The following is a 107,601-nucleotide window of genomic DNA, read 5'->3' as shown; positions in this document are numbered from 1 at the left end:
CCATCTGCATTGTTCTACACAAAGAGGGTGACCTGACTGCACTGTGCATCCTCCATCCAGACAAACCAAACTGCCACCCATTCAAAAAGCCTGAGACTGAAGAATGTGTGAAAGCTTAAGAGCACGTTAATTGGGGGAAAAAATGGACACACCTATGCATTTATATTTGACATTCACAATAAAGGTGTGTTGAGCTTTCCAAACAAACATGAGCTACCATAAGCAACAGTCCTTCTGTGAAACACATTTATTGTGTGTGTTTTGTAAAGCCAGGTGCAAAGGCAAGCGCACATAAACTATAGATGGTGATTAAGCTGCTTCCATCCCATCATCTCTGGCCGTGCTCTCTGGAGAGTCGCTGCTTTGGCCACCTTCTCCATCACTTAGTGTTGTGCTTTTGCATGTTTTATTTTTAGCAGGTGATTAATGGCAGTAGCTTATTTTGTGAACAGTCTCCCACACACCCATTATTCAATGAAACACAAAAGCATCCACACTGAAGTCATTCTTCCGTTGTGTTCGAGGACTCGCCCTGAAGAGCTGTTTTCACGCTCATTTCAGTTTGCGTGGCTGTGCAGGTTGAACGCAGCCTCTGCATCATCCTAAGGTATGTTTGACAGCTGTCTGGAGGGTTGCAAGTCCTCTAGGTTTTCTAAACCTTTTTAAGGTCCACAATTCAAAAGTATAGTGAAATTCCAGTCCTCTGCAGATGAAGCAATGTGCCTTTATGAAAGAAAAATCAGAAACAATAACTGTAAAATAAGTAAATATTTTTTACTATTAAGGGCAGCGTATGGCTTAGTAGGTAGAGCAGGTTGTCTACCAGTCAGAAAATCAGTGGTTTAATCCCAGTCTGCATGTCGAAGATGCTGAACCCCGAGTTCCCCTTGATGGATCAGAGCAAGTGTGTTTGTGAACTAGGTATAGAAAAAAAGCACTGATATGATTGGGTGAATGAGGCTCATAATAAAAAATACTATGAGTTCTCAGTGTAAAAAGTGCCAAATAAGTACCAGCACATCCATTTATTATGTACATTTAAATTATACTAATTTAATTGATTGTTTGTGCTCACACACGACTTTAATCGAAATGAATTAAAAGGAATTTTCAGCCACTCAGGAAAGCAGAAGTGAATTGCTGTGTTCTAGGTCTGCATTGCAAATTGTTAGAACACTTCTTTGAGACCTCTGGGACAGCACACTGAGGTGTAAGATGCCATGAGATGATGTAATGATACATGCAGTGATAAATTGTCTATTGCTGGCAGCTGTTTCTCTAACTGTGCCTACAAACATTAACATACAAACAAGCTTAAAAGCTCATTGCAGGCCACATTGTGCGCATAATAAGCTTAAGTAAGACCTTATTATTACCACACCTACAGTATCAAAGGCAACAGTGCTCCAAAGTGTCTGTGATTGCAACACCGTTACAACTCTGACCAACTTTGAACCTCTCTCACTTTAAAATTCTTTCACATTGATTATCTTTTGCTTGAGACTACCCAAACCCTCAGTATGTATACCAGGTTTAAAGCATTTGGAGAAAATATTAAGATACAAACGTACAGAACTGTAACTGATGCTCAAATCTTGTCTTTCTACCTTCAAAGTTGAGTGGAGAACAACAAGCAGTGATTCCTGTCAGAAAGTTATTACAGTATATCGTCTACCTCGTAGCCTGTAATTCTTCGGTGCAAAGTATGTCGTCTTTGCAAACCACATCCAACACTGGGTTGATTCAGCTATGCTTTATCAGTGCCACTTGTTTAAAATGCTGGAATCACCTGACGGCACACAGCTGCTGATTTATACCTGCACAATCTGCAGATGTGTAAAATAATTTATATTAAGCAGAAATTTTTTTTACACCAAAAGTGTTTTACTCTGTTTGGCTTGAGTAATGTAATGTAATTCTCACCTCATCCATCTTATTCCAACAAACAATCTCTAGGGCTCCCCCCCCCTCAAACCCCCACACTTTCTCCCGCCTTCAGTGATGGCTTGCTGCCCTTGACATCTTACTGTTTCTCCGAGTGACATGCCACGCTGCCAGGAATTCAGTTCATCTGAGCTATGTACAACCACAAACCGTATCCTTTACAACCTGGAAGGCTCACACAGCGGGGGCCGAGAGAGGCGTGAGAAGGAGGGGATGGAAGTTCTGCTCTAAGAGGGAGTGAACCAGGCAAAGCTAAACATGTCAAAATTAGCTCCTGTGACTCTTCTAAAATCTGAAAGGCAACTTTTTTCTTCTGGTCGACAAAAAGCGAGCTGATGTTGTTATTCTGTGCTGTGAAGCGGAGAAAGCTTGCAGCTGGAGACTAAGATTTCAAATCAGTGACCGTTAGACTAAGCAGCAGAACAGACTATTTTCCTTCTAAAATATATATTTTCACAATTTTGTGGAAGCCCCTTATTTTTTAAGCATTATAAAAATAAATCAAAAACCTGGATAAACCTTTAAATAAAAGATTCGGTAGGTCTTAGGGGGAAAAAATGAATGTTGTTGGGTTTTGTTTTTTTTTACTATATTTATGTATTGTTCCAAATTTCCCCCCATCTCTTCATGACCTAGAATATAGTTTAATTTGGTGTAAAATGGACCTCTGTGCTCTGTGTATACACTCCCCTGGCACTGAATCGTGTCTATGCTTTACTATGAAAGTTTTAGCCAAGCCCACATCCAGATCTGTTTCTTTCCAAGGGAAAAGACTTACTGTGCAGCCATCCTTCACACTGACACAGCTGGAACAGAAACCTTGAAACACAGAGCGGTGCCGTGTTTCATTGTGCAAAGCCTTAAAAATAAAATATGGCCTAGAAGGACCGAGCACTATGCAGTAATTTCACCAAATCAGAAATAGATAATAACGGATCAAAACATCACCAGCAGCACAGTGACTTGCAACAAAATATTTTTCCTTGCTTGAGTCCCCCCCCCCCCCCTCTCCCCCTGCCGCCATACCCTGCCAGCACTTGTTTTTCCTCAATCAGCAAGTGTTTAAGCCTGTGTTTTTCCACAGGAGATATAATTCAAAATGACAGTGCACTGTGTGATACAAAAGGGATTTTTGGAAAGGTGCAATACCCCAGAGTATCTATCTAAATCTCTATAACTATCAGAGTTTAGGGAGAAGGGAGGTAAAGGGAGTTAGCAGAAGAGGACACAGTAGAGGAGGTGACAGTGATGAGAGTGAACTCTTATGCTCAGGTTACGGGGGGAGTAAACTTACTGGACATGACAGGAAACATGGGAGCCATGGGGGACACCTCGAAGACATCCACAGCACCCCTGTAAATCTTCATCGCTCACAGCTCACTCCACCTGATATCTCTATTATACAGTCGGTGGCTCTCATCGGTTAAGAAGCCAAACCAATTTTTCCGTTCATTAAAAGAAAACACTCAATTTTATCTCCAGCTACACCACCCACTTTGTCTGAAATAATCCTTTTACGTCTTTTGACCTTTTAAGCACCGCGAATGACTTCAGAATAAGCCCCCCCACCCCCCCAAAAAAGTAATAAATCCGTGAAAATAATCCAGGTTTTTATTAGTCAGAAAACAATTTTTGGAAATTTATATGATTTCACATCTCTGCAGTACCACGGCTCTTCTCGCTTTCTAACTCCTTTCCGTGCGAGAGAGAAGAAATGTGGTTTCATTACTCATTTGGGCCAAAACAGATTGTCCTTGTTTTCCTGATTTTTCACCACAGAAACAGCCTATGAAAGAGTCCCTGGGAGCGGTGTAGCGCCCATACACACTGGGTTATAATCAAACACAGGAGCCACAGCATCCTGAGTCAGCTACTACTTCTACTGACAGCTGTGATGACTCAGGTTTTTCAAAGACATACTTGAATGTCATTTCCAGTAATGATTTATTATATATTGGGCACACTGGATTAGTCAGTATCCCTGCTGAGTTTTTTAAAAGTTGGTCTGTCTTCATTAGCTATACCTGAATTAAGATTACAATGACATAAAGGCAGGCCCATTGTGTATGGCATACACTCCTAGGTAAGTTTGTAATATCCTGTAATAGTATGTTATTATTTAGTATGGACCCAACTGTACAGTAAGTGTAATCAGTCTGACCAACAGTGGGCAAAATGGGGATCTCCAAGCAGAATTGTATTCTGTCGATCAGACAAACACTTAAATCAGAAGGGAAACAGTCTCGGCTACATTATTTAACATAGAAAAGTTAAGAGGGATAAACAGTCGAGTGTCCCACTTGCAAAAGGGACAGAACAGCCAGCTGTGCTGCAGGTCAGTCACCTTCTCTAGTATGCTGACAACCTCCACAGGGATCTGTGGGTCAGCCCAGCCTCAGCAGGCCAGCTCTGCCTCCAGTCTGCAGCCTGTAGAAGGCCTTGGTCTACACAAAGAAACAGGAAAACAGTATTCAGCTGGATCTTAACTGTACGACTCAGAGGACCACAAATAAGTGTCTGCTATGAAAGTATTGATTTTAATCTGAACAACCAGTCTAAACTGTATAACAGAACTGCAACGGAGAACCAGGAAAATGTGAGGGAAGTGCTCGCCGTGTGGTGCATAAAAAGACCAGCCTGAGCACATCCATTCACTACTAGCAGCTGTGAAATGCATACAAAAGCACTCCAAAAATCAACACTAATTGTCTATAGCCAATGTGAAGGTGAGCTACTGGGCAGATAATGCCAATCTACACTGTTACACCAGTGCATACCTCAAACCCAATTCCAGAAGAGTTGGGAAAATCTCTCAAATGTAATCATTGATCCATATTTTATTCACAACAGAAAATTCATTAAGGTTCAAACTGAGAAAATGGACCATTTTAGGAAAAATATCAGCTAATTTTGAATTTGATGGCAGCAACATGTCTCAAAAGATTTGGGACAGGACCATGTGTACCACTGTGTAGCATCCCCTCTTCGTTTAACAACACTTGTAAATATCTTGGAACTGAGGAGACCAGTTGCCTAGAGAGGAATCTTGTCCCATTCTTTTCTGATGTTGGAATCTAGCGGCTAAACAGTCCTGAGTTTTCTTTGTCATATATTTCATTTTGATACTATGCAAGCTAACGCCATCCATCGATCTGTCCTCTTCCACTTATCAAAGTCAGGGCCACTGGAGGCTGAGAGGCAGGGAAACTGGTGATCTACCATATATTCAACTGATATTTATGTTGTTTGAGTCTCTCTCTTAACTCTAAACTCAGTCATTTTGCAAACATGATGTTGCTGTACATGTGTCTGTCATAATACGCTTTGCTTGACTTGTAGTCAATTTATTTAAGTGCAAATGGTGTGGATATAAGCCCTGCTGCTTAGCAATACGTCCCCCCTTCAGCTTAATCTAAACAAAGCGTTGAGCAAGTTTTTCTGTGCCTAGAGTACTTAAGTGTTCCTGTGCTATAAGCTGAAATGACAGGCAGTTGGCTTGTCTGAGTGATAAGTCTGATCCCCGTCTCTTCTTGGCTAAAATTCCCCCATACAACTGATCTCCCTCTTCCCATATTTTTCCTTAATTCCTTGTTTTTCTTCTCCACTTTGGACAGAATCCTCTAAAATGACATCTTGTATTAAGTGAAGAGAGAAAGACGCAACGGCTCTTCTCATTCAGCCATTAAAAAGTTTGCAGTAAGTTGCATTGAATATAAAATATAGCTTTTTCTGGTTCAAGCACAGAAAGGACACTTGTGAGATGAATCTGCTAATAATCATTTTAAATTCTTTAAAAAAAAACCAGCATCTTTGCTTTTCGATTGACTCATAGAAATAATTTTATTTTGGAGAAACAAAAAAGGAAGTTTACTAAAATCGTAAGTAACCTGTGTTCTGTGGAGAGAAACTAAACAATGGTCTGTCTTCCATCGAGACATGTCGTTTTGTTTTCATTGTCGAAACATTGCACTCTATTCCAGCATTAAACATAAAAATGCTTCTGCAGAATAGCTGCATATAAATGTAATTAATAGGAAGCATGTTTTGAAGAAAAGCAGGGTATTTGCTCTCACATTTCAACTCAGACTTGAATTGAAAAGAAGCAGAAATGTCAGTGAAGCCACAGCCCTGCGGATGCTTGCACTTGACTGATTGGGGATTTCATTCTATTTTCTCAATTTCAATTTTTGTTGATTAGAATTTTTTTTGTGAAAAAGTAAAGAACAATACAGCATGCAATGATTTATTAAGCAAGCTAACTTTCATTATCTTCAACATGCGTGGATATTTATCACACTTGTTAAATACGAGTACAGGATGGACAGTTCTGGCGAGCTACCTTTTTACTGCTTTTATCTAATTCCACTCATAAAATTCCACTCTGATCAGTCTCTCGGAGAGTGTCTGCTGATGGGCACATGCCCGCCAAGCAGAAAATTTACATGTTCAGAAGGACAGATGTTGTTTACAAATGCCAAGGAATAAAATTTAAATAATTGTAGGAAAGCCATAATAGACCAGGGTGAACAGAAGTTGCCACAAAAGAATTCTGAAGGCCAGTTAACTCAGTGGAAACTAATTATTTATGGCTTAAGTTCCTGAATAAATTTGTGTCAGATAATGGTCATGGGAGATTAGAATGAAAAGAGAATTTATTCAAAAGGGAACTTGCAGAAAACTCTGTGACTCTGTAAAAAAAAAAAACACCTTCTGCAATTGTTTACACCGCATATGGCCAAAATGCAAAACAGCAAATGGGTGCACTGAGATCTGCTGTCCCCACTGATTTGCTCTGCTCTAATTGAATCCATTATGAAGATTTATATGCATGAGGTTTAGCTCAAGAGTTAGTATCGAAAATGCCTGAAAAGAAAAGTTTAAAAATGAAACTAACTGTTTTGGATTTTATGGGGAAAATCTGTGGAGGACAATGCCTGACATTTCATACAAAGAGAGGAATCACTGACTGTTATACCTCCGTGCAAAATCTGGGCTATCACAGAGCAGAATAAATAGCAGGTGTTCACGTGATCTGCAAAGCCGCTGGGAAATAAACCAACAACTGTGATGTTTTAACATGCTCTAGATATTCAATGCAGCAGTATAGACTGAATTTCTCCATGTAAGAAAAGGCTTGACCTGCAGTCTATCAATCTATCAATCATAAATCAGCATAATAGCTTGTAATGTGAAACATATTTTCGCTTCAACTATAATCGCAGTTTTTTCCTTTTATGGGACGGCGCGGGGCCTTTTTTGTTTGCGATACCAGAGAGAAGTGGTTTTGTTGTCCTCTTGCTTTGCCCCGCTGCCTATGGTGTTGATTTAACCTTCATGATTGAGGGCCAAGAGTGTTTTCTTAAGTTCTGTATCTCTGTCAGACCTTTGGCTCACATCTTGCACGCAAAAAAGAAGGCAGAAAATAAATTTGAGCTGTGAGAGAGAACGAGGGAGGAAGAAGGTAGTTTGACAGTGGAATAGATAGAGGAGAAGTAGAGACTGCCACACGACAATAGACTGAATGCAAGAAAAACTTTTGATAGGAAATTATACATGCATATATATGATTTTAAGAAAGCCCTCATGGACGGATGGGGCTGTTAGCAGAAGAGCTAAAACCAGTATCAGTTCCCCTGCTGCTTTTAGGTGCTGTGGAAATATGCAGTCACGGACAGAGTGAAGACAATGAAGAGACAAGGTAGAGAGAGGTACGGAGCCCATTAGACCTTTTGCGAGAAAATAATCCCAGCAATCACTCAGCCAACCTCCCTCCCTTTTCCTCCGTGCTTTCCAACTGGAAGCCATCCACATTACCTTTGAACCCAGTCTAAGCAGATGTGGCCTTTAATTCATGTAAATAAAGAATTACTAACCAAAAATGTACTCCACCCATAATGTCTTGGCCAGTGACACCAAATCATACACATGTTCAAGTGTCCCATTCATGGTCAGACCATGAGATCTTGAATATGTACTTTATTCTTCATAATGAGTAAAAGCAGACAGAAGTCTTGGGGATAGTGTCAAATGATGAGTGTATTTTGACCTTCTGCTGTCTGGTGAGTGTCTTATTCAACCTGCATCACACCTCAGGTGGGAAAACCACAGGGAAATTTGTGAAACGTAAGTCAAAATGCAAAAGACTATTAAAAGGATGGTTATTAGCAAAATATAAAAAGGGAGAATGGTTTGAAATAGCAAATTTATTTGGGTGTATTATCTCATCACTAGGAAGTCTTGCAGTCATGCATAAGAAATGGTCAAAATCTAATAAGCTCATTTAGGGTTTTGCAGTATGTTACTGTATACTGTAATGTTGCATTTAAATATCCATCCATATGTACAACCAATTTAAAATCACCTAACCCCATGCATATCTTTAGACTGTGGGAGGAAGCCAAAGTGCAAATAGAGAACCAGTGCACAGTCCCAGCCAGCCGATTGATTAAAACCCTGGACCCTTTTTTTGTGAGGCAACAATGCTGATTACTGCACCACCACGCTGTCCTGCTTAACTTCAACTGTGTCTGCCAAATTTTAAATGCTTAATATGTTAGTTTTCCTACTTAAAGGTAAACTTGACATCTGAAACCTTTGATATGAAAAAACATCTTTGTTGAAGTAAAGAAGGGATTTGATTGGTTCAGCTATGATGGCTCATGCTGGCAAACTTTAACTTGGTACAGATATGTGATGGAAATGGTCAATTTGCTGTCTTTATGACTACACTTTATGACGCTTTATGGCTATAAAACACTTTCTATGAGGCATTAAAACACACTGTTACTACTCTTGTGCTTTAATCACGAGAACAGTAAAATTAAAATTGCATAAACTGTAAAAAAAAAAAAAACATCATACATCTCACACATCATACGAGGAAAAAAAAATAGACTGTTAGGTTGTATTGTCACATAAATGTAACAGACATTTGCAAAGATTTCCTGGAACAGCTTGGCATAGTTCATATATTATGCCTTGCTCAAGGTGCTTTCAGTCTTTTGAAAGCCAACAGATTGAATTACTGACCATAAAGGAAATGTTTGGACCCTCACCAGAATGTTTGACACCTGCACACTCTCACAAGGAAACATTCAGTTCAGGAGTTGGGGTGAAATGAGCTTTATTTCTCAGAAGCTCAGTGTATTTTTCATACTTTATACTTTACAGACTGATTGCTCTACACTGCAATCTAGAGAAGAGTTTATTTTTTCAGCATTTAAAATTTATTATTGCTGCGATTTTAACAATGTACAAACAACGTGCATTAAACACTCACTCAAAAATGTATTTAGAAAGGCTTGAACTGAACCCCAGTCTCTGTGGAATCATTCCCTTCAATCCTTGTAATTTCTCGCTAATTAACAGAGTAGCAGAGTTCAATCGCTGGCTTGTTATTCTGACTCTGGAACACAAACTTTCATTTGGTTTTTATGACCAAACAGGTACTGTGAGGTTTTTTGTTTTTTTGGACAGTCTCCCTTGCCATTTCCACAGCGCCCTCTCCTCCCTTCTACTTCACCCTCCTTTTTCCTGCAGTGTGAAGTGTGAGTGACACTAGTGAGGGAGTCCTGTAACACAAGGTCAGCACAAATGAGAACCAGCCTCACACTGACTCAGCTGGCTCATTTCTTCTGTCATTTTTCCTCTGCTTGACACCACAGAAAAAAAAGTGGAAACTCACTATAAATAGCAATTTGGAGGCCAAGAGCCAAATAGCCCCGGCGACTGTTTTCCCTCCATGGATCCTGTTAGTCATGAAAGTGGCACGACATAAATAGGAGGGAGAAATGAACTCTGCATAGGCAACAGAAATGAGTTCAATGTTGGCAAATTTTGCACTTAAAGTTTCGAGAATTCTGCAACTGTTTGTGGCTAATGAAAACCAGGTGAGGCACAGCAACCGATCAAGCTGATATTTGAAAGTTGATCACATGACAATGTGCTCAGAGATGAAAAACAGGGAAACAAACATCTCAGCCTTTCAACGCATATGGGCAGGACACACATGCACAACGCTCCCTTACAGCAACAAGTGATGAACAGCATGAAACTGGATCTTGGAACCAAAGGAGCTCCTGTGAGGCTTCGAGTCACGAAACGTAGGGATGAGTGTGCGTTTACGGTAATTTCTCCAGGTCAGCCCTGACCTTGGAGTAAAAGCTGATTTAGCCAACTTCCACAAGTCCTCTTTGTAGTTCTGGGACTGTGTTCAAAGAGATCTCTGGTTAGATTGGACAGAATCAATTGAGTTATTCTTATAAAACCTTACATGGGACGATCAAATTGTTGACTCCAGTGAAGTGAAATGGAAAATGATGAGCCGATTTTATTCTGAATGCATCTCTTTCAGTTCTATAAATGTCTTTTTAAACAGGATTTCTTTTAAAGGCCATTCCAGTGAGGATGAGAGGTTCCCAGTTTGGATTAAGCAGCAATAACCTTTCCCACAATGCCATTTAAAAAAAGACTGCTTCTTATATAGTGCTATTCTGCCGTTCACGAGCACTCAAAGTGCTTATGTGCCCATTTACACACATGGGCACATAAGCACATACAAACACTTTATTCTACATCTAAGTACTTTCTATCTAACATAGATACTCTAATGAATTCACTGGCAGAAACTCAGGGCTCAGTATTTGGCCCACGCCCAAGGTACGCACACTGTACCACCAACCATCCTGCTCTACCTCCTGATCCACAGCCACACTGGAAGTGTGAAGTTTGCTTCTTTCAAAACTCGTGTTTCCATTTTATAATCTGTATATTTGTAATTTGTAGTGCTAAATTGTCCATGCAGAAAAAATAAAAGCTTTGGCCTTAAAAAAAGCACAACATTACTCATTGAGACCCATGAAAGAAATCATAACTATGGTAAAATGTTTTCATAGTCCGTCTGTTCACACTCGTGTTTCATGTGAAAAGTCGGCACTGTGCTCCTTAAAATATTTGATCACCAAATATGTGCGTTGATTCACAATATAATAGGAAAACACAGTAGTTTGTTAGTTCGGGTCATAGGTTTTCATACTTTGCACTCATTTCCGAGTACAAGACAAAATAATTAATGTCTTTGAACTCTTCTCCCCCTTGGATGCCTACTTGGGGTAACCTGTGTTTTTACTATAATGCTCCAGTTGAGCCACAGATGCCTTGTTTTGGTCTTAATTTTCATTTTTAATCTTTCTTTGGTAAATAATAGTTTATACTGTAAATCCCTGAAAGAACTCAAAGCTAGTTAAAAGTCCCCCCCCTCCCCCTCTCTTTCTCTCTGCACTGACCTACATTAAAGAGTAATGCATCAACTGATAGAGTGCATTTATAGTGTCTCGTACTGTATACAGTACATCATCCTTACCAGCAGCATGCATATCTTATTTTGAGGTACCAGTACATTTAGGTACATGTACCGATTCATCACTTAATGAAACCGAACTGATCAAAGTCAAAATGAGAGAGCACCTGGGTTTTAACTACAGTGTGGGCCAAGTTTAATATGATGTTTACAGGCTTGATTCCCATTGAGTGCAGCTGCAGATTACCCAGACCCACTGGAAGGAAAACAAAGTCTTTAACAGTGTGTACTTTCTTGGAATGTAATGAGTGGAGAGAATAAGATTCATCAAAGTTCCCGTTTGCCAGAGCTTCCAAACACTTGGGATCCCTTATCTGGTAATTACAGTTTTATGTCAAAAAAACAGTCCAAATTTTCCTAAAACTTTTAGGCTTAAGCTAGTCTCATTTTTCATCCATTGAATCTTAGAAGATGAGATTAGGCAAGACTGTCTTTATAGACCATTAACTCACAGCGTGCCCAGTGTTCATTGTATACCTGTGAAGTTCTGAGGGGCCTTAAATCAATTTGAAGAGTAAATGTAAAGGAGGAAGTCAAATGGACATCAGTGATGATTCTGTGCATCTTTTAATTTTTATTTTCACGAGCTACTATTTCAGTTTTGATACTCTGAGATTTCTTGGGTTACAGGGCTTTCTTTTATCTAGTTTAAAGCATATTTAAACGCTGCATGTTGTTACGGCTACAAAAAAGTCTAACAATATTTTATGACACAACAGTACTGTACCATGGATTTCAGACTTGGCTTACGTCTTGTCCTGCACTCGGCTCCGCGTAGATTTCTCCCAGATTTTGCAGCTTGAAGAACCAGCCAAGTATGTGCCTGTCGGAGCTGGATCGTAGCCAATATCAGCTGGGGCAGATTTGTTTTGGGCCATGCGTGTCACTGTGTAGTAGCCTCTAAGTACATGTGTGGTTGTGATTATTTGAAGTTGTGTGGGGTTAGTGAAGGAGTCTTGGGAGAGCAGGCTGTACACACAGCTGTGTGTGGAGGTGAACAGGCAAGCTGGGGCAGCAAGCCCCTTTATTTTTCTGGCAAGGCCACAGTTTGGGTTATATGTTTCATTTGCAAAGCAGCCAGATGAGCTACAGTTGTCTGTTTAATATCAGAAGAATGCATTTATCTGTGTGTAATTGCCCCTGTGATATGTTCAAGTGATCATGTTGAAGTGATCATCATCACCTCTCATTTGAGGCCTTGCATTTCTCTCCTACACTCAGGAGCTTCTGTCTCTGGCTCTTTCTCTTGGGCCTTGTCATAATCCATGACTAGCTCCTTCTGTACATAACAATAACAAAGAAATGCTGCGAGGCTGTGCGTGATGACCAAATGAGGCAGAAATCCCAAGCAGCTATGCAAACATGCCTATGCATCATATGAAATAAACATTTTGCAATTATTCATTCAGATCAGTCGCTTCTCAGTTCTCCTCTCGCTGTCTTGACTCCTGAAAAAGATGAAGTACGACTCCAATTTGTCAAAAGAGATCAGTAGGAATTTATTATTTGCTTTAAAAAAAGAAATACAGCTTCTTCTTTTTTTCTTTCTGTCTTCCATTGCTCCACTGATCAGTCACTGGCAGTCATCTCAAACTGAACTCCAAACTGCGGTTCTCAAACAAAGAAATGTTTCTGAAACAGCCAAAGAGCATGTAGTGCTGGAGCTGGGCTCGTGACATGAGTAACTTTAAGCTGGACCAGTGCCAGCTTTGCATGATGGGGATCTGCACGGTTGAACACAGAACAGAGGTAGAAACCAAATCTTGAAAACATCAGGACATCCAATCACTGCAATTAAAATGATGAGTTTGATGATGAGTATATATAAAGAATGAAAAACAAAAACAACATTTTAAGATTGCTAAAACTGAGTCTGAGCAGTGGGTGTGGGTGGGGGGGCTGGTGTAAAACACCTCATCATGCTACTGACATTCTCGATGTGTAAAGTCACAGACATAAAAAACAGCACTGGTGGCTAAATCCTTGTACAATCATTAGGGCTCATGTATTCAGCCTTTTGGTTGCCACTTGTCTGGCTCGTGTGCTACATCTCTCCGGGTTTTGCCATTTGAGAATCTCATCCTGTTCATCGTTGTTTTCTTTGTACTGAGATGAACAACTTCACAGTAAAACGCATTCAGGTGAATGAGTGATGTAACTGATTTTAGGAAGCACTTTCTTTGAAAGACACAGAGGTGAACAGCAAACCGAGTTGTCCCTGAATAACAAAGGGAATCTTCTGTCACGGCGTGGCGCAAGTGCAAGTGCAAGTGCATGCCACGACAGTGCTGAACAGCTGCAAAGTGGAAATACAGACTGATCACAGATTTTTCTTCATCTGATTTATATGTGTTTGATTTAGGATGATCAACAATTTGACAAAAAAAAATCTCAACACAGCATAAAGTGAGCTGCTGATGGTTTCCAAAGCTTGTGGTTGAAAGTCCTCTTTTCTTATTATAAATAATGCTAAAAACACAAACGCCTCCCTGTCACTCAATTCTGAACAATCACAAGTCTCTATAAACCTAGGAGACACATACAGTACACATAATGTAGCCCACATACATACAAATACACATATATTCAAATACTCAAAAACAATAACCTCTTGATGTGAAATAATGGATCTGAAATCATAAATTTATATAAAAATATAAAATAAAGGTTAAATCCAAACGAGTGTTGTCCGAAAGGTGAGAAAAATAATAATCTCAATTGTTTTTTCACTATGCGATGCATTGGCAAATCAATGAATCAGTGTCTCTGTGAACACACACCGTTTGTCTGTCCATATGATCCGACGGGTGCGTCCAGAGACCATTCTCAGAGTAGCCACTAGATGGGTTTAATACTGGAGGGTAAAAAAACAGAAGTCCACAGACACAAAGAGAGGAACGAGGTCCTTAGCTCTCTGGCCAGCCAGCGAGGTAACATGAAAACTACACATTTATCTATCTACACACTAAGGGATCTCTGACTGCAGGGCATGGTAAGTGCACATTTTCTATTTGGCTCTTAACCCCGATCAGTTCGTGGAGTCCTGCGTCACTTTGTAGTGGATGGGTGGGCTGCTGCAGTCGAGCCCATCACACATATTCCTGCAAAGCTGCCGACACAATGGCAGTACAAATATTCTACCAGGAGACAGACGCTAAGTATTTTTTGTGGGTATTGCCCACCAAATGTCACTAGCGGGGAATTTGGGAAACCTTGATTTCTTTTTGTGGAATATGACAAATGTTTTTGAGAATGACAATAAAACTGACACCATCACCGCTTGCTTTCTTTTGATCCATGCAAAAGAACATCCAAATGCTGGTCAGTCATGCTTTGTTCAGGTTGTCCGTCTTAGAGTTTCTCCCTAAATAGTAATGTCATGTTTCAAATGTTTCAATTATATTCTCATCTCATGATCGGGACTCTGTTCCAGTGAGGGCTCCCTGGTGCTGATCATGGACGCTGAGGGCCCTTGGTTGACTCCAAATGGAGAAACAGCTGGCGATCGAGCTGCCAGAGGGGACAGAGACGGGGAGAAGCTCGGTGACATCGCTGCTGATGAAATAGATCCCTCGTGACTGATGGGGGACCTGCGGAGTGAAGCCAAGTGGGGGAATGTCCGCCCAATTACAGGGACTTTGGGAGGAACTGACATGGCTCCTGGGTGGGCCACTGATGTGATGAGAGGTGGAGGGTCAATTCTAGGTTTAGGATCCATTTTGGGCTTGGGCTGGAAGGGCTGGCGAGGGTTCTGACTTTGCTGAGCAGTTTCATCTTTCAGCCTGGCAATCTCTGTGAAGACATTTGCAAGAGGCTGGAACTGAGGGCACCAGTTGAGTAGATAATCCCAGTTATAGCTTCCACGGAGCTCCTCGTCACTGGCAACAATAGCTGTGAGGGAACCATCTACGGAAGGTTTCCCATCCTCCGGAAAGGCATAATCCTTGGGGAGGGAAATATTGAGACCACGGCCCACTCCTAGGTAACCACCTCCCTCATCCCTGTAGACCGGGAGCTGTCCAGAGAGTAAGGTCCCACTGAGGCTGCCACCTAGCTTCTTTCCTTTGAACCAAGTGCTGCCCTCCAAAGCTGCAGGCTCACAGGAAATATCAGAAAGCTGGTCAGCATCCTGCTGGATTCCAGAGTCTGGTCCTCTGGCAGAGATGTGCTCCTGCATTGATGAGGTGATGGATGCAACGCGGGGATACTCATTTATCATCCTGATCTCATCATCCTCTGCTGCTTCAGCTGATCCTCTACCACTGGAGTGAGAAGGATCCAAAGACCCTCCTCTAGTGTAGGGTCCGCCACCAGCACCACCTTGGTCACCAGCATAGCCTGGCAAGGCCTGGTGGTAGATCCTTTCTCCCCCTGGCCCAGGGCTGCAATCATCCAGTTTTTGCAAGGCAGTTCCCGAGGCAACAGTTCTGTTTCCTGTCTCCTGGCCTTTCTTTCTCCTGCGTGACTTGACCAGGAACACAACCACTGCCATGACCACAAGCAATACGATAAAACCAAGAGACACAGCAACTATGCTAATAACCAGGATGTTGACGTCAGCGGCCAGGCCAAAGTTGGTGTTTGTCACATCGATGGAGACCTGGGCTGTAGTAGTGCGAGATGTATCCAGAGGGCTGTGAGCTTGCACGTCTAAAGTCATAACTCTGGTTTCCCGTTTACTCCGACCCGACCCACTGCTGCTACTGCTGCCTGAACTGTCCAGCTTGAGAAAGACCACCCCAGTGGTTTTGTTTACATCAAAATATGGAGAGCTGGCAGTAAGAGAATAAAGAACAATACCATCCACCCCTTCATCCTCATCACTTGCCTGGACCTGGCCAATGCTTTGTCCTTTCTTGGCTCCCTCTGGAACTTCAAAGGAGAAATCAGAGGATGTGAAGAGTGGGTCATACTCATCCTCACCCGTGACAAACACCTGTACAGTCACAGTGGCTGAATGGTTGCCTGAATCCGCTGCCACTGCGACAAAACTGAAGGTGTTGACCTTCTCGAAGTCAAATGGAATTTTGCTTCTGATTTCTCCTGAGTTCTGGTCCACAGCAAAGCTTTCTTTTCCTGCCCCAGACCGTTCCAACATGTAATACTTCAGCTGGCCAAAAACCCCCGTATCGTGGTCTATCGCGTGCAGAACAGTCACCGCTGAGTTGGCTGGCTGGTTTTCTCTGATACTGGCTATCAGGACATCCACAGGGAAGAACGGATGGTTATCATTCACGTCTTTGACCTCAACAATGACTGGAGCTAGGGCGAAGTGACCCTGTCCATCTGTCGCTTGAACAATGACAACATGTGTGGGCTGGTGCTCGCGATCGAGTGCTCGCTGAAGCTTTAAGGCTCCACTCCACGGGTCCACAGTAAATAAGTTCACCTCATTCCCAGAGCTGATAGAATACTGGACTTCAGCATTAGGAGTTGAGTCAGGGTCTGTTAAAAAATACAACAACAGAGTTCAAGTATATAACTGAGAGACCAAACAAGACAGCGAGAAACATTTACAGGTGACTGGATGAAAGAAGGAACACCCACCTGTAGCAGTCAGTCGTATGATCTCAGTCCCAGCGGTAGCACCCTCAATCAGTGACACGGTGTATTCTGCTCTGGTGAATGCTGGAGGATTATCATTCACATCACCGATCGTTATCACCGCAGCAACACTAGAGCTCCTCTGCGGCACGCCGCGGTCTGACACTACCACAGTGAGGTTGTACAGTGACTTGGTTTCAAAGTCAACTCCCTCGGCCAACAGCAGAGTCCCAACCGTCTGAAAGCCCCGTCCCTCCAGGAAGCGCACGCTGCTTTCGATCTGGAATGCGTTTCCTTCATTTCCGCTGGCAATGGCAAAGTCGAAGCCGCAGTTTTCTCGAGAGAGGTCGCTGTCGAAGGCTTCAAAAGTGAGAACTGTCGACCCTGGGATCGTGTCTTCAGAAACCGTAGCCCTGCAAACCAACCAAAGAGTATTATGTGAAGACGGCTGTTCGGGTTGCACCTCAATATGTCCAAATTCTAATGAGCACAGACTGACCTGTACTCCGACTGGTGAAACACAGGAGCATTGTCGTTGACGTCGGATATTTGAACTTGGACTGTAGTAAGAGAGGAGAGCGGGGGCAGGCCTCTGTCGCGAGCTTCAATGACGATGCTGACTGATGGGCGCTCGGGGTCAAACTCAACTCTGTGATTGATGAACAGAGTTCCTGAAATCAGAAGGAAATGAGATGAACTTACTCATTGTGCCAAAAGTGTTATTAAAAATGAGCGCAGGGAAATAAAATAGAGCAGGAAGCAGCCAAGCTTATCTTTACCATTGCTCGGGTCAATGTAGAAACCCTCCTTGGTTGACGACATCACTTTATAGGTGATCCTGCCGTTCTCGCCGGAGTCCCTGTCAGTCGCTGTTACTGTGATAACTGCACTTCCTGGTGGTGTGTGCTCAGGAAGAGTAACCTAAGAGAAAAAGAGACATTAATCCTAACATTTGGATACAGGAAACAAACACCCCAGCATTGGATCATATAAACCTATAACTCACTGTGTGGAGGGCAACAGGCACTGCCTTCACAGAGGGGAAAATACTTTTTATAATGTAGTTCCTTTATCCTGTGTGTGTTTTTCTTTATACTGAGGTCATTTCCTGAGACAGAGTAGTATATTTTTTACAGGCTCATCTCCACAATGGTCCCCAAGTTAATATTAGGCAGTTAAATTTTATCACACCCACTGTGTGCAAGTCAGAAGTGTACAAATGTGTATTCAATGTGTTTCAAGCCCACAAGTGCATTTAATGTTGTCTACTAGAAATAAACTGTTTCTGAAAATAATTCACTTTCTTTTAAGATCTTATAATTTGTGAATACCTCAGACAAAAACACATTCAAGCAACTTTCTCTTTAGGTGCCTGTTGGGATTTTTAGAAAACAACAACAAACACAATAAAAATAAAATTAACGGCATACCTGATAAAGATCATGTGTAAATGCTGGTGCATTGTCATTAATATCTTCCACCAAAATTGTAATGTTGGCCTCAGTTTGGTGCTGGCTGTCAGTGGCTCTGACAGTCAGGGTGTACCACGTCTTCTCCTCAAAGTCCAGAGGGGCAGTGAGTGACACGCCTCCACTATAGCGGTGAATCCCAAACTTGCCTAGTGCTGTTGGGTCTAGCTGTAAAGAGTAGGAGAGGGCAGGACTGGAGTCGACGTCGTTGCCCGTCACGAGAGTGATTTCAGTGCCTATCAAAGTATCTAACAGAGAAAGAAAGTGGAAATGAACTTATTAGTTGCATTCAAACACACCACATATATTGCACAGGCATGATTTGTTTGATGATGATCCTTACTGTTTGTAAATGTCAGCACTGGGTGTTAACCAGAAACTCCAACAATACCTTTTAAATTCAGCAAAACTTACTCTCTGGGATGCGGATTTCCTGGTGTATGGGAATAGTGGGACTGTTGTCATTCTGGTCAACAATAATGACCGTCAGTGTGGCTGAACCTGCGAGCCGTGGACTTCCTCTGTCAGTTGCTGTAACTACCAGCCTGTGGGTGAGAAGAGAAGGTGATAATCCAAACTGTCCTCTGTTATTACACTTTGGTGCTACATGAATAGAAATGAATTTAACTGGATTGAAAATTATGTGAATATTCCGTTTCAGACTGATCACATTTTGGTTACAAAAGCAAGAAAGTAAAAGTTGAAGTTCTTACTTAGTTTGAGTAAAGATCTCACGGTCCATGATGGCTGCTGTGGTAATGCTTCCTGTCACAGGATCAATCTTGAAGAGGCCACTCATCCTTGATGACTGGATGGAGTAGGTCACCTGACCATTTTGGCCCTGATCCACATCCTCAGCAACAACCTGGAAAGCGAGGACAGAAAGGGAAACAAAGAGGAGGAAATTTATTTGTAGCCTTTGTAGAACTCCAATAGACCAAATATCTCTGTAACTCTGTATTATTATTATTATTATTTTAACATTTATGAGCACCTGTATGATTGGCATTTCATATCCTTGTGCTTCCTTCATGTAGGCCACATAATTCTGCAGCTGGAAGCGAGGAAGGTTGTCATTGACATCCTGCAGGATCAAGTTGAAAGCCATGTAAGATGTAGAGGACACAGTTTCAGCCTTCACAACAAGACGGAGTCTTGGGGTGTCTTCAAAGTCTAGTTCATTGGAGGTCTGCACCCTTATTTCACCTGTGGAACAAACAGTAGGAAGATTTGATTAAAAAATGAAGATCACAATATCCTTATACTAATTAACCATCTTGATAACACATTGCACGAGACATACTTTAAGAAACACTTAAAGGGTGAGTGTTACCTGTCGAAGAGCTGATACTGAAGGCCTGCTTTCTGTTCCCACTGAAGAGGCTATAGCTGATACCGTTACGAGAACCATCTGGGTACTGAGCTTGAGCCTGAGCCACAGTGGTACCTGAATTTTTTCAGTGGAGCAGAGAAAAAAAATGTGTTTGTAATTGTTTTAAAAAATGATATAGGAGAATTAAAACCTGGTGCACTACTTGCTATTCCTGATAACACTGCCCAACCTTTCTCTGCATTCTCCTGTATGCTGACATCTCTAGCATTCCTCGAGAAACGAATTCCGCTGTATTCCACCTCCTTCACATAAATGATCACAACACCCTGTGTCGACTGAGCTGGGCTGCCTTGGTCCATGGCCTCCACTATCAGGGTCCTTTGTGCCTGGGTGAGGTCCGCCAGTCGCTCAGTGGCCTGTATCTCCCCAGTTAGGGAGTTGATACTGAAGCCTTTCACTGGGGTGGCGAAACGGTAAAACACAGAACCATTTGCTCCAAAGTCTTTGTCCTCTGCCTTCATCGTAGCTAAAACCCGCTGGGAACGCCTGTTGGACACTTCAATGACCAGTGGATCTTGGATGAAGAAGGGGGTGTTGTCGTTGACATCCAGGACAGTTACTGTCACCTGTAAGGAAGATATCATGTCTGAAATTAGATTTCAGATCATAAATTCAAGCCCATTAAACACCTGAAACAGCTAACCCCTCATTTACCTGAGCAGACGAGTTCCTAGGTGCAGCCGGTGAAAGGTCAACAGCAAAAACCTGGAAGCTGTATGACGCCAGTTTTTCGCGATCCAGAGGAGCTGACGTGGTGATGCGACCATTGTGCTCAACTACACTGAATGCGCCATGCGCCTCTCGACTGAGGAAATACAGAACCTTCCCATTAAGGTCTTCATCAGTATCAGTGGCTGAAACCTAGATACATACAAAAAAAAGTCAGATTATTAAAAACTTTTTTTCAAGTATTTACAATTTTTGAATATATTTATTTCCATTTCATCCCACCTCAAGAACCTGTGCTCCCTCTATAGCATCCTCTGAAATTTCCACCGAGTAGCTACTTTTGCTGAAGACGGGGTTGTTGTCATTGACGTCCAGCACGTTGACCTCCACTGTGACAGTAGCACTGAGAGCAGGGCCGCCTCGGTCTGTGGCCACCACCTCCAGAGTGTACTTTGCATGCGTCTCCCTGTCGAGCCCGCGAGACGTCGACAGGGCTCCTGTGCTGGCGTGGAGTTGAAAATCTCCATCAGGGTCCCCGGCTAGAAGAAGTGGATAGAAAAAAAACAAAAAACCAACCTGAATTCAATGCTGAAAGACGGAGAGGAATGGAGACATCTGTGCCAGCTCTGCACTTAGTCCAGATTTTCTCTCTAGAGAGGTAGTAGTGCTTTTGATAAGACTATATCAGGAGCAAACATTTGGCCACTCTGTGCAGGTTTTATTTGAGATATGGGAGAAACAGGGTCTAGTAAAACACAATAGGGTAAATTAGTCCAAAATCTCCTAGTCAGGACTAAACTCTTACAATAGAGTAGGTACAATATCAGCAAAAATGGGTCCAGGAGTCAATTTTAGTAACACATTAAAATCTCTAAATTCAAACTTTATGATTTTCTGGCCTCTAAAAAAACAACAAAAATGACAAAAATGTAATGTTTCTCCCAGTAAACAGCAATTACAGCAATTGTGGGAACCTAAATCACTCTTTAAAATCTAATAAAATACTTGGATTGGACACACAATGCAGTTTCTCACCAGCAATTCTGTACTCCAGCTCTCCACCAGGACCTGAGTCAGGGTCTGTGGCCTTGAGGATGCAAAGCTCTACAGGAGCCTGGTTCTCTGGCACTTCAAGTCCATAAAACGGCTTTGCAAAGATTGGAGCGTTGTCATTCACGTCCTGCACCTCCACTCGGACTACAGTCTTGGCAAAGTTAGGAGGGAGGCCTCCATCCCTGGCATATACTGATATGAGACAGAAATAAAAGAGATGTTAGAGTGAGTAAAGCAAGTTAAAATAAACTGTTCATATGAGCTGATGTATGCTTAAACTAACACATTAATTAAAGCATTTAAATAAACTCATAAGGGATTTAATACCTGTAAGAGTGTAGTGATCCTGTAGCTCTGTGTCCAGTTCCTTTGTGGTGGTGATGGCTCCTGTCACAGGGTTGATTATAAAGCCTTCCTCTGATACTCCTCCGTATGTTATTTGTCCATTAGAACCTTCATAAAAAAAACAAGACGCAAATAGAAATAAAGGCACACAATGCACTTGGCTACATTAAATGTAATAAGGCAGTAATTTCAAAGAATTACAGCTGCAAGTGCCGGTGCCGTAAACTTATAAGGCTCTGGATGAAGATTGTGACCACACATTATCGTTAGCATCTGCATGTGATTGATTTAAAAAGATTTGGTTTCTCAAAACCATTTATGTGTGTGGTTTAGTTCTATGGTTTTGGGGGCTGATCGGCTTCCTTCTTACTCATTAAACCAGCACTGAAACTTGGAACCTTTTTTTCCTTCCATATCGTGACTTTCTTGGCATTATTCCTTTGGCCAAAAATAACAACTGTCTTCAATTTGTACAATTTGCTCTTCCTGAACTAAACGAGATCTTACTTTTTAAAGACGTTTTTGTCAGAGCCATGTATTAGCAATTGGAAAATGTCTCATTTTTAGGACACATTTATTTAATTTTAAAATACAATGCAAGCTGCTGCTGCACAGGTATCAAGCTACTAGCTTACATAACACTCTGTCATATGTTAGTCACTGGGAACCTTTGTTCCCATAGGTGGTCCCTTCAAATTCGCACCTCAAAGTTTAGAGTAGTTCATTTCAATACAAGCTCACTTAACATAAACACAGAGCACTTAACAAAAGGTATAAAGATACGATACTCATGAAATATAAAGAAGAAGAAAATGAAGAATTTCAGTGAATGTCTTTGTTTAGCAAGTTACTACTTCATGATTTAGTTTAGTGTTTTAAAACATGATGATATAATAACTCATATTTTACACAGTGTGTATATTCTGTCATTAGAAATTGGTTTGTTGTTGTTTTTGAGGTTTATATCAGTAAGGAAGCTGGATAAATACAAACTTATGGAGAAGTGTTGCGATTAAAGAAAACCAATCAGAATAGATGGAGCAATATTGGGTGAATTTTACCTTATTTTTGTAAAGTATTTCTTTCTTTTTTTTTTACTAAATGATTTCTTTTTACTTTTACTAAATAAAACAAACTTTTTGCAGCTAATGCTAATGTTGGCTTATTTTCACATTCCTACTAGTCTAGTTCACTTAAAACATTAAACAGCAGTGAGAAAAATGTCACCCATCAGTCATGTGACTGAGATAAAGTGGTCTTGTCAAGTCATGATTGGTCTATTTTAATCTCTTGCTCTCCAACTCAAGCACTTCTCCCACCTCTCAGCTCAGCAGTCATGACTGAGATTAAGCTGAGTCTCTTAAACTCTCATTCATTTGTTATAGCTTCATATGTTCAGTCCCAATTATTTAAAAGAAAATTCACTTTCATTTTAACCTCATATATCCTACTAGTGTTCACTGGCCATGTTTTTAGATGTCTAGCAAGTTGAGCGGACAAATTGAAGACATAAATTGCAGATATATTCTGCAGCAAACAGAACATATTTCTGCACATCCTCCCTGCCCTTTAAGCTCACTTCTTCTTATTGACTGCACATACTCTAAACTTAAAACTGTAATAAAACATTTAAACCAACCTTGGTCCCGGTCAGTGGCCGTTACTGTCAACACTGAGGCTCCTGGTCCTTGGTTTTCCATCACCTGTGCCTCGAACTCTGCCCGCAGGAACACTGGAGCCTCGTCATTCACGTCAATCACCTGCACGCACAGCACCTGAGAGGTGGAAAGCTGCGGTATTCCATGATCTTCTGCTACAATAGTGAGATTGAAGATTTCTTGCTCTTCACGGTCTAGGGATTTAAGGATGGAGAGAGAGCCTAGGAGGGAAAGAGAAGAATAATCAGAGAGTGCTGCATAACAGCTTTCGAAAACTTTCCCCCAAATACTCAAATTGAAACAGATACTCTAAAACAGATTTTTTTTTCTGTGTTCCTTGCTGTTTTTGTGTCTAAGTGTGTGTTTGGATTATTTTTGCGAACGTGCAATTTTCTGTACCTGTAATTTTCTGTATCTTTTATGCCTGAAGGACTTGTAAAAGCAAAAACCTTCACAGCTTTGCTTTATGAGATTTTCCACTGAAAGCCCAGAAAGTACAGCTACTTCATACCAGCTATTCAATTCTGGCACTTTGAACATGCATTGAAATGTGTATCTACTTATTATCACTTAACATGTATGATTACTGTAAACACTGTAAAACAGGCACACAGGTAAACACACGCTTCTGTTCGAGCTGCAATCCCAAATCAACTCATGGCCTTGCCTTAGGTCAATATGCTTTTTTTTAATGCAACACGATCATATGTTTGCATTTAAGTCTGCAAGCCATTAACCGAAATGGGTATTTTATGTAAATCATACCAGTTTACACAGCGTCTGTGATTCAGACTCTTACCTAGATGTCACAAACCAGTCATCACCCTGACGTTCAAGGCAAAGTAAGAGGCCATATGAAGTGTGTGTGTGTGTGTGTGTGTGTGTGTGTGTATACTTTTCGCATGAGTCTACAAGCTTAGCCGGCATGCAGAAGCCTGAGAGACGTGTGTAATTTCTAAATGTTACAGCTTGCCAAACATACATTGTGTGTAGAACTTTTTGTGAGGCTGAGGCTCTGATGTTTCTGTGAGGTCTCGCTAGCTGCCCTGTTTTAGTTAAAAGAAAACAGATGCAAACCATCTAGCGAACTATTGCATTACACACTCGAGCCTATTTTGCTTTACTGATACAGTATCGACCATATGATAAAGGCGGTGTTACCCTTTATCATCAAATGCCATATTAAATATAAGAAAATGTACATTAAAGAAAATGCAGTGCTGTAAAAAAGCCCTCATTTCTTTATATTTTGTTAGGAAAATGTGAAACAGGTGCAGCAATTTATTGAAACGTGTCGCCACACACAGAAACATATTATATAAGTAGGGCAAAAACAGTATATAAGGCAAAACAGTGTTTTGAACAGTTTTTATAACTCTAACAAACTTGAAAGTTAATATTTGGTCTGACCACCTTTATTCTTCAACATAGCCTGAATTCACTTGGGCAAGCCTTCTTATAATTTCTTCAATTAGTCTTGAATATTAGGCTTATTATTAGGCTTTAGAAAACACTAGTTTGATCAACTGAAGGGTCAGATGCAGGTCCTGTGTCAACTTTTTGTTGGATTTTTTCATATTGCTTTAAGACATGACTTTCATGTATTGTTCATATTCTATAAATAATTTTACAGGCCTGCCACATCTTTTTCACTGCACAGCATGGGAAGATATGCCAAGTTTTCAGCTAATAGCTCTTCGGGAGTCACATTGTTGTTGCAAAAATCTGATTTTATGTCTGTTAAAGTGTGTTATCTTTGGCATTTTTTGTAGATTCGACTAAAGAAATGGGGAAAAATATGTGTTATGTGACAGGCTGCTGGTAACAAAGCGCCTTAAGTTGTCTCTTATGCTTAGACAAAAAACTACTTCAATCATTCAATCTTTTGTGTGTTTGAATGATTCATAGGTCAGAGTTAAGTGTTTTAACAAAAACATTCCTTCGAAAATGCTCAGGCACAAGACTTGGACTGAAAACGAGGGGGGAAAAAGCAGCCAGTGTCCAAAGATGAACTTTGAAAGACCCTCACAAACCCTGGAGAACTATTCCTCAACGCCACTTTAAAAAGTTAGAAGAAAGTGTTGCTTCTTGGAAGCTAAATATAAACAAATCAGGGGTGGCTCAAAACTTTTGCAAAGTAAGTAAGAATATTTAATCCACAGCGCATAAATCATGTCTTCACAATACATGCTAATGTGTCACTACAGCTATTAATAACCAAAAGCCTAACACCAACACGCCTGAGAAACAAACCAGAGGTGAAATCACTCCCTGTTAAGGAGCCAGACACTTGACAGTAATGGCGTAAAGACTTTCTTCCATCTGGAAGCTACATTAAGTGTCTGTGTCGTAGTTGTTAATCTCATCCCAGAAAGCGCTGAGCACGCCCACACCACCACGCTCCAACAATGAAGAGATCACATATGAAGAAAAAAAATATCAAGAGCTATCCACATCTCGAGCCCAAATAAAGATTGGTTCCCATGAACAAATCCATCAAGAAAAGGACACCAAGTATGATTCCAAAGAAATATTACACAGCAGCACTTCAGTGTCTAATTATGATCTTCTGGAAAGTTTTGTTCATCCAGGTGGCTTCCATCAATCATTAAATCCCAAAGAAAAAGGCCACAGGCTTGTCCTGCTGTGTTAGATCACTTAAAGCACAAGGAACTATGTGGTGAATTTTACTCGTTTTTTGATGGAGTGTAAATTGGATAGTCATGGAAAGTTCCCTACGTCTTGAGATATCGATTTCACATTACAGTATTTTCAAATGGTACGCCCCACCCTCAAAGCTCACCGGTGTCAGGGTTCAGGCTGAAGCGACCAGCACTGTTGCCTGCCTGAATTCTGTATGATACTCTGCCATTTTCTCCTTCGTCTGAATCTCGAGCCATGACGTACAAAATCACAAACCTGTCAACGAAGACACAAACCAAACATCATCACGGAAATGCACTTGAGGATTCCAAAGATATTTTATTACCGACACTGACGTGACACTCACCCTACAGGCTGATCCTCCATGACGCTGACTGCAGATGGAGAGCTGAAGACCGGCGCGTTGTCGTTTTCGTCTGTCACGAACACTCGGGCGGTGACCGAACTCCAGCGTCTCTGAGAGATATCCACTGCCTGGTCTGTGGCTCGCACCACGAGGTAAAGGGAGGGTGTGGACTCACGGTCTAACTTCTGCCCCAGGGTGAGGACTCCGCTTGACGGGTCAAGGATGAGGAAGTCAGGAGTTTCAGGCCAGAAGTGCTCGATGGAATAGCGCAGCTCACTGTTGGGTCCACTGCCATCCTATAAAACAAAAAGAAAGAATAGATAAATTAGACAGGACGTGGATAGATTATTCTCCTTCTACTTTTCTTCTGCAGAAAATTTAACAACAACAACAATGATAATGAATTGATCATTAAATTAATAAAATACTTTATTAGGATAAAACGATCAATTTGAAGATGTCAGTTCTGTTAACAGATAACAGAATAACTGATATTTTAGGATTAAACAATGACAAAAAACAGTGAATACAAAGCTGAAAAGAACATGAATAACAACATAACTCAGATTAACTGTGCTTTATTGAAAGCATATTGATCCCATACACTCTTTCCTACCTGATCCACAGCTTGGAAGGTGTATATGGAAGCCCCTGGTTCGATGTTCTCGTGGATCACAATGGTAACGGGGTCTTCAGTGAACTGGGGCGCATGGTCATTGCTGTCCTGCACGTTGATATCTAGTTTCACCAGGTGGCTGCTGGGAAATGCCTGAGAGAAGTCCGACACCTCGATGTGCAGGGTGTATCTTGAGCCCTTCTCATAGTCCAGCTCCCGGACCACGTACACATCGCCCTTTAAGTGGTCCACCATAAAGGTCCCATCGCGATCTGTCCCTCCCACGACCAGGTAGGTCACCTGGCCTTCCAATAGAGCAGATTCATGCTGATCAGGTGGACGGACTGAACCAATGACAGAACCTGGAGCTGCCCCTTCGACTGTGTTCAGGGTCATAGAGAGAACGTTGGGCTTGGGGCTGGACCTGGAAGAGCTGAGAACCTAAAGAAAAGGAAACTAGTGTCAAACAAACCAATTTCCTGAGTATTTGTGGTAAAGTCTTTCCAATAATAATTGTGATTTAAATTGCAGTGTAATTCATCCTTGGATCTGTCCCAAAACAGACTGAAACAACACTTCTCGGTAACAAAAAGGAGGAAAGCGGCAAGAAGCTGTATACGTGTGTTAAAGGATCTGATTTCCTCTGATATTCTGCAGACAATGCATCTATATGGCTCTCACCCCAACCCATCCCTAAACATAGCCTTGGGCTGTAGTCTGTTTCTGTTTTGTTGTTAATGCTATAATAACCTTCACAGGCACTCTCACTGTGCATGAAGGCATTACGTGTAATCCTTCCAGTAAATATCTTGACACTGCCGCATTCTGGCTTCAACTTGAGAGTCAGGCTTTGTGACCTGTGACAAAATAATGAAGGGTGTGATAGTAGGGAAAACTGTAAGTGTTCCAGTTCAAATAATTCAGAGCAATAAGCAACCTCCACATATGCTACAGGCTGCTCCAATGGGAAACAAATATGAGCCAGAGGGCCTTTGACACTTTGAACCACCTCAGGGTTCAACACTGCTCTGGGACGGATCAAAGAGCTCTGAGGAAATATAAGCAGATTTTCTGGTTTCATCATCATGAAATACACACACGGACACACACACTCCTTTGTCCTCAATACCTATAGCGATTAGTGGAGGTTTTTTTCCTCCATTAATTGGATTCAAACTAAAACTAAAAGAGGAGGGACATGATGTGGTTAAGTCTGACCACTTTTTGCACGTATTTGCAGGTGAAATGCGCTACTATCCACACGTTATCAAGGCCCATTTGTTACTACCTCATCCCCACTCACTCACAACTTGACCCATGAGACCTTTAATAACAACCTTTTAACTCTTACTCGTAAGAGTTAAATTCTTGGGGACTTTCCATCAGTTTTTAGAACTGAAAAAGCCTCTATCCTCTATCCTTGAAGCCTCCAGTTGCTATAACTCAAGTGCCTATAGGACTACATCACTACTTTTGATCACTTTTTATTAAAAAAAAAAAAAAAAACAGCAGTAGAAGCAGAAGTATGTTGCAGCTTTTCCTCCGTGCTTGATTGTAGTGCCGACACAAACAATAACTGATTGCACTGAAATTCTGGGCTCAAGCTCCAAATGGATGACTACAGCTGGTGAAAGTCTGTTTTTTAAGTAATTTGCTTAAATGCACTTCCTCAGATCACATAATTTAATGAGCTGGCAGCACTAACAAATGTGCTGCACTGCACTACTTATACTTTTTCGCCTCATTTGCCTTTTCTCTGTACAGGCTAACTATCATGTGTACTGTAGTACATGTGGTGTACAACGGTATCCGTGTGTCTGATTTTACGCGCAGCTAAGGGAAATGTTATCTCAAAATCATTAACTGGAAACGTTACCTCATGCAAGTGTTTGAACGTGTCATTACAGCGAGCGTGTCTCTGTGCGTGCATGTATCACTGCTTGCTACTGTACTGCAGTGTATTCCCTTTCTCTCTGTGTGATTTGATGCAGCTGGCTTTCATCAGATCTCATCTGGGAGCATTTGATTCCAAGGTGCCTGTTTCCCCTCTGTCTAATCTCAGAGCCGCACAAGCAGTGCACAGGCGAAATCTAAGGCAAGCACTCCCATCGTAATTAGCATCCTTTTCCTTTCTGAAACCACATCGCACAAAAACACTGAGCTCCTAAGCTTTTTTTTTTCCCTGCAGTTGAATTCCTGATATTGTATGTTGATATGGAGGACTGACCCTCCTCCAGAAAGTTCACAGTATTAGCTCAGTCTTTCGCACCATGAGTTCTAGTTACCCCTCTATCCTTTGGATCAGGAAACACCCACTAGATTGGATAGAGCTCTTTGTTTATAAAGGCACAGGTTCAGTTTCTCTCTTTCTCATATTTACCTCTTTTCCAAATTCCTTTGACAGTCAAACTGCTCACTGTTGTCCTCAGATTGAGGAAATTACAGCTTGTGTTACAAAAAGAAACGCAGAAGGACTGAGGTGAAGCACAGATGTTTAGGTTCGCTCACCAGACTTTGTGTCCAATCAGGAGACGTCACAGAATATTTTGGAAATTCAGTGCATATGAAGATGTTTGGCAGCTGGATGAGGATATGAAAATGTGCAGATTGTGTTTACTTGTATTCGTAGCTGGCAGGTGGAGCTGAGTGTCGGTGCGCCGTGGTCGGCAGCAGTCACAGTGAAGGCGTACTCGGCTCGCTCTGTCAATCTCAGAGGGGAAGCGCTTCTAAGCTCACCGGTGGTTGGATTGATGGAGAAACGCTCTGCTCTGGAGCCTGAAGTAAATGAAACAAACATTAACGATGTATGTTATGTGGATGCCGTGGCATGTGGAAAAATCTGTAAATTTGTGGCTATAAGATGAATTATGAGGCTCACCTGATAATGAGTAATAGATGGTGCCATTCTCTCCCTCGTCTGGATCTTTAGCTGCCAGCGTCCCTATGACTGTTCCTGATGGAAGCCCCTCAGTCACCTGCAAAGAAGTATTGTTACTCACCGGGAATGAACACAACTGCAGATCCATTAAATCCTCACTTTTAGGGCAAGTTGCTACGATACCACCTCTCTGTGGGTTTATGTCACACCCCACTAATAAAACCCCAGCATGCATAAAAGAAAATTAGATTCATTGATAGATAAAATTTATCCCCCAAAACTGCTTGCTGATATAACTAATCTCCCCCTCCCTTCTCACCTGAAGCACCAGCTCCCTGTCAGGTCTGGCATGAATGAAACTGGGGGCGTGGTCATTTTCATCCAGCACAGTGATATGTGCAGTCCCTGTTGCACTGCGAGGGGGCGTACCCCCATCCTGTACAACCACAATAACCTGATAGCTGGACTGCTGCTCTCTGTCCAGTGCAAGGCGGGTGCTAATCTCACCTAAAGCAAAAAAAAGGACACGAGGGAAGCCGTTGAGTAATTACCGTGTTAATTTAATTTAATTGAGAAAGAGCAAATCATCAACTCCTCAGGGGAAATTATGCTGGTATTATCACTGCTTATGAAGTAACTACATTTCATGCTGTGCAGCACAGTTAAAAAAAAGTGTACTATTATCCCTATTTGTGTTATGGTTACGGTGTTTATTGTTACCTGTTTGCGAGTTTATCTGAAAATGCCTGTCTGTGTGCAGCAGCCTGTAGGTGAGTCGAGCATTTAGTCCTGCGTCTCTGTCCGTTGCAGAAACCCTGCCGAAGCCCGTTCCCGCGTGCAGGTTTTCTCTGACAGCCAGAAACACCCTCTCCTGGCTCAGTCGAGGGGAGTTGTCGTTTTCATCCGTCACTGTTACCCGGACGGTCGCGCTGCCGGTTCTTCCTGCACCTCCTGGGCCCGAGGTGGCAAGAACAGTCAACAGGAACATGTCTTTGACTTCTCGGTCTAAAGAGCTCCGAACAAACAGCCAACCGCTATCTGCCATGATGCCAAAACCTGCGGCATCACCATCAGGTCTGAGGCGGTAGGAAATAGAGGAGGAAGATGATGATGAGGAGGAGCTTCCACCATTTCCAGAAGCTTCTCTGTTAAGTGCACGGACCTGAAGGAAACGCGTGTTTAGAGGGGTGTTTTCACGTAGCTCCACGCGGTACGTAAGGGTATCAAAGTTTGGGCCTTGTGCGTCTTGTGCTTGGATGTGGACCACAAGGGTGAAGGTGGAGCTAAGTTGAGGGGCTCCACCATCCTTGGCAACCACTTGAAGGTCATAGCGAGGGACACTTTCATATGATAAACTCCCAATTAGACGTACCTCCCCACTGCCCCTGTCGACGCCAAATGTCCTCTGGCCACTGCTGCCTGCAGCCCCAGCAGAGACTAGATCGAAGCTGAGCTGACCGTTATGGCCGGAGTCTTTGTCGGTGGCCTGAATACGGTAGATAATCGTCCCCATTTTGGTGATCTCGGGTAAAAGAAGGGACTCTGATGAGGATGGCAGGAAGGTAGGGGCATTGTCGTTGATGTCTGCAATGGTTATGTGTACCCGGCTGATTCCATATGCCGGAGGAGAGCCAAATCGTGCCTGGATCTCCAGGTCAAGACTGGAGCAGGTCTCGTGGTCCAGAGGAAGGGCTGTGCGAATGGTACCAGAGGCGCTGTCCACTGTAAAGTAGCCATGAGGGTCTCCAGATGAAATAGAGTAGAAAATATCCTTAGAGCCACCTGATGGAAGACAGAAGATGTAAGGAAATAGTGAGAAATTATGCCACATGGGATTTTCAAATGAAAATACAATAAAACAGAAAACAACTGAGGTTGAAATATTAAGTGTTTACTAAGAAATAATAATATGAAGACCAAGAATCAGATTCACTGAGAGCCTTGTATACCACCACAGCCATCTGTCAACTACACCACTGATTATTCTGACTTAAAATTACATCCCAATTAAAATCCATCATTAACCGTGAGAGAAAATAGGAGTGCGAGTAGAAAATAATCGCCAGTAAATTGTGCACCGTGAGACGGATGTGATTTCTTAATGGAGTGTATACAATTGTTGCTTGGTTATTTCTACAACTACTCGAGAGATAAGGCATCATGCTGCAGCCCATTAGTGCATTTTTGTCCTGGTACTTGTCAGGAAGATGAAAATGGGCAAGCCGCACAGAACTGCTTCTCACTAGGGAAGTATGCAAGTGTTAAAAGCAAGCCTGAAATAACCAAAGCAGACCCAGGAATCCAATAAAGCATGTGAGCGTACAAGGGCCTCACCTGTCTTAGCAGAAGCACGAACCACTCCCACTGCCGTCCCCCTGAGAACATCCTCCGACACGGTAAAGAAGTACTGTGCCTGTTCAAACACCGGAGACGCCACTGAGCCCCCGACGACGCTCACGTTCACTCTGGCATTTACCGGTGCTGTAAGACCGCCCCCATCCTCAGCCGATATGACCATGGAGATTACCGTGTTGGCTTTGCCATGGAGTGAGCGGGAGAGAGAGATCACACCTGCAAAAAATAGATACATACAGACAACAAGTTCATTTTTATGTGAGTCATTTTCACATGTCTTGGTTACGGTCGTAACATACATGATTGTGCTGCACATGCAATAATAATAAAACACTACACACCTGTGTCCTTATTAAGGGTAAAGAAACTAGATCCTCCTCCAGGTACAGTGCGGTAGGTTACTCTTCCGTTTTCTCCGACATCAGGGTCATTGGCTGTTACCTTGACGACAGACGTTCCTGGAGCACTATGGGTACTGAGACTGACCGTGTACAGGACTGGATAGAAGATGGGCCGGTTATCATTGATGTCCACCACCGTGACCCTCACACGGGCTACTGAACTTAGACCACCCTGTAAAGGAAATGTTAAAAAATGGTTTGGTCTACTTTATTTGACTACAGAAAACCCTAAAGTATCAGCAAGCTAAGCCACCTTACATGAGGAGGCACAAAGAAGAAAAGGACAGTGCTAGACTGGATCAGCAGGAGGAATACTGTATTGTGCTGTGTAATCTGCTTTTTTAACCTGCTTTGCTGCTATCAACAGCCCAACAGCTCTAAAAGTTTCTGAAAGTTATTTACTGTAGGTTATCAGGATTATCCACACATCAGTTGGTGACATCACAGAAGCTACATCCATGTTTTATGTGCTGTCTTTAGCAGAAACCACAACTCGAATGATATATCAGAGCTCTGCTGACTTGACTATTGACCCATAACTGGATGCTAAACCATAAGAAGTGCTAGTTAAGTTAAACCAACGTCTCCCTCCCTTCTAGCACAATGTAACAAGGAAAACAGCATTCACTCTGTGTATTACCCCCTAGTGAAAAGTAACAATGCAGGGCTTTTAAAGGTATTAAACTATTAGAACAGTTTCATCTCCATGCCGTTGAATGCATTAGTCAATGAGTTTGCACTCATTACACTATCTCTCTTTATGAGACCATTAAAAACAGAAACAGCTGAGACAAGGGGCAGACGCGAGCTGAGTATTTGGAAATGAGCAGGTAACACTACAGGACCACGATGACTAACAATAACAAATTTACAACAATTCTTGCGTTTCTATTACCTTATGTAAGCCAACAATGATCAAGAGATTCAATGGTTTATTACATGTACTATCGAAATAGGAGTTTCAATTCCTATTTAAGTCAATCCTTTGGGAATAACTGATAGTTTAACCTTATCCCTCTTGGAGTTCCCTCTGATTGTTTTGCCCAGCTGCCGAGGAACTGGATAGTGTCCTCATTAAACGCGTCCTGTCACTTTGATCAGATTTACTCGAGTGCAGCTTTAGACGTCTTTAATTTGCTTTAACCCTGTCACTTTGATCAGAAGAAATATTACATATGCAACAGGCAACGTGTTTTGTCATGAAGCATCTTCAATCAGCTGAAATATCCCTCATCTAGCTACAGAACTAATGCCGTGACTTTTGTTGAAGTTCGAGCCTTTGACTTTTTCCGTCTCCTTCAGAAGTCTATTTCAGTTACAAATAATTAGGTTTTGATTGCAAAAACATGCAAAGCATGAGGGATTACTTCAGCATTTAATGTGCTTTTGCTTTGACTCAAAGAGGTAGCTGAAATGCTCCATATGTAACTGTGGCTGGTTAGCTTAGCTTAGCACGAGGAACACATAAAAGCGCATTTTATTTTCTCTGAAAACAGGAATTTCCAGCAGAATCTCTAAGGCTCACTAATTAACACATATGTCGTTACACTTTTTCTCACATTTAACATGCAGTTCTCACATCAGGAATGTAATTCTCACCAGTCTTAACGCAGTTCTTAAAACACCTACTGCTTCTTCTTCTTCCATCTGCTCCCTTTAAAGGATTATCTACCTCTGTTTTAACCTATCCCTAAGTCTCACTGCCATCCTATAAACTGATGTGAACATTGCATCAAAGCAATCGAGAAAAACTGGGATCTATCCTAATATAAGAAATACATATTGCAGTTTTGCAGGATGGTGCTACTAGTTTTCCCACATTACACAGAGAGCTTTCAATCCTGTCTCTTTGCAAGAAAGTAATGAAGCATATTCCTCAAATGTCACTTGATGTTTCGAGGAATATTCTGGTAAGATCTCAACCTTGCAGAGCTTACAACGATTTTCTGTAGTTACTTACTCCATCTGTTGCTGTGACAGTCAGGTCAAACTTGTCCAGTCCCTCATCCCGGTCCAGAGCTGTGCTGGTGCAAAGTTGGCCAGTCTCCTTGTTGATGGTAAACTGGGTTGGCAATGTGTTTCCAGAGCTTGAACCCAGGTTGTAGCTTATAGTACCAAAAGAACCACGGTCCTCATCTGTGGCCGATACCTGAGGGGAAAAGAGACCAATGTAAGACAGATGCTTCGCCAGTGCCAACTAGCCTAAGAGACACATAAGGATTTCAAAAACCATCACATCCAGCAGGTCCCACAATCTGCATGAAATAAATCCTACATGTGTCATGACTATTATATACGAGCTAAGGGCCTTTCTGTTATCACAATAATGTCCCATAACACAATCACCTCATAGGCCCATACATCTGCGCTTGTCCAAATATCACACACCATAGCACTACTTGTTATGATTTCCAGACTACTATAAAAACGAGCATCTGTGAGAGCAATTCTTTTTTATATACCGCAGATTGTGGTATGTAAAAAAGTAGATCTCCCCAATGGTGTGTTTGAAAAGCTGGCAAAAGAAACCATGCATATAGAAGAGAAGAGAAGAGAAGAGAAGAGAAGAGAAGAAAAGAGAAGAGAAGAGAAGAGAAGAGAAGAGAAGAGTAGAGTATGTGGATGTTTATGGAGTCCAGCTTATGGCTTCAAACAAGACACTAATGGATGTGAAAAAGTCAAGTGGCACACGATGGCTTTCATATCACACTGAACTATGATTCAGACTGATACACACCCCGACTTGAGAACCACTTAAATACACCTCAGAAAATTTCTCTATTTCTTTCCTCTAAACAGGTCTGCATGGCCCAACCTCAGACCCATTTGCTCATATTTACCTAACATCCTTTTTGTTTTACCACACAAACTGAAAAGCACCCACCACATAAATATACATTAACCCGTATGTGCTGACAAATTCTATTAAAACATTTATAATACCACAAAGATTTCCTTGCAAAACACAAAAAAGGAAACGGCCTGTGTTCTCTGGGGTGCTGCTTCTGACTTAAGTTCTGCACGACTCCATAACTTTGTTTGGTGGCATTTATGGTCCTTGTTAAAAGTAACATTGTTGCTCAGATGTCCAAGCCTTGAAGGTGAGCCAAGATCCAGGAGGCCTCACGACATCGCTCCCTCTCAGTAGTACAGTCGCTTCTCTTACGGTAAATCAACAACAGTAACTTACAACATCTGAAATCTTGGATTTAGGTTTTTATTTTTTTCTGACAAAGGAAGCTTGTCTAAGACACAGTATTATATAGAAAAAAAACAGCTTTTATTTTCAGACCTGGAGAATATTGGATATTTTTTGTTTAAGAATTAAGCAGTAATTTTATAAGAAAACATTTTAGAAGTTACAGCCCTGGCTAACACCTGGTCTTACCACACTCAGTGCAGCCAGCAGATTTTTGGGCTAACACTTCCTGTTCTAGTCACTGCCTACTGATGAGGACAAAAAGCTATAAGAAAAAGCTAAACCAGTGTCAAATTATAGCTGATAATTTCAAAACTTAATTATGGTGGCTGCTGTCATTCTTTTGTCTCCACACAGATCCAGAACCCAGACTACAAACAGAAAACACACAGGTTATCAAACATGGCTACAATGACCAGTCAATATACATGGTAAATGGATTGGTATTTATATAGTACCTTTCAACTCAATTGCAGCACTCAAAGCACTTTCTACTGCAAGTCCATTTCACCAGGTCCCATACATTCATACGGTGCTTTTATCTTCACCTAAGGACTTTTATCTAACACTCACACACACACAAAACTCAAGAGTTCAGTATCTTGCTCAAGGATACAGCAACACGTGGACAGGAGGATCAATCCACCAAACTTCTGACTGGTGAACAGCCTGCTCTCCCACCTGAGCCACCACCATCCACAGCCATCAATTACAAACTTCATCATATAAACATTTCTGCATTTCTTCAGATATGTATGTTTTTGTGTTGGCACAGGATTTTCCCTCCCTGCTAGCTTCTCAAAAGTCATTTCAAATCATAAAATATGCAAGTAAAAGACACGTTCCTTATGTCTGTGCTTGTTATTTAATGACTTTGTCACACATCTGAATCTTGCATTCTGGCCCAGAACCCCACAGAGGACAGGACCACCGTAGCAGACATCCGGCTCGTCTTCCTTCCAACTCAGCAACACATGTCTTCATCATTACACTTACCTATTAGCTACAGATGAACACGACCACCTTGACTCATACTGTTTCTCATATAGGAAATTAAGACATGGTAATATTAGTAGAGCTCATTTACAGTTGCTGCATTACCATGGCGAGACAGTCGTGGATTTGAGGGGTTATACTGTGCCTCTTTTTTTGGGGCTGTGTTTACACCTAAGGGGGATTTAGATCATCGCTGGGACTTCCTATTGAGTACAATGTTGAGACTATGCTATCTTCAGGATCTAGGTTCATGTCTGAATGTTCATCATATCTTCCCAGCTGTCTGTGATGGATTAGCCACCTGTGGTCACAATATTTGGGCCATTGTCCACGTGCTTGTATATATGATGAGCCCAATTTTTTCACTAATTATAATTAAACATCCATGACCGCCCACTTGGACATGTCTATATTTACCCCAAAAGGTATGTCTCCATAAAGACAGGGCAGAGGATGTTCTACCATAAGTAGGACAACACAGGAGGTGTAATTAAATTTGCTGGGCTTATATGACACACATGGGTTATAGTATTGAAATACTCTCTCTTTTTTTTTTAATGGACTTGGACTGGAAAAAAACCTGCACAGGGAGTCTGGGAAGAAAAAGAAGAGCAGCACATTGATTCTCCACGCACTAAAATGTAAAAACCTAAACAGTATGGTATGGATTCTTCATGCTGGAAAAATATGCAAGACAAAAACACAAGACTGTGGTAGAAAATGGCTCGAAAGCTCACTTTCACATAAACCACGGGAGCTATAAAAAAAAGACAAAATGATTTGTGCTTTCATGCTGCTACAAACCGTATACAGTACAGTGGCTGTGTTGTTCAAAAGCCAGTGTGTGACAAAAAAAAATGCAGAGTTAAAACTTTAAGAATGGAGCACATGACAATATCTTTAAATGAGATGTGTAGCATCAAATCAACAATCCTGAAAAGACATGAGCTTACAGAGTTATCTCTGTCATCAGTCATTTTTTCCTCTGTCAATCCATCTGACAGTATGGCACCGTGTTTAGTTTAGACTGCACAGGCCGACAGGATGGATGCCATAAGATATCAGAAATTCCCCCTCCAATTTGTTGCCATAACCTACAGCTCTTATCTCGACTTACAAAAAAAGTAGCACAGGTTTAAAGCCAATAAGGTAATCTTGTAAACACACACACTCGACATGTCTTCATAAATCAAGGGGTCTGGTAGGCCAGAAAAGGGTTGCTGCCAGGGACGAATCGCTCCAACGAGGGAGCCTGCTCTGTGCTCCATGAACAGCCTGCTTCGTCTCTGCTTAACTACTCCTTATCGTACATCCTGGAGGTAAACATGTAGCTACATAGTAACACAAAAACAGACACCCGTCTGTACCTTTTAACATCTAAGTCTCTCTGTGGGTTTGTGCATATTTAAAGTCAAGTTATTAGAGAATCTGTTTTGTAAACAAAAAGTCCAAAAAGATTCATTTCCTTTTTTTGTGAAGCTCTATAGCCAGACACAGAATTAAGAAGCACATATGGTGCTCGATATGACATGAAAGGACAATAATAGTGGTTTTGCAAGTTGATCTTTTACATTTTAGTGGAGCAAAGAGAAACTAATGGCTGCCTGGAAGGTGGTAAATGCCTGAACTGTGGTTCACTTTGGCAGTAATGCTAAGTATACACAATTTGCAGTTAATGGGCTAAATCTTGCAAAACCACTAATGTGGTTACTTTCTTTGGGAACGCTGATATCACACCTGACGTATGAAAAGGCAGAAATTTTTAGAGAAAAGATTGAAAAAATAAGGCAGGAATTTACTGATAGCAGCGGGTTAAGATAACATAAATCAGCCATTAGTACGAGGAACCTCATACCAGGGCTCCGTGTGCAATAAAGCCGTTTGGATGGAAATATTCAACTGAGTGAAAAAAGCAGGCAACATGGCTAAAATGTCATTTTATTGTAACTAACCTCTAGATCTTGTATGTGAAGTCCTAAATGCTTTCCTCTGAAATTCCATATTTATAACTTCCTTTCTGGCCTTTCTGGTACCAAAAGTCTTACAGAGCACTTAGCAGTGAAACACAAAATGACTTAAAAGAAACAAAAGAAACAATGCTTCACTTAAGCATCTGAATTTGAAATGCATCAAACACTGTTACACATAAAAACACAGTTTTGATTTGCCTATGGTGCAGTCCATTGACTGACTGTATATCTGTTAAAAGGCACAGCTGAAGTTTGAAGTCAAAGCCTGCCGAGGGCGATGTGAAAAACAGTCGCGAAGAGCGTGCCGAGTATCAGATTCACCCAGGACTGAGGCTGGGAGCTTTTTTGTCCACAGAGCCATTCATCCTTGGCTGGGACAGTAGAAGAGTGATCACTCACCGGAGCATTAGCAAAGAGCCAGACCTCATCATTCATTTGCCTCACTCTTCTTCACAACTGTTCCCTTTTTTGTGTCCCTCGTCTCTCTACCTTTCCACTTAGCTTTTCTGTTATGCGCCTACTGTCACTCTAATTCTCTCTGAAAAAGACTGGATGTCTCACCAAGGGTCCACTTAGATGTCAGATACACGCCTCATGCTCTGCCATTCAGCGCAGGTCATGAGTGAAAGAGATTTATCTGTCAGTATTAGTTTGTGATGCAGAGACGGAGCGGTCTCCTGTCTGGGGTGTGGTGTAAGCTAACAGGTAATGTTTAATGATACCAGTGGGTCAAAGCCTTTTTCTTTAGAACTGCCCATACTTTACTTTCACACCTCAATAGATACAAGTATTACATCAGCTGACCCCATTTCAGGTTTTATATGCTCTTACTTCTGTACTAGATTATGCTTTTCCTCTTTTCACCTTATTTTATGTCCTTTCTTTCATTATACTCATGACTTTATACCTTTTGCCATACTCTTTTTTTTTTTTTTGCACTCTTTTCCAACCCATCTTTTTTCATCTTCTCCAGATGTGGGCGCAGGTCCAGATAGATCCTGCTGTTCTCTGCAGTTTGTCTCTGTAAAACATCAGCTAATGTCAAAGGGAGCTTGCGCACAGCTTCTCGGACACAGCTGCGGTTCTGCCGCAACTCAGGTTCTTTTACAGCTTCTCATGAGAGAAACAGAGAGGGAGAGAGAGCATCTATAAGCTTTGATGGTAAAACCTGTAAAACACAGAGAGCTGTCCTGATCTAATCTACTTTTTTTCCCTTCTGACTAGTGCCAGGCCTGAATGTTTATAAAGCCATCATCAGTGGTTGAGTCAGACGGGCCAAGAAGAAGCCTAATATCGATGCTCTACGATGATATCACTACTACAGCTACAACTTATTAGCTTTGGCCACCATCTCCGTGGCATTTAACTGCCACTTATTCTTAGTCATGTTTACTTATTCTCTGACAGTTTTTTCCTCAGTTACATAAAAGAAAAACTGTTGTTCTTAGGATTTTTTTTCTAATCTTCATTTTCTAGTTTGGCAAAAGTGAGATTTTATTTATTTGAAAAAAACAAACGGTTGACTGTTTACCATGACTTTCCATGGTCTTGCTCCTTTCCTTCATTAAACTTGTTTTAAGGATGTCACTGCACTGCCAGATTACAAAATTAGCTTTAATGAGCGCGAGCATATTATAGTCACTTTAAATAATGGCCCCCACAAAAAAAACCCTCTAAAATTATACCCGTGCTTAATAAAATGGAAATTTTCTTTACATGAACAGCAGTGACCATAAAAGAGCATACTGGATCTGGAGCTAGCTAATGAGCAGAATGCATCACTGCTGGGTAATTGCACATACGCCGAAGCTGTTTGATTTAAAAGTTATTTAAAGGTTACGCCGTGTCAGATGGAGAGAAAGCATTCATTTAACTTGTGTTGCTCTTTTTCCACTCGTACATTCCTTTGCTCTCTAGTGAGCTGCATTCCTCATATTAGGCATTCTCGAGTCTCAGAATCAATCTCTGACTTGCTGTTGCCAATGAGCTAAGGCACTATGGGTACAATTAAGATATATGGAAGGGAAGGAGCGCAGGGAGGGGAAGGTGGGAGAGGGAAATGAAGGAGGGGAAATATCCTGGCAGAAGAACAAAAGGCTGGGCTAACGATAACACGAGACCTTGAAATGGGAAAGAGGAGGATTGAGGCCTCATCTCCCTTCTCCTTCAATATCTATTCCTCCCTTGACCTTTCCTTTTCTTTTATACAGTCTCGACTCTTTTCTGCCCTCTCTCTCGCTCTCCCTCTCTTTCACTCGTTCTTTCAGCACCCTATTACGCCAAGTACTTGTTGTCTTTCATGTGGAGTTCACGGCTGGAAATGATTAGGAACATCAAACCTCTGAAAGAAAGGGAAGGGGAGGGAGGTGAAAGAGACCGAGCAAGAGCGAGAGATTGATTTCTATATTTGGAAGAAAGAATGCTATTACTATTAATGAACATAATAAGGGGTGATGGTCACCAAAAACTCTGTTTTTCCTCTGTCTCCCACAAATGTGCATACATACTTGTATACACGCACACAGCGAGGCACATTTCTAAGATGGTCCACGCTGAAAGCTTAGCAGTAAAGTGTAGCGTGGGTAGAGCTTTAGCCTGTGGAGTTTAACATGCGGACATGTGGTGTTTGTTAGGAAGTTTATCTTTGGGATGCTTCACATGTTAAAGGACACCAGGAATGCTTTACCAGTGTTGGTTTACCAACGTGCTGTCACTCCCTGCTCATATTTAAAGCTTAGTGGCAGATGGGTCGTAGCAGAAATCTGTTCCTCTGAATGGGCGTCTCACTTCAGCACTTTGAAACAACAGAATGGTGATAGGAGTGGCCATTTGGCTTCACTGAAGTGCAATTATACATTGCTTAAAATCGTGGACAAGGCAGCGCAGCCGTAGGGTTCTGCTGACCAAAAGAGATCAAGACCACAATAAATGAAATGAGTTACGATCGAGCATATGATCACACCACTTTGTGGACATGATTACTTCAGATTTTCTTCAACTTCTCTTTCACTTAAGCTAGAAACAAAGACTACTTACTCTGATACATAAATTATCAAAACAATCGGCAGTTAGTTCTGACTGCTCCGTTGACTATTTTTATATGAGGTTGTTTTTTCCCCCTAAACACACTCAGAATATTACTTTAGATTTCGATTTTTAGTACCATATGACAACGTCAGCCATCAGAATCAAACTATCAAAACATGAGTCAAGAACAACTTCGCCATCTCTTTTCTGAAAAAAGGGTTGTGAATGGAGGTTAAAAGAGAGGTCAGCAGGAGATAAAAAGCTGTTTACAGGGATGGACAGTGATAGAGGAGCACAATGTGGGATGACATCACTGTACTGGATTCTGTGGAGTGATAAGAAACGCAGGAGATTTAGATGGTAGCGATCCTATCTTGTGCAAAGCCCTGCAATCTGGCTACTCTTGTGCAATTTTACGTGCGCTGTGTACGTGTGTCTCTGTGCCTGCCTCTCCCCCTCCCTTTTTCAAAGTGAATTCGCTGGGCTCTGACTGACAGCTGGCTTTATCAGACCTATTTTTTACTTATTGTTAAATATTTATAGCCGTTTAAACCCCATCTCAGGCCTCAGTGCACCGACTCTGACTGGTGCGGCAGCTGCTAGCAAAAGACCTGCATATCTGCGAAATACCAGACATTTTATTGTGGCTAGCTGCTAACAAGAAAGCTAATGAGGAGACCGAGGTCAGATATTAAGATCAAAGAAGGAATGTTGTGTGTGCCACCCAGAGATAAAAAGTAACTTTAACTTTCAGGGATGTCACAGCCTCACACCAAAAATTCAGTAGTTAGTACCATAGAAAATATAAGAGATGGATGTAGCTACCATGACTTTACTCACTGGTTTCTAAAATCCATTATGAAGCCACTGTCGCCATCTTGGTTGCATTTTTAGCACATTTTTATACCACAGATAATCCTTAATTGTTGTTTGACTGATTGATGTTACTAGTCATTAAATTCATTTTGGCATTAAGGTACCATAACTATGAGTTCTGGTGACATCTGTTTTAACTTGTGGTCATTCAAATGAGCTTATTATGCTTTTTCTTTTTTTGTCATGTTTAAAACTGTGGACAGTGTTTTAAATAAAGAGGCTACCATATATGTAGAGGAGATATGCTTAAGCAGCAACCTGCTGTTAAAAAGATTCTCTGTTTTTAGATGGTGAACTGAGGGGATGCACCAATACCCGCAGTAAAGACGAAAAATAAGGATTATTGTGACCTGTGAATCATGCAACGCTACTGTAGTGGAGCCCATGAAGAAAAACATGAAGTTTAAAATAAGCATAATCATTCCTATTTAAATGGTCCTGAGCCTGTGTACAATAGAAGCTGTATGTTCTGTAATTATCAAGAGTTTTCAATATTATAGCTGCTTTTAAGCATAATTAGGGAAATCAATATTGCACCCTTGCAAATGATCCTTATTCCGCAATCAAATTCAGATATTTGTGAACTTAATGAGGCTGAGCGCTGTTATGCTGCTGATCAACAGTGTAACTGTTCTGTTTTATCTCAAAGTTATCACACTACTGCATGAAAGTAAGTTTTTCAGGGCACCGTCTTTGATTTAAGCAGTAAGGTCTGTGATACAAAGCAACCAAAGATTGTCACTTATTGTCTTTCGGTTGCAAGTTTGCTTCAAAGATGAGAAGAAAACAGTAATTAAAAAGTAGAGCACAAAGACGGATAGGCGCTGGACCGGCTCAGATGCGGGACTGTTGTCTGAGACTGTCTGAACTGTTGGGCTTTTGAATGAATGAAAGGATGAATGATTGAGAGTGAGCGGCTCACAGTTGCCTCAGGGACACCAATCTGGGTAATTTTAAATCCTCCAGCGATCAAAAACAGCAGTATGTGTTTAAGAGGATGCATCTGTGTTTCTGCTCCAGCCTTTGTCTCAGAATGGGAGCAGACGTGTGTGTATATATAAATTTTGGGCATTTCAGCGGTTTATCCAATAAAAACATGACAAAGAGAAAGATCTTGGAATTTCTTTCTTTCTTTTTTTTTCCCTGAATTGCCACACCACAGGATTTTATTTTCTTGGGTGCTGAAGTCAGTGCCTGGAATTTGAGGGTTAGCATCTGCTTGTTGATTACTGTTTCCAATTTGTATTTTATGTTCGTAGCGCATCTGCAAGGAAACAGAGAAACAGATAGAGACACGGTAATAAAATTTGGAACTAGTCATATTACCACTTTCTTTACCCCTTTAGGACATCTGCTATCATGTTAAAGTATATACACAGCAAAAAATAAAATGTATTATCAAGTGAAAACAGTATTTCGGTGCTTTGTGAGACTCAGTAAAATCAGTTGTCTGTTCTGCTGGTCATTATTTCATTGTGTGGTTTTTGCAAACTAGAAGATGTGTATTCCTATATACAGTATTTTTGTGTGCCTGCGTTTTGTGGAAAGTCGCAGTGCACAGTGAGCAGTTCTGATTAAGGCTATTGATTAGTCCATCTGTGACAGCAAAAAGAAAGCACAGAAACGAGAAGATCAATAGGTGTGACTTGATCGATCTATCATGAAGACAGCTGCTGAGGGAGTAGAAAAGGATTTAAATCTTCTCCGGAGATCTAAAAGTATTTCTAAATAAGACTCTGTCATCAACAAAGTGAAGACAAAAAATCTGAAAAAAAATGTAGTCCTAAGTCAGCCATGCTCTCTTGGAAGACCCATCTCCATGTTTATGTACTCCTGGTGAGCTTATCCTGACAAAGCTGATGTTTTACAGACTTAAAATAAACGTCTTTACCACCATCTTTTCATTAGTCTCAGATGTTTAGACAAACTTTTCTAATCTCGGGCCAGCAGGAAAAACTCCTGCCCTCTCAATAATACGGTTCAAGTTCATTCACAAATAGATACACACAATGACCTCTAAACACGCGACACAACGGTTCAGGTTTATCCTCGTTGATTGCACAGCTTCGCTCCACTTAACCAAAATAGTGTCTATAAGCCTCTGCAACCCTCCGCCAATTTAGTCCAGCTTCCTGGATGTGATCCCTGTGGCCACTGGACAGATTCATCGTGGCCTCATCAGTCACGTGTCAACAGTCTTTCTGCAACACTAAGGACAATGGAGGTAAATTCATTAAGACCAGATGGCAGCTAAAATAAAGCACAGTTTTGATTATGGCAACTAGATTTTAATCACAAGAGCGCCTTACCGTCAACATTCATCCATCCTAATTCGGGCTGGGCCCTGATTCAATAGTGTCATGATGAATAAAACAATTTCCCATAAGCTTTCTTTACACACTGAAAAGCTTTGTCTGGTGAGAGACATCATTACAAAAGGGTTTTTGATTGTTTAACGCTGCATGTAACTTTGCATACATCTGACTGATTGTGAGATGAGATATTAAAAAAAACATGGCGTGTTAACATTGTAATTTTTGACCACAGTGCCACAAACTTGCAAAACACTTATTTCAAAAAGTTTTTTTTTTTAAATTTTAGAGCAACTTGGGAATTTTTGGATGTATCAACTGACTGTGACCACCCTATAAAAAAAATTGTGTTGTGAGCTTTTGTTTGAAAAGAGAACCCAAACATGACTCACTGAAACGCCACGCACGTCTTTCCACTACTCCCCACTCTCCACCACAAAAAGAGTCAAAACAAGGCAGATAAAAATGGCTGGCCTCAAACAGCCACAGAGGTAAACTCCAAAAATCATTCATCACTGCCCCAGTGATTCCTAGTGTCACACGCCCACAGTGCCGCCTCATTGTCCTGCTTTGCCAGATGGAAGGCTTTAAAACAAAGGCTTACTACTACGCTATTTATCTATCACTATCTCCTGCCCGTGCGCTACGACTTGCTTAAATCTAGCCAAACTGGAGTTAAAGGATTCTATACTGACATGTTTCCAATTCAAACTAAATTGCGGGTGTGTAAAATAAATCTGATTGAACCCAAGTCCTCCCTTCGGTGGAGCAGCAGTCTTCGAATCCAGTCGAAGCCTGATTTTCTTCACATAAACATTTATGTTTCAGTGTCATTTTATTTCTCAATCTGTAAACCAACACGCAGCTATGTGGGAGGTTCGCTCTAATAAGGCGGAGTGTGTTTATCATTACAAGTGAGATGGGTTTTATTGGGGACAGACTAAACCACCTCTGTTTGCCCTCCAGGAATGGTCGCTCATAGAGCCAATGCTCATTTGACAATATTAGTTTCAGGGACGAGGGTCATTCCAAACTGTGCGCCTGTGCTCAAGTGTGCGCTAAGCGCGTCTGTCTGTGATCAAATCAGCGAGCGTCTCAAGGGTCAAAGGTGAGACAGATTTCCAGCTGCGGCTCTCTTTTTTCTCTAACCTCCAGAGACCATGTGCATTCGTGTAACAGGTCAGCCGTAATGAGACTTGAATGTGTCACTGTCAAAACAGGGGAGAGAAACACCTGTTATCTTTGTACAAAAGGGGGAAAAATGGAGACTTGATTATAGGGAATCAAATTGTGTCATATTGGGCAAAATAAGTGTGTAATCAAAAACACAGATGATGTAATTCTGTACAGTTAATCTCACTTTTATTTTTCATTTCTTTCTTTTATATTAGAGCCACACAAATCGCTCAAGAGTGCACATGCGGGTTCACTTTCCCTGAACCCCTCGTCTATGTCTGTGCTTTCTCCAAGTCGCTTCGTGTTTCCCTTGTTCTTCCTGAGGTCGGGCGGTTACTGACCTCCACCTCAGGGAGGTGATAATAGTAAAAGATAGCAGGAGCACCCCCTGAGCTTTGAGCTTACATCTGGTATTGGGTTACTCTGATAGTTGTTGACAGCAGAGAGAGATAGAGAGGGAGAGAAAATCAGAGGGTTTGTGCAAATGCTGTTGTGTGATTTTATACACAATTTTATACCAAGTCTGCATAATTTATGTAGAAATCACAATAGAGAGGAAACACGTCTGTGCACAGGGTGATGTCACGGAACTGGGGACAATAAACATTGTTTAATATTATACAAAACAGCATTTAACAAAGGTGAAATCCAGGCCAGACATCAACTAACACTCCTGTATATGACAGCCACTGTAAAAGCTCACTCATGCTCTTCCTGTCTCTCTTTCACACACACTGTACGTACACCAGTATCCCTGTGCAGCCACATGCAGAAATTAATACAAATCCTTTGATTTTTTTCCCATGTTCACATCAAGTTAAGTCCTGCATGTCATGCATGATAGTAAAAATTATGATTTATAAACCTTTTATAACACTTGTAGTTGCACACTACTAAAATATAAGCAATGTTCTCAGGTCTCATAAAGGCAATCTTGGAAACAACCAACAATAGGACTTTTGGGGGGGGGGGACACTGAAATACAACCAGATGTTCTGTAGTTGACAACATTAGTCACACATTTTACTGCACAGATTAAACCTTGATGCCTTTTGTCCAATTTGGACATTTTCTGGCCACCTGGACCCAAAAACTACAAGTATTACTTCAGTTTTATTGCAATTCATCATTGCTCTTCAGGCTTCAAACAGAAATCACCACATTGTTGAATTCTTACGGTGGTCGCTTGCCCGAAAATGTTTGTATTCTGAGGTCATGCAGACATCTGTTACTTTAGAACTGATATGCAAAGAGGACGAGAACTTCACAAGCTAATAGTAAAATTGTGTAATGTGTGTGCATTCGTGCGGATCATTTCTGCAGCTAGATATCACCCTGACCTCGTGCAGTTACTGCATTTACATTTGCATCATGCTTGTCAAACAACAGGCAGCAAAGATCAACGGGTGTTAATACTGGACCTCAGACTGACAATGAAGCTAAGTTGATTGTGCAGTTAGTAGTAACAGACAGCTAGTATAACTGGATTAGCTTGTCAATGACCTAGCTTGAACCACAGCCAGCATAAGAGATGGGTCACTTGCAGGTTACTATTGAGGGAAACAGAGACGTTCTTCTATCTTTGTTAATGCTCATCAGCATCTGAGTCTAAAGCTGAAACGAATCACGGTCTGCAAATTTAATACTGAGAAGGTAGTCTAACGACTGCAGATGGTGCTTGTTGGTCATTTAGAAAGTTAGACCCACTACGCACCCACACGAACACACAAACTGCTGAATGATCACCAAGCTATTACATCTTAATGAATTCTATTGATTAGCTTTTTTCTGCTGAAGGTTCAGGAGACAAACTCTGTCTGCTCTACACACACACCCACACACACACACACACAGTTGTGCGTAATTGACCTGCAGAGACACAAGAAGCCTCCATGTGTCTGAGTAGAGAGTATTAGACACCGCGATTACAAATTCATACACAGCCTGGGGGGGTGAAAAACTAGCTTATACTTGTTAAATTAATTTCCTGACTCTGCACATGTGAGGTGAATATGAGGAAGTGGTGAGAAACACAGTCCTGATTCCTAAAGCACCTGTTAAACCACAGTTCGTGCAGAACCAAAGCCTGATCCGGCAGAAATGCCGTGCTTCGATGAGGCAGCCAAGTTACTCTTGGGATAAACTGTTCTGTCCAAAGGTATTTCAGCTGCTTAAATCTTCCTCACTTTCTGTTGTTTTCCCATTGATTCAGTCCTCGTGCTTTTCATCTGTTCTCATGAGTTTCGTGAGAGGGGATTAAAGTTAATTGTTCCTTTGTGTCGGCAACTTTCTCTCTCATTTGTTTCTCTGTCCCTCTGATATTGCCGCTTACTAAAGACAGCCACTGATGACACTGATGGCTCTGTCAAGCAGCAGGGAACCTCGCAGACTGAAGCAAGCAGCAGAGGGCTTTTAATACCCAATCATACTCGGTAAACCAGGTTGTCAGTGCTGTAGAACATCTATCAAATGTGTAGAGGTGCACAAACATGCATGTGGATGATGTTCCCCACAATTATCATTTCATCCTCCACGATCAGCTCAGCCAACTCAAATTTCCAAGAAAAACAGGTTGGCTATGCATGATGCAGCCCTGGGGTCAGAGATGCAGCCAGCTCATGCTGGGAGCAAATCAGGCAAGAAAAATGTGGGGGGTTAGTACAGTACAGTAAATGGGGCTATTGCTGCAATTCTACAGGCGTGCAGAAAGAAGACTTAAATCAGCTGCCATCCGCACTTCATCAATCAGCTCTCTGGGAAATAACTTCTCAACACAAAGACAGACCTGAAGCACAACACAGCAAAGCAGTAGCTTCAAACAAAAACATTGTGGACAAGAACCGGGGAGACGGAGTCTGAGCCACAGATTACTCCATTGTCTCCAATAAAACGCTAGAAAAGCACACCACAGGTATTCAAAGGAATGCTGAATGCTTAGACAGTTACTTTATCTGAGTGTTGGGAAACTAAAAATCTTAATTGCTTGAACAGAAGTGTGGAAGCAAAGATAAGCGGGAATAAAGATTCATTTAATGCTGACTAGTCTCTATACAGAGACACTTTGGCTTCAAACAAAGAAATAATAAGTCTCCGGCGACTGATAAGTTGAGGGGCTTTGTCTGTCTTCATCACTAAATATTTCCTATTATTTGTATCTCAGCTGCTTTCATCCACAGCGCTAAATCATTTTCACGCCATCTCTGACATCATCATAAAAAAAACTTTGTCCATTACCTCATGTCTCAGGCTGAAAGTTTTAGCTAATTTACCCACACACAAGACGGGAAAAAAAAGTCCTAATCAATTGTAAGGACAATTGACTGCAAATCAAATACAGAGGAAACTAACTAATATGTCCTATGACTACTGATATGTTGTCATCTAAAAATCCCATATATCGGCCAAAAATTTTTTCTTTCAGATACATAAACATAGATTTCCCTACCACTGTTACAAGTAGCTATTTATTTGAGTCCTTAAGAAGAAAACATAACAATACAGTTTAAAAACACTCTTCATTTGTGAACTTCTAGTCTGTTAATCAGCCCTAACTGTCTCTGTATCTTGTATCCTTACAGTTTATGGAAGCAGCTTGCTAACCAAGCTTGTTAGCATTAGCTTATCACTTAGCACTCCGCTAATGCTAACCAAGCTTGTTAGCATTAGCTTATCACTTAGCACTCCTCCTTCTTGTTGACATGTGGCAACTTTTGTCTCTAAAAAGCCAACATTGTGCCGACCAGACTGGGTCATGATTTCTAAAGCAAGACGTGTATCTCAGATCTTTTTTGGCCTTTTTTTGGCCTACCACAAAGCGACAGCAAGACTTTTTGTTTTCTTCACACAGACAGTATGCTGTTTGAAACTAGGCGACTCACACCAATCTCAATGAATAAACAGCACTAAATGTCAGAAAAGCATGTGAACTTTTCCTTTGTGACTGTATAGAAAATGGTTTACATGGCTCATGGGTCAGGTAGGAGGGCCTCTACGCAGGAATTTGCTTAGCACTCCAGGGAGTTCGGGACAGGCTGCGATGAAGACCAAACAGAAATGTTGGACATGATCAGTTGCACTGTGCCGTATAAATCATAACACACTCATCATTGCCATCCGAGATAGGAAGAAAGGAGGTGTAAACAGAAGTCAGTCAGGAGTTAAAGGGATGGAAGAGCGATTACACTAATGTGTATGATGCTGAGAGATGAGGTGATGACGTGTAGTGAAAGTGTCGGTGTCAGGATGCGTTCAGAGGAGTGGAAATTGTTACACTAAGTGTGCGTGAGGAAAAGTGCATAAGAAGGGAGGGAGAGAGAGAGATGAACTAATGTGGTGTTTTGAAGATATGAGACAGGGGGAAGAAAGACAAAGCAGCGGGGAAAGACCAGAAAGTCAAAAGAAACAGGAGAAAAGTTTGCCTAAGGAAAATGGTGGTAGGATAAACTGTTATCATTGTGTAGACTTTTATTTGAAATGTGCTTACTAAATGGGAAGACTTAACTCTTTCAGTTGTCCATTTCGGCATCAAGTTCACCCACAAAGGAGGCGATGAAGGTTAGGAGGTTTAGCTAAGAGTTAGAGGGGGGATTAGCTTCAAGTCACGGGGTAAACAGACCTCCAACACAGTGAGTCAAGGGGTTCAACGTAGGAGGCGCTGACTAAGATGCACTAAGCCACACAGTAATGGGAAATGACGGGGTCCCAGCTATCACATGGCTGGTCACACTAAAGCTGCCTAGGAGTGGGATGAGAGGGGGTGGCGGACTACGGGTGGCGCAGATTATTACCCAGATCAAAGCAAAGTTAGAGCAAATTTGGGTTTCAGTAATGAGAAAAAAGAGCCAATATGTGAGACGAAGGAAGGATGAAGATGTAGAGATACAGTAAACAAGTTAACAGCTTAAATAATAACAACCTCTAGTCATTGCTCACCTCAGACTCCCACTTTTAGGTAAAGAAAACAGGTTTAAACAGGAAATGTGCATCTGCTGTGACAGATTTGCATCCCACTGCTCCCTACTTTCCCAACCCCCACTATACCATACTCCTGCCAAAAACAGCTTCTGCTCATGCTTCCTCTCTGTTAGCTCACCCTTAAGTGTATTTACTTGACCTCCAAAAGATATCAACATGATGATATTTTTTCTCACTCCTAAACTCCCTCCCTACACACACGGCTCAGATAGCAGTATCGTGCCTTAGCCAGCAAAGCTTACCCTCGCCAGGGTCACATTTAGCTCAGCTCAGCACTTACAAAGGAGAACCACATAGGGACAACTGATACAACTGCAGAAGAGAGACAGTGGCGAGAGCAGAATAAGATATAACAGCAGAAAGGTAAAAAAAAAAAAAGAGACAGGGATGGAGGGGCGAAGCTTACAACAAGCTAGCTTTGGGGGAAAGGGGGATCTGTGTTATCTTAAAAGGCTTATTGGTTTTTATCCTTTATTACACAGCACGCTCGCTCCCTGTATTAGCTGCAACACCTTAACCAACACATCCATGTATGAGGAATCACTAAGTGCTAGCATGCACAAATGTATCTTTTTAGCACGTTATGTAGCAGCTACATGTCCATGGGACGTTCTACTCAGCAGCAAAAGTCCAGCATGCAGCTTTATGCCCCCATGTGACAAAAGGCCATCCCTTACAGGTATCAATGAAGCATGAAAGGAGGCTAATTTCAGTGACGGAAACGACGGCAGCTGCTTGAACATGTAGAAACAACATGCCACTGTAAATTTCCATCTCAAACACATTGCTCCCAAAGGGGCCAGTCAAAACAGACCCGTCAAACTCAGTTAGCAAGCCACTATAGACACACAATGGCGCCTTGTGTGGAGGGCCAACCAAAACTTCTCCCAGGTTCCCCCTTTCTGGCCCATCTCTTCACTGACAGGGTATTCACCTTTTAAGCTGCTTCCTTTTATACCTCAGTTTCCCCTGTATTATATCCCACTCTCCTACTCGAGTCCATTTTTCGATCCTGGTCACCCCAGTCTTACTTTCATGGTCTCTCTGTCTTCTGACTCTCTTTTATTGACAGCTTGTCTCCACTGCCTTGAGCTCTAAAGGCAGTGTGTGCAATATTCTTTGCTGCGAGTAAAACCCAGAAAGCCAGGGTAATTGCCTGTTAAACTACAAACTGATTTCTTTTCCTTCACTCCATCCTTAAATCAATTTTATTTAAAGTGAATGCAATCCATCTGTATTTTTAAATCTTTACATTTCTGTCCAAGTCATCTTTATAGAAGTGTTTCAGGTTTTAACATTTTGTGCATTTTTTTTATTCTGTTTTCAGTTTTGGTTACAGTGACAGGGTGTGTCGCATTCATTTTTGGGTGTTTTTTTTTTTTTTCCACTCTCATTTTGGTTTTGTCTGAGGAAGCGAACCCAAAAATATTTCTGGTTGAGTATTATTTTATTTTCAGGGTGCACTGTGTTTCCTCTGCTGTACATTCATCCAGCAGCGGCTGCACCGCACTGCGGGAAAAAGTCAGCCAAGCTGTAAGGAAACCTGACAGATAAGATACTAATCATCATCACTGTCCTCCCACAAACACAGCACTTTTTATGATTTTTTGAACCCCTGTGTAGTTTCATTTTAATAAAACTTTATGTTTCTGTACTGCAACAAGCTCTGAAAGCGAAAATGGGATTGTCATCTCATTTTTTTGTCTTAAACAGACCACAAGCTAAAATTGACTCCAACTCCTGCTGTTCCCAAAGACACAGCACACAACCACCGTGCACACATACTGTAAAGAATGTTAGTGATGAACAGATGGGGATGTTCAGTTGTCCCCCCTACAAAACACTAGTTAGAAAAACAGGAAAACAGCTTCAGAATTACAGTTACTTCTGAGAAGAATACTAAAATATTTAAAGCTTCTAACCATTAGATTATTCCCATGATAATTATTTTATTCTCAGGATGGCACTGATATTATCTTTCAATCAATGTCACATTAACGAGGCTGTGAAAAGTCTAAGATTTAGCTTTTATGATGCACACAACTGTGCGCTGATGCCAACACTGATATGAATATTTGCATGTGACATCATCTGGCCCTAACCCACAAAGGGACTGCCAGAAACCCTTAAAAGCAGGAAAAATCTATTAAAGCCTTCCTCGGTCGTAACCTTGCCAGGTCTTTTCAACCCCCGGTAGTTTAAATCTTTGTTTTTGCCTCTTCCATCTTCTGCATCCCACTCCCCTCCTCCTCATTTTCTGCACACTTCAGTCAGTGCCAGCCTCTGCTCCCTTTGTTCTCTACTAGGTGTGGCCGATGACAGAAGGCTAGGGGGCAGTAGACTCAGCCACTGCTCGAACACCGCTTCACTGATTTGCTGCTTTGAAGCTTTCGCTAATCTCCAGCACTCGCTGTGGCACACACTGGCACAGAGATGTACAGCCCTGAGTACATGCACGCAGGCCTTCAAACATCTTTGTGAACGTCTCTGAACAAAGCATGCAAATGGAGTTATGCTGTGGCGTGTACAATAAGAATAAACACAGAGTTCTAAAGCAGACATCTGGAAAACCAAAATCTGCAGGTGCACAATTAGGATTCATAATTAGGATTACAACAGCTTCCATTAAAGAAATAGCCCCATCATTGTGTTTTAGAAAAATGGCAAACTGAGCAGCGTCAGGTTCAGAAAACAAAGAAGGCTGAGTGGGGTCACACACACACCCAAACTCAGCTGATTACTTCACTTAAAGGTATTCATCATTAACAGTGTCTCTGTGTCTCTGAATGGGCCACAAAAATTAGGCATAATGGTTTGCTAAAGACTTCATTTTTCTCCTACACTTAACAAATCGCATGGATGGTGTAAGAAAGTTTTCTCCCAGATAAGATGAGATTTCAGCAATTTCGAAATGTTTTCTGACAAAATTCTGAATAAAAATCTGAAGAATGGAAACTGGCTGTTTTTGTCTATGCTGACAGAAATAGACACATTCAATAAAATTCATACATATTTAGATTTGTGTCATATACAGAGCTATTTTGGTATCCGACCTTCGAGTCTGATGAACCCATCCACGGTGAAGCCAACTGTTGTAATTAGAGTAAAATCATTCTACATTTCTGCTATGCCAGACTTTTTGATTATATATGATAGGAGCTAAAATGAGCCCAAAAAGTTGCACTCAATCAATGCATCATTGCTGCATGGCACTGCACGGATTTTTCCATTACATAAGTTTCCCAGGCTACGTGAAATGTATGACAAAAACAAAGTTCTGCACAACAATGAGCCATTCCAGTTTCCTCCATATCCCTGACATGAATGTGAGTGGGTGTTGCATGAATTAAAGCACTAGATTAACTTGTCACCAATGTGCAAGCAAGATGATAACTGAATCTACAGAAAAATGGCGAAGATAATAGTTTGACAGGCATAAAATTGTAGCTTTTGCATCAACAAGATTGACATTTCTTTGCATGGTGTCCAGTGTATCCTTAAAACAATGAAGCATAACAAATTGGACAAGTGGAGGACAAGAAATAACAGATCTGAAATAAATTATCTACAGCTGATAAACAATATCAGGAAAAATATCTGACACAGGACCTGAGCTTCATCTGGAGGTTCAGTCGATCCATCTGCTGTTCACTGAAGCCTCATCAGAAAAGGTCTCAGTGGAAGGTTTGCTGTCAAGAAGCCATACTTAAGCAAGGGAAACAGGCAGAAATGGACTGAAAATCAGTGGCAAACATGTCCTATAGAGTGATGAATTCAAAAATGTCTGAAGATTAGAGAGAGTTCAGGGTATGTTGAACAAGTGATGTTTAGATGTGCTAGATATGCTGACTGTAATGAGTTCATGTTTTCCTGCAGGTTATTGAGTGAACTGAAAAAGAGATTTTTGGTGAATTAAATCACAAATCAAAAAGTTGGACTATCTTTCAAAGACCTTTCAGCTTTTGCCCTGGCCTTGATTCCTTGTTTGGGGTAGTGATGGATTTCCAGTTTCTTGGACCGGACACTGTGGTGTGAGACTGTCTTAGAACTGAGACAGGAAATGATGCGATAACTCAGGAACTCGCCACTATTGTTAGGACCAAAAACCGGAAGCTCTGCTCAGCACGATATGCTCAAGAACTGGACGTCTGTGCTGAAATCACACAAGAAGCACATCCACATGGAGGCACCACAGAAAGAGAACAAACACACACCCTCAAATATTCTATGTGAACATAAAGATATGCTGATGATGATATTTCCTCAAAAAATTATCAAGAATTTAATGTGTTATATTTGAGTATAAATCTGTACATTTGAGAGTCTACATATCTGACAAAGTATTAATAAGAAAGAATAAAAAGCTGTCTGCGCATGCTGAGAAAAAAAAATTGGTTAATCAAGAACCCATGAAAGAACTATTAAAAATCTGATGACGACCCAGGTGAGGTGAACCTGAGTGCATGCTTTGCAAACAGAAAGGAAGAAGTCTTTTGCCAAACTGGATTTTGCACGTTTTCATCCCCCATGCTTTTTCTGAAACCTTGTGATTGAAGACGATAACCCCAGCAGTCACTTACTCACTAGACTGACTCAACAATTGCAGTTTGCTGACATGCATTTCACACCTCTCCTGCACAGAATCAATTAAACCCTCTTACTGTATAGCCCCAGGAGAATATGCACAACCCTCCTTCTCTCATCCTTTCTGTCACACACACAATACGATTTCCAATGTCCAAGTCTCTGTGTTGCACACAGCACTGGTTTACACATCTTAAACTCTTTATCAACATCCCAGATTCTCCAAATTTTCTCATACCAACCGAACATAGACGCGTAGGAAACAGAATTGGTAGACACAGCGTAGAGTCTTGAAATGGCCTCAAGGAAGCCAATGCTTAGCTACGTTGAGCATGCTCTCTTTGTATAGCTTTCTCTTTGCTCGTACAGATCTGCCATCTCCATTCACTCGGCGAGCCTCATTATAAACGAGAACAAAAAGATGCATGTCAGTCAGAACATGATGGAAAAAATGGAATTACTTCATGCTACCCGCAGCTACAGAGACACTGTGCTCAAACGTGCGTGAAAGTATAAATATGTGTACATAATTGAGCACCCAACAGTGACAGCGAGACTATATTAGGCGTTAGGGATTACATGTGAAAACCAATCTCGCCCAGCCATGACCAGTGCTCTGTAAAATAATAAAGAATAAAATCTTTGCAGACAGAAGCTGAGGTGGAATGGACATATCGTTGGTTCATTATGGGAGTACACTCGCAGGAGGACACATCTGGATTCTTCATGCAGTCATATCAAGTGGTCTCTTTGCATTGGGACTTATATGCAGTTTGCAGTTTGTGTGTCAAAATCCATCAACTTTGAGATAGATAATAACTGACAAAGTTTTAATGGCCTTGCTGTGACATTAATAGGAATAATATTGTTATAATATTATTAGCACAAGGATTTAATATACTGCCTTCCCATTGTTTGAATTAATCCATCTATCTTAATTAATGCAGCTGTTTTTCTATCCCCCGTTCCATCTTGGTCCTGTTATCCGAGTAAACAGTGGCGACAGCAGATAATATAAACCAAGCTTGTTGTTTGCTTGCGTCTATATCCCCATTGCGAAATGATTTGATTGCTCCCTTGATAAGGTAAAGCATAATATACAACAGCTCGTCGCTGTATGTGATATTCTCAGGCTCTCCAGTCACTGATTCAGAGGAGCTGGAAGGTTGCGCATAAGCTTTGAAAGTAAAACGAAAGAGCCTTGATCAACATGCTGCTCACATATGATGGCATTAGACACAAAACAGAATTGTAAGGAAACTTTGATTTGATTCTGAAATATAAAGACCAGGTTTAGGGTACGGTCTGTTTCTGTTCCGTCAATACAACATCTAAAGTGTACCTCCTTCTGTCAGCTCAGGGAATGCACTGCCTGGAAGAAATGAATCGGTTGTCTTGACATTAGAGTGTAGGAGGGGAAAAAAATCTCCGAAGGAATTCAATTCCAGAAAATTATTTTCAGCATGGCAGAGTTCAGAAAGAGGGGGGATAACCCTGGTACTTGGCTTACCAAAGTTAGAGCTAGGCATGCTGTGATGTCGGTAAAGTCTGAACAGCACAGACAGACCGTACAGCAAGTGGACATGTAGTATAAACATCTAGGGCCAACGTTTTGATGCATTCTGTCTGGTTTTGGGAAAGTGGTCCTCTAAACAGCACCTTCATACCAGCACATGATCAATAGGCCTGTAAATGTTGTAGCACTGACGCTACAAGGGGCATAAAATATTGAGGCGCAAGAGTGAAACACAATCTCCTGGGATATAGCATGGAGCAGGAGGGGGGTAACCCTAGAGAGCCAGGCAGCATTATAAACTACCCTCAGTTACTCTACACCAGCGTTTGAGGGAGGAGACAAAGACAGAGAACAGAGCCTGAGACTCTATCTCGATGATTTGATTGATCTTTAATTCAGTTTGTGATTATTTTCAGCACTTCATCAATAACACTTGTGACTGTCACAGGCAGTCGCTGGTAAAATGATCTGTCCTCACAAGACAAAATACACATAAACAGACTAAAGGAGATTATGTGTAATTTGTTTACATATAAACCATTACATAGCTCGAACACCGGCTTCCCATTCAACAACCACTGACATGACAAATTACCTTTAAGCACTCCACTTCCACTCACCCGCATTCTTACAAACACTCTTCCCAACCCTGGCTCCACATGATTTACTTGCATGTATATACACCAAATGAAGTCGAACCCAATACGCACTGTATGCACAATACATCTAGAGCATACACTTCAGGTAACTTCAAAATGCGGCCCATTGTGCAGTAGTGGAGCTGAACTCAGGTTACTGCGGGTGTTGAATGACAACTAGGCATGAATGAGCGAAAGTTAGGCCTGAATGCGAGTCCAGCTTTACGACACGAGTAACATGATAGGCTGTATTTACGACAAAGGAAGCTGACCTCTGCTCGGTAGGAAGCTGGGTCGAGGGAGAGGAGGCAATTCAAATATGACTGTTGGAATGAAGGTTCTAGCTTGTTACAGCTTTAATCCAGTGTTTCGTATGTTTATACGACTTTTTTTGGTATGAAATAAGCACAGAAACACTGATACAACAGGCAAGTTTACATTTTTTTAAATGGTTGAGAAGAGACAAACCCCTTCTGCCGCACATGTTCAACTCCAAATTACACCTTTCCTGATTTACGGACTTTGGAACTGCACTATTAACCCGAATGACCCCGTGAGGATCTCCAGCAAGGACACAGAAAAACATGCTAATGATCACTTTCTCAACGAAAGTGAGACCCTTCAATCAAAGTATCAAAACCTCAAAACCTATTCAACATGAGAATAGTTTACCTTGTTACCTAATTTTAACTATTTTTGCTCTGTTTAGCAATTGACAGGTGTAGCATTTAATTTATCTTCCATTTCGTCCCACTGATGAAAAATAAAAGTCAAAACCTTGTGTCTGTGGCAAATTTCACAGGTGCCAGTGTGTGACGTACTACAAAAGAAGTTTATGCAGGCCATCTAACCCAATCTAACAGTAAATTTTAGCATTATGTGACAGGGGTTTTCGCTCAAGGCTTGAGTAGTTTCACTTCCCCTCTACATCTTCTTGGACATTGTGCGAGAGAGATGGAGCTGACAGATGGCTTAAGGTCCCAACTCACCACCTTGCATGAGCAGCAGGTCCCAGGCTCAGCTCTTATCCCCCTCCCCAATCTTTATATCAGCCCCCACTCTTAACCTAATCAGCGAGATGTATAAACCAGACAAGCATATGTGAATATTTACATACGACTTCTACGTCTATCCCTAATGGTAAAAACGGCTAAGAGAAGGAGGCAGAGACAATAAGAGTGAACTTAGTTGTGTAACACAGACAAAGAAACCGAGATAACAAAGCTCTCAATATTCTACCATCCTTTAGCCTAGTCAAAGTCTTCCTTGTGCCTTCTTTTATGCTACCAAGCCACTGCCATTGCAAATTCAAATCAGCAATTAGACTAATTTCCTCACAGCTGACTCACCCTGGAGGAGGTCAGCATTAAACTGTATGCCAGATGGAGAATACAGAGCTACAGTGCTGAGATCATTGTTGATAATTCACTCTTTCCCACCATTCAATATCTGAGGGGCAACACGAGGCGACGAAACATGTGACAGTGTTCATGTGGCTGTGCCAGATGACTTCCAAGTGTGTGTGAGGGGAGAAAATGAAGAAGATGTGACAAAAGTCAGAAATTAGTTTTCAGTTAAAGAAATAAATCGAGCCTCTGATGCGTAGAAAATGATTTTAATTTAAAGTGTGACGAGTGGAATCTGGATGCTATGCATGAAATACCAAACAGAAAAGTGATCATTGCGAAACCAGTGCACTGCAGATAGGCAGAGCCCCTACTTGATATGCTGCCTGTGTTAGGCTACACTTCTGTCCAGGCCCTCCATCACAGAAAAATTAGGCAAGCAACTGCGCTTTACCATGACTAAAACGATTTAGGCAATGAGGTGAGAAGGGAACATAGTGGAGCTGAGGAAAGGAGGCGCCTCGCGTATAGCTGTAAATGATCAGTACTCTGGAGTTAGACTGAGAGGGTGCTGAAGTTTAAAACTGGGAGGGGTGGGTTACATGAGATTCTGACCTTAACCTCAGAGACCCTTAGGGGAAGTACTAGAGAAACCCATTTGTGTACACACATAGACTCAGAGGTTTATTGAATGTATAAACACGGCACATTCTCTGCTCTATATGGTGGGTTAAGTATTGAACTCCTCCATGTGTGTCTGGCTCACTTCACAAGTAGAAAAAGGCAAAGTGAAGAAGAGCAAAAAAAGAGGAAAAAGAACAGAGCCAAAGACACAGGCGGAGAGCTTGGACTATTTGAGAGCTGTCCACAGTAAATCACCGTAATAGTTCTCTTTGAAAATTCCCATAAGAGCAGACCAGCAGAGCGACGCCACCAGCCAACTTAATAGTGCAGATTAAATCTCTATAGCTGGACTATAAAATGACTTTTCTCTGTTTCCATAGGTCTTCTATAGCCTGCATCTCACATTACCTCTGTCCTGACTCTGTGGTCTGCTGACTAACCAAACCTGACTCCTTACTCCCAAACCTGACTCCTGTCTCTCTCAGGTGTCATTAAGCCTAATGCAGTGGTTTCCAAACTGGAGACAAGGCACCATAAGCTAGCTAGAGGGGCCACTAAGGGTCTAAAGTAATATAAAAATGGTCTGGCACTCAGGTGCTGGAAATCATATTAATGATTCAATATGTCTACAAGAATTACTGTTTCAATTATTGCTTCAGTTTACCTGCGGTTATCTATCCACCTGATTCCCAGCTTTCACATTCAAATCCATGTAAAACTGGCCTAAAAAAAAGTTCTTAGGTGAAGTCATCCTGGGAAACTGAATCTATGTCTCCACGATAGAGTCAATGACCAACACAAAACTGGAAAACAAATACAAAAGTATAGTCGCACTTCCTGTAGATAAATGGACTGGTTCTTACACGGTGCTTTACTTTACTTAAGCACTCAAAGCAGTTTTTGACAATATATCTCATGCACACACACATTCATGCAAGCACTTTTTCTATGTCTAAGTGCTTTCTACCTAACATTTATACACAATCACACTCGGGGTTCATTATCTTGCCTAGGGATACTTTAGCATGCAGACTGGAGCTGCCAGGGATCAAACCACCAACCTTCCAATTAGTAGATGACGTGCTTTACCTCCTGAACCACAGCTACCTCTCACCCAGCAAAAATGAGTTCAGGTTGTGCACAAATAATCAATAGATGTAAAAGTGTAATTTGAATATTAAAAATCAACCAGTTACCTTGTGCACGCAGGAGCTGAACTTATTTTAGGGCAATAAGCTCTTTAAAGTAGAGCTTTCAGGAGAAGGCTTGAACTGAGAAAATATACAATTTAATCTTTGGCTAATATATTTAAAGCTGTTAACCAAACAGCCAGGATGCTGAATTATCTATTTCAGATAATAAATGCTGTGGATTCCTTCACATATTTCTTTTCACTGCAAAATAACCTTGTTCTTCTAATATGAATATGAATTTGTGTGGCAGTTGTGGTTACGCCCCACAAATGGAACTGCCAGCTGTAATTCTGTCGCAGATGTTAAGAAGTAAATGTACCTTTGTCTCTCACGCCTGAGAAACCTACAATATCTGACATATCCATCCTGTTCTGCCCAGCTGAGCCCAACCCACTGCTGAGTGTAGCACACAGGCAGAACCCAACATCTCTTCTTCTGTGGTTTCCAAAAAGGAGAAGTGAGCGACTGATGGCTTAACCAGAGAGTGTGTTTACATCTCTGATTCAGGACTGTGATACCTACAGTAGTCTTCCATTGTTCCACCCAACAGTGGAATCCAGACGAGTCTGCCTTGGGCTGGGGATGAACCAGAAGCATGAGCTGTGGAATTTCAGTGTCATACTTACTGTAAGTCACTTCATAAGTTTGCAGTCAGACATGAAATAAGTGTGTGTTTTGTTTTACGTCCATACACTCCAGCCAAGGTGATCCCTGAATGAGCGTGATTATACAAGCCTCTACATTTGTGAGACTGTGTGCTTATGTGTTTCTGTATATGTGTAAATGTGTGTGTACAAGTCAGCAGTGACCAGCTTGGGGAGAGGGTGCACAGTGAGAGCACACATACAAAATGAGTGAATGACTGATTTATTAGGTGTATAATTGCCACAGCTCTCCTCTATCTTGGCTGTAGATTTCTGCGCGATGTCCAATGTGTGTGTGTGTGTGTGTGTGTGTGTGTGTGTGTGTGTGTGTGTGTGTGTGTGTGTGTGTGTGTGTGTGTGTGTGTGTATCGGAGTGGGCAATGTGCAGCAGAGTTGAATTAATGGAACACTCACCACGCTAACTCCATGCAGACCACCAGCATGGTGTTAACCTCATATAATGAGACGGAAAGGCCATGAAATTGTGTGTATAGCTGAATATGAGCCTGTTTGCTCCTCCACCTGCATGCTTGCCCGTTTATTCGGCATCTTCTTTTACTTTTATTTTTAACTCCTCATGCAGAGGCATAATTTTATCTGTAACACTGGTGACTCAGTGGATCTCATTTAGGATTTCAGCCAAATGGTCTCTGGTGTATGTCATGCCCCAGTGATGTTAAGTCAAAAGAGTGAGAGGGAGAGACGAAAAGCTCACATGCATGCACTCTCAGATGCCCAAAAAGCTGTGCCAGACGAAGTCTTATTCATCAAATTTGACCTTGTGAAAATGAAGACTTGAGTGGAGTTCTCTAAATCACAGAGATGAAATGGCAGAGGGAAGAAGGAGCCAAATCACTTTATTACACAGTGCACAGGCTGGTTTGTATTCAAGCCATGCCTGAAACCAAAACAGATGATGTAAAAAAAAAAAAAAAGAAAGAAAGAAAGAAAGAAGGTGGTTAGGAAAAATGTTCCTCCAAAAATAGGAGGACCTGTTTTGCTTTTGGAATAAATATAGATCTAACCAAGGGATACAGATTTCTCACTGACAAATTCTTTGCCAGATAATATGATTATTTGTCTATTTAAACCCAAAATGTCTCCTTAAAGCCCTGCAAAATACTCCCAGTAGGCCCTACCTATGCCTTCATTCAGAAGTACTGAATGAGCCACTGATTGGATTTCAAGCCAAGGTTCAAGTCCTCGCTCTTTTGAATGTTAAACCACTAAAAGAAGCCTCTGAATTCTAAGCTTTAATTATGTGTCTTCAGGGCTGTGCAGCAGGGGGACATTAATTAAGCTAAATGATCCTTCCTCTACAAAACACTTTGCAGCATTCACGATGGAACAAGGAGCAGAATTGCTCCTGCAGCGTGAAATATAGGTGTGCTTTGTATGGAGCTGTGGGCAGCTCCATGGGGTTCACATCCACTCCACTGTGAAAGAGAAGCAGCTGCAAGAAAGGCCAAGCTAATTTGTAAAATGGTGGATGTGTGACTGGTCTGAGGACGGGAAATGAAAAAACACTACGAAACAATCAGCCACAAAAAAAAAGGGATAACAGAAAGAGTCCACTCTATCCCATGTTTCAGTTTCCGTTTTCAAAGCCTATCCCTCCTTGCTCCGCCTTCATATTTCTCAGACACGGCTGGGATGGATGAAGCTCTTTAGTGGCACTCTGGGATTAGGCACACACATATAAACACATACAGACACGCATATGCATGCATGTCCTAAAATGTTCGCAAGTGCTACACATGCTCACACACACGCACGGGCAAGATACTGGAGGCAGCTTGTGAGGTGATTGTTACCAGATGAGGCGGGTTGTCCATCCACCCTCGCTCAGAGATAGACAAAAGATTACGCTGACTTTTCCTCATCCCCGCCTGATTGTGCGTCCGTGTGCGCATGTGGATGTGCAGATGTGTGTGTGAGACAGAAAAGGGGAATTTTCAAGCACCTTCAAGTTGTTTTTTTAGGGGGAAGGGGCCTTGTATCTTAATGAATGAATGCTAAACCCCCCTTTTTCCAATGGATGAGCTGGCAGCTGGCATATGTATGTCCCATTCAAATAGAGTGACATGTTTAATTTGACAATTAAGAAAACAATGGAATCCATTTAGACACACAGTTGGAACACAGTTGGAGGCTGTGTATACTTCGTGTGTGTGCCTGTGTGTGTCCCTCATCAGTTCTTTACAGAATTGAAAAAGACAGAAGGGGAAGTATTGTGGATGCAGTAGCCTAAAAAGCTGCAGTAAACCTGGACTGTCAGTTTAGATAAGCAAGAAAAGAAAAGAATCCATGAGTAAAAGCAGGCAAGACCAAAAAGCAAATTTATTTTTCTAATTCTAACCACTGGGTCTGAGCTGCTGCTGCTCTACCAGTCAATGGGGTGCATGCATGGACTATTTATTGTTGTGGAAAGCAAAGTACTCATTACCTCAGTTTACCTCAAAGCAGCAGCAGACCACAGCGATTTAAAGGTGATGTAAATAACGCCAGCGCGTGCTGTTTCTTTACAGCTGGCTGAGAATCATTAACCTCACATTATGTCACACTTCAGGTGCTGAGAAAGCAAGCTGGGGTTTTACTCATAGACACACGTAGTCTGCCCAGCAAGTGTGCGGTGAAATTATGTTACCCATAATCGCACACAAAACACAGGAAAAGTCCTACGTAAGTAGTTTCCTACAAGCTAAATAAAAAAGACTTCGCTATTTCTGAAACGGCTCGAGTTAACTGTGAAGATTTAAGTACGTGTTTTTGCATATTCCAGGATATGAGGAACCACTAACTCATCTGAAGTGACCCCCCCATTTTGGCTCGACACCGCTTATCAGAAGATACAGACGGGTACCCCCCCATGCCTAATTCCTTCTGTCTCACCCTCTTTCTCCCCTTCCTCTACCACCTCCTCTCTTTTTCTTCCCTGTGGTCCTGAGAGTCCTGTTACCATGGTTACGGCTGAACGATGGCTCCAACCCTTTGAAAGCCACACACACATGCACACTTGCACATGCTATCTGTATGAAGTAATGGCAACCATCCTTCACGTGGCTGAGTGTTCGTACGAAGTCCGTCTGCCTGCTCCTCTCTGTGCCCAGTTACAATAACATGACCCCCTCTCCCCTTGACAGAGATGAAAAATATCACCGGGCAGAAGATTCATGTACATGCACAAGAGAGCCTATGCTACAGTCATTCTCAGCTAGTTGTTAAAATTTGCAAAGACAAAGTCCTCTGCAGCTATTATCCTCTAATGATAACATCTAGTGCATCCTTGTGCCATTTTGGGATACCACTCTCAGTTCAGAAGTGCAGTGGAAAAGATAATAAAGTGAGTGACAGTCGACTTGAACATGAACAAGACTGAGATTGAAATATTTGTCTTCTTTCACTTTCCCTGCATGGCTCCCCTATCCACTACCCGTCTGCTCCACATCCAATCCTCCACTGCACTGCTCTGCTTCTTGATAAATATGTGCTTAAACGTGTCTGCAAGGAAGGTAGACCACAGACAAATAGCCTCCTTCAAGGGTACTGAGACAGATAGAGGTGAAAGCATGCACACAAACACGCACGCACACACACAGATATGAGCAATGGTGATGAATCGCTTTGGCCCCACCTCCCCTGTCCTCTTTCTACTTCTCTCATTGTCATGGTAACCATCAGCACCTCTACTGCATCCTGCATTCATGCTTTCACACCAGCCATCCTTTTCATCAGATTTTTTTTTCCTTATCCTCACTCCTTGTCTGAAATCTGCTGAGTTGCGTTCCTTTCAAAGCCTTTTATTTCTTTACTATGAATCATCCACCTTTTCATTAGGTGTTCACACAAAAACAGTACATGTGTTGTATATTTCATATAATACTATAATAATGTTCCACAAAGACCTTTTGTGAAGCTTTTCTTGTATGCTTGGACCAACTAGAGTTGTGCAGTGAAAGTGCTCCTTAGGAAACTGGATTTTTTTTTTTTTAACTTAATGGCTTTGCCATTGTACCTCTCAGCCATGCTCACACTACATCTGTCTTATGTAGCATCAATCAGCATCAAAGGCAGCTGAGCTGAAATTGTGATGTGACCTATTATGTCAGTTACTCCCTAATTTGCTTCATGATGATTCAATTCAAGGCCCACATTGGGTTCTACAATGACGTATAACCAACCCTCATTGTCAGAGAGGGAAAACAGCTCCATTTTGACATAGGGTGTCTATATCGTGACACACCAGGCCTCCCTCCAAACTTGTCATATATGAGCATTTGTAAAGGAACTTGGCCTTCACATCAAAATGAACTGAGTAAGAATCACTTTTTAGTGTGCTGGGTTAATGCTGTCAAGGGGCACATTTTTATCAAAATCACAAATCTTTTCCAAAACCAACAACAAGCAGCTGTGAGTGCCTGAAGCTAAAGAGCTAGATAAAGGGAAAAGGGAAAAGCAAGTGAACCAGTGCCACCCTTTCAACCTCCAAATGCAAATTTACTCTTTAAAAAAGGACCTTTGACATTTGCTGCCGCATCCAAACAAGGGAAACCAATAAAAAGGTGAAAAGGACAATTAAAAGGCTACAAAGGCTGAAATTTTGAATCTTCTCTTTTAATTTAGATTATTATTCAGCTTCAAGATTTTACACTCACTAATCCAAATGCGTTAACTCCCTTATGTGCACATTAGACACAAATAAAATTATCATATTGTAAGATAAGGTGCCAAATTTTGCATTTTATCAGCAGGCTTCACTGAAATGTTTATATTGTGTTATGTGTTATCGCCAAAATAAACATCACCTGCACTGCACTTCCTGTGATCTTGGACTCTTGATCTGTATGACTTGAAAGAGCTGTTCTTTAGATAAGAAACAAAGCCTTGAGAGAAGAAAATATCCTTTCAATGGATTCGCATTAGCCCTTGTATCCGGTATTAGAGGCGCAGATCTGGCACTCTGAGATCCTTGCAATCAAGCAGCTCCTCTGTAATCGTCCCCTGGAGCAGGGCACAAAATACTCTTTACAGCCTGCCAGCGGTGTGGGTGTTTACCAGAATGCACATGACTGCAGGGAAGCGTGTATGCATGGGTATACATAAAAGTGTGTGAGTCTGTATGTAGTTTGTGTATGTGAACACCACTTGACAGCATCAGAAATCACTTCCAGCTTTCTAAATTGATATTCCCCTACAGAGAGCTGGACGCCGGCCAAGAGACCAGCGTCCCTGACTGCTGGGGACAGAGAAAGAGACTGCATCACCAACAGGAACGCTCTCCCTCTTTTACCAGTCTAGACTGGAAATAGTTTTTTATAATCATATACAAATACAACTGCAGACTTTCTCTATTTTCACGCCTTGTATGTTCTACAAACCACGTGATTTAAAATATCTGGCTCGCCTGCAGACCATGATTCAGTCCTTGCATTCATTTGCTCTGAATGATGTTTAAAAAGGGCTTTAAAATCTATTTCTTTGCATTTTTTTTTCAAAAGAGATGTACACTATTTCTGACATCTGGCTCTTTCATGGCTACAAACCAAAGCCATTTTTCTTCCTTTCTGTGTGAAAATGAATGAGTGGGATATCGGATTGAATAAAGCTATATCTCATTTCATCTTCCAACCATCCAACTGTTCCTGCCTGCCACAACAGTCCCGCTCTGCTGAGCCGTGATGTGAAAACATTACGCTGCGCTGAGTGACAGCAGCTAAGACACCAGATGTCGACATCTAAAGTCGGCCGGTGCGACTCCTTGTTACTTTTCCTTTTGTCAGTTCCTTTGATCATGAAACAGAAATTTCTTTAGCATATTGTGTAAAAATTCTAACTTTTCTGTCATTTAATTGTTTATCCATTACTTAATTACCCTGGCGTAGTAACGGGTGGGAGTGTTCAAAGTCTTTATGCACTCCTTCACATTTTCCAAAGCAGTCTGGTGTGCCAGAGTCTGTCAGGCCGAATTTGACCCCCAGGCCTAATGTTTGACATCCCTGGTTTACAGTAATACACACCTCATCTACCAGTTTTTATAGATAGTACAGTTTGGCTTGAAAACATCATCCAGAGGCACTTTTACTGCTAAATTCCATATGACGGACATGTTATTTGAAAAAAGAGGGTGTTTTTTTCCAAGAACCTCCTAAACTGTACAACACATACCAGGGTGTGTTAGGCCAGAGTAAATCTAATCCAAAACCACAAAACTGTATTTTGTCTACATGCAGCAGAAATGTTGGTTATTGTAAATTGACATTAAATCTAACACATCCTTGCTTTAAAAGTGAAATCACTTACAGCAGCGAGACAAAACCTGGGCCAAAGCAGAGGATTTACCTAAGCTCAGCCAGCACCTATCGCCTAAGCCAAACGCCTGTAAATGTACTCGAGGTTAAAACATCACACACCGACTACTGTTTCTTGTCAAAAAGATTCATCTCGGAGTCCTTACGCGATTCCAACACTAACACCTTATGCATCATCTAACTTCTGTCGTGGACTTTGTAATTGCTAGACTTTTAATAAATTGCAACATGGGAATACTGACAGGCAAAGTGACAGGAGAGATGAAGGAACAATAGACCACCCCGAAGCAGCTAAAATGTGGGTTGAATTTTGAAATGCAGCCTGCAGAAGAAGATGTTTAAAGTTTTTAGACAAAGCGTGTCTCAACGAATCCTTCACATGACTTGGTTTCTATCACACAGCTGTTCCATCTGGTTGTTGACGGCCCAAAAACACTTCTGTTGTGTTTTGAGAGATTTTGTTTTTTTCTACTTCCAGTCTTTTCTTTTTTCTATTTCTTTTGTGTTTGATTTCACTTCTGTTGTACTTTTTTCTATTTGCTGTTGCTGTCTTTAGTTTGCAGTTCGTTAGTTTGCACCGTAGTTATGCTGTACAATAAACCCATACATATGGCACAGTGAGTTTATATCTGCACGTATGTTTTATATTTGTTAAAAGTATGTAATAACTAAGTAACAAAGTTCAAAGAGGAAGCTTAGTGTACATATATATACTTATCAGTCCCAACTAATCACAAATAGCTAGGAGAAACATCCCAAACAAGAGCTCAGAAGTCTTGTGGGGGTTAAAGATATTTTGTAAATGTTGATATTTGAAGCTTTTTTTTTTAATATTCCATCGAGGGCTTATTCACAACAACACTGATTTGGTCTAAAACTATAAGACCACCATCCATGAGGGATACATTTAGAGAGGGGACATTAAAGTCTGCCATAAGCACACTGTTGCCTTTGAAACAGTTTAATTCATGCCTCAGTACTTTTTTCATTTAAAAGGAAAAACGATAGGGAACATTATTCCTCATCTTAAGGCTGCGATTTGAATTGAGGTTCTGCTTGTCCTACATTGACGGGTTCACAGAGTGCACTAGGCTGCAGTGCAGAAAAACATCACCAACTCTGAACTCTGAAGATGGGACGTCTTCTGCTGATGGAGGAAAATTAATCATCAAACTCCATAAATCAAATTTCCTCGTGTTTACTGATTTTCTCTTCCAACCTTTCTGATCATTCCTCATTGAACCATTAGTCGTCATCACTCTTTCACTCATTCCTGTCCATTCGCGCTCGCAATTGAAGATTTGCACAGTTAATCCAAACAGATCACAGCAGTTGCCCATACAAACAGTAAAGCTATTTCCACTCGTGTAGTGCTTCCAGCCCTGTCTGACAGACCGCAGCCAGCAACCACAAACACTATGCATGTTCACATGTACAGAGGCTGACAGTGGAAATAACTCTTCCACTCACTGTGGTTTCTATCCTTAGAGCCCATGCTTTATGGTTTCATCATATGCTCCTTTTCTTTTTTCTTTTTTTTTGCACATGCATTTTTCACTTAAAAAATAATTATTAGCTCTTTATCTAATTACAGCTATACAAAAGCAGCACAGAGTATGTGCATATAAAGTACCTCATTTCTGTATAGTTCAGGAACACCAGACAGGAGTTGAAAAAGAGGGAGAAAAAGCCAGTAACGGAGGTTAGTGTGGGCAGGTGAGAAATAGTAAAAGATCTCCTGTAAAAGATTCCACTATAGGGGAGTGGAAACTTTTTCCCACTCTTTTTGATGCCGCTCAAACCTTTAATAGTCATCTCATGGTGAGAGCCATCCTTATAAAAACTGAAATCGGATGAAAAGACGATATAAGGTGCATGCATGACAGACGTGATGTGGACCATGCTGGATATAAAACCCATTTTACTGATGAGTGAGATTTCCGTGCTATCACATAGACTAAGCAAAACCAGCCACGTTGTGTAATGTTGGTTTTTCAAAGCACTATATCTGGAATACTAATATTCCCCCTCTCTGCTACTCTGAGCATCTCTCCATATTTGAGCTCCTGAGGTGAGAAGGAAGTAGAAGAGGACAACAAATATCTACATATGTACACTATAACATATACGCAGACAACAAACTGCCCAACTAATGCGAAAAAGACAACAAGGCAAACTGGATTACACAAATTAAATCATCCATATATGACACAAACAAAGCCCTCAGAGAGAAAAATCATGGTCACACCCAACTGGGACTTCAATCTAAAATCTATCCCTCTGTAAAGCCGACAGAAACTGATATACTGGGAAACAAGCACTCATACTGCCCTTCTCCCCTAACTTATTGACCACCTGCTGTTCCAAACTGCAGAACCCCCTCCCAAAGCAAATATGACATAAAGATACACAGGAAGCATGCTAATTTACACCAACTCTACTCAGTGTGTCATGAAATTAGATTAGTGTGACCTAATGAACCTGCTGCTCACGTGCGTTTGTGCCCTTTTCTGTCACTTTGTATATGTGTGTGGCTGGGTTTTTTCCCTTTCCCTCTCAAACTCCACTGTCGGGTAGAGAAAAGGCAGATTCAACCAATAACAGATGTGACAGCAACAAAATGGATGCTCAGAGACAAAGTATGGACAAAAAATATTGCACAAAGGAAACACAAAGCACGAGCTGCCCAGGAGAACTGGAATAAGGAGATAGTCCTAAGAGAGATAAAGAAATCGTGCATCTGAGTGTGAGTGTGGCTGCAGTTTTCTCTGTGTTCTGTATGGAGGATCCAGTGCCTGCAGATGTTTGATATCGGCCTGTTCACCAGACGACGGGCGCTATCTCGACTGTTTTCTTGCTAAAGCTGAATGCCTCTACCTTGTCTGTTTCAGACTGCTGATAGAAACCCTCTGCACTAAAGATAAGCTTCACATTTTACCATTGTGTCATGTATACCCCTTCATCCATTGCAGAGACGATAAAATGGTATATGTTCAAGAACCCCTCTGTCATTTGAAAGACGAGTCAAGTATTGTTGAAATATTTGAAACATTGGAAAACATCATAACAACCAGCTGACAGTGTGAGAGAAGCTGCCCTTTCTCACACGTAGCACACAGCAATCGATAGTCTGCTTTAATCTCGTTCTCGTTTCCCTGGAAAATACCCTTGCTGATTTAGGCCGAGACCAAGATAGAGCATGCAGGAGACAGTACACATGACATCCACTCACTAACTGTGAAGTCACCAGAGATATACCTGAGCTGTTCTCACATGAGCAAAACTGGACTTCAGACTGAACTTAGACTGAGAAGCTGACAGGTTAAAGACTGTTTTAACTCCCAGATGGCTAATTCAGGAATTCACATTCTTGCATGCTCCTCTTTCGGGTAACCTCTAGAACAGTTCATGGCAGCAAGATGTGCGTGTTTGTGTGAAAACACCTTTTGGTTAGATCCAGTGTATCCACGCCAGAAAAGAAAAGTGAAAGGAAGTAGTCACTACCAGATGAGATGAATGCAAGAAAGAGAAAGCAGTCAGATTGGAGAGAGACAGAAAAAAGGGGTGAAAGAAGAAAAGCCCTCACTGCCATATGGTACAGAGCATTGGGCTTAATGAGGCGTGAGGCCATCCCCTCCACAGAGGCACTGGCCAGTGAGATCACACATGAATGAATACTCTGATAGGTTTACAACACAGCATATGCCAACAACTTGTGATATGGAATCAAACTAATGCTTGCATAAAAACAAAAAGAGAGAGAAAAATGAAAGCGTTCTGATAAGATTTCAACATTTTCAATCTGATTACAACCGAAAATATTCTAGCAGAAAGAGATACTGTCGAGATCAGAGGAAAATCTGAGGCTCTGAAGCTGTGCCACCATCAAATAGAGAACCACTTTAAATGGGCAGGGTTTACATTGTTAGGTTATATAGTGCAAGTCTTGTTATATGCATCACTTCCACTTCCTCTATATAACAGCAAGAGTGTTTTATATAAACAGCTCCTGAAGTTCTTAGGAGGCTTAGGGTTGTCCATATCAAATCCCAGGAGCAGCATATATGCACTGTGAGGCCTCTCACCTGTAAATGCAAGAGGAGGAAGAAGAAGAACAGCACTTATCCATGTATAGGACCAAATTTATGATGGACTTAAAAATGCTGCCTGCTCAGTTAACTGAAAATAGGGCCTTAAAAAACCCTCACAGCTCACAGATTTGCTTCTGCATGTAGTCCAATGCATCTATGCATTGAAAAGGTTAAATTGGACCATATCCCATCAAAGCTCAGCTCCACTTCCTGACATCCAAATCACACCCTGCTGGAACTGCTGGAGACATTTCCTTCATTACCACAGCACTACCAACTTGCACACATATCTTGAAATCTCCTTTTGGACACAATGTGGTCAGGATTCATTAAAAATGCCTCACCGAGTTGCTGAAAGGTACATAAAATACACAAACGAGGAAAAATGAGATGCTTTCAACAGCAGCATCCTGCTTAGTTACATTTCCTTTATACATCTGAATCAGAAATATCACTAATGCCGGGTAAAAGGAAAGAACATCGTTTTGGGTAATATAATAATAAACTTTATTTATAAAGCACACTTAAAAACCAAGGGTATGCCAAGGTGCTTAACAAGTAAGATAGAGAATAGGAGGAGGATAATAAAAATAGAAATAGGACCAGAGCAAGTACTAAATACGCAAGCAGATAACTGTCACTGATACGAAGCAACAGGTACAGAGCAAACAAGAATTTAAATGAGCATAAAAGTGCATGATATAAAATCATAAAAGAAATATTAACTAGAGGGAAAGGCAAGATTGAATAAGTGGGTTTTTAATCGTGATTTGAACAGTGCAATGGAATCAGATGCGCGGAGGTCGAGAGGAAGGGCATTCCACAGTACCGGGGCAGCCAGAGCAAACGCACGGTCACCCCGGGACTTCAGTCGAGATCTGGGTTGGGTCAGAAGTAGTTGAGTGGCAGATCTGAGTGTTCTAGCAGGAGTATGTGGTTTGAGAAGTTCACTAAGATAACTTGGCGCTAATTTATTAATAGTTTTGAAAGTAAGGAGTAATATTTTAAATTGAATACGGTACTTTATGGGCAGCCAATGCACGCTAGCTAGGACAGGAGTAATATGGCAAAATTTCCTGGTACCAGTCAAAAGGCGGGCTGCTGCATTTTGGACAGTTTGCAATCTAAGAAGAAGAGAAGAGGGAAGACCATAGTACAAGGAGTTACAATAATCCAACCTGGAGGTCACAAAAGCGTGAATAAGCCGCTCCAGGTCCTCATGCGGAACATAATGCCTAGCCTTAGAGATAAGGTGCAGTTGGTGGAAGCTAGATCTCACTACAGCAGACACTTGCTTATGCTTAATATAATAAAATCACATAGAATCACATTAGATCTACTCTCCATTCGAGAAACAGTCGCTACAAAAAACGTCTGCAGAAATAACACCAGCTAAATAAAACCAGAACTCTTGGATTATGACACAATTTGACACAAATCTTGCCTCTGTACACCACCACAGTGTATTTTAAACTAAACAATCAAAGTGTGATTTAAATTTTTTTGTCAAAAAACAGCATCTAAGAGTGTCAGAACCATAATCAGCTCTTTTAACTCACCCAGAGGCTCTAAGGGGACACAACAGTACTACACAATAAATTCTAACATCAGCAGGCTAGCACCTTCACAAAGGCAATACTAGCATGTCGCTGCTAAACAGGGATCATTTATAACATGATCACCATTCTAGTTTGACATATTGTTTAATTATTATGCTATTACAGCTAAGGTTGGTGTTCAGGTCATTAGATTTGTATGCATGTGGTCAAAAACCAGCGTCCTGGCAATATGAAAGCTTGACCCAGTGATACCACTGTATGAAAATTCAAAACATCAAATCACAAACTGATCCAACAAAGAATATGATTGAGTAGCATCAAATTTCAAATGACATCTATTCCATGTTTTTTCATAGAAATAAATTCTCATTTTTGGGCTATAAAGCAAGCAACACCCACAGTCGTAGGGCTGATCTTTTAAATCACAACAACTAGATGCTTTACATTTTAATTTAAAGACAACCCCAACAATCAGATGGCCCCCTATGAGCAAGCACTGATGACTGATTAGGGATGAGGGGAAGGAGAGGGGACAAAAGACACACTGTGGCAGTAATCAATCTAATATATTCTGCAAAAAGGTGTCCAACAAAAGAAACCCTTGGGGGTAGCATATAACATTTATAAAACCAGAGAACCTCCCCTGAGTTCAGACCTTAGAAAGTTATTACTACAATAATTTTAAGAAGTAAAGCCCACCTCTTTATGCCAACAGTTTACAGGCACAAGTCGAAAACCAAAATGGATTTTCTTCATGGTATCTGAGCCTCCAGTAGCAAACAGGTGACGAATTCCGAGTGAGTGTTGATGGATGTTATGAGAATAGTTCACATAGCAGACACACCATCCTGATCCCTCGTCACACACATCCTGTCAACAACGCCGGCAGCTGAGAGACGTGTGACTCGGAGAGAGAGAGGCCGAAAGAGGCAGAAATACTGTACCAGACAAAAAGCATATGAGAAGAGGGGCCAGCTGTTAACAGCATGAAACGATTCACCAACTTTTCAGTCTCGCTCGCGTCTTTGTGCAAAACCCTGCATTTGTTGTCGACTATCACCTGTTAAATGCAAATTGTGGCATGTGATGACAGCGAGCGCTGAAAACTCTTCTCTTTTTCCATTCAGCTATTGATCCAAGTAAATTCATCACACTGACAGATTAATCAAAACGCCCAAGTCACGGGCGAGAGTTTCAACAGGCGCGGGCCTTATTAAAGACCAGCTACTGCTGTGCAAGAGCAAGAGTGAGGGAAGACGTCAAGCGGACAATAAATTTCATCTTCCTCACACTTTTTCAAGCTAAATAAAAAACTATAGTGTGTTTTGAGACTGGGCTGGAAAAGGGGAATGGGCTCCAAGTGGAAGCTGTGGTTTGTTCTGGCTCTGGTTTCCATGGGGGTTAGATTCAGCGCAACACCAGCAGGAGACTGGGAGACTGGTTTGGTGTTACAGGAAGCTTATGCTGAATACCTTCCTGCCTTCAGTGAGTCACAATGTATCTCTGGAGCTATTGCTATTGGTTTATCAAATGTGATTAGTCTCAGTGTGGATGTGTGTAAGCGTTCCTTATAGAGGCTGAATAGAATTTAGCTGTGGGATCTCTGACTTTGGACTTCACAACAAAAGGGCTGATTGCTCTGACAGATAGACACACTGTGTTTGCTTAAGTGGTTTTCTGGTAGGTTCAGAAAGACTAACTCCACCTGTTAAAAGAAACCTCCCCCACCTATATGTTTTTCACTTAGTTTCGGTTACCTTCAAAGGCATGCCTATATGTGCTTGTGTGAGTTGCTGTGACAGCACAGAAAAAAGACTCCTGCCAGCTGATGGATTTGAACTCAAGAACTTCTTGGTCTCAGGTGATGGTGCAACTACCGCACAACTATGCCTCAAACAATGACCCAAACTTCTCAAGCGTGATAGGGCAATATTAAACGACAGTCACAGAGTCATATGGTGGCAACATTCAAATTACATTTTTAACAGTTTGGGGTACTGGATCCACCTGACTGACCTGAGACATCTAAAATTTATTCGGGAAAGCCTTAAGGAGTTGGTGTTACATTATTTTGTAAACTAAGTTTTCATCACAGGGCGTTACCCTACCAGCGTGTTAAATTTCGATGCTTTGTCATGAAGCACGCAATTGCTGTAATTCAAAGATATATTGTCCAGTCTGCACAAAACTTAACAGGTTTGATGAGAGTCGTGCGTCAAACACATAGTAGTAAGAAACTTTTAGAGCGCCTCAAAGTGGAAACAGGAAATGTTTTATATTGTACTGTACTGTATGCACCTCAAAGTGGTCTGAATGAACTTCAGAATATTTTGGTGTCTAAGCCTAACAAAAAGTGTCCACTTAGGAGTGACAGCGTTTTGGATTAGTGAGACTGTCATAAAATCATCATGTTCTCAGTTGCCTGAAGCCAGCAGCTCTAATTTTATAACTCGAGTTTACTAAGCAGATTTGTGTATTTGGGCTGTGGTACTAGAGCGCTTCACTGCTTTTGTAGAGCAATGCCAACAAGCCATTTCCCATCTCTTCATATAGTACATTTCCCAGAAGAGCACATCTGTGTCTGTCTGGATGAGTGTTTTTCAACAGCCCTGACCAGGAAACCACATGCTGAACATCACAGGGGAGATCACCTGCTGAAAATGAGGTCACATACACATACACAGACATACTGGATGACATACGGACATGCGCATACTCGTATATACACGCACAAAAAAAACTTGTGCTTTCCGCTTTGTTGTTTTGTTTTTAACTATCGAAGCTAATTTATCTTTTTGTTTTGAAATCATCATTTCACTTTTATTTAATTTGGACTTGATTTGCTTTATTCTTTAATCAAAGCAAAGCATCAATTCGCTGATGTCAGTTGAGGCTGTTTTGGAGCTACGACCAGAGTGTGCGTGCTACTGCTTGTGAGATTAACAGTGCCTTTCCAGCAGTCAGGTTATGCTGGAACTCAGCATGTCATTGGATTTGACAGAGGCTCTGCAAGGAACAACCCACACAGATGGGAAAAATGCTTTAACTCTGAAAAACACAAATTTTAAACGAGTAAGAAATCTGAAAGTAATCATATGCACTCAGTAGAAGTAGCAGTCATTCAGAAAGAATGATGACATGAGATCAGATGATTTCAGCGACCTTCACATGCAAATTTTTAGTTTTTAAGGACTAACTTTGCTTGCTTTTCACCACCAGCTACAATCTCCAATGTTCTCATGACCTTTACCTTCTCAGGTTGTGAACCCGATTCCGGCGAATGTGTATGCTACACACTCGCACACACACAAACACACACAGCCACTTTTTAACCTCACCAGCCTGGGAAATACTTTAAGGAAGCGGAAGAAAAGGAAAGCGAGGAAACTGAGAAATAAATAACCCCTTTGTGTCGTGGCCATATAAACAGTGCAGCACATTACAGATTACTAGAGTGGCCAAACTGATAAGAAGCTTCCTACACACTGCATGTACTATATGTGTGTATGTGTAGGTGAAGAGTGAGCGAAAGCAAAATCAACCTATGGAGAAAGATGTAACGAGACAGAAACAAGGGAAAAACTGGGAGAAAACAAATGACAATGAAAATAAAGATATGACAAAACAAAAAGCAAATTGTGGGACTCAGGAAAGACTGGAAGAAAAGCAGCATATAGAACGTTCTTCATACATGTCTACTGATAACACATTTCCTTGTTTAGATATTAAACATTAGTTGATTTCCCCCCATTTTTAAGTGTCCGAAATCCAAACTTAGCCAGCCGGGCCAGCGTAGTAATTCCAAACTCCAAACAGTGATTGCTAAATATTGTAAATATTTGTACAATTCTGCCATTGTCTTGACTGTGCGGAGCGTGACAAATCTCACAAACGGCTAATCTGTGCCAAATAACACCGCAAGAAAATATGTAAACTGAATCCAAGCAGGCCAGCTGACCCAAATCTCGACTTTCCCACTAGCTGACAGTGTAAAAAAAAATGATGCTAGTAAATCACAATAATTAAATGATCAGTTCAAAACAAATCTGGAACAGGATTCATTAAGCTATGATGTCAGGTCTCAGATTATTTCGTGCGCTTGTGTGTCCATGTTGCACTGGCCAAGAAAAAAGTTAACACCAGCTGCCATTATACTGAAAAACTGCAGCTCTTGTGGGGAGACTCTCGCCTTGAGTTTCTCGGCACAGATGAAGCAAGCATTGAGGAACGTGCCGGAATGACTAAATCAAACCTTATTCAATCTCTCTGGCACACTGGAAAACTACCCGTGATGTCTGGCATGGGATTAGCCTGCACCTAGTGCCAGAATAACTGCCGGCTAGGATTAGAAAGAAAAAAAGCAGTAACAGTTGATTACAACTGTTGCAACAACTGGAATGAGGGTCTAGAGGGTTCATTTAGTTGGTTAAGGGATGTAATAATGCAAAAGGGCAAGCTAACTGAGGACAAAGTACAGGGTTCAGACAAAATCACCGCCTGGATCTGACTGTGAAAACATTTAAAGGTTCCATCTGTGCATTTCTTGTTCTTTCTACATATCAATCCCTCTCTCCTCTGCTGTTTTACTTCATTTACATCTTATAGTCCTCATTACATTTCGTCACGTCTCATGTCTTCCCAAAGGAGCCAGCCCATATGCCAGCTTTTCCAATGCATGGTAAGTGAACCTACAAGAACATGAAACTCTACTAGTCTTTCTGGTTTTAATACGGCACCAGAGCCTTTTATTAGAATCTCAGTGGTGTTTTAGGCCCAGCAGTGAGCTATCTTAAAATTTTTGAAAAAGGGGTGGGGTGGGGGGGGGTTCTGCCTCATGTCAAAGCGTTTAAAACTGGCTTGTAAAATCTGCTGGTCTGATCTGTGCACGATGCCATGTTAAGACCTTTCTGGAAGACAATCTAGCTCTCCTTTTTAATCAGGCGAGGTCCGCCTCATATATGAAAGCTGCTGAAATCGTGACGAAAACAAGACAGTTAAGCCGAAGCGAGGTACTGCACCGATACCAAGGGCTCACCCCACATTTCTGGCTAAGTTACCATGGCAATCCTACGAGGTGAGAGAGAGGACACACCAGAAGAGAGTAAATCTCCTCAAAGGAGCTTCAGGAATTCAGGTAAAGACTCCCTCCCTGCTTTTCTTTTTCTTCTTTCTGTTAGATATAGTTTCCCTTTAAATGAGATCATTGAATATCCCAGACTTTATGAATCACATCACAATGTGTCAGTGCTTCCAAGTGCCCCATCCATTGTGAAGCAGGATTTTGAGACTGCTTTTCACTTCAGACGTGACTTTGATTTCCAGACCACTTTATATTGATGTATAAATCAGGCCTTTGCCAGGGGAGTAATCATAGTGGGTTTTACGGGGAGTGTGTTTGTGAAAAGAGAGAGGGAATAAAGAGATGAGAGGACTGGGAAGACAGTGAATACTAGGTTTTGGCTGCGTAAGTAGGACAATAGTTTTGTGTTCAACACACTGCAAGATAGAGCTCTCAAAGAATTAAAAATGTCAGTTCCTCTACAAAATGAAGACAAGTAGAGAGAAAAATAGATAAAAGATTTATAAGTTAGAAGGAGAAGCAAAAGGCTGAAGAGAAAACTTTCTCTGTCAGGGTTTCTCCTACCTCTAAGAAGCAAGTCCCCGCTGGGGTGTTTTCCTTGATGGAGGTATTGTAGAAGTTGCTGGAGAACACCGGCGTGTTGTCATTAACATCCTGCAGCACAATGTCCACTTTCGCTGTCGATGACAGCGGCGGGCGTCCGCTATCCATCGCAACCACAGTCACACTAGGCGCTGGCTCTGATTCAAAATCCAGAGCAGTTGCTGTGGTAATGATCCCAGTAACTGGATCGATCGAAAACCAATCAGAGTGAGAGTTTTTGCCCTTTAGCAGGCTATATCGCACATCCCCATTGGGGCCCTGGTCCTTGTCCCTGGCAGTAACCTGAAGAACAAAGGATCCAGGATACACAACCTCAGGAATGGTTTGTCTGTACGCCTGCTGGTCAAACAGAGGGGGGTTGTCATTGACATCAGTCACCTGGATGGTGAAAGAGGACTCTGCTCTGAGCGGGGGTGTGCCAGAATCTGTGGCCATCACCCTCAGGTCATACGAATCCCGCTCTTCTCTGTCCAAGACCTGGTCAACATATATAAGGTAAATGATACTGTCCTTGGTTGTAAGAGCAAACTTCCCATCACCACCCTCAAGAGACACATTGACGTTGGCGTACTCTCCATAATCTGGGTCGGTGACAGATATCCGAGCTACATATTGGCCAGGCTGGGCTCCTTCTGAGATTCTTGGAGAACCATCCTCACTGAGGAAGATGATGGTCATAGTAGGCTGATTATCATTGTAGTCACGGACATGAATAGTCACAAATGCATTGGTCACCTGTGAAAACAAGTTATAGGATTTAGATAATTCTTCTACTGGGAATTCATCAGCGCAGCACAAGTTCTTCACATTCATTATATTAGTTTGTACTGTTGGTATGCTTAAATCGACTATTTAAGACTAATTTAGGCTAAACATGTTAGTGGTCAGGAAAACAAGCTCCAGCAACACTTCATCATGTCACCACGTGTTGACACTGATGAAGGCTACAGACTGAAATGTGTTGGTCAAGCAATAAAGTTGTTCTTCATACTAGAGGTGCTACTAGGCCTACAGTCACTCTTCTAAACCAAAGTGATGGAAAAACAAATTAGCTTTGACCTGATGTGTCATGGTCCTGGGTCTTTTGACCCAGTGTTTTAAGTTTGAGTTTATTTTGTTCATTAGGTTATGTAAGTTCATTTGGTTATTAGACTCCTTGTGTTTTCTTCCCCTGTATTTAAGCTTCCCCTCACCCTTCGTGTTTCATGCTGCGTGTCTTATGTTATCAAGTTTGTATTATTATGCCTAAGTGTTTCTAGTTCTTATTATTTCCCCCTCCGTTTCCGACCATGTTAAATCTCCCCTGCTCTTCATGCGTTTCATGTCTGTGTCTTACGTTGTCAAGTTCTGGTTGTCGTGTCTACGTCTGCATGTTTCCTGTTTTATTTTGAAAAGGGGTCTTGTGTTCTGTGCTCATGCGGTTAGTTTTACTCTTGCCTGTGCATCATTATGTTTATCCTAGTCAGCTGTTTCCTCATGTGTCTCCACTTCCCCTAATCACCTCCTGTGTATTTAAGTCCTCTGTTTTCAGTGTGTGATTGTCAGGTCGTCTGTTGTCCACGCCATGTTTCCTATGCCATGCTTCCAAGTTTCTTGTCTAGGTTTTTCTTATTGTTTGTTTAGATTTCCCAGTTTAGGTTTGTGTTAATTTTGCTTCAGTTTGCCTTGCCCTTTGTTTGTACCTTTTCTACCAGCCATATTAAACGGCTCGCCTTTGTTAACATTTCAAGTTCTGTTCCCTGTTCCTTGGAGTCTGCGTTTTGGGTCCTTTTCTCAATTCATACAGTCTGCCCTCGCCAGACTGTGACATGATGATGGTGATAGAGGAAACTCAGGGGATCACAAATCCTGAAACAGACTAGATAGCAATGCCATACAATATTTGTCTTAAAAAAGGTGAAACCAACCACAATGTGTCACTAACATTCATCGTCTGGGAACCACAAAATTGAATGGAACCAGCGAGGAATCCATGTCTAGATAATAATGAATTTGGACCATCAGTATCAATCAATAGGATTCGTGCTCTTTGCGGCTCATTAGCAATTTCTATCTAATATAAGTATATAATACGATATGCTACAACCTATTAAACACACTGCACGGCTTTGTTAATGCACTATAATGAAGGGGCCACAATGCAGTTACCTCAGGGTGGCTGGCATTATCCCTGGCCTGGACCACCAGTTCATGAACCCTCTTAAGCTCATAGTCCAGGGGTTTATTCAGAGTGATGACCCCAGACTTTACATCAATGACAAAGTAGCATTCAGGGTCACTCTGACGTCGGTTGATTTCATAAAGCACCAACCCATTATCACCTTCATCCTCATCTGTGGCAAACACCTGCACAGACAGCAAAAACAAAATCCTGATGAATGTGGAGTCAAAAACATTATTTTAGAACCAAATTAGAGCACAAAAACTAACCTGAAGGATACTGCTTCCCTGCGGGAGACTTTCAGAGATAATAGAGTGGTATCTGCTTTGATTGAAGACTGGCGCGTGGTCATTTATGTCAGTCACAGTCACCTCCAGGGTCATAGATCCCATCTTCCTAGGTGAGCCCCCGTCAAAAGCCTCTATTACCAGGGTGTACGATGAGCGTTTTTCCCTGTCAAGCAGTCCATTGACTACCAGGTCTAGATATAGCACCTTGTTAGCACCTCTCTTGGTCTCAAGTTTGAATGTCTGGCCTACATTGCCCTCACGAATAGCATAGCCTTGGGTGGTCAGCTGGTCCTTGTCTGCATCGGTCGCTGGCTCCAGAGAAAACCTTGTGCCCACAGCTGTGTGCTCAGGGATCTTAAGAACAGCACTCTTTTTTGGGAACACAGGTGCGTGGTCATTGATGTCGTTGACAGTGATTGACACTTCAATAGTGACCCCGGTCATTGTAACAGCAATGAAGCTATAGTGGTCCCTCTGTTCACGATCCAGACGGCGTGCAGTGGTAATGATGCCTGTGGTCTCGTCAATATTGAGGTCATTGCTGACACCTGTGCTTTCGTGGTCCGAGATGAAATAAAGACTTGCAGTTTCACCAGGCGGTAACCCAGCACTGATGTCCCCAACAATGGTCCCTGCCGGTTGCTCTTCATCCAGCTGGAGTTCTAGTGCACCGAGAACAGTTGTTGTCTGGACCAGAACAAGGATGACACAGAAATAAAAATAGACCTTCTGATGCCAAAGACGTGAGCGCACACAGGGTTCACTGACCCAAAACCTCCCTCTTGACCCTTTACTTGTTATCGGCATGGCTGGGTTCTAAAACTCCTGGAAGAAAAGAAGAGAGGGAAGACAATATTAGCCACAAAAATATGACTTTTTAAAAGTGCAGGTATATTTTATGAAACCTGAATTGAGCAAGTGTACAGCGCTTTTCATTCGCTATTGAAAATTCCCTCTTGAAAATTCGCTGTTTTGCATGAAACAAAAAGAGAATGTTCATCTCTTTTTTATTTTCACTGAGTATGTATCTTAAATCCCCGCATGACAAGGTGCTAACACATTTATAGTGGTATAGAACAGATATTAAAGACACTGCCTGATGAATTTCAGCTTTTTCCCCATAAAATAGATATATATAACATTTTAGACAGAAGTTTCCAGCTGGATCTGGAAGCACTGAAAGAGCATGACAATGGACGTCTGAGTCTGTCCAGGATCCACAGTGGGTGGACCAAACTGAGGACAGTCATAACTTATAATTATCCACAGGATAACAACTTTTATCCACTCTGTGACAATATCTTAAAGTGGGCAGAACATAACACACTGGGAATTAAGATCTGTTTGTCAAATATTTTATAGATAACACAGATCAGAACAGCAAATGCTTACAATAACGCAGAAAGCCTGGGAAAGTATGCCTATAGCTTAGCCTCTTAGCCTCTCTGGTTCCCCAAACTTTAAATCATGCACGCTTCCATAAAGTATCCTCCTCATGCTAATGCCAAATCAATGGAAGTAATGATGAACAACTGTCCACAAACCCCTGCAGAGTCACACGCTTCTTGCTAGCAACTGTTTATGCTTAGCCTCTTGTGCCAGAAAGCGGTATGGTGACATGTCGACAGCAGGAACCTTAATCACAAGATTTTCGAAGTCAAACTAAAACTCACCTGACAGTGTTTTAAGCGAACCTGCAGCATAACCACCATCTGGTTCTTCCAGCAAGTTAAAACAAACACCAATAATTATCTGCAAATGGAAACTGACCCAGTTTTGACACATACTTTTGCATACTAGCATAAAATCCTGGAAATACGCTCATAAATGTTCTGGCAAGTTTAACCGAACAAGTTTAACTGGACTCTCACGAGATAGATGCACGTTTTACCCCTTGGCGAAGTCTACAAATATTTAGATTACTTTCAAAATGAGACCAATTGTTTATGCACGTTTCACTCGTATTTATAAGGGAAGATTTATTGAGCATATAACTCTTCAAAAGATCCTGCAATGAGGAGAACCGTCCAGCCCTGACACAACTCATTCATCACACTTTTGAGACCAGAGAGATGATGCTTTAACAATATTCTACGGCGATCTGAACATTAATGCCTAAACTCTCTGCAATGTGAATGATTCCTGCCCCTGTTGCTGTTAAATTATCAAAACTATAAATGTGCGATGCAGGCAAAAGGCCAGTAGCAAACTAGAGACAAGTTTTCAATGGCGGGCGGTGGCCCTTGCTGGATGGCCATATTCACCAAAAAAAATCACTCCCATAGTGCATGTATAATCTGGACAGTTAACTTTAGGAATGTCTTTCACCTCTAGAGAAAAAGCCAGCCTGCTGCTGGCTGCAGATTTCGCACATACATTAAACTAAAGAATTCATAGTCTCACACACAAAAGGACCATACACTTACCCTTTTGAATGACTGCTATCTCATATACAATAATCAGAAGGAAATGAGTTTCTTGCTAGTAGTTTAGATTTACAAGTCTCCTTAAAAACTTTTAAGTATGCATATGACACAAATAAAACATAAAACAATATTTTATGTGATGAATCCTCGTGCTATCATCCACTTTACCAGTCTTTCTACTGACTCTGACCTGCGGTCATTTATGAGGCCTCTGAGGAGGAAAGATTAATAAAGGCTATAGCTCCACGGGGACTGGGGAAGGGGACACTGATACTGGCCCCTCTGACTGACCCCTACATCTGGTACAGACGGCTGCTCTGGACAGTTGCTGCACTCCTACACAATGCTCAGGCTGAGCACATGTCTCCACACAAAGCCCTTCTTTTGTTGTCTCTGTGTTTCAAAGTAGTTGTCAGTGTTTGTGTCTGTCTGAAACAAGACGAAAAGAGAGGAGAGAGAGAAGTTGAAAGAGGCCTGGGAGACAATTAGGGGTGTGATGATAAAACAAAGCCTTTTAACTGCAGTGAGGGAAACTCAGAGTCATAGCTTGGGCCTTTTGAGACGTCGCTCTGATGAAATTAACTCAGTACCATAACACAGCCATTGAGCAGACCAAGGAGAACAGCATGAAAAGAACAAAGCAGAGACGTGGAAAAAGCAGATTTGGAACACAATAGCAAAAGTAACATTCATTGCAGTTTGCTTTGGCTTGGCAGGCCTGTTGCCTTTAGAGACCACTGGACTGTGCAGGCAGAACTTATGATGTCAGAAAAGGTGTATTCCAGTCTTTTTACGTCTTTTCTCTCTCACTGCTTCAGTTGAGTGTCAGTGAAAGGTAATATTGATGAACTGATCGCATGGCTGCAATCTGTCACTGTCAATGAGCAGTCTGTCCATGACATCATCTCCACCTTTGACATGGGCTGCAATACACTTGTGTTTGCTTTGGACAACACGAGCCGACGAGGGATGGAGAGTGCAGGGGCTAAAATAGAGCTCGTATTGAAAGTACTCTGGCTTTAACAAAGAGTCAGCGGAGTAAAAGATAATCACCTGATACACTCCCTCTAGTGGCTCTCTTTAAAATTATGATGAATTATGCACGGCCAATTTAAAGAGGTTTGGAATTTCTCCTAATCTTAAAAAAAAACAGAAAAGTAAGACATAAAGGGGTTCAAGCAAGATTCAACCTGTCTGCAGGCTTTCATGTGTGCATGACATGTGCATGCAAGCAGTGACATCATCTGTGTGCGACCACATTGACAGACAGGGCAGACCCTTAGGGCTCCACGCAGTCTCAGCCACATTATATCTGGCATTGCACCCCCATAATCTCCTTCTGCTGTGTGCAGCCCTCAAAGCCTCAAATGCATGGGCCTCCGCTCTTAAGCGCTGCAGCCAAATAATAGAAAACCATAGCGTTTTCTATATGTGACCATTTAAAGCAGTACGGTATGTGCGCGAGGATGTGTGTAAATGTGTTTATACTATCGAAACTCAGTTGTCAGGAATAGCTTCTCCACGTGCGGTGCCATCTCCCAATCCCTTGCATGTTCTACTCCTCCTCCTCCTTCCCTCTGTCCGTTCCCTCTAATGTATTTAGCAGATCTGGCTGGGCACGCCATAGTTACGCTCAGCCAAGCCAAACAGGACTCAAAGTCACAAAGTTCCAAGTAAAAACAGGCTGCTCTGTATCACCGATATCTATGCCATCTTGTGCTTTGATGGAACAGCAAAAGGGTTGCATTAAGCTGGTTTCTCAGTGGTTAAAGGGTAGGGCTTTGCCTATAGATACTTGTCACTTCTGGAACTGCTTCCGTGTCACTCAGAACACTGGCCAAACTTTGTGATTGACAGTAAAGACAGAAAGAGAAGAGAATAAAAGGAAAAGGTTTCATGCTGTGTCAAAAGTCAACAATAAAATGTGCCACAAAGACAGAACACTGAATACAACCATCTTTTTGCATTTTTAAAACCCCATCTGTTAAAATCTAGTGTATCATCAGGCACAAGACCTGCATGCTTGATAACCCCAACATGGCAATGCTCTGGTTTGTAAAAGTATGACAAAGCATTTTCTATGCAAGTATACGGTTACATTTAAATGACTGAGAATGAAAGGTTAGGTCAGTTTGTAGTGAAACAGGCTGCAGCGGTCTGCAGTGCCAAAAAAGCTTTGTGGGACAAGGGAAGGAGGGCTGAGTCTTGCAGGGGGTATAGGATGGAGGAAAGCTTTGTTCTTCAGTTTTCATGTCACTTGGGTTGTGTGTATGTGTGCGCGTGTGTGTGTTTAGGAGCACAAAAACAATGACTGCTGTGTCCCCTTGAGTTGCCTTGCCATGCATATCTGGATATAGACGTCCTATTTCTAACCCCAGTTGTCACCAGCAGTAGGCACATGTGCGTGTGAGCCGTCTGTGTGTCTTTGTGCATATTACGTGTAATTCCCTGGCTCTGCTTTTACTTTTCCTCAATTTAAGAACCTACACTAAAGGTGAATATCAATTTCAATTCATTTCCACAACTGAATCAACCCCCACCCAGTGATTCTGAAGGATAACAGCACCAGGCTCTCAGACAGCCAGACGGCCACTGTCTGGAAAGTTGCACACACACTGAAATATACATGTTTGTGCTACACCAAAACACAATCAATATTAATACTACTACTCATAGAGCGAGTTCATGACTGTGTCATATGACTGGAGTACATCACCCAAGGGATGCATGTAATTGTAAAAGCGCTCACAACCAGTGAAACGCAGCCTAATTCCAGTGTGAAGACTGGTAAGCCCTTAGTAAGTACATTTGAATTAATTATGCTGGAATAAGAACCAGTTCCTTGGCACTCCTCTGCTTTAGACGTCAGTCCTAATCCATCCACAACCAGATAGTGTAAAAAAAGTGAAAGAGAACGTGCTAAAACTGGTCGGGCGTTGGTCTCCTGTGGATAGTGTCATAATTCATCTCACATATCTTATTATAATTTGAATAAAATTTCTGACTTTTAATTCTCTTCCTATCAAATTGTTACTAAGAGCTAAAAGCTCAATTACAAACTCTCTTATAAGGACTCATTTATTACACATTTATCTCAACTTTATGAAAGGTTTTGGTTTGTTTTTTAAATTTTGTCCATAAAACGTTGCTCTGGAGTTTGATTTTATCACCTTTTTCCTATGTCGAGTGACATGAGCATGGCTGCAGAGGGTGGGCAAGGGGAAGTGAGTTCACAGAGAGCACAGCGGTCTGTGCCAGGAACCTACTGAGAATAAGAATGAAGTCCATAATCTGTTTTCATTTGTGGCTTTCATGCCAAATCAAATAGAAAATGAAAAAAGTTCAAACAATAGGCTTTCTGATTGAGGATGTAAATATAAGAGAAAAAAAACTGTCTAATCCAAAGGTATTTGGAAAGTTAGTTATTTGCCTCCACACTCTTATTTGGATATAAAACCATGTCATGACTTATTTAAAGGTGCAATCTGTAAGAACTTTAAAATAGATTTTGAAAAATGAAAACACAGTTATTGTTATCGCCAGAATGTGAAGACTTAACAGCTACGAAGTTATGACAAACGTGTGCAGTGCTGCAGAGATTTCTACTGAAGTTAGCATGTCAACCAGTTAGCGCTGGTCCAGGTGGGCTAATGAGTCAATGTAGCACTTGGTCTGCTTTCAGTCCAAAATGAGAGAAAGGAGCACCTTCAGACAAGGAGACTGCATTTCCCTTTGCTAACACATGAATGTTTAAAAGGAGGCTACCCAGTCTGGCTTTTATACTTTGTCTTTCTTGAGTCTCACAGTGCACAGCCTACATTTGAGCCAGGAGAGAAAACAGCTCCATTCACACGAGAGATTGTCTGGTTGTTGGCGATTTTTCTGTGTTATTGTAGACTTTTCACCTTACATTATCAAGTGCAATTTGGCGTGATATAAATAAAATTGAATTTAATAAAATTCACAGGTGACACTGGTGGATCGGAGATAGCAGTACTCAAAAAATGATTGCTTATTCTCTTTACCAAATAGTAATAGTATCCAAATCTTAAAACATTTGGATCTGGCTCTACATATATATACTTTCTATTTTGCTTTGTTGTCAATGTATCAGGTCACATCCCAAAAATACACTCACACACACATTCTTCTATGAGCTGGGGCAGAATAAAACCAATAACAGCTCTTGGGAATCACTGCCTAGCTACATATTCTGAGCATTACTTAGACTTACTTATCTGTAATTGTGCTAAATTCCTAGAAGTCATTACTGGCTAAAGTTACGAGTCCATTTCAATTTAGTATGCTGCTCCAAAAATAGACAAGTTACGCTTTAATTTTTGCACATTACTACTCAAATTCTTACTTCAATGGGGATACCAGCTGAAGCAAAAAAAAAAAGACTGCAAAAGACATAGAACTCTGCAGCACCAAGATGACAATTCAAAGCTAGTGTGATGACTCAAGATTTGTTTATTTACTCTCACAGAGGCTGTCAAGCCAGAATGCAGACACACGCAGTTACAAACTACACCAGGTCCCCAGTGACAAAACGTCCTAGATTTTACCGGCCGACAGAGAACGGCGCCGTGCAGATGGAAAGAGCAGAGAAAGAAAAGAAAATAGAGATGCAGCAGAAGAAAAGTTTGATTCAGAATAGGATTTCTTTAAAGAAAACTAAACAAAAAGGTTAGTGTGAGCGAACGCACAAATGCAGACTGACATGTACACACATAAATAATGTGTACCCTGTGGACCATCTGTGAAGCCATGGAGCAAGTGAAAACACAGCCGGAGCTGCTTCGCTCACCTCTTAACCTTCAAGGCCAAGTGAACGTGCAGTGAGCTTAGCTCTTCTGATGAATATGTGTGTTTTTTCTCAAGGTTTTAAAGGTTTTATGAAAAGTTTTTTCAAAAAAGAGCAGCATAAGAGAGAATTCAGTATGAAAATAAGACAAAAGACAGAGGGGGAAGAAAGCAAACAAAAAAGATTATGTGGTGAAACGTTTAATAAAGTGAAGCAGCAGCTGCCACCTACATCACTCGCTGCCCCTCACCAGCAGAGCATGTTTAATATTCCATATGGGCAAGCTGTCGAGCTGAACCTTATCCATGACTATGTCAAACAATATTACACTGCAGGTGAAATGAAAAAAAATACCATGACAGGAGCTCATGCATTCCTTTTTTTTATTCATGGTTTGCATTTTGAGCTCTGTACGTGAGAAGAACATCTATTTTGTCCAGTGAAAAGAAAACAGCGACTGGAAGCAATTAAACATCAGGAATTATTGTTGAATGTGGAAGACATTAAAATGTAACAACAGCTACTTAATGAGTCCATTTGGTTGCATAATGCTCTAAACCATAGTGCTCGGTTACAGAAATATTGTTACACTGGAAGTTTTTATTCATAGTTTGTATGTTTTATTCATTATTTCTGGATGTTATTATTAAGTAAATCCATATAATTACCAATCACTGTACACTTTATTATGTTTAAATGAAAACCTGAACAAATAAATTCCATTGTTGATTTATATATATCTGTGTCTATCACTAACACCCACACATACTTGTGAGAACACTTCATTGACTTACTTTAATTCTCTAGAGGCTTATCCTAACCTTAAATGCCTAACCCCGACCTTTAACCCCTCTTCAACCCAGTCGTAATTCTCGGCCTAAAACTTTAAAATGAATCTTAAACCTTCTGAGGATTAAACCTGGTCCCTGTAAGGGAGGTGTACGAGGCAGACTTTTGTCCCAACAAGTGATGAAGCGCAGAGTGTTATATCAGAAGACTCACAGAATCAGCTAATGAAGAAAAGATGAAGAAAAAGAGGAAAAGTCCAAAGACAAAACACCCAGCTGGTAGCCAAAACATGGTTAGTAAAAGGGAAACGGCACACTGTCTTGCAACTTAAACATACACAATGAGATACACAAGTGTGCGAGTGCACACTTTAATCTCCTTCTGTATTCCATCCAATGAAATCATCAGAGACATGGCCTAACGGCAAGCCAGGCACAAAGTCGTATCAGGTCATGTTATTGTTTCAGAAAACACATAAATATTAATCATGGTGATAAAAATGTTTTGTTGAAAACCTTGCCAGCTATCAGAGCAATTTCTTAGGGTGAAGAAAGGTCAGTATCTTTGTTAAAAATAAAAAAAAACAACCTAAAGAGAGACATTGAACTTTCTTTTCTGGCGACTTATCTGGGAAACTATCAAAATGTGTAATTACTCATCTGTAGCTGAGGACAGCGCCTTGGCCTATAAGTTATTAATTTCTCCATCAACTCTTGGGCTGGTGGTGCGCCGGCAGCTGTTCTCCAAAGAAAATGCCTTTGTATCATGTTTCTCCATTATATTTCTTGTGGTAAGCCTGGGAATTAAAACTGTCTATCTTTTGTTTTCAATTTGTTCAACACAGTTGAACAGACATCCAAACACATCAATTATATGACGCTAATACGACAAAATTAAACACTGACAAAAAAAAATCTGATGAGATAGACAGCTTGAGGCTTCAATAGAAAGCTTAATGCATGAAGCTCACTCTTTGACATAAAAGTTAACAACAGACAACATTTTTCACAACCTTCAAGGCTGCTTTTCAAATTTTTCAAACTTCATCAAATTCTCATTAACTGAGCTCAAAATCTTGTAAATGGTAAATGGACTGGTACTTATAAAGTGCTTTTCTAATTTAATTGAGCCCTCAAAGCACTTTATGCTACCCTTTATTCACCCAATCACACACAGATTTGTGAAAGGTCCTTTTTCAGAGGTGTGTAAGTGTGTGCAAACGTCTAAAATTTGCACATGCACTCACACGGATGCTTCAGGGGCCGCTCGGGGTTCAGTATGTTGTCTATGGATGCATTGATGCACAGACTAGACTAGACAGGGATCAAACCCCCGACCTGGTAGATGCCCCACTCTACCTCCACTCCCACACTCCTGCACCTTCTACCTAGGAACCGTCTACTGATGTGGATCCAGATTCCTTTTCACATAGTTCACATATAAAAAGTGTCTAAGTTATCAAGAGCCCCAAAAACTTTCTTCCCAGCCAACTTTTTTTTCTTCCCTCCTTTTTGTTCCAAACCGCCCACACACACATCCAGCAATGAATCCCTTAGCTTGCATAACACATTGCTTCACCTGAGCTGCGATGCCCTATACAGCTCTCAGCTCGCCGCAAGTGTTTGAAGTTACCAGAAGCTCAGATCATCTCACTTACTTCATTAAAAACACATGAGACGCTACACAGACAGCTTCTCTCTTCTTCCCCACTCGGCGTGCTTGACTCTGAGCGCAGACACTCCTTATCCATAAAGCACTCACATGGGCAGGAGCCAGTTACCGCATTTCATTCATCTTTGTTCAGAGCCTAAATTCATCCCTTCGTGTGTCTAATGAAATGAATACATCACTTCATTCCAATACATGTGAGTAGAAGTGGAGCATTTGCCAGTACTAATCATCTCCTCACTGAGGGAGAATCAATAAAACAATCTCAGCAGAAATCTTTCTGCTATTATCTAAGGCTACAGTGCTGCAAAGATAACAAATTACGTAACTGCCACTAATAGTGTTATACACATATGTACATGAACGAAGTTTAAGTTTTGGACTGTTGAGTATTAGAATATTGGAAATTATAGAAGGGTTTTCTAGTAGTTTCTGACAGATTAAATGGTTACTGTGTTAGTTAAGAAAACAGCTGAGAGATTAATTGCTAATTGCAAATAGTGATTAGTTGCTCCCCTAATGAGAGATCTCAGCTATAGCCACACACTTACTTTCGTGCACACACGCATGCATTTACCCATTCATCTGCTACAACAACAAGGCACTCACATTTCCAGTGGTCTGGCCACACTTCTGGAAGTCAGTGTCACACCAACTTGAAACTTGAGACAACATAAAGCTTTAGAGGTTTCCATCTGCAGCTTCAATCAGGAATATAGCAACCCATTCAAAGCAGTCAGTCTTCTAGGTCTTAATCATGAATCAGCTAAAAGCCACTCAGTTTATGGGATAATGTTTGATGTTGAATTTTAAGATGAGAGTGTAGCAAGGTAATGCATTTCAAGCTTAGCGCTTTGGTAAAGTAGGGAAACTGGTCCAAAAGCCATGCAGAAAGCCTCTTCTTTTTTTCTCCCCATTTGTCTGTAATCTTTCATGTTCGGTTTATCATTACAGTAGGATCCCCACTGCCAGGACAAAGACCATGAATGAAGACAGCAGTTCAAAATATGGGTTTCAGAACAAACCAAAAGCTCAGCGTCTGACAGGAGAGTCAAGCCATTTCCTTTGAATGGTTGAGACTGTCCTACAGTAATATCTTCTCCAGTGCCACAGATAAATGGATTTTCATTCCATACATTGAAAGGTAAGATCTGTATTTCCCAAAGAGGGACAGACTACAGAGAACTCTGAAAATAGTTTTCAATGTGAGCTCAAAGATGAGGCAAGACTTTGGATGACTGACTAACGGGGGTTTGATGAAGTTTGCTAGTATATTCATAAGATAAGCAAGTCTATGACCACACAGTGGGAAGAATAATCTTGTACTTCATAACTCAAAAATGATCTTCCGCATTTGCAGCAGCAAGAATGCGGCTGTTCTACACAGAACTGTGATTTTCATTTTGGGTAATCCATGCACATGTAAGCCAGGATTTAAAGTGGGAAAACTTCACAAATCATAATGATAACAAGATGACCAACTTGGCGATTGTAGCTGTTAATCAAGACGTGGGATTATAACAAAGAACAATCGAGGAGTAGTTAGCAGATGAGACTCCTGATCAGCAGAAATCTTGCTTCTAACTCTACTAGTAAAGCTATTAATAACAGTCTGGCCTTCCTGTGTGGATGGTGATGCAAACAAGAAGTGACTTTCCAGGAAAACAGAGCTACTCCCTCACACAGCACTGCAGCCTACAACTGCTTATGGTCTACACCCTCTGTAATAAATTAAGATGGCATTAAAGTCCCAAAATATTGGGTCTTTGGCTTATGTTATGTCTACGATGGCAGACTGAGAGGTAAATAAAAACACCGACACAGTCTCGAGGCAGCAGCAGCATGCAGTGAGTAAAAAGATGGAGGGTAAATATTTAACACACGAGCTACTCATCGTGGAGCCAGAGAGAATGGAAACAACCTTTGCTGTTTATGTTTGTGTTTGTGTTTTGCTGGCTGGTAGTGCGTCTGCATCATATTTGCATACCTGAGAGAACACGAGTCTAACTTGGCATTTATCACGTGTTAGGGTTTGTTGTGTATTTGTGTGTGAGTGTGCGTGCAAGAGGAAGAGTTAGATGGAGAGGAGTCTGTGAGTCACTTTCCGATATTTGTGCTCAGACACTGATTTCACATGCTTGAGAAACAAAAACCCAGGAAAAAACTGTTCTGGGATACAATTAGATTTTTTTTTTTGCTTCAGAGGCATCATTTGGATGGGGAAGATATTTTCAGTTTTTCTCACTTCGCTCTCCCTCATTGGCAGCACTTGGTGGTTTGAGATGATGAGCTGAAACACAAAAGATTTTACCCGCTACAGTTTTCTCTGCAATACTGTATGTGTATTGTTTTCGCAATCTTTTTTTTTTTTAAATCAGACAGTGAGAAAAGAGTTATGGGATTATATCACGCAAGTAATGAAACCTGACTGGGAAAAGAGCTATTTTTCTTTCTTATGTGGCTTTTGTGGGAGTTGCAAAGAGGACAATGGTGTATACAGTACTAACAGAATTTCAGTGTCAATGTGGGTGGCAAATGCACAATTTGATTACCCTATGTATTTCAGGGTAAACTCCCAAACATTGCTTGAGATTTGCAAAAAAGGAATAAAGCGGTAGCTTGGACAATCCCTTAAGGAAGAGCATTAGAATGAACAAGGAAAAAGAAATTGATGACAGCTCAAAAACTGAAATAGAACAATATTTGGCTGTATGTCAGTGTGATTCAGATGTAGGATTTCAAGATTGAAGAAACAGAATGAGCCCCACCCAGCATCAAATTAAAAGCTAATCCAGCCTCCAGATATACTCCTCTTGCATCAGGGAGCATGAATTTACCAGGACGAGATAAAAACAACTGTGAAAATAACCCGGGTTGTTTAAAATCCTTCTCCTGCGAAGAAGGATCTGTTCTGCCGAGCAGCTGATGTGAATAATTATAAGTTGTTAGTATAAACTGAGGCTCTGCTCAGTTGTAGCTACTAGTGGCACTAGATATGCATATGGTTCCTGTTAGAAAAATGTCTTGCTGCACGCCTCATCACTCTGCAAGAAACCAAACTCTTGCTGTTTTTATGCAGACCAGAGGCTGTCTCTGAGGTCAGTGTACTGCAAGGCTGGAGCACATGGGACGATGTAAGTGGATAGTGCAATAATGCAAACATCAGTATCCCCTGCATGCAGCAGAAAACCAAGTGCCGAGGAGCTCAGTGGACACCAGATATGACTGGAATAAGTATTGTGGTTAGGAGTTCAAATATGCCTGTGGGTTCCCATTTTTAGCTTTTGGCCATGTAAACATATACAGACAGAAATGGCTGAAATAACAACACTTTTATGTTAGAGGGGGGGAAAGTTAGATTGAGTCAAAATCTGTTTGCCGCATAACAAAACTGCCATGAGCAGTCCAAACTAAACTAAAGTATACAGTCCATGTCTACTGAGAGAGTCCAGCTCCAGTCTGAGGTTCTGTTTTCATAATCAGAAAAGCAGAAATGAGGAGCTACAGCAGCATTTGCAGAGCAGACCCTATGTGTAAGGCACACATAGGGTCTGCTGCTCAGTGGTACACAGCAATATTTAAAATTCTTTCCGCTAGTGATGCCTTGCGGGCATTTTTCATTGTCACACCAGTTGGTCTCCCTGAGAAATACTTTTAACAAACGCTGACCCACTTTGTGCACTTCATGGTGTTTCCCATTAAGTGGTTCTGTCGTCCCTCCAAAATAAAAAGAGTAGCTACTCTGAGCCTGCCAACACTGTGGAAGAAACCACTGACTTGCCGTTACCAGCTCCATAAAGCGTAATTAGCTTGTGTGGTAGTCGACCGGATTGGCCGCTTTTTCATTTCAAATGGGGATGAATCACTCTTTTTTTCCATCCTCTCTGACTGGGAATCAATAATCAATATTAAGTTACAGTGCATCACTGTGATGCGCTGATCTTGTGCTACTTTTGAGTCTCTCTAGTATAGCCTTCCACAGCACAGTACAGAGATCAGCTATCAGCCCATGCACGCAAGGTGCAGATGCAGGGTGCATACCCCTCTGCATGGGAAACCACCAGCCTCCTCCCAGTAAGAGACTGTCTGCCTGCATTTATTCTTTATTCTTATTCCGTGAATGAGACACCACTGTTTAGATAAGTAAAAAGCGATCACTTACACTCATCGGACCCCCGCTGCTCTGGATGTGCACCCTGGATATCCCCTTCACAACCTGATTAGTATGCAAACGGGTTTCCAGTCCCTCACAAACGACAGACAATCCGCCAGGACAGAATCTTGAATGGAACCTTGCTGGCCAGCTGGACTAGGCTTTTTGATGTTCCATAATATCAACAGAAAACGCCAGTAGTGCTAATTCCACAGATGCTCTAATCCCGCTGACCGACAGGTTGGGTATTCCACAGGGAAGGGTTTTTATGCGTCTCCGTCCCCGAGAGTCAGGTGAGCGCGTTTGGATCAGCTGGGAAGCTGCACGGCTTCTTCACTATCTGCAGCAGAAAGGAGACGCTTGTGGTCCTCTGCACAGTCTCTCGTTGATCTTCAGTGTTTCACTTTTCGCTTCTCTCTCGCTCCCTCTCTCTCTCTCTCAGCATCCAGTCATTGAGACACGGTGCTTTTTGGATGTGTGTCTGTGCGTGTTGAGACAGAGTCGCTTCAGGGTACAGTGCACCTCACCAACCGAAAGCCGAATCGTCCGCCACAAGGCCCAGCCCCCTACTCAGCTCCATACCCTCCTCCACCTCTTCCTTCCTCCTTCACTTACTTGGATTGCTAATTTATTCGGGTAGCTACACAAAAGGGGGGACAGACGTGAGGGAGGCTGTGAAATACAGTAGGGAGGAAGACTGGAGAGCAGACTTTGGTGCCCCCCAGCTCCGTTCAGTGGAAGTGGCCAAGTCTTTGAAACAAAGAAGCGCACCATGCGCCATCAAAGCACTAGTCATTATGCAGGTCCCTGTATATATTTTTCCATTTTAACCTTTCTGATCCTTTTTATTAATGACGAAAAATTAGAATCATAGCCCATGTGATAGTGATTCGGGAATGCGGCGTTCTCATGAATATCTAATTGTACTAGCATTTAAATTCCAAGTTTAAATGGTAATAATAAAATTATTATAGTTTACAGTTAAATAAAATGACCAATTACTTATATTTATGCAATTGAATGACACTTTTACACTTCACAACAATGCCTTAAATCCTTTTTTTTTCATATGGGAGGAAATACTGTTACATATGTAACCAAATTTATTTTTTGAAGTTGTGTTTAGGGTAATTGATGAGATTTTACAGGCATCTTAAAGCTTGTGACTATAACCTGCAGCAGATCAGGCTGGGCTGAGGTTCAGACACATATAGACCACACAACCATCACCCATGCATGTACACGCACACACACACTACTAGAATCAGCAAGATGAGAGTCATTCATCACCCCAGATTTTAGGTCAAGCCTCTACCTGCATCACTGAAGCAGAGCAATGGAGGAGAGGTAGATGAGGGAGAGCTGTGTCGCAGGAGAATGTGTGAAAAGGGGGCTCGTGGGAGTGGTGGTGGTGTCAAGGACAGCAATCAGTCAGTCCCCTCTTGGTTTAGGAGTCCACCAGAGATAGATGTGTTGTTGCAGTCAGTATAGGGGAAGTGGTACTTTAACATTTTTACCACTAAGTGCTATATTTAACCACAGCGAGTGGGACATGATGGCCAGACACCATGGACTCAAACCCAGTGAACTCTACAACAGACCCAATTTACACTAAAAACTGTTTGGTTAATGGCTAAAGCAGGCAACAGTGATTTATGAAACACAAACAAGCATAATCTCCCCCATATTATGATGTTTGTCACTTTGTGATTGAACCATAAGTCATGACAGTAGTGCAGTGTGCTAACGTTAAAGTATTATCTTATACCAGAGGGAAGGAGAAGAGGACGAGAACATAAGAAATTCACCTATCACATTTTATGATGTTGTTTGAGTGTTAGGTAAAAGAACCAGTTGATCCCGTGTAAAAAAGAAATGTATTTTTACCTCCTGGCTGAATCCGAGGCCACAAAATCACTTGAACTGGATATGACACGGGATATAAAAATCTATAAAAACAGGCACAATTGTTGCCTGGAAGTTATGAGCTCAGTACTTACCATGCTGGGTTTGAAAAGCATTACCTGGCAGAAAAGCTCTGACAAGTTTAAAAGGTGCAAAGTCGTGAACGGATCAGACAAAGGTTTGCTCGCTGAGAATTAACTTGAAACTGTTAGGAAAATGATACTGGTGGCTACTGGGCAACATATATGTGGACACAAATATGTGGGTTATAAACCACTATTGACCAACCAAAGTCCAACTCTACTGTAACCATATTCTAGGTGTTTGTGAGTGAATTCATTTAGCCTTGATTCTGCTGCATGAACACTTGCCTCAGCCTAACAATTACACAGCTTTAACCAAGAGCAGATGGTTTGGGTGTGACACTTTTGGTGGGACTCACCACCATGGTGGAGACCACTGCGAGATTTACGTCATTGCCACACACGTTCATAAATGTAATATCTCAGTCAAATACTGACACCCACGTACGCACAGACACATACTCCTACATGCAAACATACATCGTGACCATGGAATATCGTGAAAGGATTTATTTGGCTCCTGTGTCTATCCTGTCTGTCATTTCCTCCCTCTAACCACAAAATCGACATCCTGACTATGATAACCCCAATCAGCTGGAGTTCATCAATTTGGGGGTTATCAATTTATAGAACGTCAACACTTAGATAAGCTTTGTATTCATTCCAAGTCTGTACATCCATAGCAAAACGGATTAAACCAGCATCCACAGAAAGGAATAAATTCATATTTCTGTTATGTCTACTAATTTTCATTATCTGGGAATAAAAAACCCCAATCTATAAGCACACTACAGAAATACATATAATGTGGTGGTTAGCTTATAACTACTTACTAGCTGTGAGGTCTTGCATCGTTAGGAGCTAATGGAGGGGCCTGTCTATATTGGCTGTACCACTGGGCTCATTGGCAGGGTACCTCTATCCTATACAAACACTCATGCACAGTTGACTGCAGCTCACTTAGTTTCTTTGAAACTTACTGGAACAAGCTGATGCTATCAGTAAGTAACGGATAACATAAATGTAACAACTTCAACACTATAAATTATTATTTTTCCCTTTGTTTTGAGGTATGAGGTAAATGTGTCTGTTTCCATTTTATGTTATTCCCACTTTCACACACATCAAAATGTTTTCATTGCAGTCCTTATGTTGGTACCTAATATCGTCTGTGCACAAGTTCACAAGTTCTTGTTTTTTGGCACTTCTCTCTGTGAGTCTCTCAGTCACACACACTGTGTCTCTGCAGGTGCCGACCCCGGCTATCTGATCCACCTTTCCTGTGCAACAGGATGGGATGAGGTCACCGCGTCACTCTGTGACTCTGTGCCAAAAGAGGAAAGAGCAGTGCTTTACTCAGACCTTCCTTTCCCATGGCCAAAACACCACTGATCCCCTTAATGGGGGACTTCTGTAATTCAAAAAGTTCACTTTGGAGTATTTTTGATTTCTTTAAAAAAAGGCATAAAAATCTTATATCTTATATATAAGACTTTGTCGACAAAGTCTATAAGATTAAAAAAAAATCATATGTTTCTTTTATTTTAAATAGATTCAGGGATTTCAACTGATTGTCTGTTTCTGCTCATAATTTGTCTGGACATCGCATATGACTAGGAATTTAAGGGAAACTACTTTTTGATTCAATTTCACAATAAAAATACTTCGAATCTCTTTTTTTTCTAATGACATACATAGCGGAGATGACAACGTTTACTTTGGCTTTGACTATATGGCTTTGTTTGGGCCAGTTTATGTATTTTAGATGTATTTTAGATATCAGTGCCTAGACATCATAAAACGTCTTGCAGTCAGTAACGGTTAAACAAATGTACCGCTTACTCCCATCAGTTAAAGTCTGGTACCCGGTTGTTTTCAAAAATGACTCTCAATTCTTCTTACAGATGAATGAAAGTTCTATGACAAGGCTCAAAATAAATCAGATTGGAATCAGCGCTACAGATAACGCCGAGAAGTAGTGAATCATTGAGAAATGGCCAGTCTTTTCTTCATTTTGGGCTTTGTATTTGTCGAAAATTGGAAAAGAAATACAGACTAATGCTAGTGTTATCCTTTAAAATCTTTAATTAGCTTCCCAGCAAAATGTAGCCAGACTTTTAAAATCCTGGACATTAAAAAATGTTACAGAATAAGTGCCCTTTCTTTTAACTCCAGCAAGACTTTCACTAATACTGTCTTTCTTCTGTTTTCCAAAGTACACCGTCTAAAGTTGTCTTTGTCCACATCTGTGCCTCTAGGGTATTCTTAGAGAGATTTTTATAGCTTACTTTGCTTTGAGGCCATTCTCCAAACCATGCAACCACACACCAGGCCGGTGGATTTCACTCTTCTTTCAAAACTTCTACATTGTCCATTTGTGCTGATCCCACTTAAAAGGAAGTAAAAGTTGAATTGAATATAAATTTAGTGGAGATGCTTTGTTTTTGAAGTTTTGCCATTTTGCTGGGTGTTGGCATCACACTTCCTGTTGGTTATGTGTGGTTTCTGCTTGCCTTTTTTTTAGGTTCAGTGATTTTTACTGGTGCATTGTTTAGGTGAGTTTTCCGCATGGACATGTGCAGCTTCAGGACTATTTTTAGGGAAAGACTGCGACGATAAATAGAATGATAAATGACAGAGCAGGAAAAGGGCATTGTTACTAGGAGATGTGAGAGATGGAGCTCCGAAGAACCAAATCACGTATAATGTCTTCCATCCAAAAGGAAATGATGTCTGAAATGAAATGTTTTGACTTGAGATATCACCGTGGCAGCTACTTACCCCTGAAATATCTCCTATATTTAATTCAGTGCTTTCCAAAATCCCTCACTAAATCCTCTTTTCATTTAGTGAAGATTTCCACTAATTCTAAGCTTCATATTTAGCCCTTATCTCGAACTACGTCACCACCATAACATGCTTACAGTTGAAGAAATGTTAAAAACTTTATCATCTATGTCTGAACTGTTATAAGTCTGGAGACTCGATTTCACAGCCTGGCCTTTTTCCACTTGGCAGGCCTCACCTCAACAAGACCTCCCAGCATTAACTAAACATTAACTTACACATTCACACATGATGATTGCATTTTTTTTTTATTGGTAATTTTTTTATTCCTGACATAAAGAGTCCAAACAGGAAAGTGGCAGTTTAACTTTTGAACAGCTACAATGCCCCTGACACTTTGCATATCTTTACATGGAGGCTGATATCAAAGCAGTTCCTCTGACGAGCTTCCAGGTTTTGTTTAGCGAAGAAAATGAATTGAGTGCAATCTATCTGAGGCTGTTGCATGCTGGTGGGAAGATCACCAGAATCACTTCTCTTATATCTCTCGAGGAGTTCTCCCTTTTCCCTTATTATGTTGGGCAGGGATAGCTCAGTAGGTAAAGTGGTCGCCCCATGATCGGAAGGTCGGCGGTTCGAATCCACTTAACGGCTACCCTAAGGTACCCCTGAGCAAGGTACCGTCCCTACACACTGCTCCCCGGGCGCCTGCTTAGTGGGCTGCCCACTGCTTCACTGAGTGAATGGGTCAAATGCAGAGAAAAACAAGTAATTTCCCCATGGGGATCAATAAAGTATCCATTATTATTATTATTTCTTTTTTTTTTTTTTCTTTTTTTTTTCTTTTTTTTTTTTTTTTTTCACTGTGTGAAGGGGACTGGCAGAGACTGCACCAAGTAGCTGCTCTGCTAATTTACCTCCAGTTTTATTATTATTTCCTGCTCCAGCCATTATCTCAATCGACCTTCTTTGCACGACTTGGACATCACATCAACACAATACCTGCACGCTGCATCCTCCTCTCCTTCGAACCTGCCTCCCCCTCCTCATTAATTTATCTCTGCATGACACCTCCCTTCCTCCTTCTTCCTCCCACTATCAGAATGTTTTATTGTCACAAAACAAATGCACCAAGCAGGCTGATACAGTAAAAGTACGACAGCCTCGATTTAAGACCTAAAATTGTTTAGGTTTTGAGGAAACTATTTAGCCTCTGGCTGACAGACATGCTATAAAACCTTGCCGACCATAAAGCATGGACTTAACAGTTTTATCATTGTTATGCTGATGAACATTAAACTTGTGCGTACAATAGCCGCAGTTGATTGGCTCCACCGTGCCGTGTGGTCATAGGAAACTGTTTAGTTGGAGTAACTCAAGACACGTTCCATAGAAATAAAATGAGCAGAAGTTCTACTAAAAATGTTTAATGTGTGCATTTAGTAGAGACTGAGATACTGCTGCTGGAACAGTTGCTTCCACTGTCGCATGAAGGTTTGTTACACTTAGTGAATTTCTTCTGAAAAGCTCCTTCTACCACACAATGTGCTTCTAATACAAGCTCCTAGCAAACAGGAAGTAGCCAAAGCTGAGAACTTCCTGTATAAGCCCATTTAGGGCCCAGCTTCTGCACTATGGGCACAGGAGGTTCCTGAATGTGTCTTAAGTGTGTGTGTGTGTGTGTGTGTGTGTGTGTGTGTGTGTGTGTGTGTGTGTGTGTGTGTGTGTTTGCCATTCAGTATTCCATCTCCTCTGCTTCCTCCACCCCTCCCCCCCCCCACACTAACACACATTTCAGCCTGCTGATGCACGGCATCGTGGGAAAGAGTGAGTCGCACTTCCACACACCGAGCTGGCTCAGTCACCAAACACATAAAACAGCAGAGACGGGGGCAGATTTAGTGGGTGTTGTGAGCCAGATGTGATGCCATGTTGCACAACTATAGTGACATTTTGCTGTGAATGTGCCACCATGAGTCTATATATAGTGTTAATGACAGACAAGTCTGCATGCTGGAGACTGAAAAAAAGAAAGAAAGAAAAAAGAGAGATGAAAAAAAGGCGCTGCGTTACCCGAAACCTTACATTGCTACATTCTTTGCAGGGTGGAGGAGAATGTTCTGGATCAAATACCCCCCAGAAGGATAATGCTACACAGACACACACCATCCCCTCGCTTTGTTTCATCATCTATAGTTTTCCAAAATGAAATTTGCAGCTTCATGCGACAGCAGTGACTGCTTTGTTTATGTGTGTACGTGTCTTGCGCACGTGTTATGGGATTTCTGAACCTTGGCCTAGCCTGTGAGGTGTGTGCTGGACACTTCAGAGGAAGAGGAAGATGACAAGGTCAAGTACGCCGGGGGAGATAAGTTGTCACTCAAGTCGGCCTTCTGGATCAGCTGCTTCCTGTTTATTGCTGCACTGATGCGTTGTTCTACGCGGCTTTGGCCTTTGACTCCACCGGAACAGAAGCACATCCTGCGACGGATAGCCGTACTGGTCACTGCACTGTCACGCCTCGTCACATGACCACTCTGACCTGACATTTACTCACATTTAGATGGTGCAAGTTTATTAGACATCTTTGGAAGCTAATGAGCAAAGATTATTGCATTTAATTAGGATTTTTGGATTATTTTCTCACCCAAAAATAATCACTTTAATTGTTTGTTGTTTATTTGTTTGTTTGATCGATTGTTTTGTTTAAGCTGTGTACGTTTACCCTGAGACAACAGAGTTGATAGATTATATTCACAGCTTTGCCTGTCTTCTTGGAATCATAAACCAGAAACCTAAGGCTACTTTGTGTCTGGAAGTTGATCAAGAAGAAGTCCAAAATCAGCTCTGTAACTCTCACAGCTGTCTGCGAATGGAGCCAGGGCAGAAGCTGGAGATTTCTTTTACGGCTTTCCTTGAGTGTGATTTATACGTCCAGTCTTCCCCTCCTGTTCCAGCTTTCTTTGATTGTTTGTTTCTTTGGAAGCATTTAGATGTCTTTTCCAAAAAAAATAGCCCTCCACAAAAGGACAATAATCAAGATAAGGTAATGCCGGTTTCCCAACTAGTGCCACACACAGTACAGGCCACAATATGTTTACATTATGGACTGCTGTCTGAGCTTTTAGAGGGATTAGGTCCAGGAGATGGAATGGCTCCAACAGAGTTCACATTTGTTCATAAAGATACTGAGGCTAGTCTGGCAAAATGACAGAACTACACAGAGGCTTGGAGAAAGATGGAACGCAATACTGAAGGCATGTAGAGGCGGTACCACACGTGGGGAACAAACTAGAGTAGCTTAGGTTCTGCACATGAGTAAAAATGTAAGGAAGCTGAACGGTGTAGTTCAAAAGTTTATTTTATATCTTCTGGGCTGCTGTCATAGAAAGGACACTGTTAACAGAATATGAGGATGATTGCGTGAGGATGTTGAAGAAACGGGAGTGAAAAAAATCCAGTTCAAATAACAAGCTGAGACTGATTTACTTGTAGTTCTTGAATCCCTCACAGCACCGCAGAACTTCTATATTAGATCTACTCGGGAACATTCGAGGCATGTCAGCCTGCACAGAGGGGTTTATTCATATCATCGAGTCCATCTCTACCAATGTGGAGCCTCTCAACATGTGATCCAGATCTGCATCTCTCAAAGTCTTCTTAAAAAAAGTGGTTTGTAAAAGAGTAAATATGGTAAACAAAGTTAAGTCTAGACTGCACACTGATAAGAGCTGGAGACAGGCACAAGGGTTCCTGATGATGTGGTAGTTTCTTATGACTGCATCGTTTCTTCCTAAAAGTACATTGCTAACGAAACGTAATTTTAAAGTAAGTGCTCTTGTCTCCTTACTTTTTTCTTTTATTTAGCAGATTATTTACAGATAATCAAAGAAAGTTTTGTAATAAAAACTCAACAAGTACATTTAAAAGCAGGCTCACTTTTGAACATATCATAGTTTAAAGATTAGCTTTGTGATATCATGCCAATTAATATGACAATTAGCACTGAGCTCATGTTGTGTTTTGCCCTGTGAGCCAGTCCTTGTGTTCTCTTCTCCAATGGCAGCTGGGCAGTCTGTGAGACCCAAATATTTACAGTGCCTTGTCTGTCATCTAAACACCCTTTCTACATGACACATTTATTCAATTACGCTTCATTTCACAGAGACAAAAACGAGTCCCGGCCAAGTTGTGAGCATTTTTCCACCAACAACTGTATAGTCCCAATGGTTTTGATTCAAAACAGGCCGAGAGAACTTCTGGACCCACGTATGACATTTGTTAAATCCTCCCTGTAAACCATTTTGACTGGTGAGGAAATCATAAACACTACTTTTGCACGATTCGAGGGCCAGGTACGGCGCTTGGAGCTCGCAATATGGTGAGGTGTTTTTTGGAAGCAGGCCTGTGGATTTTACAAAGAGCACTGTATGAGCTACCAGTGATTACCTACCACAAGGGAGGTATTCTCCAATTTACAGCCGTATTTCTCTGTTATTGGACTTTTTCTTTTTTCTTTTTTTTTTTTACCACGCATATATTTTAAAAGTTCAGCCCACAAGTACTGAGCATTCCTCCCTGCAGCATAAAAATGTCAAAATTCACCAAAATATTTATTTACAACCTTGGAATAGGTCCTCCGATCATTGCAACAGCTATTGGGTTTTACACCTCTTTTAAATACAGACAATTACAATCACTGGCCAAAAAGCTCCAACATTGGAAAATGTTTCTTTCAGCCCCGGTGCCCTTTGATTATACATGTGCTGTAGGAAAATTATAGTGACTTTAGGTTCATCTCTTTGCATATATCATCTGTTTACATCACAACAATGAGTGTGACTGTGTAGAATTACAGGAAGGTTCTGCCTAGTGTTGCACATTGACTATTCAGATCAATAGGATGAAGTTGCTAGCTATGTTGGATGTTTGAAGCAGTTTTCTATTTTTTGTTAATCCTTCCAAGCTCTCGAGAATTGATTTCCCCCCTTTTGTGTCTTCCCGTGTGATTTCTATAAGGCTTATTTCACAAAACAACTACCACATTCTGTTTGTTTTTCAGTTCTTTGGAAGAAATCCAGCTGTTTCTCAAGCCCTTCCACGAAACATAATGACCCAGTCTTCATTTACCCGTTTTCTGTATTGCAATAATGGTGCCTATCAGGCAGACAGTGAGGTGCCAAGGACCTTTTAGTACAAGGTTGACATCATAATGATTTCATTTTTGCCTGCTCTCTGGTTTTCAAAGTCAGTCAAAGAGTTCTGTAAACCTGGATGCTCAGGGGTGCTGACATTTCTTATACGACCCAATCTCAGCTGGCAAACTTCTCTTTTTGTCTCCCTTTCACTCATTCCCCTCCTTTCTTAACCTAATTGCTGCTTTTCTTTTTGAGTTTGCCTCAAAGGCAAGATTTAATACTTTCTTCTGAAATATCCGTGTGCCTGTGCAGAGGCTGGCTGTTTTATGTTGGTGGAGTGCGTCGGGTGCTGGGTGCAGGGATTTTGGGGATATTGAGGTTGTGGTAAGGGGTGGTGGGGGTGGATGGTACTGTTTTATTCCTAAATTTTCCATGCATTAGACTTATTGTTTTACTGCTTCAAGTATCGTTACACTCACACTCTATACACATGCACGTGCCATGGAAGCAGGTCTTAGCACAGGGACCAAATGGCCACTGTGTTTCCCATCACTTTGTGCGCACAGATAGCCGTAAATTGAAAAGCAAGGTGGTGTGTGTGTCGGTGTGTGTATGTGTGCAGCCACAACCAGAAAATCTGCTACTCTGCTTAAGTTGCCCACGGGCTGTCCACATCACAGTGACCACAGATTCTTGAGCTTTGTAATCATGATACACAGGACTATTTTAGTGCAATCTGACTATGGATTAGACAGCAATTTGCCAGGGATGGTAAATGTTTCCATGGAGAGGGTAGTAGTTGCTTGTAAGGAATAATAAACAGAGATTCAGATTGGACTTGACGATCTGAGAGCAGCAGCAGCTGGCGGAGGGCCTTTATTCCAAGGCATAAAAAGGAGAGCGAGAGGGTTTTACATGGGACACAACACCAGAAAACAGAGCAAAGAAAAAATATTTCAGTATTATACTAAATCATCCCCATTTGTGCATGTCTAACTTGTGACTTCTTCCTTATAAACTATTAATCAGTTGGGCGTAATGACAAGCCGACATAGCCATAAATGTTTATACTCTGTCAAGCTTACACATATGTGCCCAAGGTCCACAAACTTGTCACAAGTCTTCTCAAAGCTGTATTCATTACAGAGTTTGTGGTTGCAGCTGTCAGGAAAGTCAACTTGACCCAGCAATTATTCCCTTTAATGAATAAAAACCCCAAAACTCTGTCAGAATCCCTCCAGTCTTAAACACTCAATCATGTTGCTGAGAGACCAGCATGCGACTCAGCCACACATGCAAACACAACAGCTATAGATGGCATCGGAACATCATGAAAATAAACTATATATCCCGGTTAGACAAAAAAGAAGCATTCTGAACTAGAAGCATGGTTTCTTTGGACATTGCAGTATGTCCTCACAGTTGTTTCCTATTGACTAAAAAGACTCCTCTCTCACAAATCACATCAACATGTTTCAGCGGGAACAATTGAAGAAGACGCACATCTTTTTCTATTTTTAAGTAGAATTTTTTCTAAAGTGGTGATGAAATTTGGTGCTATTTTGCTCTCAAATGTATATAAAGGCATGTCAGAGCTCATTTTCAAGACAAAGCATCCAGAGCACTTGTAGAAAATGTGTGAAAAGCACGTATGCAGATGGTATGTAAATCTTGCCAAAGAGGACAAATCTGCACTGGCTCTATCAGTGATAGTGGTGTAAATCACTAAAGTTATAACATCACTGTACAATAATTCATGTCAGCAGCAGTGCTGAAAAAGCCAATATGTTACGTTTCTCTCATGAGGTCATTCAGAGAGTTTGTTTTTGTTACTCATCAGTGTCCCAAAAAACACGCACACACACAAAGAAACAGTTTTATCAAATGAAATGCAAGAGTTCATTCCTCCTTTATTAAGTGTTGGAAACTAAAGTAGAACACTGACACTTACTAAACCCCAAATCCCCCCATCCATCTTTTTATAG

At 41.4% G+C, this 107,601-nt stretch overlaps 1 protein-coding gene across 1 annotated transcript; it reads right to left on the bottom strand.

Annotated features, from left to right (window-relative positions):
- Window positions 1–13,984: 13,984 nt before the first annotated feature.
- On the bottom strand, window positions 13,985–96,224 carry dchs1b (dachsous cadherin-related 1b). The gene is made up of 29 exons (XM_085364536.1): window positions 95,713–96,224; window positions 81,840–82,685; window positions 81,558–81,755; window positions 79,371–80,144; window positions 34,654–34,842; window positions 32,634–32,865; window positions 32,272–32,508; window positions 30,658–31,719; window positions 30,257–30,444; window positions 29,938–30,034; window positions 29,677–29,834; window positions 27,060–27,500; window positions 26,444–26,739; window positions 26,237–26,352; window positions 23,415–23,654; window positions 21,758–21,883; window positions 21,413–21,622; window positions 20,660–20,916; window positions 20,363–20,569; window positions 19,878–20,274; window positions 19,649–19,762; window positions 19,310–19,521; window positions 19,029–19,180; window positions 18,730–18,860; window positions 18,277–18,563; window positions 17,626–17,767; window positions 17,346–17,517; window positions 16,850–17,259; window positions 13,985–16,747 (listed from the first exon to the last, which is right to left on the bottom strand). Exons 2-29 carry the CDS (start codon window positions 82,665–82,667, stop codon window positions 14,700–14,702), a joined length of 9,921 nt encoding a protein of 3,306 aa, XP_085220662.1. The 5' UTR covers window positions 82,668–82,685; window positions 95,713–96,224; the 3' UTR covers window positions 13,985–14,699.
- Window positions 96,225–107,601: the final 11,377 nt, after the last annotated feature.

Source organism: Diplotaxodon limnothrissa, linkage group LG10, assembly GCF_057381915.1.
Source record: "Diplotaxodon limnothrissa isolate DT_005_m linkage group LG10, D_limnothrissa_male_GT1.1, whole genome shotgun sequence".
NCBI lineage: Eukaryota > Metazoa > Chordata > Actinopteri > Cichliformes > Cichlidae > Diplotaxodon > Diplotaxodon limnothrissa.
Note: the sequence above shows the minus strand (reverse complement) of the source record. Positions and strands in the feature narration are given on the sequence as shown.

Excerpts from the sequence above, each read along its gene's own strand:
- dchs1b (XM_085364536.1), bottom strand. The coding sequence starts at position 82,667 with ATGCCGATAACAAGTAAAGGGTCAAGAGGGAGGTTTTGGGTCAGTGAA. Across the intron at positions 20,275-20,362 it reads CTAGGAACTCGTCTGCTCAG|GTGACAGTAACTGTCCTGGA; the intron begins GTAAATGAGGGG and ends TCTTCCTTACAG. Across the intron at positions 18,861-19,028 it reads GAGATCTTTACTCAAACTAA|GCTGGTAGTTACAGCAACTG; the intron begins GTAAGAACTTCA and ends TCTCACCCACAG.